This window comes from Sus scrofa, chromosome 4 (assembly GCF_000003025.6).
Source record: "Sus scrofa isolate TJ Tabasco breed Duroc chromosome 4, Sscrofa11.1, whole genome shotgun sequence".
Taxonomy (NCBI): domain Eukaryota; kingdom Metazoa; phylum Chordata; class Mammalia; order Artiodactyla; family Suidae; genus Sus; species Sus scrofa.
The window spans coordinates 11,078,804-11,222,982 of NC_010446.5; the positions used below are offsets into that span (position 1 = coordinate 11,078,804).

At 40.7% G+C, this 144,179-nt stretch overlaps 1 long non-coding RNA gene across 1 annotated transcript; it reads left to right on the plus strand.

Annotated features, from left to right (window-relative positions):
• On the plus strand, positions 18,245-94,980 carry LOC102158034. Its single transcript, XR_298303.3, has 4 exons — positions 18,245-18,761; positions 22,529-22,702; positions 91,355-91,484; positions 93,477-94,980. It is a non-coding gene; the product is annotated as an uncharacterized LOC102158034 (long non-coding RNA).

Below are 144,179 nucleotides of genomic sequence, written 5' to 3' on the forward strand. Positions count from 1 at the left end.
CACGACGGGAACTCCTAAATTATTTTCTTAAATTCTGTGAGCAGTACGAGCTGCAGTTAGGGGGGATTTTTGAGCAATTGCGGAGTCCTATGATCCTCCCCTAAATGATGGTGAAGGGACAGTCAAGGCTGAGGGTGTGGGGTTTCCTTAAATTAGGGAGCAGGAAAGTCCTTAATTTTTTGTTTTAACCACCCATCAAGTTGCTCTGTTCACCTTTAGCTCTCCTCTTTCCTCATTTTTCCCTCTTAGGTTCTTTCTACTTCTCTTCCCTTTGGAAGAAAAAGAACAATCCCCTCATTTTCGCTACAGTGGCTCAGCTTTGGTGTCCTTTTTTCCCAAAGACTTAATCTGTGTTGACATGCTTAAGGTGCTACTAGATAAAAGTTTGTTTTTGTTCATTTGTTTGTTGTTGTTGTTGTTGTTTTTAGCAATGCCTTTATTGAGGCATAATTCACATTCCATACAATTCTCCTATTAACAGTGCACAATCCAATGCTTCTTTTGGTATATTCAAGGGTTGCGCAACTGTCATCTCAGTCTAATTTTAGAACACTTCAAACATGTCGTCTTCCTATTTTCTCTCCAGAGTTGGGAAAAGGAATGCTGAATGTCAGGCATAATTACATATGGTAGCAGTTATTGCACTGCATACACACAGACACACATGCATATGCATGTATTTGTTGTTGTTTTTCTTAGAACATTTAAATTTCTGTTAGCAAATTGGTAATGGAGGAAGGAAGGAAAGACTGAAGAAAAAAGAAAAGTGAGTTGATGGAAATATAATTTCTAAATGTCCTGGAAGATATCTTGCAGTTTCTCATGAAGGTAGCAGTGTGATTTGACCTTGGACAGATTTTGCACAGTGTGTTTTTGTTTGGTGATGATTTAAATCAACTTTACATAAAAATATCGAATGGCTATTGTATTTGTGGTTGGTTTACACAAGTCATAATATTCTCTCCTTTCCTACATGACCCTGGTAAAATATTTTTAAATGGTGACTGGTGCTCATTGTTTAGCTTCCATGAGTACATTTCACAAGGGAAATGAATAGGTTAGTGGGTTATGAATGGTGTCTAGCTATACGAGGCCTGCAGTGCTCCAGTGCAGAAATTACGGCCTAGGTTTGCATGGAGCAGATGTAAAAGACAAGGCTGCTTTTGACTTAATTTTGAGCACATGTACAAGTACTTAGCAGACCATGAAGCTGAATAGGCTTTTGTCAACCTTTCAGAAAAAGGGGAAGATGAAAGAAAAAGAGAACTCATATTGAGTGTCCTGAGGGCAACAATTTCAGAACTATCGCCAAGTCAGATCTTCAAGCTATACAAGCCCTGGGCCGTAGCAACAGTTGCCCAGAGAGCATCCTACCAGAGCTTCTGATCCTGCTTCCTCTCCCCTCTTTCCCTTTCCTCATATTGTGATGCAAAGAACCAATCTTGGTAGCCAGTTTCTGCCTCCATCCCTTACAAGCTTTGCCACCTGGCACAACCTATCTCTATGAACTCGAGCTTGTTTACTCGACAGAAAATAGGAATAATAATGAGAGAGCTAAGAACATGACTGCAAATATTATAGATATTATACCTCGAGTATCTGTATATCACACACAATAAATAGTAGCCTTAGATCTCATGTTGGCAGTATCCCAATAGTTAATAACCAGTTTATTCACTAGCCAAACTGAAATGGGGGTCAGATAAGTTAAATGGTGGCTCTTTCTGCAACAAAAATGCATGTGTTACGTGTTTTTTTTTTTTGTTTTTTTGTCTTTTTTGCCATTTCTTGGGCCGCTCCCGTGGCATATGGAGGTTCCCAGGCTAGGGGTTGAATCGGAGCCTACGCCAGAGCCTACGCCAGAGCCACAGCAATGTGGGATCCGAGCCGCATCTGCAACCTACACCACAGCTCACGGCAACGCTGGATCATTAACCCACTGAGCAAGGGCAGGGACTGAACCCGCAACCTCATGGTTCCCAGTCGGATTCGTTAACCACTGCGCCACGATGGGAACTCCTGTTGCATGTTTTTTAAAGAACTATGTCCATTAAGGGCAAAACAGTTTGAAATTGAATGCTACAGTTATTAAAAGAAATGTAAAACTTGGCTTTCTGGACTGATTTGTTTGCCCAGGGGTCAGAATAACAAGACTATTTTAGTTTGTTTGGGGTGGGGCAGGCAGAAGAATGGGGACCAAAGATTTAAAAAATAAGGAAAAGAAATAGCATGTTTAACAACCAAATTAATGGCCAGTTTCCAGTTCAATGAATTCCATCATTTCAGTAAAGCACTCTAATTAGTTCATGTTGAAAGTCATATTGCCTGACAGGGTTTGAGGTTTTAAATGTGTTTATTTGTAATTTGTCATGTATTTTAATTTTTTCCCATTATTCTAGGCAGCTCTTTAGTGAGCACCTGCCTCTCACCTCTAGGGTTTATGATTCTTTGGGGGGGAAAAAAAGTCTACAAATAAGCGATGTGCCTAAAACAAAGACACCAAAAGACTTGAGTTGATGCTATCTGGTTCCATAACCCTAGCCTCAGTGCACCTTCTGATGGTAACAAGACCGTGTCCTTTGATGGTAACATCCACGAGGTCTCCTGCATGTGTGGGATGAAAACCTCTTGAAACCGAAGAACTGAGCCTGGTGGGTTGGTTTGTCCGCATCATGTAACTTCTCAGGGTATAGTCAAAGCGGATATCTGATCATTAACAGAAATAACAAGAGTCAGGGAACCCAAGCCAGATGGAATATGCAAGAGCTTCTGCAAGTGTGCGTGTGTGTACGTGTGTGATCTTGCACCTGTTAGGTAAGCAACCATCTACCCCAGCCAGATGGAGCCTCTTGTTAACAGACTTCTTTAGCCACAGAGGAGTGCCAGGGTCTCCCTTGCATTTTTTTCTAGTTTTGTGTTGCCATTCTTGCATAGTTTCAAATACTAGCGTACTTTTGGCCTGCGAGACACCTGCTACAATGGCATACCTGAGTAGTTAAGGGACGTTTCATGGAAGGTGAAGGATGAAAGTGAGTGTACTTAATTCTGGAGCACGGCACTCAGTGTTATTTTTTGTTTTCTTTTGTCCTCAGCAAGGCCTGAGGACAAAAGATATAGTCATGGAGACTGAATCAGATCCTCCAGAAATTCCTGATAGAAAGATAAAACCCATCATCCCCAGAATTGTAAAAATATTTACTCACGTGTCAATTGCTTCTCCAACTTTCTGAATCAGGACTCACCGTTTTGTAACTCGGGTCCAGCCTAACTTAAATTTCAATGAATGTCTTCATTTAAGGAGGAGGAAGTGGAGGAGGAGGGGAAGGGAAGGCGGAGGAGGAATAGAGTCTAGTTTCTTATGTGGGGACCCTAGTGATTGTTGCCAGTTGTCATGGTAACTTTCCTCCTGGTGATCAGTCAGCCACTATCGCTTCAATTTTTATTCCAACAAAGACAAGGCTCCTTCAGTCAGACACACACCAGATAAATGCTTTTTTTCTCAGTGTAAACGGATGGCCAATCGTTTCCATCATTCAGAGGCATCCTCTATTTAAACGGCCTTCTCTGAATTTGTTTATTCCTTGGTAAGGACCATGGCAACCGCATCTAGAATTTATTTTTTCAGAGTAATATTGAACTGTTAGAACACCAGGAGTCACTAGAAATAAAGGAGCAATTTAGAACCAAGTCTTAATGCTTTGTCAAGAAGATGAAGTCCAGCTGAGCAGTTGAATAGCAAGTTGCAGAGAACACAGCAGAGCAAATCTTTCCTGCCTTCCTAGCACTGTTCCTGGATGCGTGTAATTGGGGCCAGGCCCTGTCCCCTTCTGGGGCTCACTTTGCTAATTAGTAAAGTAGGAAGGCTGGACTCCAGGGTTTCAAGAGCCTTTTGATGTTTCAGAAGGAGGCTCTTAGGAAGGTGTATGCATAGGCTCTTGAAAGCAGGTGAAAACAAAAAAAGGAATGGGCAGCAGACCTATGACCATCATATTGGGAGGACTCTCCACAAGGCAGTGGGCATGGGTTTTATTTTATGTGTGACCTTGTGACAAAATTGTGGTGTGATAAACACATTGTGGATTTTAACATGTCTCTATGTGGGAGATTTTGTCTCCTACCTCTTCAGTGGAGAGTGAGATAACACTTTGGGCTATTAAGATGTTTAGGAGAGGAGCTCCCACTGTGGTGCTTGGGGATTGGTGGTGTCTCCGCAGCACCAGGACGCAGGTTCAATCCCTGGCCCAGCATGGTGGGTTAAAGGATTCAGTGTTGTTGAAGCTGTGGCCTCGGTCGCAACTTCAGTTCCCTGGCCTGGGAATGCCATGGCCACGGGGTGGCCAAAAAAGAAAAAAGGAAAAGAAAAATAAAGATGTTTAGGAGATACGATAATGCTCCCTCCATGACAACTTTCTCTTTTCTTTTTAACCTCTTCTTCTCAGCACTTTGGGGACACTGGGGGACATAAATAACGCCCCTAGCCTCCCCAACCTGCCAAACAGAAGGCTGCAGGCTGCCCTTGGAGAATTTGGATCGGACCATCTAAATCCCAAATTCTCTCGTGGGGATTTTACTGGAATCAAGGCCGAGTCATTCAAATAGTATTTTATTTCATCCCGGCTTCTGCCTCCTCTTGGTCCTATTCTGTCTTGCTCAGGAGGACTCCTTTCAAAGTGAACTAGGGATGTACAAACTCATTCAGCTTTTTTTTTTTTTTTTTGTGGGTAAAACATTCAGGACACTTTACTATCTCAGTCTTTAGGGAATCTTTGAATGATGTACCTTGCTCTTCTGAAGGTTCACATATTATCCTTATTTCATTCAACCAGCTATCGCGTTTCTGTGAGGCACAACCTGGAGTTTGAAAGAAGTGAATCGTATTCAAACTAGTCTACAGCAAAGCCAGATACCATAGTGATGAAATCAAAGAGACCCAAGAATTGACATGTTAAAACTTGGTGACACTTTTCCAGCCATACCCCACTTGGATCAGTTTCTTCATCTGTAACACAAGCAGGTTGTATTATATGCTCTGTCCCTTCCTACCTAGCCCTAGCCTTCTGGGGATTTTTTTTTTTTTTTTTTTAAGAAAGATACATTAAGAAAAGCAATGTAATTTAAGATATATTTAGTTTTATTGTCTTTTACATGATCAGTCTAATTATCTCTAGATTGTTTTGAATCTCCAAAGACATTGGCTCAAAGTGTTGTCTTTTTTCTAATGCTCTGTACTGGGGGTGTTCTGGACACCGACCGGTTGTAAAATCCCAGAATGACCCATCGGAGGTGTTTGTTGGCTATTGGGGTATCCTTACTTACTGCTGTATCCTGGCTTCTGACTGGTAGAAACACATAGTCCCACAAAAGCAAAGGAGAATGAAACCGTCTGCTTGGTGAAAGTGGCTCCATCACCCCAAATGTTCAAGGCTTTTCAGTAAATCTTGCAGCTGACAACCAAACCCAAAGCTGGTTTCCGTTTCGTTGTCTAAATACAAACTTCAGACTCTGACTTGAGAACGCCTGGATCTGAAAAAATAGAGTCTCTGTGTTACCCAGATGGCCCTCATGGAGGAACTATGGCGTGGCCTACATCGCAGTCTTTGGTAAAATGAAATATACGAGAGCAAGGGCCACTTAACCTTTTCAGTAAAGTGACCCTACCTTAAGTTTAAAAAATGGTTCAGTGGATTCTAGACTTTCCACATGTAATTTACTGCTCCTTTTCCTGTCATGAATAATGAATAAAGAAAAGACTAGAGTAAAGCAGAAAAGATGTACCCTTCTCTATGGCAGTGGGCCAAGGAGAGATGGGAGTCCCCCTCCCCCAAAATCATAGGCTTGGAATTTGACAAACATGGGCTGGAGTCCCTGTCCCATCATTTATTAATGGTACAACGTCGAGTTATATGCTCTTTTTGTATGATCTTAATCATTTTATTTCCCAAGGTCTAATTTTTCCACATCTGAAATGCAAAGAATGTATTTCCTATCTTGGAAGGTTCTTGTGAAAATGAAATAAGGTCACATATATGAACTGCTCAGTTAAGCAACTGGCGTATAGTACTTTCTCAACACATAATAGCTGTTTTTATCATGATTTAGCGAGGCATGCCACTGCTCAGGACCTCAATAATCTCACCTAAAAAAGAGATGATTCATCGTTCACAGAGGTCCTTCCTAAAGCTAAAACAACTATGGTAGAACTTCCCACACTTATTTGGCCACAGAAACTTTAAAAAATGATAAAGTACTAACAGGACCAATTGCCATTCTTGAGGACATAAATATTTGATGAATAACAAACACCGAATCATGTTCAAATGTGTTGAAACCAGCGATCATCACCTACTGGCTACACATTTATGCACTTGGCCTTGCCCTGATGATTTCCAGTGTCCCATAGCCAAGCATCTCAGGCAAATTCTTTTTCTTCCATGAGAGAGCCTGCCACTTCTCATAGTATAATGTCAATTTTAGTTATAGACATGCATCTAGCTGCTTGTGTTCTTTAAAAAAATACAGGTAACTTGTATTTGAGAAGAAAAACTTGCTAGCTTCAATTTGTGTGTGTGTGTGTGTAAAACATCTATTAACAGTGTACCTCAGCACCTAACAGGTCCAGCTTCACATCCTGTTTCACCCAAAGAAGTGTTTTTCAAACTTTTGAGACAGACACTCATAGCAAGAAATGCATTGTGCCTTGCAAATGCGTGCACGCGCACGCGCACACACGCACAATTGGAATAAAGTATTTCATGATATAATGCCCTCTTCTAAAGCTAAGCTCTCTATTTTTCATTCTATTCTATTCTATTCTATTCTATTCTATTCTATTCTATTCTATTCTATTCTATTCTATTCTATTCTATTCTATTCTAATCTTAAAGTACTGCTGATCAAAGCCCACTACTTTGATTTCCAGACTCACTAATGGGTGGTGCCCCCAGTTTGAAAAGGACCTAGGGATTAAGCTAGGAAATGCATGGTGTTTGTGGCTCTCCTTTACCCAGGTGGGGGTACTTCTTAGGTTACACTTCAAGTGTATTTGAAATGGAACCTTCTCTAACCTCCAAAAAGCCTCTGGAGGGGCCATTACCTTGGAAGGGTCATATTGCTCAGCTGATGAGAGGCAGCTGCAGACTCCTAGGCTCAGAGAAGGGAGGAGCCCAAGGGAGCCTACAGTTGTCTTAGGGAAAAGCTCAGGGGCAGTAGGAAGAGGGTTTGGGGGCTACACCTACTCCCTTGGGGCTCAGGAGGACTGCTGCAGGGTGTCCCCTTCCATAAGACTCACAAGACTTCCAGTCAGCCCTCCTAGTACCCAACCTCGTCCCCCACTTCTCTGCTCCTGGCAACCAGCCCACAGCTTTCCTTTGCCCAAACTTTCCACATGCTCATGACTGGGCTTAAAAATAGTGCTCTGTCAGAGTTCCCGTCGTGGTTCAGTGGTAAATGAATCCGACTAGGAACCATGAGGTTGCGGGTTTGATCCCTGGCCTTACTCGGTAGGTTAAGGATCTGGCGTTGCTGTGGCTCTGGTGTAGGCTGGCAGCTACAGCTCCGATTAGACCCCTAGCCTGGGAACCTACTTGTGCCATGGGTGCGGCCCTGGAAAAAGACAAAAAGACCAAAAAAAAAAAAAAAAAAAAAAAAAACCCCAAAAAACCAGTGCTCTGTCTCTCTTTCCCCTTCTAAGGTCAAAAGCCTGCTTCCTATTGATCCGTTATACCTTGCCTTGAAAATTCCTTACCAGCCCCCAATATCAACATCAACCCCCCCCATACCAGGGCTGAAATAGATGTTTCATTTCTGCCTGAGGCATCCTTTTTCTTAACTTGTTGCATTGTATTTAATTATTTTTCTTTTTCATAAACTGTAAACTCCTCCCAGAGGTCAGGGACCTATCTCTTTGTCATTGTTTTATCCCTGCTTCCTAGCACGTGCCTTCACCTATTATCCTGTCCACAATCTGTGTTGAATAAGTGAAGTCATGAATAAAACATACTTATTTTATAAAGTGCTTACTATGGGCCGATGGCGCTTATTAGGAGCCATCTGCCTTCAACCTTATCACCTCATTCAATCATTATAACTAAGCTGTGCGGTGGCGACAGAAGATAAACGGAACGTTGCTTGTAGCTTAAGAAACCGAGGTTCAGGGAGGTGAGGAGGCTTTTCTGAGGTTGCACAGCTGGCTGGTTGTAGAAGGGCGAGCCTCGAGGCTTTGAATTCTATGCACACACAGCACCATTCGCGCACACAGGGCTCTCCCAGTCAGCCCTATTGTCACACATGACCTTCAGAGGTGGCAGCAAAGGTCTCACTGATCTGTCCTCATCAGGAGCCTTAGGGGGACACTGACACACAAGCTTGGGTTCAAGACCGGACCGTTTTCCTGAGAATGGAAATTACATCCCCTGAGAATTCTAGAAGACACTGATTTCAGAGGCATTGCCGAAAAAATGTCTTCTTCCCATCTGGTTCACCCTGACATCTGATTGCATCGAATTTGGAGTAAGAGTTACCTGCAAACATTAAGGAGACGAAGGGCGTCTGTGTTGACACGCATCCTGCATCCGAAAAGTTCAGATACATAAAGAGATGCTTTTGTATAATTCATATTATTTACTAGAACGATTTTACTGGTCCTCTGAACATCGTTGTGCTTTTCTACTATAAATATGCATTCAGACCCTTTCCAAACCACTAGTCATTTGCCCAGCGGGCCATAAAAGCAATGTATCATGTAACCATGCATTGGGATGAAATTTCAAAAGCTCTCCATTTAGGCAGCAGGCCTTAGTGGGTTTGGGGAGCTGTAACATTATCCATTTAATTATACATTTGGACACACTGAAAAAAAAAAACCTGTATTATTTACACAATTGCCTATAATATTCTCTCCAAGCTGTTAGACCTGAGTCAGAAACCATTAGAATGCTAATCAAGAGGAGAATATGAAATATATTTCCTTGGTGCAACTGCAGCACATTTTGTAGACACTTTTATTTCAGCTACAAGTTTTTTTTTTTTTTTTCCCCTTTCCCTAGACCTTCTATCTGAAGAGCCCTCCCATAGCCTTGGGTATAGGGGGTACTACCTAGACTGCTAATTTGGTAACATAACATAATCTGCCTATATTGGCTCTATTTCTCAAAGTCAATGTCTTGCACCAGGCATGGCACCTCATATTTGAGAAGAGCAAAACTGTTGGAATGGGCAAGTTATTATATTTGAGGGGGAAAAGTTGCTCAAGGACATGATCCTGCCGGGGATAAACATCGTGTTAAATAGTCTCATTTAGATGAACGACTTGAGAGATGTCTAGAATGTCTCTCTCTGGATCCCAGGCATTCTAGAACGCAGTACAGCAGAGGCAGGTGTGTGCAAGAAAGCCCAAGGGTCTACAAAGGTCTATATTTCTTTCTCAATATTTTTGGGCAGCTACAGAGTTCCATGTACTCGAGGGTTGCAGGCAACACAGAGGCAACGAGAAATAGTACTTGTTTTATAAAGCTATAACCTTTATTGCTTTAAAATTATTTTTATTCTAGTTGATTTACAATTTCTGTCAATTTCTTCTGTACAGCAAAGTGACACAGGTATACATATATACACATTCTTTTATCTCACATTATCTTCCAGCACGTTCCATCGCAAGTGAGTACATATAGTTCCCTGTGCTATACAGCAGGATTTCATTGCTTATCCCCTCCAAATGCTGTAGTTTGCATCTACTAACCCCAAACTCACAGTCCATCCCCATCCCTCCTCCTCGGCAACCACAAGCCTGTAGAACTACAGTCTTTAGAGTGGAGGCGGATATCGAAGTAGAAAATTATGCACATTGATTAAGACTCTGACAAAAGAACCGAGACACTAGTGGCATTGCCCAAGCCCAGAAGTTTTTGGACGAGGTCTTTCTTTTTCTTTTTTTTCGCCCCAGAATGTCCTCAGGGCCTCTCAGGGAAGCTTCCTGTCTCTCTTGCCTGCATCCTGCCCACCTTGGCCAGTCATTATCTTGCTTGAGTCATGGGTCCCCCCCACCCCTTTGCTCAAGACACGTTATTGTTACATGGCTGTGCATGCGGCTTCAGCTTTCCCCCCACCACCCTGTCTTCTCCACTCTGAATACTCAGCTTTGACTTTTCTGTACTCCTCACTCCCCCTGTAAAGGATTTTTTTTTTTTTTTTTTGCCATACCCATGGCATATGGAAGTTCTCAGACCAGAGATCAAATCTGATCGGCAGCTGCAACCTACGTCATAGCTGTGGCAACGTAGGACCCTTAACCCACTTCACTGGGATCAAACCTGTGCCACAGCAGGGACCCAAGCTGCTGCAGAGACAACTCCAGATCCTTAACCCTCTGTGCCAGTGGGAACTACAAGGATTCTTTTTTTTAAAAAAATTATTTTTTTAAAGATTATTATTTTTTCCATTATAGTTGATTACCAAGGATTCTTAAGTTAAGCTTGTTAAAATATCACATGAGGTCAGAGAACTCAGAAACCTCTGCTTCTAGTGTCTGATTTATCTCCTCTAAGCAGTGGTAACTTAGATAGACTTCCAATGGCCATGCATTTGCGTAATTGATAGAATATCCTTTTTTTTTATTTCACTGATGTTTTCCATATTCTGTTGATACATATCATCTTGATACACTGGCGGATAACATTTAGGAAGCTGCTTTATCAAAGCACAGTGCCCTTCTGTGGAATCCTTGGAATACAGAAGGAGACCTGGGAGTTCCCGTCGGGGCGCAGTGGTTAACGAATCCGACTAGGAACCATGAGGTTGCGGGTTCGGTCCCTGCCCTTGCTCAGTGGGTTAACGATCCGGCGTTGCCGTGAGCTGTGGTGTAGGTTGCAGACGTGGCTCGGATCCCACGTTGCTGTGGCTCTGGCGTAGGCCGGTGGCTACAGCTCCGATTAGACCCCTAGCCTGGGAACCTCCATATGCCGAGGGAGCGGCCCAAGAAATAGCAACAACAACAACAAAAGACAAAAAAAGACAAAAAAAAAAAAAAAGGAGACCTGGACCATGGAAGATAATATCAGAAACCTGTCTTCCCACCTCTACCACAACTGGAATTGTCATGGGGCTGGGAGACCCAGCAATAGTGCTCTCAGCAAAATGTGCTGAACTTGGGAGAATGGCAAGTGTGGACTCACGGTCGGTCACAAAGAGGTCATCGGATTTGGGAGGAATATACTATATATTTTAATCCCTTTAACGTGAATGAAAAGAGATTTGCTGTTTTACATTAACCACGGGGGATCATGGATCTGTCCTTCCTGGAAACGTCTTTGAACTCAAGTGCTTCTTGCCGACATTGACATTTGCTTTTGTGGGTATTTTAGAGCTTTGAAAATCAATGCATAGATGGTTAAATTGATCCTTCCTTTCAACTGCAAAATAGATCCTACCCTTCCATAAGCATATGATATCGTGGAAATCACTCAAGAACTTCTCTAGGATTCAGGCCTTGCTTCTATATCATAGGAATAGTAATAACTGCCTTGCAGAGCAGAATTAAATGCGGTGACTTCAGTAAAATACCAAGTCCAGTTCTTGAATATAGTAGGCCTCATATACAGGGCATTGCTATAAGTAGGCTTTGCTTATCAGGTAGGATCTAGTTCACAAAATTCTATTGCCAACCATAGGAGATAATTTTGCTATCCAGTAGTTTTCTTTTAATTCCGCTCCAAAGGAAAGAAGGAGGGAAGGTAGGAGGCAAGGAAAGAAGGGAGAAAGGGAAACAAAGAAGGTGTTAGATAACAATGAGAACAGGGAAAATATTTCAAAGTGTGTGAAAGGTCACATTTCTTTGCACAGACATCTGTTCTGCCCATCTCTTGGTCTCACAGGCCAGGCTGGCTGTGCTGTAGGGATCAGAGCTTCAGTGTTTATTTGTGCAGTCCTCAACGTTAGCTGGCAGCTGCTCCAGTGCAGGAATTTTATGGCAGGAAATATAAAGTGCTGTTGGATCCGGGTGCTTTACAGTCCCGGGTAGCATTGTTCTTTCTGAAGAAAAAAATATGAAAGAAAGAAAAAAAGGAAGAGGGTGACAATCAGCTAAGGACTATTAAGCTTCATGGCCTTGATCTTATCATATTGCATCTACTCTTACCAGTTCTTAATGACTACAATGTAATAACATCTTTAAAATTTATTGAGACAATTAGAAGCAAATAGTTCTTTTGACCCTCAGCTCTTTCAAAGTCGCATGATGCTACGAGAGAAAGTGGAGCCAGGAGGCAAAAGTCCTTTTCAAGGTGTTTGTAGTTTAATGTGCATTTTAGATTCCTGAGTGCCACGTGGAAAATGGAGTTAGATGGTAGGTCGAAGACACCAGAATTCTGGTCTCAGCTTTTCCTTTAATTTGTGAACGGTCTTGGTTTAAGGCTGTGGATTATCTGCCCTGACCTTAATATGCTTATATGCAAAATGGGAATGCATCCATCTCTAAAATCCTTTTTTTGGACCAAAAATAAAGAACTCTCTTGGGTGATTGAAAACAAATGCTTTGCTTTGGTTTGCTCCCTACACTCTTGACTTCATCCTTTATGGGACACTGCTGAGTCCACAGCACTGGCTAGATTGGTAGTGGACCATGTGACTTTTGCCCATGTCCAAGCCACAGCCTACAGGACAACAAAACTGAGCACCCAACTGAAAGCAGATCAGGAGGCCAGTGTCCTTGAGCCTGCATGAGTCAGTCCGAGCTGGGGAGTCTGTGACTAGGAAAATGACAGGCAGGGCTGACTCACTTGGAAGCTGAAGCCCAAAGCCTCAAGGTCAATTCAGGATCGAGACAGAGAGTGTAGTTCCTAAAACGCTGTTATGGCACAGCTGGCTGTATTGAGTGTCTCAGAGAGCAGGTAGGAAAAAGCCAGGAGAGATGCTATTACTGCAATTTTAGGAAAACCTTGAGACACATTCATGTATGAATGTTTGTGTGCGCGCGCGCACACACACACACACGCATTATTTCAGGGCCACTTAATTTAGGCATGAGGGCTCTGAAGTTATACTGCCTGAATTTAAATTCTAGCTCTGTGACCTTAGGTAAGTCATTTAACCTCTCTGGGCCTCAGTTTTCCCACAAGTGACATGGAATGGGAGCTAATAGTACCACTGATCCTGTGAGATCGTACATAAAGTTCTTAGCATAATTCCTGGACCATACTAATAGCTTGAAAATTCTGTGCCTGTTCTATTCATTATTTATTTTTATTTATTTATTAATTATTTATTTTCATCTATTATTGTTTAATTTATTTACATTTACATTTACCTCTACAATAAACCCCTTGTCCTTGAGGTAACACCAACAGGCCTTTCTTTCTTTGCAATTAATAAGTCTTGTGTTAACTGAGATAAACTCCTATTCTTTCAGTACAAAGAATTTTATGGCAGGGCATGCTGTCTGTCTGTCTCTCTACTCCTCCAGCTTTGAAAAATGTTATTTCCTCTGTCAAAAGAAATGATCCTTATACTTCAAAGCTGATCTTTCCTTCTCCATGAGACTTTCATTGATTACCGTTTTCATTGATTTTCATCTCTGCTGAATTTTGTCTGCATCCACATAAGACTTTCTAGAGTCATATCTGAGAGCTCTTCCAACCACCATAGCACGTAATTGATGCTCTTTGGATTGTGGTGGTCATAATAGTTCATGCTTAAATCCACTCTCCCCCAACAAAGTATAAGCTTTTTGAGGGTCAGGGCTGTGCTTCTTATTTATTTATTTCCCAAAGTGTCTAATATAATCCTGGAATTACCAAAGGAATTTAATAAATTGATATTATTGGAAAAACTTGGGTAAACCATGACAATTTCCTCGATAAAGCGGTTCTTCCATTCCTGACGTCACCTTTGGCGAGCTCATCCAGCAATTTCACAGTAGTTATTTAATAGTGGAAGACTTGAAAGTAAACAAGTTTAAAGAAACCCAAGTGCATCTGGTTCTCCTATTAGATGTGCAGTTAATGACCTGCTCCAGGTTGGGCAAATCATGTCTCCTTTCTGAACCTGTTTGAACAGGGACTAATTGAAGCTGATAAATGTTTTGACCTCTACTTTTTCTGCCATATTGGCCCCACAGTCCGTGAAAGACTATGACTGATTTCCTAGGATTCGTTCTCTTGTAAAACGCTTTCACAGGTTTTCTTTGTGCATAGAACTTTAGAGCAGTCCCAGAGGCAATGTAAATATGATGGTTAAATTGAGGGCTTTTGAGTCTCAGACCTGGGTTTGAAGTCCAGCTCTGCTTACCTACTAGCTGATTTTCAGCAAGTGACTGAACTTCTTTGATTCTCAGGAATAAAACTACCTGTGATCATTGGTATGAGGAACAGAGACAATGATATAATTAAGCACAAGCACTTAGAATATCATGGTAAAAGACAGAGCTTGGACCAAAACCTGAACTTCTCTCTCACACCCACATGGCTGAGCATCAGCCATCCCTCACTGGCCACTGTGTTTTAGGGAAGATTTTGCTTTCTACCTGGTTGTATTGGTGAAGGGTAGACAAAGCTGCTCCTTAAAAACTTTGCTTGTTGAACGTGGGGACTAAGAGATGCTGGGGAGGCAATAGTTGGGGGAGAGGGAAGCTCTGCCTGAGACCAGATATAGACAAATGGTAAAGCATCACTGACAGCCTTGGTCTTTGTAATTAGCCTTTACTGAATGTAATGCCTCTGTTGTACTCACAGTCTACGGCCTTGGAAATGACTCTCACAGGGTCTATTGGAAGTCAGCTTATGCAAATGAACAAGCTATGGACCAACTTTGTAGCCCTGAGTAGATTTTCCCATGTCTATAATTCTCTATTTCCTTACATATGGAATGAGGATGATAATAATTACCCACCTCATAGGAACTTACATAATGTAATGAATACGGCTCCTAGTGAGAGCTCAGAAAATACTATCTTTTATTATTATTATTATATCCATGTAATACAATAGCTTTGAATGAAGAGGGATGACTAACCTCCAGGAGAGGACAGGGAGGAGCTGGAGGCCAGATGCCTGTGAAAAGCCATCCTGGGCTGGGGAAACAGCACGTGTGAAGTTTGGAGAGACGGAAGAGCTGGGGGTTGAGGGATCTCTAAGAGTTTCATACACTGGAGCTTAGGCTGGACACGTGCTGAGGATATGGAAGGAAAGAGACAGAAAAAGTAGGGCAGGAGCACATCAGGCTTTGGTTGACAGGTTTCCTTTTTCTGTCTTTTTTTTTTTTTTTTTTTTTAAGGGCCGCACCTGCAGCATATGGAGGCTCCCAGGCTAGGTAGCAGTTGAATCTGAGCTGTAGCTGCCAGCCTACACCACAGCCACAGCAACGGGGCACCTGAGCCTCATCTGCGACCTACACCACAGCTCACGGCAACGCCGGATCTTTAACCCATTGAGTGAGGTAAAGGATCGAACCTGAGTCCTCATGGATACTAGTTGGGTTCATTAATCACTGAGCCATGAGGGGAACTCTGACAGATTTTTTAAATTACATCTATTCCTTCTGCTTATACCAATACTTATACCAGCCTTCAGTTTCTCAAGCAGCCCCTGACTTGTGGTCCGCTGCTTGATGGGTCACTTAAACTCTCTGAGGCTGAGTCCACCTGGCAATAACATATTCTGCTTCTTTATGGGGTTGTTGCCCCAAAACTGTATGTTAAGAGCACATGTAGGAGTGTCCGTTGTGGCACAGCAGTAACAAACCCTACTAATATCCATGAGGATGTGGGTTCAATCCTTGGCCTCGCTCAGTGGGTTAAAGATCTGGAGTTGTGGTGCAGGTTGTAGATGCAGCTTGGATCCTGTGTAGCTGTGGCTGTGGTATAGGTCGGCAGCTGCAGCTCCGATTTGACCCCTAGCCTGGGAACTGCCATATGTCACAGGTGTGGCCCTAAAAAGACCAAAAAAAAAAAAAAAAAAAAAGCACACGTAGATTGTAGATGCTATGTAAGTACATATATCTAATTAAATGTTGCTTTATGATGCTATGTATTATATTAAAAACAAAATGCATCTTGTCATCTAGATATTTGATGGCTATAATAGACACAGATATTTGAAATGTAATAGTAATAACAAAACCACTACAATAGCAACCATCTTTTGAGCATTTAGCAATGCCCTGGAAATAAGCCCTTTATAAATACGGTCCCATTTAATCCTCACAACAACTCCATTCGATAAATACTTCTGTTACCACTTTATTTATTTATTTTTTGTCTTTGCTATCTCTTTGGGCCGCTCCTGCGGCATATGGAGGTTCCCAGGCTAGGGGTCGAATCGGAGCTGTAGCCCCTGGCCTACGCCAGAGCCAAAGCAATGCGGGATCCGAGCCGCGTCTGCAAACTGCACCACAGCTCACGGCAACGCCGGATCATTAACCCACTGAGCAAGGGCAGGGACTGAACCCGCCACCTCATGGTTCCTAGTCGGATTATTCGCTAACCACTGCACCACGACGGGAACTCCTGTTCCCACTTTATAGATGAGATGACTGAAACTTGGGATGGTGGAGAAAACTGCCTATAGCCACACAATTCTCAAATTCACAAATAATGCAGGATTTGAATCTGGGCCTCACCTGAGTCTTTTGGCTTAGTTATTGTAAAGGAAGCAGAAAGATTGGGAACCTGGATGTTCTGAAAAAAAAAAATGTGGAAAACATCTATGTAAATATAGGGAGAGGTATAATGCCAGAGGGGGCACATTCAGTCTAGCAACTAGATACTTGTAAAAGGAATCATTAGTAACTGGTAGCTTGATTAAATTCTATCTTGTCTATTTTTCTTTTATCCTTCACCCCTTCATAGCCTTCGTTATTGGCTTTAGAATAGAGCATAGAAATAAGAAAAGAGAGAGATCCTATTATATTCACAAGAATATAGATGCATGATTCCTATGTTACCAGGGAGAAAATGGAACTTAGAATAGGAGCCTCTCAAGGTCACGTGGTTTGGCCAGTGACTGAGATCGGATCTGAACCCTGCTTCCAAGCCTCTTTGCAGTACAGTGTGCTCTTTCCTCAAGACATCATCACCAACAGCCCCATTCTTGTGGCTAAGTACCTGTGTTTCTCCAATTCCCCAATTTTCATTCGAAAATAACACTTGGCTCCACTAAACTGAACGCTGAAACCACCATTTCCCAGATGGGAGAGTTAAATTCATTACAAAATGCTTAAAACTCATTTCAGGTATGCTCAGCTACCAACCCAGGTGCTGAAGTGAGATACCTATGATCATCTCTTTATTGTTTGCTCGTCTCTTGGAGCTCTCCCCTTGTTGCCTCCCCTCCCTGCCCCCCACTTCTTCTCCTCCCTCCCCTCCCCCCTCCCGCCTACCATCAGGAATTCACATCATGGAGGCTCCTCTGTGGCAGCGTGGGCGAGCATCTCAATTTCCAAACAGCTGGCGGGTTTCAATCAATGAGCCTCTATACGCATCCCTCCTGGGGCTCAGGGGTGGTGGTGGGGATAGCTGGATTCAGGATGCACAGCCAGCAATAAGCAGCCAAAGGGTCTCCGCATCCTTTATTCATGAAAACCTAGGCTTCCAAGGCTGGGCTGGGCAGAGAGAAACATGAAAGTAAAGCCTTACTCAGCTACCAGGGCTGACAAGCAAGCATGGTATAGGGCAGGAAAGTCTGCTACTTCTGTCACAACCAAAATTCTAGTTAGTGACTGCAAGAGGCCCGAATCCAAACAGATTTGCAGAGCAATCAGGGCAAGAACTGGGTGTCTGAAGCAGGTGAAATATATCTTTTCTAAAAGAGAAGTTAATAAGTTCTTTTCTTTGAAGAGTGTTTTATAATCAACAAAATGCAATCATACGTGGAGAGGTGGTTAAAAATCAAGGACTCTGTAGCCAAACTGCTGTGTTCAAATCTGGCTCTTCCCAAGGATAAGCTCAGTGAACCTGGGCAAGATACTTAAGCTTTTAGTGTGTCAGTTTCCTGGGGATGATAAACCCTACCACCTTCCTCTTAGGACTCTTGCAAAGATTAAATAAGCCTATGCATATGAACTGTTTAGAATGTGTCTGCTACATGGAAATGCCTCCTAAGTGTTTGCTATTATGATTTCATTTGTTCTTTGCAAAGGGCCTGCAAAGAAAGTCCAGTAGACATTACTAAAACTGTGAGTAATTGTTAGCCAAATCCAATTCACCTGCCTTCACTAATCATCGTCGTCTACAAAAGACTTGCATGCTCTCCAAGCAGCGGGCAGCCTAAGCAATGTTTGCCTGAATTTTACAGCAACTTGGCGTCAGCTGGTCTAGTTCAATCTGAGCTGGTTAAGACTGAGCATGCTCAAGTGTCAGCGTGATGCCCTCTTGATGGCAGAGAGCCTCAGATGGTGCTAAGAGCCTCCATTTTTGAAGGTGCAGAGGCCTGTAGCTTAGTTACAGGACATTGGTCACTGCACCTTTTCCCAGTCACCTCTCCCTGAGTTCCCCATGGCTCGGATCACCCATACATATGCTTTATCCCATAAATAACCCAAGGTCCTTGCCTTCAGGGAGGTGGATCTGAGACTAGTCTTTCCGTCTCCTGAACTGGCTGCCTTGTGAATAGACTCTTTTTGCTGCAAATCTCGCCATCTCAGCATTTTGGCTTGCTCTGAATCAGGCACAAGGAACCTGTGCCTGAGGTTCAGCAATATTACCTCCGTCGGAAGGAATGGAAGCTCAAAGTGGTTAAGAAGATTATTTAGGAGTATGCCAGTAGTAAGTTGGAGAGGTAAGGTTAAAACCTGCCTTCAATGCTTTTCTTTAGTAATTCATTAATCCGTGTTTTAAATTCCTTCACTCAGTGCGAATTGAACCCTTGCTATGTGTGAGCCACACACACTGTTAGGGACACAGAGATATATCTTGACCGAGGTATATCCTGAAAGCTATTGGGGGGCCCTGGTTACTGCCTGATAAAAGCACTGGCTTGAGGAAAGCTGAAAGTGGTTTTGGCGGTGGGGATGGGGTTAAGTTTTCAGCTAAGATCAGGCTCACACTACAAAGCTAGGGTTTTGCAAGGTTTCAGTGATGGAACAGCTAGAAGTCATGAAGTTTTGCTCTTCCTTGGAAACACCACGAACTATTGATCTATTCTATTCATGAAGGAGACGTGATCAAATTCCTATTATACTTGGAAAGTCAAGCAGTAACATTTCATGCTCAGGAGCTGAACTCTCCAGATTCAAAACCCATTCCATCTTTTACTGGCCATTGGATTCGGAGTCTATTAATGAATCCCTCTGAGTCTGTTGGCAGCTTTTTGATTTTTTAAAATTTTGGGTTTTTTTTTTTTTTAGTTCTGCACCCCTGGCATATGGAAGTTCCCAGACTAGGGGTCGAGTCAGCTACACTGCCAGCCTACACCACAGCCACAGCAATGCCAGATCTGAGCAGCATCTGCGACCTACACCACAGCTCACGGCAACGCCAGATCCTTAACCCACTGGGTGAGTCCAGGGATCGAACCCACAACCTCATGGATACTAGTCGGTTTCATTACTGCTGAGCCACAACGGGAAGTCCTGTTTACAGCTCTTTTAACAGCGGATATTGGTCAGACCTCCTACTGAGGGAGAACAAGATGATTTAGCGTTTTCCAATAGTATTTGAGCACTGTATCCTTTTTCCTGAGAACACCAATGGACAGCTTGTAGAGAGCCTGCAAGACACCTGCAGAGAAAATGACCCTGCTCTTTTGAGTTTTCAAAAGTTTGTTTTTAATTTTTCCTCGCGGCTGTGCCTGAGAAGGAGTGTGGGCAGGGACGTAGGGCTTTGATGGGGCTGCAACTTGACCCTGCCCAGTCATGGGTTAAACAAGCTGCTGTTTAGAAATCTTTGGGGCCTCTTACTGGGTGTGTATTCTAAAATCAGCTCTCTGATGAAGTTTTAAAAAAGAGTTTATTTAATGCATATGATGTGTTTAATACTGTTCTAGTCATTGAGGAAACATGCGATTAAGCCAGATAAGGCCTACCCTCTCATGGAACTTACACCTTAGTGGAGTGACAGAAAACAAACCCACAGACAATTTAAAGCAGTGATATATACCATGAAGGCTGGGCGATACTACCACATAGTAATAATACTGCATAATAATACTGCTGAAACTGACAGCGCTTAGGACTTGAACCCAGCCTAAACCCAGACTGGGACTTGAACCCAGGTTTTTCAAATTAGAACCACTCACCTGGTGTCTGGACTCCCTGAGGTTCAGGTTCTTTGTGCCTCAGCACAGAAGGAATCCAGTGAGAGACAAAGTGATAAGGGAAAAATAGATGTATTAAGATAAAATGCTTGTGAGAGATGCAAGCTTCGGGCAAGGAGCCTCTGCCCTGAGGCTTAGGTGGGCTACAGTTTTATAAACCAGGGGGAGTGGGGGAGGGAAGAGACCACCTCCTCCTCCTCTTTCTTCCAGTAGTAGCTCCTCCTTGGTATCTGCTAAGAGAGTATTTGGTCCTACAAGGTCAAACTAGGACTGCCCTGGTGCTTATTCAAGTCAGCAGAAGGGTGGTCCTTTACCTCCTGCCCTTGGTCTGAACCTGAATGCAGATGTCACCCCATCTCCCACCCAATGACCTGAGGCAGAGCTCATGCCTCCAGGAGTCAATCAAGCCTGCCTTGTTCTGATGGCCCCGCCAAGTGATCACCAACCTGCCGTGATCTCCCAAAGCTCCCCAGGCCTCCCTCTCCATCCGTGGTCCCCCATGGGGCCCCCACAACCACCCGTGCAACTGTCCTACTCCGTCTCTCTCACTACTACAGCTACTACGACCAAAATGGTATGGATAGTGATAATTAAAGAGAAGAGAGGCTTCAGTTTGTAATAGGCACCCGTGTGAGCTGCATTCATTTACTTGTCACAAGGTTTTTTTTTTTTTGTTTTTTTTTTTAATGGGCACGTTTAACATCTCTTAGGCTAGTGCTATGGGGCCTAGGGTTTGGAAAACAAATGCTCCTCATTTCAGGCCAATAAGCTTCAAGCACACCTTTCAGCCCGCCTGCCCCTACCCTCTGTAGCATCCAGGTCAAGAGTCCAAGTGGAAGCCCACATACCATGTGTCTAAATATTTAAGTGTTACAAATCAAGCTAATAAACTTTTAAATCTATCCTCCTCGCTTGACAAATATATTGTCATAACAATCTGGAAGGCTAGGTTTGGATGTAGAACTCGCAGAGCCTTGGGTTTTTGTGCTACAAGGAGGTGGCCCCGGGAGCGGGGCATGTTGGCTCCTGAGACCCTCCTTCCTTCTCAACCCACAAACAATAAGAGGCTTTGCTCGAAAGATGTGGGCCCCAGTCCACCCCCACGAAGAGTCATCACTTGAAACCTCTTGGCATGGACTTGGGTAGTGTGGATGAGAAATTCCGGGGTTCTGGGTACCCAGCAGACAAAGAAACATCAGGTGCAGATAGGATGACGAATGACGAAGGAACCTTAAAATTACTTCCAACCCTGCCATTTCATGGTTCATTTTTTAGTGCTGGAATGTGGATGACCTGAAACCTGAAAAATATTGATAACATGCTCCACGTGGACAAGGTGTTTGGTCTAGAAAGCGGTGTGCCTTGTGGAAAATTCTAAACAATGGCATAGGAAACCCAGAATTGGGAACAATTGTATAAACATGTCTTGACGATAGTATTATTAATTGATTGCCCTAGAATCCAAACAAATGTCAAATCTCAGCGCAGGTAAGAGGAACCAAGTTCAGAATTATATGGGCAAAACATTTTCCTTCCTTGGACTTCAGTTTCCCAAGTGAAAATATTAAGTTTTGGATTCTGAGTTGCTTTCTAGCACATTCTTTGATGATTTTAAGACATGATGCTCAAGAGCTTTTCCCTTAATAGAAGGCAAAGATATTTAGTAAGGGGAAGGGTCTGAACAATGAGCTGTTTATCAAGAGCAATAATTACATATTATGTTCCAGTCCTTTTACAGCCTACGTAAAAGGTTTTTGAATGCATTATCTCATTGAATTTTCTTCCCTGGCCTGTGATGCTGGTATCTTTTCCTGCATTTGCCGCTGAAAAAAATGAAGCTGAGAGAAGCTAAGTGAATTACCCACAACCTCTCCACTTCGAAGGGTCAGAGCTGGGTCTCAAATCCATACACAGCCTTTAATTTTCATTTTTTAGGGGTTTCAAACCCTTGCATTCAGGAAAGAAGGCCTTGCAGGTGTGAAATCCATTCTATCTGAAGGAAGGGGGATACAAAGTAGCAAGCATAAGCTTAGCTCTTACGACTTGTCAACTTAAGGAGGACCTTTATTTCAGACGGGAAAGCATTACTGCAGCTGCTATCAGGCCGACACACACACACACACACACACACACACGTGCCCTCACTGCAGCATTGTCTCATTTTGCCCGAGACACCCAGGCTCTGGAATAATGCAGCCAGTGGGACACTTGCCTGGCGCGTATGTTGCCGAAGGCATAAAAGCTTGAGAGCGTGTTTCTGAGCACCGCTTCTGTTTCCATCCGTTAAACAGATTGTGTGAGCCGCCAGGCCTGAAGCCCGCAGCATTTTACCTGTGCAACGCGAAAGGCTGAGCCTGGATGGAGAAGAGAAGGAGGCGCCGCTCTGCGGAATGCTCTCCGCGGCGCATGCTCGGCGAGATTTCGTGCCGGAGAACACAAACTACTCCGTTAATTAAATAGCAAAGGTGAGTGGTGAAAGGGAAAGAGGGGAGGTGGTGTATGAAAAACTACACATGCGGAGCCCTACAAAAAAAGCAAACCTCAATGGAGATTCCCTGGAATGAATCAAATGAAAGACAGCAAGTCAAAACAAGGGAACAGTGCTGAATTCATCAAATGGAAACACATTTAGGGATAAGATCTTGCTTGTGTTAACCCCCAAACCGTGGTGGACAGTGATGTATCAGGCCCCCAAAACAGTTTCTGGGTGGCCAAGCCCTGTGGTGCATTTCCATCTCTGTATGATGGTGGGTCAGTTAACTTCTAAGTCTTAGTTTCTTTGTCTGGAATGTGGGCGTGACTATGCCTACCACTCAGGGGTTTTTTGGTGACACGTGTGTTACAGGTTCTATCTGAACTGGCCTACATCAGCATTTGGAAGGTAGATGTTGAACCGGACTCTGGTAGCTGCCATAGGCGGATGGCCACCATCATTAATTTACATGTCCGCCTCCCACGCATACCACAGAATCCTCATTCAATGTTGAGTGCACTTGTTACAACCTTTAAAATCAAACTTAATGGGGCAGAGTTTACATACAATAAACCATTCAGTTCAAATGTAAAGTTCAATGAGTTTCAAGGACTCTAGACTTTCATGTAATTGCCACTACCATCAAGAAAGGGAAGATTTCTCATATCCTAAATTGTCCTCTGCTGTCTCTTTGTGATCCCCAACCCTCAATGTCCAGCCCAAGCAAGTATTGATTTGCTTTCTGTCGCTACGCGTATTTCACATTGTTGATTTCCTTCCTTTTCATGTACTTTGCCTTTAATTGGCTCTTCTACATATACAGCCTTTTAATATGTGAGTTTAGGTAGCGATTTTTGTGCTTTCTTTTCTGCTATAGCTGCATCTCAAAAATTTGTTATGTTTTAATTTTCATCCAGTTTAAACTATTTTATAATTTCCCTTTTTATTTAAAAAATTTCCCTGTATTTATCTTTTTATTACATTTATGAAATTGAGATATCATTGCATATAATAATCTTATTTCATTTTGAATCTACGGTTTATTCAGTAGTGTTTTGGTGACGTGGGAAATTTAGCAGTGTACTATTTATGTGGGAAATTTCAAGTTATCTTTCTGTTAACAATTTCAGTTTTAATTCTGTTATGGTCAGAGCATGCCAGCTTTATTTCAGTTGCTTAAAATTTGAGACTTCTTTTATGGTTAAGGGCATCGTGATAAAAACGTGTGTATTTTTTAAAAAATTGTTAAGAGGGTAGATCTCATGTGAACTTTTCCTATCGCAAGAAACCCCAAAAGACAAATTGGCAAATACCATTTATATTTACCCATATGTTCATCATATTTGGCACTCTTCATTCTTTTGTGTTGATCTAGCTTTCCTTTTGGTATTATTTCCATTCTTCCTTTATTTATTTTTTTATTTCTTTATTTTTTTTTTTTTTTAGTGCTAGGCCTTATCTGTGGGCAGAAAACTCTTACAACCTTTATCTAAAAATGTCTTTATTTTTACCTGAGTTTTAAAAATTATTTTTTCTGGATATAGAATTATTGGTTGCCTGTGTTTTTCTTTCAGCAATTTAAAAGCCATAAGCCATTTTTTCTGGTTTACATAGTGTCAGCCAGTCTCATCTCTTATTATTTCTGTTCCTCTATAAATAACGACTCCTTCGTTTATAGAATATTTTGAGATTCTATTACTCTTTTTTGCAATTTGGTTACGGTTCGTCATGGTGTCATTTAAAAGTTCAGCCGTTACTTCCTCAAATACTTTCTCTGTTCTCTCCCCTCATGAGCTTGTATGTTATTCTACGCTGCTTTATATTCTCCCACAAATCACTAAAGTCATGTTCACTTTTTTCCTCTGTGTATTACATTCTGAATAGTATGTAGCTATATCTTTGAGTTAACTAGCCTTCTGTTCTTCACTGTCTAATCTGCCATCTCATTTAGTGAAATTTGCATTCCAAATGTTATCTTTTTTATTTTCCCAAGTTTCACTTGGATTCTTTTTATATCCTCCATTTCTTTCTTCACTGTGTTTATATTTTTCTTTAAATTGTAGAGCATATTGAATGTGTACTTTATAATGGCTACTTCAAGTCCTTGTCTGTTAATTCTATTACCTCTGTCTTTTCTGGGTATGTCTCTACTGACGGATTTTTTTTTTTTTTTCTCTTCAGATGGGTCCATTGTCTTGCTTCTTGGCCTGTCTGATAGTTTCTTGAGTGGATACTGATATCATATATTTTGTGGTGTTGAGCACTGAATTTTTTTGTTGTTTTATTTTAAAGAGGGCTTTCATTTTGTTCTGCCAGGTGGTTAAGTTATTTGGGGATTAACTTCATCCTTTTATGCCTCATTTTAAGTTTTATTGTAAGATACCTTTTATTCTGGGCTGCTTTCCTTTTATTCCTGGCTGCTAAGTCAGATCCTTCTGTGAATATTTCCAAATGCTCCTGTTTTTTTTCCCCCCCTGGAGAACTCTTCACTGTGACTGGTTAGAACTTGAACATCTCCTATCCCTGTCTAATATGATTCAGCTTACAGTTTCCTAGTCACTCTTTTTTTTTTTTTTTGGAGCACAAAAAAGTTGAATGTTTTAATTCTTACAATTACAAATATCAAGTGTTTACATAATTTAACTGATTCAGTTTGGGTTATTATTACAAAGTGAAATTGTATAAATTCATTAGGTTGACAGAATCCAAAGCCATTTCATTATCTACTTAATTGTTCTTTCTCTAATTTCACACTTGCCAAGTGTCATTCTGATTTTAATTTGCCTTTTTATTCTTTCACAATTTTTTAAATTATTATTTCCCCAATACATTTTTTTTCTACTGTACAGCATGCTGACCCAGCTACACATACGTATTCTATTTTCTCACATTATCATGCTCCATCATAAGTGACTAGACAGTTCTCAGTGCTACACAGCAGGATCTCATTGTTAATCCATTACAAAGGCAATAGTTTGCATCTATTAACCCCAAACTCCCAATCCACCCCACTCCCTGTCCCTAGCTCTTGGCAACCACAAGTCTATTCTCCAAGTCTATGATTTTCTTTTCCCTGCCATATATTAGATTCCAGTGATATCATATGGTGTTTATTTGTCTTTCTTTTTCTGACTTAATTCACTCAGGATGAGAGTCTCTAGTTCCATCCATGCTGCTGCAAATGGCTGATTTTGTTGTTTTTTTTATGGTTGAGTAGTATTATTCTATTGTGTCTATATATCACATCTTCCTAATCCAATCATCTATCGATGGACATTTGGGTTTCCATGTCTCCTAGTCACCCTTTGCTTGGCTTCTCTGAGCCTTGATTTGGTATTTAGTAGTAGATTCCAGAGAGCCTTTATGGACAGGTCTGATGCTTCAAAAAACTCTTCCCCACCTCTCTAGTCGCATCTGCGACCTACACCACAGCCCATGGCAACGCCAGATCCTCAACCCACTGAGCAAGGCCGGGGATCGAACCTGAAACCTCATGGTTCCTAGGCGGAGTCACTTCTGCTGCGCCACGACGGGAACTCCACTCTGATGAATTCTAAATATCCTATAGCCCTAACTTTTCTCTCTTCTCTCGAACTCCAAACTGGGTGTTTCCACTTGAATGTTCTACAGGTATTTCAATCTTAATTATGTCCAAAATGATCTTGTTCTTCTTTTTTTTTTTTTTTGTCTTTTTAGGGCCGCACCTGTGGCATATGGAGGTTCCCAGGCTAGGGGTCAAATCGGAGCTGTTTCTGCCAGCCTAAGCTAGAGCCACAGCAATGCCAGATCCGAGCTGTGTCTGCGACCTACACCACAGCTCACGGCAATGCTGGATCCTCAACCCACTGAGCGAGGCCAGGGATCGAACCTGCAACCTCATGGTTCCTAGTCGGATTCGTTTCTGCTGTGCCACAACAGGAACTCCTGTTTTTTTTAATCATGTATTTGGTAAAGTCCAGAATTCTCAGCATAGCATACAAAATCTTTCCATATCTTGTCTCTGGTTCAACATTATTTCTCATATCTCCTCTGCCCTGGAGTGATGTGCTCTCATACCTCCCAACCCTCCGTAAGATTTTACAACTTCATTTATTCTATTCATTTTTCACATATTAATTCTTTCAACCTCCTGTGATGGAAGTTTTCTGGCTTCTCCAGTTGCATTCTCCAGGCTTTGCACCTGCTCTGTGCCCAGGACACTTTTCTGCAGGGTTTAGTCCAGGAATGTGTCTCTCCTAAATTTGTATGTTGAAGCCTCAGTTCTCAATGTCATTATATTTGAAGATAGGGCTTTTAGAAGGTAATGAGGGCTAAACGATGCCGAAAGGAAGGGATCCCAGCTGGACAGACATCATGGCCATGCAAGAAGAGAGCTTACTCTCTCCATGTACACACACAGAGGAAAGACTGTGCGGGCACATGGTAAGAAGGTGGCCGTGTGCAAGCCAGGGAGAGAGGTCTCACTAGACACTGGCCCCTCTTGACACCTTGATCTCAGACTTCCAGTATCCAGAACTTCAAGAAAATAAATTCCAATTGTTTGTCCCTCCATCTCTGGGATGCTGTTAAGGCAGTTTTTAGCTAAGTAATACAGGAGCAGACTAATACTAATATATATATATATATATATATATATAATATATTCTTCAAAGGAAGCACACATCTGAATCAAGCTCCATAATTGAAAGTATGTGGATGTATGTGTATATACACACATAGTGTATATGCTTGGCACACTAGACATTGCGATAAATAAGACAGGCATGCTTCCTGTCATCATATAGTTCAGGGTATGGTAGATATATAGTCAGATGTTTGTGAATTTTCCTCACTTGCTTCACCCAGTTCTATATTTATGGGGATCAGGAAAGAGAAATCAGAAGGTCGTTAGCAACAGAAATACTGAGTTTCACCAAGAGTACTGCCACTTACTGTATGAGGTCCTCAGCTATAAAACGAATTAAACGAGATTGTGTATATTCACTGAACACATACTTACTGAGTGTTTGCAAATGCTGAACTAAAAGATACAGAACACTGAGCAGAAACTGAAATAGCATTCCTCCTCGTTGAAAATCTAACCAGGTAATTAGCAAAGACTATATTAAGAACTCAATTCATTTTTCCTATTATAATACCTTTATAAATGTTATTTATCTTAAGACTTACATGTGTCTTTCCCTCTGTTCTCATAATTTGGAGCTTCCCCTCCATCCTCAAAGTCATATATCATTTTCATTCATTCTTTCTTTCTTTCTTTCTTTTTTTTTTTGTCTTTTTGCTATTTCTCTGGGCTGCTCCCACGGCATATGGAGGTTCCCAGGTTAGGGGTCGAATTTGGAGCTGTAGCCACCGGCCTACGCCAGAGCCACAGCAACGTGGGATCCGAGCCACGTCTGCAACCTACACCACAGCTCACGGCAATGCCGGATCATTAACCCACTGAGCAAGGGCAGGGATGGAACCCGCAACCTCATGGTTCCTAGTCGGATTCGTTAACCACTGTGCCACGACGGGAACTCCCATTTTCATTATTTCTGTATCTGATAGTCTGTATAGTTCCTGGTGCATTCTCAGTGAATGAATGAGTGAAGGAGTTAAGGTATCTTAATAAACACTGTTACTCTATGGGCTGTTTCTACAGATAGTGCTACAGCTATCCATGCATAAAACTTTTCCCAAGACTCTTGCCAAGTGAACCAGATATGCGTTTATTACCTTTTTTGAGTACGTGGCCTTGTCTTAACCCTTAGTCACTGTTGAGAACTATCCTCTTCAAATGGGGAGAATTGCCTGAGGGGTCAAGGGAGATTAAAAAAACCTTCTGCACCATGTATATGACCCAGTCTAGAACTTGGCACATAGTTCAGACTCCATAAATGGTTGATGAATTGATTCTGCATAAGAGACTATCATTTGGAACCTTTATATAGCTACCCAACTCCCTTAACTTGGAGGTCTAGAAAGGTTAATTGTTCAAGTTCATCAGCTATAGTAGAAGCAGGGCTATAGACCAAGTGTCTTTATCTCTATCCCTTAACAGGCACATTACTGAAGGAAAGCTATTCTCTCTGCAGAATGTCAGCAGGGAGTTAGGCACTCCAGCACCTACTACAGTCATTAAGCCAAAGAAACATGTGCTCTGGGGGTGTCATAGTTATGCAGCTTCTAAAATGAGCAGCCCTTTCTGAACACACGCCAACAGCAATGGAGGAGAAGACCAAGCTGTCCATCCCCAATAGACGCCAGACATTCATTGACTTAGGGTGGTTTGATTCAGGGTTTTTATTTTTTATTTTTTGACTTTGTGTGACATTTAGTAGAAAAGTTAGTAGAAACTGTACTTCAAATTTTGAAACTTGATTTACTCCCCCTACCCACTAGGCTAGGTCGATAATCTAATTGATCCAGCACGCAAGTGATGCTGGGTGGTGACAGTGAGCCGAATTTCCCAGTCAGCCCCGTGATGGTGAAGGTAGACAACTGGTCCACTGACAGCCATCCAGTACGTGGACAGCAAGTCTGCTTGTCACTTTGGTGCCGTGGTGGATCAATTACACAAGACCTTCAGCACTTCTTTGCAAAGTAAGCATCGTATTAGATGGTTTTACCCAATGGTAGGCTAGCATAGGGGCTCGGAGCACATTTAAGGTAGGCTAGGCTAAGCTATGGTGTTTGCTAGGTTAGGTATATTAGATGCACTTTCCGTTTGGGATATTTTCATTTATGATGGGTTTATCAGATTCTAATCCCATTGTGGGCTGAGGGGATCTGTAGTTAGTTTTCCTGGTGAGGCTTTGGCTGGCCCAAATGCTTTAGAAATGGAATATGGATCTTAGAGTAAAGCAGATCGGGGTCCTATACTGTTTAACCAGGACAAGTAGCTTACCTTCTCTAAGCCTGGCTTACCTTCTGCATGATAAGAAACCTCCTCCTCTTTCACAATTTTGTGTAAGTACAGCATTTAGAAAAAATTCTTAGTAAATGCAATGACCCCATGACTGCCCTCCAAACAAAAGATAGGCCCAAATGAACGTATTTGCAGAACAGAAACAGACTCATAGACTCTGAAAAACTCACCATTACCGAAGGGGGAGGGATGGTCTGGGGGGTTGGGATGGGCAAATGCACATTCGGGTATGTGGAATGATTGGCCAGCGGGGACCTGCTGTGTAGCACAGAGAATTCGGCCCAATGTTCTGTGATCATCTATGTAGGAAAAGCACCTGAGGAAGAGTGGATGTATGTAGACACATAACTGAATCACTTTGTGTATAGCAGAACTTATCACAACATTGTAATTCAACTTTATTTCAATAAAATGTTAAAAAATGAAAATAACAAGATAGGCTCAGAATTATGTTGAGGAAGGTAGACAATTCAACACAATAGCTAAGATTTAGGAGTCAGGCAGATCGTGGGTTCGAATCCCTATTTTGCCATTTGCAATTTTGAGGCTTGGGGAAGTTAGCCTCTCCATAGAAGTCAGAACTGACCAAGTTATACTGCTCCAGCCTGCCATGATACATTTCCCAGATCCCTTTTCAGGACTGAAAAAATTTTTCCAACTGCTGGGATGGCTCTCAGCTCAGAGTCTTCTGCAGGAACCCCTTGGCTGAGAGCTGCCTCACCTAATATCCCAACTTCTGCCCAGGGCAGCTTTCATTCAGTGACTAATTGATTTGGGGGCTTAAAGTCCCAGCCCCCCCCCTCCAACTTGGGCCAACGGTAAGAGGCAGGGCAGCTTCCGAGCATCCCATGGAGCCACTTGAGCCCTGTGGGGACCGTACTATAGCTCATCTTCTCTCACTGCCCAATTCTGGTTCTTTCCCACTAAGGGATTTTTAATGCCTCCCCGCTAATTTACCTTCTTTTGTTTACACACACACACACACACACACACACACACGTTTTAGCCCTCAAACCTAAAAGAGCTGTACAAAATCCCACTGGCTTCAAGAAGTTTTTAATGGTAAAATATTTACAGAATAACATTACAAGACATTTTAGATAGTATATGCACTATGACAGTAATTATATAAATGCGAGTTTATATGGATTCTTGTCCCAGTGGGTGTTTATTCTGACAGCTCTTCCCAGTATATGTTCTATATGCCAATCGCAGTCTCAGATCATCTTCCCAGGGGGGAGAATTTGCAACAGATCTGCAGGTAACCAAAACATCCCTGAATCGAGGTGGCTAAATAAAATGAGTATTGACACAATTCAGCAGAAGGCTTTTTTCCACATGGTCACTTGGTAATTTAGGCTGATCAAGTCTGTATCTTTTTTTTTTTCTTTCTCATTTTGAAAAGTTTTATTAAAGTTTAGTTGATTTAGGTGTTCCTGTTGTGCCTCAGTGGAAATGAATCTGACTAGTATCCGTGAGGACTCGGGTTTGATCCCTGGCCTTGCTCGGTGGCTTAAGGATCTGGCGTTGACATGAGTGATCATGTAGGTTGCAGACGTGGCTTGAATCTGGCGATGCTGTGGCTGTGGTGTAGGCCGGCGGCTGTAGCTCCAATTTGACCCCTAGCCTGGGAACCTCCATATGCCGTGGATGTGGCCCTGAAAAAAATAAAAATTGAGCGATGGTAACTTACCCTTTCAGGCATTTAAGGAACTTGTCTTTAGAAAAACAAAAGGCAGTGCTTTTTGGAGATGACTTTAAATACACTTTGCTCTCTGGTTAATGCTGCCCTCTTTTGAAATTTTCTTCTCAAAGTTTGACACCAAGAGGACTCCTCAAGCAAGGGAGGTGCGTGTTGAATCATAAGCCCCTAGCTTGTGATTCCACTGTTCACACCAATGGCTTTTGGGGCCAGGGGCCATGCACCCTATGAGGGAAACAGTTCAAAGGCAAGGATGCTTATGCCCAATACAAAGAAGACGATGAGGAGTTCCCATGGTGGCTTAGGGGGTTAAGAACCTGACTAGTATCCACGAGGATGCGGGTGAAGAATCCAACATTGCTGCAATCTGTGGGGTGGATCACAGATGCGGCTTGAATCTGGGGTGGATGTGGCTGTGGCACAGGGCTGCAGCTGCAGAAGCCTGAGAAATTCCATGTGCTGCAGGTGCTACCCTAAAAAAAAAAAAATAGTGATGATATGATGAAAGGAAAAGAGAAAGGAGAAGGGAGGGGAGAGAAAGGGAGACAGGAGGAGAGGTGAGGAGGAGAAGAAATAGGAGAGGAGGGAGGGAGGAGGGGGAGAAGAGGACCATGGGAATTGAATATGCAAATGCCCTAGTTAGTTAGGTTGTCCCAGGGAATTTCAGTGGAAAAAAATGAAAACATTATAAGCCTGAATGACTTTGTATTATAGGTGTTGTTCCTTTCTTTCCCTAAAAAGAAAGTGGCTTTGCTTTTATTTTGACTATCGAAGTATTCACAAGGAAAGAGAAGTAATTTTTAAAAATTTATAAGTTGGTTTTAAAATTTAAAAAAGAAGAAGAAAAAAATAAGCTCTCCTAGTTCTGTTGCTCTGAGGTGGCCGTTGCTCAGTCCTCTCGTGCCCTGTTTAGCTCTTCAGATTTTGTTTACCAAGCTGTGGGCACCTTGAGGTTAGGGGCTGTGTTTTAGTTCAGTGGTTAGAACAGTGTCTTACACAATGTCGATGATACACTTTTTTTTATTACACACAATAGACGGTATGCTTTTTTTGTTGTTGAGAGAGAGAATGAAAATACATCCTTGTAAGTGTAAATTGTATTTTATAAAAACGAGGCATTCCCGTCATGGCTCAGTGGTAGCGAATCCAACTAGGAACCACGAGGTTGCGGGTTCGAACCCTGGCCTCACGCAGTGGGTTAAGGATCCCACGTTGCTGTTGCCGTGAGCTGTGGTGCAGGTAGCAGAAGTGGCTCTGATCCCGCATTGCTGTGGCTGTGGCGTGGGCTGGCAGCTACAGCTCTGACTGGACCCCTAGCCTGGGAACCTCCACATGCCAAGGGTGTGGCCCTAAAAAGACCAAAAAAAAAAAAAAATGAGATCACATTATAGCTAGAATATTGCAACCTGGCCTTTTTCACTTAATAATATAATGCATATGATTTCGCTATGTCAATCAGTGAACATGTACCTCATTTGTTAGATATTCCAGAATAGTCTACATTTTGCCTCCAAGGACATATAATCCTTTATTAAAACAATCTTTCATTAATGTGTATTAAAAATTCCACTTTTCACTTTTAAAAACAATATTGCAAGAAATATTTTTGAAAATACTTTTGCTGTCATCTGATTTCCTTGGGATAAACTGTTAGAAGTGGAAGTGCAGGATATAAATCCCATAGTCTTAACGGTGTTTAATTCAGATTGTCAATAGCATTTCAAAAAGATTTGACCCGTTTACTTTTCCACCAGCTCTATACGAATGTATATTTCAACACTTTTGATAAAAAAATTTGGCATTGCCAATCTTTTAAAATATGCATTTCTAGAACTGTGACAATAATGAACTCTGTTTTTAATCTGTTGTCCTTTCATCTTTTCTTCCTTCTTGTTATTTGCATTGCCTCCTTTTGTTATTACTTTTGTATCCTTTGACCTTTGAAAATCTACCCCTATGTCTTTCCGTTCTGATTTTAAGAGTTCTCTTTATATTGGGAACATTAATCTTTAAGTTATCTTATATATTGCAAATACTTCTTCTTTCTGCCCTTTGCTTTTGAGTTCTGTTTTTAACAGTGGTAATGGCGATAGGCATGCCGCTGGTGTTAGTTTTTGTGTGGCTGTTGGTGATGTTGCTTGGTGGTGGATGGTGGTGGTTTGGGGTAACGACCATTGGATCATTTTCCCTTAAGTTTAAATTCTACCTGTATTTACTGTTACAGCTTCTGCCTTTGATACCATTCCAACAAACAAAAAACAAACACAAAAACATTGCTATGGCAAAATGATACATTTTTAAAAGAGTATATGTTGTCCTAATGCTCTTATGATTGCATTCATACACCTACACTCATAGGCATTTTCATCTTTATCTGGAATTAATTTGATATAAAGCGCATAATAGCGTTAAATGCTCGGAAGCCTGTCACTTAAATGAAAAGATGAGCCTGACTGTGTTGTTCCCAGCTGGGGAGAGTGGTGTCCCCATTGTGAGATTAGAGAGGCAGTGGCTCCTGCAGGGTGCTATAGGGAAGTGAGTAGTTAGGGCTGGTGGATTTAGGGATAAACAACCCCATCCAAAAATGGGCAGAAGATCTAAACAGACAATTCTCCAAAGAAGACATACAGATGGCTAAAAAAACACATGAAAAGATGTTCAGTATCACTCATTATTAGAGAGATGCAAATCAAAACCACTCTGAGGTACCACCTTACACCAGCCAGAAGGGCCATCATCCAAAAGTCTACAAACAATAAGTGCTGGAAAGGGTGTGGAGAAAAAGGAACCCTAGTACACTGTGGGTGGGATTGTCAATTGGTGCAACCACTGTGGAAAGCAGTATGGAGATTCCTCAGAAAACTAAACATAGAACTACCATTTGATCCAGCAATCCCACTCCTGGGCATCTATCCAGAGAAAACCAAGACTCGCAAAGACACATGTACTCCAATGTTCATTGCAGCACTATTTACAATAGCCAAGACATGGAAACAACCTAAATGTCCATCGACAGAGGAGTGGGTCCAGAAGATGTGGTACATATACACAATGGAATATTACTCAGCCATTAAAAAGAATGAAATACCAGCATTTTTGCAACATGGATGGACCTAGAAACTATCATGCTAAGTGAAGTCAGCCGTACAATGAGACACCAACATCAAATGCTTTCACTAACATGTGGAATCTGAAAAAAGGACAGACAGAACTTCTTTGCAGAACAGATGCTGACTCACAGACACTGAAGAACTTATGGTCTCCAGAGGAGACAGTTTGGGGGGTGGGGGGATGTGCTTGGGCTGTGGGATGGAAATCCTGTGAAATCAGATTGTTATGATCATTATACAACTACAGATGTGATTAAATTCATTTGAGTAATAAAAAAAATGAAAAAAAAGTGCTCTGGCATCTGCATGAGGGAGGTTATTTGCAGAAAATTGCTGTGGACTGACTCTCCAAGTGTGTTTCCTGGAATGAATCAGTTCCTGATACGCTGTCTTTCCAGAGCTGGAAATTTGTCACTGATTGATTGGCTTGAAAAAGGAAGTTCCCTGAGGGGAGTTGTCCTTGATCAATGCAGCAGGTTTAAAAGCAGTCTTGGTGGTTACCTGTTACCATGGCTATGGACAAAATCGGTCTTTTCTTATGATTGCAGGAACTTTGACAATTGTCAGTTGGAATCTATTTTTTCCCTAAGTGATGCGAAGGGAGGGGAGATTTTGATTATGTTTTTCTGCATTTTTAAAAATTGTAGTTGATTTACAGTGTTGTGTTGACTTCTGCTGTATAGGATAGTGACCCAGGCACTCATATTGGTGCATCCTTTTGCTCATACTATCTTCCATCATGTTATATGTGTTTCTTTCTTTCTGCAATGTGATTTCCTCGAGGTTAGGGAGCATGCGTCCTCTTCCTTTTTCTCCTAGCCCCAGACAGAGTGCTAGAACAGGAAATGTTCTGTAAGTATCTTTAACACACAAGTCGCTCATATTCATTGAATGCCAAGATATGTGAGTCATTCTGCTAAGCACCACAGATATTGAAAATTAAAGAGCCATGTCTGATCTCTGCACGTACAAAGATTCCTACAGTCCAGGGCCACAACAAATTAAACAACAAATTAAATACTAGATTCCAGTTGATTGTGGTGTGGCCCATGGTGGAAAAATACAGTAGGCTTTGGAAACACATAGCCTGGAGCCTAAATTTTCGGGAGAAAGGTTAGAAAGCTGAAAAGCTGAGACTCAAGGGATGATTAGGAACCTGCCAAGCAGAAGGGACAGCATAATGTTAGCGAAAATGATCACGAATCTTTGAGAAACTGGACGATCGGCCAACTAGATCTTAACATGTAAAGCAGGGTGTGTGATAGAGCTGAGGAGATGAGATGGTTAGATCATAAAAGGTATTACTGGCTACATACTGAATGATAGTGAACATGCCACAAAGAGCTCTAGATGTCAAGGAGGCTGTTTGAGAGCATTGAGCAGGGAAATGCAAAAAATTGCACCGTCATATTTTAGAGTAGCCGGAAGACTTGTTATCTAGCTCCAAGAACTAAGATGGAAGAGTCACAGGACATATATTCTGGCTTTGGAGCATCAGGAACCCTAGAGTCATTGACCACATTGCAACAGATTTCATCTTGCCTAATGCCATCACGTTTGTGATCTCTTGGGGTTCTATGAGGATGTAAGGGGAGAGTGTTATTGTCCCATTGGGATGACAGAGAGGCTGCATCTCTGGCTGGTTCAGACATATGGCCAAGGTTAATTAAGTGCTGTGTTGCTTTTGTAGCTGAGGCATTCCCAGACATCTGGCTTTCTGTTGTGGTGCATTGCCTTTTCCACAGCGTTTATTGGGTGAACTTTCAAAGGCCCGTGCAAAGCCAGGTCGTTCCATGAAACACTGATTCCTTTTTCTAGTTCAGCCCTCAAAATGACACACTCCCTCCTCCCTGACTGCCCAAGCTGTTCTTAATAATACTTGCACCATGTTACCAATTATGGCAACTTATGGATGAGAAGCAACCCTACATGGTGTGCTGGAAGGGGGCTCTGAAAGGATGCCACTGTCTTAGAAGTCTTCCCAAATTTGCCTCCCATAATTACAAAGCATTTTGCACTTACATTTCTATTTGTTTGGATGAGAAAAAGCAATATCTACAAGAAGAGTCATCTCTCAGATTTTATCACCTCCCAGTCCAAGCTGGGGATGCTTTTTCCACCCACGGTAGAAGCCAGGCAATCCAAGACTTGAAGACACTCATAGTTTGATAAATGAGAAAGCTGGAAAGGACCCTAGGTATCTTATTAGATTTCCACATTCTATAGCTAGAGCAATCGAAAGTCTGAAAGTGAACGTGACAAGTCTAGGGGGGCCAGAGGTTACTGGAGCCTGGGTAATGACTCTACTCTTGGTGTCCTGCCCCCCAGGCCTTATTATCCCTAATGCCAGGCTAGGGTTATAGTAGAGCTAGCACTCAACATGTGTCAGGCACTGTCCTAACTGTTAACAGACAGTAAATACTCATAAGAACACACGGAGGGAGGAAATACAATTATTTCACATGTGAAGCACAAAAATAGAGTTTCTGAAATCTATAAAGCTGGCAAATGTCAGAGGTGGGGTATGATCCTGGGAAGGCCAAGCTCTCAACCATCCTAGTGGACTACCTTCGAGAAGAAGCCTGACAGTTCTGTTCAGGTGGGAGAGATACAGAAAGTTCAAGAACAGCAAGAAAGGAAGGGCGTATCCAAAATACAATCTAGGCTGACTTTTTGATTTTTGTAAAAAGGCTCTAATCTGTCAAAACACTTGAAGGACCATATGATTCTTAATATACCCCTGCTTGTGCCTTGAAGAGAGCGAGCAAAGCCCACAAATTGACCAGAGGACTAAACACAAGCCAAATGAGTGCCATAGCTGCTGAAAAAAATTTAAGCATGCTCTGGCAGAATTAATAGAGATGGAGTGTACAACTCAAGGGAGGTTATGATTCCAATAACACAGCCCACTTTGGAGACATTGTTTCAAGTGTAAGTGGCCTCAAGTGTGTATTGGTCAAGATGGACTGGAGTTCCCATCGTGGCTCAGCGGAAACGAATCCGACTAGGAACCATGAGGTTGTGGGTTTGATCCCTGGCCTCACTGAATGGGTTAAGGATCCAGCGTTGCCGTGAGCTGTGGTGTAGATCGCAGACGTGGCTCAGATCTGATGTTGCTGTGGTGTAGGCCAGCAGCTACAGCTCTGCTTCAACCCCTAGCCTGGGAACTTCCATATGCTGCAGGTGCGGCCTTAAAAAGCAAAAAAAAAAAAGATGGGGACAGGGTCTGGGATTTGCTTCCAATCAGGAATGGTGGAGGAATTTCTATGCTTAACACAGGGAAAAGAGAATGTAGGTGTGTGGGTCCTATAATCCATCCTTGAAGAGCAATTGCACAAAGAATAAATGCTTCCTGCCTTGCTCCAACAGGACTAAGCAGCATATTTCACTTTAATAATTGAAACTGTTATGCAAAATAGAATGGGAGGACTCATAGAACAATCAAATAGTAAAGTTCCATGTCTTTTGGTATATTCAGCAGAAGCTAGAAATCTCCCAGGAATTATTTTAGGGATGGCACATGGTGAGATGGGTGAAAAGAGAAAGTATGTTTGGCTAACATGATCCCTAGTTGTCTTTGAAATTTTACGAATTTGAGAAATCTTTTGCCAATGTGATGTCTTCAAAATTGCTTCCCAGTTACCAAATATATATTACCGTAAACCAAAGATGCCTAATAAAGAGTAGTTTTGCTTTCCAGGATGGAAAGCATGATGCCTACTTTTGATGATTCATTTAATTAACCACCACTAACTCCTAGACCTAAGACAGCTTCTGCAGATGATTGGGTTTCACTTTGTGGGTGGCAAAAAAAAAAAAAAGAAAAACTAGCCTAAAGCAAAATGTGGTGAAAACTAATGGAATGACTTTTTTTTTTTTTTTTTTGCTGCTCTGCTGTCTTGGGAGGAGAATCCTCTCTCGTCTGTTCTGGTGCAATAGACGCAGACGTGAGTTATGATTATGGTCTCTGTGTCATGGTTTCTGTGTCACCAAGACGTGCTCTGTTTATTACTGCACTTAGGAAGCTTTTGAGTATCGGCCACATAAAGTCTCTCTCCCTGGATTCTATTACCACACCCTTCAGTTCTTCCAGGAAGCTGAAACTGTAGAATTGCATCTCTGGGGAGAGCGAGCTCTCAGCCTCTTTCTTTCCTGGTTGGGCAGTCCATGGGGAAAAGTTTGGGATGTATCATGAAAGCAGGAGTGACTCCCAGAGGATCTTCTGATTTCTCCCTGACCTCCTGGCACATTTGAGCAGTTTAGATGCCTGGAGCAGAGGGGACTAGTTCAAAATCATAGAAGACATTCAAGACCTGGACTTCCAATCTCATTCATTCACAGTTCGGTGGATGAGCTCTTCTGGAATCCAGCCAACCTTCTGTAGACGTTCTAAGCATGTATAAGACCAGTGAAGGAAATAGGTGGTGACCAGCTTCCCTGAGGCACCTACCCTGTGAAGGATGGAATGCTCCAGTTTCCATAAGGTACAGGCAGTGAAGGTATCTTTGGGGCGGGGGGTAAAATGGAAGATAGTTGGAATTCCTGTTATTGCTCAGCAGGTTACTAACCCAACTAGTATCTGTGAGGATGCAGGTTCCATCCCTGGCCTCACTCAGGGGGTTAAGGATCCCGGCCTTGCTTCAAGGTGTGGCATAGTTTAGAGATGCGGCTCAGATCCCGCATTGCTGTGGCTGTGGTGTAGGCCTGCAGCTGCAGCTCTGATTCAACGCCTAGCCCAGGAACTTCCATACGCTGTGGGTGTGGCTGTAGAAAGAAAAAAATGAGATGAAAGGCTGAAAGTCATTCTGATTCTGTCAAAGCTCCTGAAAGATGTTCTGGCCTCTACTCTTCTCTCCCTTAGGAAGGAAGACAGACACAAGGGCTTCCCAAAGTAAGTACGTGGAACCTCTGTTTCGTCAGCTATAGAAATGGGGCTGACCTTAGGGACTGTTGTCAGGGTAGAATGGAGCAGCCAGCCCTGCTCCCAGCCCAGGGGGCCCCTCAGTGCCCTCCCTTCTTCCTGTCCACCTTAGAGATGGGGAGCCACATCTCCAAAGGTTGGTTGTGGTTCTCTCTGCCCGGCGGTGGGGTTGGAATTAGGGGCAGGCATTTTGGGAGATGGGGAGCTGACCCAGATTCTGATCTCTTCCTTATGAATTTTAAAAAGCTCCTGATGGACAAGGATCCAGTGAAATCCCTTATTTTCCTTACGGTGGCTCCACATGGCATTGAAAGGAAAGTCAAAATCCTCACCCAGTGCCTGGTTCCCTCTTCCATCTTGCTTCTCTTGCTCTGCTGCTCTGGCTGCGTGGAGCGAGGACCAAAAGTCCTCTCCACACTCCCTCTGTGGGCTTAATTAGCACGAGTGGAGTAGTTCATTAAAGTTAAAATTCTCAAGATTATTTGCCTCCCTGCTAAATTATTCAACAATTAAAGCAATGGTAGCACCCAGTGCTGGTAGGGCTCCGTGAAATTAATGCACTGATGTACTATTGGTTGGTGGGTGTCTGGGAATTGTTTTGTGATTGCAGTTGGCATATGCATCAAAAACCACAGCAAAGATCAGATCCTTTGCTCTCGTAATGTTCCTCATGAGAATTTATCCTAAAGAAAGAAGCGAATTGAAATAAAAAGGCCATATGAATAGAAATTATCTTTGTAAATTTACATATAATGGCAAAAACATTGAAACATTTGAAGGGTCCAACTCAATAAATTGTGGTTTCTCCATTCAGCAAAACATTATGAACACGTAAATACAATAATTATAAACATAATGGTACAATAGTTACAAAATAACATTAAAAGAAATATTAAATAGTATATGCACTATGGCAATAATTATATAAATATGAATTTGTGTGGACAAGAATAGTGGGGACATAGGGAAAATAAAAATTATTGTATTAGGTTATGGCATTTTGCTAGTTTAAAAATCAAACGTATGCTGATTACTTATATCCAAAGCGAACGTGTTTTTTAAAAAGCAGTGAGTGATAAATTAATAAGAAAATGTTATTTATTAGAAACACATTTTAAGTACTACTTAGAGTTTTCAGATTTCTACTTGGGAAAAAAATCTTGTTTCTTATTGAAATAGGAAAATGAGATTTTTTTATTGTTTTTTATATGGGAGATAAAAGTTTCATTTATTTTATTTCTCTCTATGCTTTTCTCTATATTTTCCTTTCAATCAAAAATATCCTGTCCCCAAACTTCACTTCTAATTACTCTTTGTTGTTTTCTACAAATGCCTGTCCTCCAAGAAACATTCTGAAGCCCTTCTCAGTTACTATTCCATTGATTTATTCACAGGAGATAAAATTAAATAAAAAAATCTTGAATACTTATCTATCAGCGGTCATTTGGAATTTAAGATTTTCATTTGAGGAAGTTCTTGTCATGGCACAGCGGAAACGAATCCGACTAGGAACCATGAGGTTGTGGGTTCAATCCCTGTTCTTGCTCATTGGGTTGAGGATTCGGTGTTTCTGTGAGCTGTGGTGTAGGTTGCAGATGTGGCTGGGATCTGAGGTTGCTGTGGCTGTGGTGTGGGCCGGTGGCTACAGATCTAATTAGACCCCTAGCTTGGGGAACCTCCATATGCCGAGGGTGCGGCTGTAAAAAGACAAAAAGGCAAAAAAGATATTCATTGGAGAACAAGTCTGTTTTTGAAAGGCACTGGCAAGAAGGAAAATGATAAAAATCTGGTTTTTCTTTATATTCTTCTCTTTTTTCATGAAATGATGATTTGTTCTGGCCACAGTTCTGGTGGGGCATTTGTCTAATTAAACTATGGTTCTCGTGATATTTAAGCCAGTGGCTGCATGAATTGCCTTTATTGCACTGGAATTGAGCTTTAGCATTTTTCCAATATCTGGTGAAAATATCCATTCACATAAACAGAAACTCCATAATAGCTACATGTGGAAGTTCTGAGGTAATGTCTCCTTTCTCAAAAAAGCTTCAATTTAGAATTTTCCAGAGTGACCCATGAAGCCGTCTGAGATTCTCCATTCCCATTGGGTCAGATGAACTTGTGAGAGCAGACAGGGAAGGTGTTGAATGACTGCCATGTTCCAATCAGTGCAAAGCTTCGAGTCTCTGGTTCACAAAAGGATTCCCAGTCACAGATGGAAAAGAAAATAACAAGGGCCCTAGGAAGAGACAAATGGAATTGCATTTCTTGAGTGTCTACAATGTGCCAAATCTATACATAGGGTTCTTTCTTTTCTTTCTTTTTTTTTTTTTTTTTTGACTTTTTCGGGCCACATCCATGTATAAGGAAGTTTCCAGACTAAGGGTCGAATTGGAGCTTCAGCAATGCCAGATCCTTAACCCACTGAGCAAGGCCAGGGATCAAAGCTGCATCCTCGTGGATACTAGTTGGGTTTGTTACTGCCGAGTCATGACGGTAACTCCCATACACAGGGTTTCTAATATCACCTTTCATTCGTAAAAGAGCTAGATGGTTTCTCAAGGGCTATTAGTCTGTTTTATAGGAGAGCCTGGGACCAGGAAGGGCACTTATCCAGAGTGTGCTAACCTGCAGGATATAAGCAAGCCAAAATGTGCCCAGTCCTGAAAACATGGCCATATTCCATCAGTTGTCCCATGAGTTCCAACCCAAAGATCTTCCTAAAACAGCAAGACCGTCTCCATGGCATGCTATGAATGTCCTAAAGATAGTTGTGTCTTATTCTTTGTTGTAACCCTACAGCTAAATGCTTTTCATTTTTGTCCAATGAAACTTAACAACTTACTAGTTAAATCAATGCATTTGTGTTTTCATCTCATTCTCCAATGAAACATTTGACTGACTTTGCTTGCCATCCAATTCATATATTGTTACATAGTTCTTCATGAGTCTATGCCTCAATTTCACAGTTTTGTTAGAAGATCTAGGAGTTCTTATTGTGGGTGTCCTCGTGGGTTGAAGACCTGATGTAATCACCTTGAGGTGTGGGTTTGAACCTGGCTTCACTCAGTGGGTTAAGGATCCAGCATTGCTGCAAGATGTGGCATAGGTTGCAGATGCTCAGATCCAGTGTTGCTGTGGCTGTAGCATAGCCTGCAGCTGAAGCTCTGATTTGACTCCTAGCCTGAGAACTTCCGTATGCTTCCCGTGTGGCCATAAAAAGAAAAAAAAAAAACCCCAAAACCCCACTAGATGCCAGAAACAGTGATATTAGCATTTTGCCTGCCCTTTTTTCCCCCAAATTCCAATGTATTTATCAAATTCTGAATGAATATTTGCTGACTGACACATCAGTACATCAAAAAATATATTGATTTGCAAGAGGGCCTCTTAACATTTATATTAGAACAGTATCTTCAATATAAGATAAGACCCTTTATCCATCCATATCTGACTCGCTCCCTCCACTGGCTCCTTCCCTGAAGACCTTATCCAGGTACAGTATTTCAAGACTTTGCTCATCCTTTTTCATCTTCCTGGTGAATTATTTTCATCTTTCAAGTTCTGTAAATTGTCTCTGGATACAGTCTTGGGCAGTCACATTCACTTTGATTCTCAGCACTAGTATTACAAAAAGATCTCTAAAAACATGACATCATTCCCTGAAATAGTAGGTCACGTGTTTGTTCTCAAGAATCAATACATACGGCAATGATTTTCCACATCATGGACACTTTTCTTAGTTGCTGTGTACCTTCCGAAAGTGATGTACCTTCGGACCACACCGTTGTCTACTGTTTCAGTATGACGGTCCCACAGAATTCTCGGGGCAACATGATGTGGTAGAAGATTTGCCACATGCTCTCAGATGGCAGAGTCAATCCACAAGAAAACTCACATTTATATTTTTGTGGTACTTTGACCACAATTGGGGGATGTGGGGACGTTTCTGGTAGCCGTCTCTTCTGCAAGTTCCTGCAGAGCTTGGTTTTGCATGTGCCAGGGAATGTCACTGCTCCCTTCTGCGTGATCTCATTGTTTCCAGCTTATATAGTCAGATGGCTCTTGGGTACATCCAGTAAAAATGCCAACCACAAAAAATGAGCAGTTGCTGTTTATAAAGTCCACACATTGTTACATAATCCAGATGACAGCACAAATGCGAGATGCTGTTCATATTCAGCTTTAACTGTAGTTTTAACACTTGCAGTCAGCAAATGTGTTGCTGGGGTGTCCGGTTTTACATTAGGAAAACTCCTAGTAGACGTGGAAACTTTATGAGCTGGGTCTGTTACACTGAAATTTTATTGTGCCTGTTACTGGCTGAGGTACCAAGGGGCAGTGAATTAGAGGCGTATGAAGAACCAGAGTGAGTTCTCCACAAAGCCTTGGCTGGGTTCTGCTGTCGTTCAGTGTGCTGAGGTATTTCGATGTGTGTTTATTATGGCACAGTTTCAGCTTCAAAATATGAAGCCGAATATATCTACTCTTGGGTCATTTATAGAAATAACTTTCATCTCTCAAGGAATACATCACCATATTTAGACAACCATTGAAATATGGTAAGAAAAAAACAAACAAAATGCATTAAACACTAAAATAACCACACATTCTTTGCTTTTTTGAAACTTAGGTTGTCTTATAATACCAATACCTCTGTCTCTGCGTTTATCCATAGCTTATATAGTTTTATCGGAAAGAAATGTCTTTGGATTGAAGTAACAGGAAATTTGACTGCCAGTGGGTTTCTCCTATAACAAGAAACTTGGAGGTCGTGCTGGCTCAATGGCTCAGTTATGTTGAAGTTCAACAGTGATTTCCTTGGCTTCTCTCTAATAGGCTCAGGTGGCTACCGTAACTCCAGACATCATATTTAAGTTAAAATGATGGGAAGGAACAATCACGGCTTTCTTTTTTTTTATCAGGAAAATGATCTTTTTTTGAAAGCCCTAGAAAGCCACCTATCTTTCACAAAAGTTTGAGTCAGAGCTACCCTGGTGGCAAAAACAAACAGCATAAGATATAAAGACCGGCTTTGACCAATAATGGTTAATCATCCAGGAATGAGTACATCATGATTCAGAACAAAATCTAGGTGCTTTTGGCAGAGAAAGAAGGTGTCCTGGGCACAGGGTAGACATGTGACAATGTCTGCCAAAATACCTGGCAGGTCCAGCTCAAGTCTCTTTTCCTCTTGGTTTCCTCCTTATCTTTGTTCCTCCTTCTTGCTTCTGTTCATCAGAACTGGTCAATCAATTTCTCAGTGAATCTGGAAGTAGTGTCCAAGCCATAAAATTAATACTGAATTATTTATAAAAATGATATACATTTAAGGCTGGGAAAAGAAGGCAGTAAAACAAAGTAAATTCTAGAGTAAGGTCTTTGGAGTTAGGTAGAATAATTTTTGAATCCTCGTGTGGTAGATTTAGCTTCCTTAAATGTCAAATTTATGACAGCAATAATAATAATCAATTGAGAAAGTGGTATTAGGAGTAAATGCATGTAAAATGCTTATAAAAGTACCCAGCCCATGGTAAAGCCCTCAAATGTTAGCTATAGTGGAGTAGTTATTGTTCAAGACTTGAAGACTATTTCGATGTCCTAGTTTTAAACAAATTTTAAAAAATATTTAGAGTTATGTATCTTAGTTTAGAGCTATGTTAAATGCCTTGGATTGTTGTGCCTCAAATAAATGTTTTAGTTTATTGAATTAACACCCACGGTAGGCATCATGGGAGCCTAAGATCAGGTGTTGGAGAGTCAATGATGAAATGGTTAAGTTTAACAGTTTAAAAAACATATATAAATAACACATACATAGTAAGGCATCCATACATAAGGTGGTTCATTTGGTTGTTTGTCATGTTAGAGTGGTTTGATATGATATAAGAAAGGTCAGCTGTGTTTCAAACCCAATTTCACACCCAGCATTGTTGCCTAGAAAATTTAAGAGAACCGCTTAGACTATATTGTCTGACCAATTAAAAAGTCTTACCTAATATTTTTTATGCTTTAAAAGAGTTTCTATTTGCATAGACTGCAATGTTGACGCTCCATGTCTGTAGATTTGGTACTACAGAATTATAGAATATCACCTCCAGTAACAGATGCCAGAAAGCCCTTCATATAAGGAATAAATATAATAAAGATGATAAAAATGATAATATGTGACCAATGTTTATCAGGTGAATGAGCCACGTTCAAAAGTTCTTTTATCTGTGCAAAGTTCTTTGCTTGTATTAGTTCATTGAGTGCTGATGTCAACTCTATGAGTTCTGGTATTCTCCCATTTCAGAGGTGAGAAAAACCAATATTCAGAAAGAATAATAACTTGTCCAAGGTTACACATCTAGTAAATGCTGTAATGAAATGCAAACCAGGTTTATGTCACCCTGACCTTAAGGTCTTATCTCCAGTGATATTTGGACTCCTCTTCTTATTGTTTACCAATTACTTCACATATTAGTATTCGTTCAGTAAATAAATACATCAAATAAGTCATGGTAGGAGACGTTCTAATGGAATATGTTCCCTCCTGGTCACTATTTTACTAAAGCCATGGAACTGTGTTTCTTTTATTTTTACAAGACTTAAGAAGGGAGACACAAATTGGTATGTCTCTGATGAGATCATTTATTTTCTAAAGTGGACCTGGTTCCCCACTTTTATCTCTCCATTTAAATTTCGCAGTGTAAGTAACAGGTGCTCTTACTGACTATTTAACAATCAATACTAACCAAAAATTAGGTTTAGTAAAAGAAAACCATGTCCTACACCGTGACCAGCTCTCTCTGGGACTTTATGATTCCTAAATGCTTCTATGGTCACCTCATTTAAAATGTCCAGTGATTGCACTGTCCATTCATCCACCCAAAGGGAAAGGAGAGGACTAATTTTGATGGTAACCCATATGATATTCCAGTTTTCAGCAACTGAGCTTCCCTGGAAGTTGAACCAACTTTAACTAACAGAAGATAGAATTAAGGAAAAAATGTTAAGAAATTTGTGATGCTGCTAAGGAACCCATGCTTTTGGTGTTTACAATCCGTAGAAATGAGAGGTTATGGGAGTTCCTGCTGTGGCACAGCAGGTTAAGAATCTGGTGTTGTCTCTGCAGTGGAGTGGACTTGATCCCCCCCAGCTCCCATGTTGCTGCAACTGTGGTGTAGGTTGCAGCTGCAGCTTGGATTCAGTCCCTGGCCTGGGAACCTGCCTATGCCAAGGGAGCAACCAAAAGGAAAAAAAAAAAAAAAAAAAAAAAAGAGAGAGAGAGTGAGAGAGGTTATAGGGTTATAGAGTCACACCTGGTTCTACCAAGTTCCCCAAGTAAACAGCTCTTTATTCTGTATATCCATTTCATTTTTCCATGAGTACCTAAAATCCAGCGTGTTCCCAAACCGAGCCAATCACTTTCGACCTCCTTCCCAACTCTCCCTGTAAACAAATGCTCCTTTTTGCCATCGTACTCTTCGCACTGATGAGCATTTCTATCCAACCCATTTCCCAAGCCAGATATCTGAAAGTTACCCTTGACTCTATTCCCTCCCTTCCTACAATCTAACCAAATCTTGAAAAATCTAGAAGTAATAATTTGCACATCTCTATTCTTGCCACCCACCCGGCACTGCCTTGGTTCCGACCACCATCCTTTGTCAACTTCACTTGAATTATTGCAATGGCTTATTGTCTCCAGTGTCGAGTGTCCTCTTTCAAGCTGTTCTGTAAACTCTAGCAAGTGATCTTTGGTTTAACGAGGCTGATAGTGTTGCTTGCCTGCTTATCAGTCTTCAGGGATTTCCCTTGACTTCAGCAAGAGTTCTAATTCCTTGGCAGGAGCTGACTACCAGTGGTCTCTACGCACCACCTCCTCCCCATGCCAGGCAGGCTTCGGTCGGGAAGGCTGCGTGGTTCTTCCAGCCGGTCCTGGTCTCCATCACTCAGTGACCTGCACGTGGTATTCTTACTTCCTGGAAACACTTGCTTCCCTTCACAGCCTCCTGAGTGAGTAACTTTTCAGGATTCAGCTGAAAAACGACTTGCTCTTGGAAGCCTTTCCTGATTTCTAGCCTTCCCGCTATCTCACTGCTCACCCTCTTCGAAGAACTCTGTATTTATTACTCACATTACATCCTGCGGTCTGCCCTAGAGCCCAGCATACAGTAATTGTTCAATAAATCCTTATTGAAGACATGGCATGCTGATTGGAAAAAGGAAATTGGGAGCATTTGCTGAATTACTTCAGCAAATTACTTTGCTTCAATTATTCTGCTATTTTGGGGGGAAGCCTGTGTGTGTGTGTATGTGCGTGTGTGTGTTTAACTTGCGTGATTAGAGTTATTACTGTCAATCTTTGCTTATCTAGGCTTGGATGAATAAACGAAGCTCTCGCAGATGCCAGAAGACTCAGAGCAACTTTCAGCTTTTGAGGCATTCAGACCACTTGTATTCGTTTTCTGCTGTGTGACCAATTACCACAAAATCAGTGGCTTGACACAATACCCATTAATTAGCTTACAGTTCTCTAGGTCAGAAGTCCAGCATGACATGGCTGGGTTCTCTGCCCAGGGTATTGGAAGGTTGAAATTAAGATGTCAGTTAGATTGAATTTTCATCTTTAAGCTCTAGGGGAAAAAAAAAATCCTCTTCCAATTTCATTCTTGTTGTTGGCAGAATTCAATTCTTTATGATTGTAGAACTCAAGTTCCTGTTTCCTTGATGGCTGTCAGCTCTCAGCTTGTAGAAGCCTTTAGCATTTTTTTTTTTTTTTGCCATGTAGCCCCTTCCATCTTCAAGCCAGTAATGGTATGTCAAATTATCCACATGCTTTGAATCCCTGACTTTCTTTCCTACTGCCTGCTGGAGAAAACTCCCTGCTTTAAAGGGCTCATGTGCTGAGGTCAGGCCCACCCTCCAACTCTCTCTGTCCTAATAAGGTCAATTGATATGGTTCCTGAATTACCTCTGCAAAGCAACCTTCACAGCAATACCTATATTAGCATTTGGTTGAATAAATGAGAGGTGTGAGTACATCAGGGCCCCGGAGGCTTGGGGCCACTTTAGAATTCTGCCTGCTGCACTCACAGATTGTACAAAAAAATGAAAATAAGTGAAAACCAAATAGAATATCTACAGCACAGTTTAGTGCTGAGAACTGGGTTTGGGTGGAGGGAGACAGGCTGTAATTTTGAAGGGAAACTTGGCTTCCTGATACCAAATTTGATGTTATACCTTGCGAAACTTGTCCAGTGCAAACATCAGTCAATGTAAATTGGAGGCTGGGTTTTAGCTTCAGCTCCCCATTCTGTGGCTTCCTCATTCTCTCTGATTGGCCCTGGACATGTGTTTTACCAAATTCCTCTCTTTCTATTTTCATCATTACTGTCATTGTTATCATTTTTATTGCTACCATTCATGGAACCCATTTTCCGTACCAATGTGTTGTGTGTCTTTTGCTATGTAATTCCTTCTACAAGTCTTATGGTGCCCATTTTATTAATTCACTTAAGACCATTCAGCATATAGTTGCTGAGGCTTCAGTTGTTTGACTTTAAAGTCCATTATTTCATTTCAACATTGTGCCTGTGTCTTTTGAGACTGTGATAAACCAAATTCATTCAGGAGCAAGGATTGGAACTCAGCTTCTTAGAACTTCAAAGCTCATCCTCCAGACCCTTCATAGGCAGAGTCAGTACTTGAAATTTGAGACGTCCCACCTGCCTTCTGAGAGAGTGGCCCGTGTGGGCAAATGACACATCCCACATCTATTTCCTCTGTCGTGATGAGTTGATTGTGAACTAAGTGACCAAATCATCTTAATAAAATTGGCCTTTAAATGCTGAATCGTCAACTTGAGTGAATCAGGATCATGTGCCCTGTAAGACTGTCTTCTTTCTTTTTTAAATCGAGTTTCACTTGAACGTTCTCAGTGCAGTGTAACAATAGGATGCTCTGTTTCAAGAGTTAGTCAGACCCAGCTGCTATGAAAATAATATGTTTGAGAAAATTGACTTGACATTTGATGGCCTTACAATGCTTCTGACAGGATATAATCAACTCATTAGGGAGCAACAGAAGCCTTCCTTGTATAGCTGCGTATTTCTGGGCATGACCACATAGTCCCTCCAAGTTGGGTGGGTGAGCTCTTGGGGCAAACTGGGGCTCTGTTGCCTTCGGGCCAGCCGTCAAAGTGACCGAATTTACTCTCTCTTCCTCTGTCCTCTGCCCTTGATCTGATGAATGGGAAACATTACTTTCTTAAAGCCAATATTTTTTTTCTTTTCCTTTTCCTCCCCTTACATCTAAATTTATAACAAAGGCTTGGATTTGAAAAAGATTCTCTCAGCCTTCCTTCTCAGGAACAGCTGGGACGGCTCTCTTGGGAAAGTGATTAGAAGCAGGAAGTGGCAATCGGGATGCTGGATTTCAGTTCCCAGGCCTCTCCTGAGTGCTCTGTGGGACGCTGAAGGACGCATCGTAACCTCTTTGCTTAGTTCCGGGCTTCCAACTTCCTGCTGCTTTTGCCAGTGTTATTCCCCAAACAGGCAGAATGGAGGGACAGGAAGACCTCCGACTTCAGAGTCGAAATCTCAGCTGCCCAGGACTGAGGAAGAGATCAAATTTCTTTTGGCCACAGTTTTACATCTGTAAAATGGGACCAGTGATAACCACCTTGACAAGCCCTTGTGAGTGTCAGATGAGGTCACACATAGAACAGGGTTCTTGGCACATATCCCAAATTCTACACTGGATTTGTTTTCCTGGCACTTTTGGCAATGTCTTTAAGTCTCTATTGGATCAGTCAGTAAATATGTGCTTGACATTACGTTTTTAAAAAATGCCTTATAATAAATTAACCATATTAAATATTAAATTGAATCATCACAATGATGGTGATTTTTGTCCATTTCATGACTTTTAGCGTACAAAGCTTGTTCTTAAGGCGCTTCTCAATTTCACACTGGTTTGATTCACTGATTTATAAATGTCCAGCAGAAGAAGAATGATGTCTTGTCATCACTGTGTCCTGAGTATCTAGAATTCCAAGGACATAGAAGACATTCCTTAGGGAATGGGCTAAATTCGTTGTGCATCAACAAATAACTCCTTTTCACTTCCTTGGCTTTTACCTTCTTTGTGCAAACAGAAGCTGCTGGAACATAGCTATCCCGCCCAGAGAGCTGCCTCAGGTTCCAGACTGATTCATCTTTCAATTATCTACTCAGTCTACATATGCGGGTTCCATGCATCTTTGTAAAACTGATGAATTTTGAAGAGCGAACTCATCATCTCTTCCCTAGAATCTTTTCGTGTTCCTGAATTTCCTCAGCAATTTCCAAAGTAGAAACATGGAAGGCATCCTTGATTCATCCTTTTTCCTCACCCAACTTCCCACAGTGTCCAATGAATTCAGTTACCTAAATATTCATTGAATATGGACATTTATTCATTCCACAATTATTCATTGAACACCTGGTATGTATTAGGTACTGTGGCACTTTGCTACTTCCAACACTGTCTTCATTTATGCTTTCATTACATTTCACCTGGATTAATATTTTTTGAGTGACTGTGGCTATTTAAAGGGCTCAGACTAGATAAGCACGGATTAGTTGGATTAGTTGACGAGAAAAACAGTCAGACTAGATCAAACTGTTCATTCTTTTATCATAAGTTGACATCTTTGATTTATAATTAGAACCACATTTGATTCTAATCTATTTATATGGAATCAGTGGTGGGGAAAAAATACACACGGACAGTGAGTGAGAGAGAAAGTTAAAATACACCCGGTTGCCTTACAGTGATTAGAATGGGACAGTTACTCAAAGTATTTTCTACTCATTACAGGCACCAAAACAACCAGATGAATTGGTATAGATTTCCATCTATTCAGTCTGGAAACTTCCATTCTGTTTATTGCAGCAGATAATGTTAGGGTCATTCTTTCCTTTAAACTGTGGTGGAAACATTCATATCTACTCTCTCCAGGTTTATGTTTCTTTCTAAAAATGAGGTAGGTGCTCAAGGACCTTATGTTGAAAGTAATAACAGTGCCTAGAAATAGCCCATTCCTGTGAATTAGGAGTGTGATATAGTAATAAATTGCCCCTATGAGTAACAAGAGACATTACTGTCTTTTGGTGGTGGGTGTATGACAAGGAACAAGTCACTTAAGCCCTCTGAGCCTCAGTTCTGCCTTCTGTAAACTGGGGCTAACTGCCTGTCTTCTTTACAATATGATTCCTAGGATTATGTATTATCAGTGAAAACATTTGAAGGTTATAAGCACTTTACATGAAAAGTCGATATGTCTTTTCTGAGTGCTCTAGTTAGGTCTGTAAATTCAGGCCTCTAGTTAATTTCTCAAATGATGTTTCCTTCCTTTGTTTAATGGAATAATAATTCCTTGAAAATTTGTGATAAAAATTAAGTGAGAAGCTCAATAATTGTTAGTCTGTCAATATTCTCTACTTATAAGATTTGTCATTATGAATGTGACTGGTCAAAATATCAATTGCAAATTTTAGTACTGTTTCTCTTCTTTTAGCCTATGTAGTCTAAATTTAAACAAAGCTAGCATTATTAGAAATAATTGTAGTTCTGTTCGCTTTGTTGGCTCTGCAGAATGTGTTTATTGAACAGATCATTAATTAGTGACAATTTTCCATTTGATTTTGGAGTCAGTTGAAAAGTAGACCTAATAGTTAAGATATATAAAGTGAACTGTCAGCTTTATTATTGATAGATCTATTGGCTTAGGTGCATGAGCAAGTAACTTTGATAGTTCACTCTTGAAATGGAATTACTCAATCACAGACATAAGCAGACAATCTAAAGACTGTCTTTAGTCATCTGTGGGAAATCCCCAAGTAAACTTGGGCACAAAGGGTAGTGCAAAACATGTTTTTCCTTGTGGGCAGATGGCTTTCAATAAAAGAGAGATGAGGTCAAGGGTCTGAAACATATATATCCAACCATTTATCTCAAGTTGATCTACATTCAGTACCTTACAGTAGAAATTCTATCACATGTTTTTGTAGAAATTGACAAGATGATTCTAAAATGTACAGAAAACTCTCAAGGACTTAAAATTGCCAACAAAACTTTGGAGAAGGATAAAGAGGATTTATACCACCTAATTTCAAGATTCACTATAAAGCTACAATAATTCTGAGACTGCAGTGCTGGTGACATAAGGATAGACTTTTACATGAATGGTCAATAAACTTATGACAAAGTTGTGAATCCAATTCAGTTGGGAAAGGAAGGCCATGTGGAACCACAAAAGACCTTGAATTTCCAAAACAGTCTTTTTTTTTTTGTCTTTTTGCTATTTCTTGGGCTGCTCCCACGGCATATGGAGGTTCCCAGGCTAGGGGTCGAATTGGAGCTGTAGCCGCCGGCCTACGCCAGAGCCACAGCAACGCGGCATCCGAGCCGCATCTGCAACCTACACCACAGCTCATGGAAACGCGGGATCGTTAACCCACTGAGCAAGGGCAAGGACTGAACCCGCAACCTCCTGGTTCCTAGTCGGATTCGTTAACCACTGCGCCACGATGGGAACTCCTCCAAAACAGTCTTGAGAAAAAAGGACAAGTCTGGAAGTATCACCCTCTCAATCTTAAGACTGTACTACAAAGCTACGATAGTCAAAACAGCATGCTACTGGCACAAAATAGACATGTAGATCAAGGGAACAGAATAGAGACCCAGAATAATGAACTGATGTTCAATTAACCTATGACATAGGAGGCAAGAGTATATAATGGAGAAAAGACAGTCTCTTCAATAAGTGCTGCTGGAAAAACTGGACAAGTATATGTGAAACAATGAAATTAGAATCTTTTCTTACACCATGTACAAAAATAAACTCAAAGAATTGAAGACCTTAAAGTAAGACCTGAAACCATAAAGCTGCTAAAAGAGAACATAGGAGGAGCATTCTTTGACATAAATTGTAGTAATCTATGTATATTTTTGGATCTGTCTCCTAAAGAAAAGGAAATAAAAAAAATATAGACAAATGGGACCTAATTAAACTTAAAAGCTTTTGCGTAGCAAAGGAAACCATAGACAATATGAAAAGATAACCTACTGAATGGGAGAAAATATTTGCAAATGATAGGAGCAAGAGGGGTTAATATCCAGAATATGTAACAGCTCATAAAACTCAATAACAAAATAAACAAACAACCCAACCAAAAAATGGGCAGAAGACGTGAATAGACAATTTTCCAAAGAAGAAAACACAGATGGATGACAGGCATTTGAAAAAAAGTACAACATCACTAATCATCAGAGAAAGGTAAATCAAAGCCACAATGAAATAATGCCTCAAACCTGTCAGAATGGCTATCGTCAAAAAGTCTACAAATAGCAAATGTTGGTGAGGATATGGAGAAAAGGGTAGCCTCGTATAATGTTTAAAGGAATGTAAATTGGTGCAGCCACTATGGAAAGCAATATGGAGGTTCCTCTCAAAACTAAAAATAGAATAAAAATCTAGCAATTCCCCTCCAGGTTATGTATCTGAAAAAAAATGAGCACACTAATTTGAAAAGATATACACAGCCCAATGTTGATAGCAGCACTGTTTACAATAGAGAAGCTTTAGACACAACCCGAGAGTCAAATGGATAAAGAAGATGTAGTATATAAATACAATGGACTATTACTCAGTTATAATAAAGGATGAAATTCTGCCACTTGTAGCAGTGTGGAGTATCTAATGATACTTCCAGATCTTCTAGAGAAGATTATACTGAGTGATATAAGTCATAGAAAGACAAATACTGTATGATATAACTTATATGAAGAATCTGAAAATATCTTGTTTATTTTTATGTATTTATGTATTTGTTTATTTGGCTGCACCCATGGCATATGTAAATTCCCTAGCCAGGAATCAAACCTGTGCCACAGAAGTGACCTGAGCTGCTGCAGTGACAATGCCAATGCCAGATCCTTAACCTGCTGTGTCACAAGAAAACTCTTTGTTTACTTTTTAAGGTGTGAAATATTTCAAATGGCACCATGGATTCATTACTTGATTTTTGTCAAGTTTAGAATTACGCCGAATTTGTTCCTCACATATTAAAATAAATTTAAATTTTAGCTGTATCTTTCTATAACTTGTTTCACTCAGTATTATATTTCTGTTACTTATCTATGGTGACAGATATACCTCTTCATTTAACTTCTGCATAGGGATCCATTTGTGTCACAATTTACGTGTTCAGTCTTCCATTGATGAACTCTGGGTTTTTTCTTTTTCTTTATCTCATTTCTGTTCCTTTTGCAAATAGATAAGGTTTTCCCTTGCGTATATATCTAGAATGGAATTGTTGGATTATGAAGTATACATGCCCTCAATTTACGTGATGGTACATTTTTCTCCTGTCTGTATTAGTGAGAAAATACAAGCTGCAGTAATGAATAACCTTAGATTGCAGTGGTTTAGCACCTAGCATGCTTCTCCTCTTCTGATCGTCTTTGCATCTCTATTCTCAAAGAAGGTAATTGTCCCTTCGCACTTTATGTGGGGTGAAAGAAGCCACTCACAAAAAACCACATAATGTATGTTTCCCTTTACACGAAATAGCAAGAATAAACAAGTCTGTAAAGACAGAAAGTAGATTAGTTGTTTCCTAGAGCTGACAGAAGGGATAATTGAGAATGATGACTGATGGTCATAGTGTTTCTTATTGGGGTGACAAAATGTTTTAAAATTAGTTTGTGGTGATGCTGTACAACTTTGTGAATATACTAAAAGTCGCTTAATTTTACACTTTAAATGAACTTAATGTGTGGTATATAAATTGTAGCTGAACAAAACTGTTAATAATCAACCCTGAGGAAAAGATAATTCAGGAGTTCTTGCTGTGGCGCAACCAAATCGATGACGTCTCTGAAGCACCAGGACGCAGGTTTGATTCCCAGCCCAGGACAGTGGGTCAAAGGGTCCTGTGTTGCTGCACTGTGGTGTAGGTCATAACGGTGGCTCAGATCTGATCCCTGGCTTGGGAACTCCATATACTGTGGGGCAGCCAAAGAGAAAAATAAAAGATATTCATATTAGTTTACTCACAAGGAAAGTAAGGCCATATAAAGCCCAGTGTGTTGAGCCAGAATTCCAGTGAGACCCTAGCGGATTTCAAAACCCATGCTTTGTGACCATATATCTCATTTGAAGAAATGGATCTTACGCAAATCCCATTGCTTAATGGTAACAAATGGCAGGATCCAGAATGGCAAGTGATGCCCAGGAAGGCAACCACAGGGCATGTCCGTGGCACACTGAATCTCGAGTCCTTAATGAGAAGCCACGGGATGGAGGAGGGAGTTCAGGAAGCGCTTAATAATCCTTCAACTTAATTTGAATGTTTGTCGTCGTCTTAAGGAGGCTGTGAAGGTGATGACCCTGCATTTTATCCCCAGCCGAGAAATAAGGAACTAGATCCTCAGATTTTCTTTCCTCTTTCAAAAAAATTGAAGTACAGTTGATTTAAAATGCTGTGTTAGTTTTAGGTGTACTGCAAAGTGATTCAGTTATACATACCTATATATCTGTTTGGTTTTTTTTTTCAGATTCTTTTCCCTTATAGGTTATTACAAAATATTGAGTACGCTTCCCTGTGCTCTACAGTAGGTCCTTGTTGGTTATCTGTTTGATATTTGGCAGCATGTATCTGCTAATCCTAAACTCCTAATTTACCCCTCCCTCCTTCCCCCTGGGTGATGATAAATTTATTTTCTATGCTTGTGGGTCTGCTTCCGTTTTGTATATAAGTTCATTTGTATCACTTTTTTAGATTCCACAAATAAGCAATATCATATAATATTTGTCTTTCTCTATCTGGCCTCACTTAGTGTGATACTCTCCAGGTTTGTCCATGTTGCTGCCAATGGGATTATTTCATTCTGTTTTATGGCTGAGTAATATTTCATTGCATAAATATACCACATCTTCTTTATTGATTCATCTGTTGATGACTTTTAGGAAGCTTCCATGTCTTAGCTATTGTAAATAGTACTGCAGTGAACATTGGGGTACACATATCTTTTCAAAGTATAGTTTTCTCTGGATGTACACCCAGAGTGGGGTTGCTGGATCATATGGTAATTCTGTTTTTAGTTTTTAAAGGAATCTCCATACTGGTCTCCATAGTGGCTCTACCAATTTACGTTCCCACCAACAGTGTAGGAAGATTCCTTTTTCTCCATACATCAGAGAGTTTTTCTCTTTTTTTTTTTTAATTTAATTTTAATTTTTTTGGCTGTGCCCCGCTGTGGCAATGCTGGATCTTTTTTTTTTTGTTTTGTTTTGTTTTTTTTAGGGCAGCACCCATGGCATATGGAAGTTCCCAGGCTAGGAGTTGAATTGGAGCTGTAGCTTCAGGTCTACACCACAGCCATAGCAATGCAGGATCCAAACCATGTCTTGGACCTACACCACAGCTCACAGCAGTGCCGGATCCTTAACCCACTGAGTGAGGCCTGGGATCGAACCCAAATCCTCATGGATCCTAGTCAGGTTTGTTAACTGCTGAGCTACAAAGGGAACTCTCAATGCTGGATCTTTAATCCAGGAACTTTAATCCAGAAAACCTAACTCTGGTTTTCTCAAAGTCACATCATTAGCAAGTGTTTGGACATTATACATTAAATACTATAGTTTTAGGGTTTTCCCATTTTCTCTCTGCAACACATGGTATGGAGACTGTACCTCTTTATCATAGCAGAGTTTACTCATATTTATTACAATTAACTACCTAAATGAAAAATAACTCTAATCGAGTTGTTTCTCATAACAAGCCACAATATATCATGTTTTATTTCCTTATAGAAGGGTGACCTTCAAATGGTGCAAGTGACTAAATAGGTAAACAGATTTAAGCTATTATAAGGACAGTAAAGATAGCCGGAATGTTCCATGACACAGACCCTGTAACAACTCTCTTCATCAAGAATGTTCTGCATTCACAAGCTTATTGTCCTCTATTTCTGAGCATGAGTGTTTAAAAATAGATCCTCATTAAGTCTGTAAAGACTCGCCCTTCAAGTATTAAGGTCTCAGATGTTCTTGGCACATACTGTTCTCGTGACGTAGACAAGAGTTGGGTGTGCCAGGCAGGTCAGCCAGTGGACCGTTCTGGCAGGCTGGTTGCCCTTGTTGGGTGAAATGAGAGAAGAAGATTGGTGTCAGAAGCCTGCAGATAGGATTTATAATCTCAGGGAAATTGCTGTGCCTGCTGAAGCCCTCAGAAGAGGAGCCCGTGCTGAGAGAGGTCACTTTCACTTCTCGTGTCTCATTTGCCCTGGGTAATTTTGGAGACGCATATTGCTATCTTGATTTTAAAGACAAGGAAACCGAAAGCCAATGACGTTACAGAGCTTGGTCAATCTTGCAGAGATATCAGTGGCAGCCTTAGCTATTGAACCCAAGTCTGTCGAAAACTGCAGACGGTGTTCTGAATGGCTCCATGGCCTCCCCCACTGCCTCCTGAATGCTATGACCTCAGCAGTGTCCTGGGTCCCAACACTCTGAGCAACAACTGGATCACTATCCAGATAAGAGTACATCTTTTTTTTTTTTTTTTTTTTTTCTCCCATTTTTGGCTGCCCCACAGCATACGGAGTTCCCAGGCCAGGGACTGGATCAGAGCTGCAGTTGCAGTTGTGACCTAAAGTTGCAGCAACGCTGGAGGATCTTTTTCTTTTTCTTTCTTTCTTTCTTTCTTTCTTTCTTTTTTTTTTTTTTTTTTTAGGGCCGCACCCGTGGCATATGGAGGTTCCCAGGCTAGGGGTTGAATCGGAGCTGCAGCTGCCCGCATACACCACAGCCACAGCAATGCTGGATCCAAGCCGTGTCTGTCACCTACACCACAGCTCACAACAATGCTGGAGCCTTAACCCACTGAGCGAGGCGAGGGATCAAACTAGCATCCTGGTGCCCAATCCCATTGCAACACAGTAGAACCTCCCAGAAGCACATCATTTATCTTGCTATCTCAAGCTATCTTGTCTTCAAAGGAAATAGCCTTGAAAAAGCGGGAAACAGACAAAGTTCCGTCTCTGCCTCTAACCACATGTAGCCTTGGGAGAGAAAGTCAGTCCCTCTCTCGGAACTTTGATCCTTTCATCTTCTGACGTGGATCTGCTAGTCTTTCCCTGCTAATGTCACGAGGTTATTGTGAGGACTAAAGAGAGTCTCAGATGCGGAGGGAAGGTCAAAACAGGGGCTGTCCTTGATTCATTCAGATCCATGACTCGACACTGACTCAGACACATCTGGGGGTTGGCGGTGATGACCACTTCTCCAATCCCCGCTCGGTGCTTTGTTTCCTCCTGTGATCCCATTTCCTGCCCCGTGGCCACCACATGGCAAGTGCTTCAGCTCTACTCCCTGTTGCAGTGTGAGAGGGCAGACAGCCAACTAGCAGTGTTGGACGCTGACAGACTAATTCTAGGTCATTAACAATCGACAATCCAAACGTCACAAGTGCTTTTGCCTTGAAATTCTTCTTATAAAACGGGGGCTCGTGATCTGGAGTCCCATTCATGTATGGGCTCAGAGAGCTTGTGAAGCACCTGAAATTGCATGAAAAATTGTCTATGTCCCTATGTGACTTTTTCTGGGTAGGGGCGTGAGTTTCTGTCAGAGTCTTAAAAGATCCACTATAAACCTTTGTTCTCGGAGATGCAGTTTCACCACCATGTGACAGCCACCTAAATGGACCCTCCATCTCCTCCAGCGGTTGCTACTGTCTCCAGACCAATATCCAGCGTATCACTGAGTCCTGATGTCTGATGTCACCTAAAGCCGAATTTCCTCCAGGTCCCCTTTTGTGGTTGAGACTTTCATCATCCATTCTCAGGAGTACTGGAATCTTTGAAAGGGTCTTCCTGACTCTCCTTTGTTCCCTCTGAACCATCTTCTTCAGTTGCGTCACAGAGACCTTTCCAAAACACATGTGTAACCTGGTGCTTCCTGGATTCAATTGTCTTTCTAGTATCTCAGTGCCAAGCCTGACCTCCTTACACTTCATCATGGCCTTCAAGGCCCCCAACTTCCCGGCTTCATTCAGCTTTTTAGCCATATCTCTCCCCACCTCTCGTCTGCGGGCCGTAGGAACTCTGTGCCAGGTAATTTCATACAGTTCTATGCTGATTTTGCTGTTTCCTCTGTCTAGGATGCCCTCTACCTTATGCAGCTAACAAACTCCTTCTCAGTCTTCAGGACCCAGCATCACAATGTCGTCTCCATCATGAAGCCTTCTCTTTATCCCCACAACTTCCCTGCCCTAGAATAGTGGGTCACTCCTTCCTCCATGTCCCAAATCTCATCTCTCTCTCTTTTTTTTTTTTTTTTGGCTGCCCCACTGTATATGGAATTTCTAGGCCAGGGATCAGACCTGAACTGCGGCTGCAGTCTATGCTGCAGAGGAAGCAATGCTGAATCCTTTTATCCCACTGTGCAGAGCCAGGGATCGAACCTGTGTCCTGGGGCTACAGAGACGCCTGCAGGTCCTGTTGTGCCACAGTAGGGACTCCCCAGATCTCATCTCTTATATGAGTGTTTCTACCAGGTTGTGTTTCCTTAATTCCGTGGAAACTTCTTCTGCTGTTGTGCTCAGTCTTTCACATTGTCAGAGGTCAGGATGAGCAAGACCAGTCTTCGGCAATAAAAAACTCACAGTGCTATATAGTTTGTAAATAAACATTTGTTGAATAAAAAAAACCAATAGTTTCATAATTAGTGTTGAAATAGGCAACACTGTAGACAACAGGGAGTGGGACCTGGGGTCAGTGTGAAGATTTCACCATGCTTGACAAGTCACATCTCCCATTGGTTACTGCTTTGATCTGTAAAATGGGAGTAGAAGGTCAATAATCATGTATTGCAAATAATTGGATCATTGGATATGGGCTAGTGTATTGGAAAGAGCGTCAAGTTAGGAGTTAGGAACCCTAGGTCTTAATATCAGCCCTGCTATCGACACCTTTTGCGTTGGCCAAATTGGCTCTTGTCTACGGGTCTCCGTGTTCTTAGCAAGATAATATTGAATCAGAGTATCTTTGAGATCACTTCCAGCACTAACATTTTATGAGTCTAAGGAAACAAACTGTCACTCTACATTCTGGGCTGGTTTCCTGACCCTGCTTGTCAAAGAGAAATGGAGCTATGAAAACGACCACACCTCAATAAAAATACATATCTTTTTATTCCAGGGCCCTTAGTCAGGAGGCAGTGGGGAAATAACATTTGGTGGTATTGATTGGGGATTCTATAAGGTTTCACAATTGCGTGAAACTCTGGAATTTGTGTCTCACTTCCCAGAAGAGCTTTTATGAGACTCTCCTGAGTCAAAGATCCCCTGTATAGACCATCCAGGATTATGACTCAAGCTTGGTAAGTTAATAGGAGGGTCAAGAAGCCCAAAGGCCATGGCAGGAATCAAGATCTTTAATCTGGCTGAGGTCCTTAGAGAATATAAGCATGAATCAAGTGTCCTCTTAAAGAGGATGGGCAGAGGGTAATATTTATCTTTCATGATGATAAAGCAGCTTAGTATTCATGGTTTAGCAAGAGGATACTAGACCTGTTTCAACTACCTCTGTCAGTTCTCTTTGGGCAGTCATATGATCTCCCTGGGCCTTAGTTTCCCCATCTGCATAATGGGAACAGCCTTCCTTTAACATCTTTCTGTTGTTGATAGAAACAGATGCATCTTTGCATGTGAAGGTGCTTTGTAGATTGTGAGATGAAAGTGACTCTGGAAGGGTTGGTGATAATAGGAAAACGTAAAAGAAAATTATATCCTTAACTCTTGACTCATTATATTCCTCAATTTGATTGGCTTTTCTGCTGAAAGTGACCAATTTGGAACTTATACTCAAGTTGCTTGGTCTCTGAAGGAGGCACAGAATGCTAGAATCCGGACTATTTAGACCTGAAGTTATAGTGACTACTAAGCCTCAGCATGTAATAGTGGAAGTGTGATAGTGGAAGGGAGAAATGGTCAAGTCAGTTAACAAATACAGTTTACATTTCATCAGACACTGATTCCAGACGAATGTCAAAACAAATTTTTTTTTTCTTTTTAGGGGTGCAGCTGCGGCATATGGAAATTTGGGGGCTGGGGGTCAAATCAGAGCTGCAGCTGCTGGTCTACATCACAACCACAGCAACACTGGCTCCAAGCTGCATCTGCGACCTACACCGTAGCTTGCAGCAATGCCAGATCCTTAACCAATTGAGTGAGGCCAGGGATTGAACACCCACATTGTGATGGATGCTATGTCTGCTTTTTAACCCACCAAGCCACAATGGGAGGTCCAAAAACAATTTTTTTTTAAGATTTTATTTTTATTTTATTTACTTATTTTTTTATTTTTATTTTTTTTTGTCTTTTTAGGGCTGCATCTGTAGCATATGGAGGTTCCCAGGCTAGGGGTCGAATCGGAGCTGTAGCCACTGGCCTACACCACAGCCACAGCAACGCCAAGTCTCATCTGTAACCTACACCTCAGCTCATGGCAACGCTGGATCCTTAGCCCACTGAGCGAGGCTGGGGATCAAACCTGTGTCCTCATGGATGGCAGTCAGATTCATTTCTGCTGAGCCGCCACGGGAACCCCCCAAACAAATATTTATTCACCTGTGGTTCGAGTGATATATTTCAAACTCATATGAAATTACAGGTAGTAGGAACTAGTCCATTCAGCTTCCCACCCCCACCCTCACCTGACCTAACTCCTATGCTTCTAGTCGTGCACCTGTATGAGTTTCCTAGAGCTACAATGACACATTATACACACAGAGCGGCTTAAACAGTAGAACCTTATTATCTCACAATTCCGGAGGCCAGAGTCCAAGATGAGGTGTTACCAGGGCCGTACTCCCCCTGGGGGTTCCAGGGAAGGATCTGCACAGACCTCTGTGCTAGCTTTTGGTAGCTCTTAGGTTTGTGGTGGTATAACCCTAACGCCTGGCCTGGCGCTCTCTTCCCAATGTGTGTGTCTACAATTTCCCTTTTTGTAAGGCCACTAGTCTTTTTGGGTCGGAGACCTACCCAACTTCAGGATGACCTCACCTTAACTAACTACGTCTGTAACAACCCTATTACCAAATGAGGTCACAGGCTGAGGGTCTGGGCATTGGGACTTTCACATACGAAATGTATTTGGGAGGGGGAGGCGGCACAGTTCCACCTGTAAAATGAGAAACAGTTTTTTTTCTGTCAAAGGAGAAAACACTTTTTCCTTGGATTTTCTCTCATCTCCACCTCCCAATCGACTTAGGTGCCTGGTCTCTTTCACCCCTTCAAACTCTCTCCTGGTTTCCCTCCTCCTCTCTGGCCTTGAACTTAGAGAATAAGTTCATTGGAATTTCTGTGAAATAGGATGAGCAATGTGCCATGAATCCTATCAATAGAGAGATGGAGAGAATGAAGAGTTATTTGAGGTGGACGGGTGTCAGGATGGAGGACATATAGTTGGCAGCGTTGGCTTTCTATCAGGACATTTCCAGTGATTTAATATGATAAAAATGTCTTCGTTCTTCCTCCATATGGATTTACGTGGCTCCCTTCTATAAATCTCCTTAGGCAGGGGGAGAAGGGTAGACACCATATCCTACAACATTTTCACCACTTTCGTCTATCTTCCCATGCTGGAGAATTGAGGAAGAGACTCACCCGTATTTATTTCAGCATAGGTCAGTGGTTTTCAAGTAGGGTTGATTTTGTCTCCTAGAAGACATCTGGTTATATGTGGAGCAATCTTGACTGTCTTAACTGAGGAGGAGTTGCATTTAGTGTGTATAGGCTGGTGATGCTTTTAAACATTCTACAATGCACAGGCACGTCCCATCTCTATCTCCTAAAGCCAGCAGGTGCAAGATTGGGAAACTTTGGCCTTGGTGCATGATTTTGTCTTTTAGAATGACTCTGAGCAAGAGTTCCAAATGTCTCTCTGCTTAGCTGGGGTCTTCTGGCTATCGATCCTCTTAGTATTTGATCTTTCAATCCCTTGTAGGGACCACTAAGAACCTTCAGGACTCAGACCCACTTGGTATCTACCATTGTGCACATTTTTCTATTGTCTTCATGTATAAGAGGTGAGACTAGAACTTGTCACTCTCTAGGTCCTTGTTGGTTCTGAAGCCAGTGAGTTTCTAGCTTCAGAAAGAAGGCTACGTTCTACCATTGTATTTTGGAATCCAATAATCACACCATCATCTTTCTACAGATAGGTCTGTAATATTTTGAAAGGTCGATCATCTTTAAGGGGGTGATACCATCAAGTCTGTAAGTGTAACACTTTGTGAGTTACCTATTACTTATTGACATGAAGATTACTCAGATTCAGTTTAAAGAAGCTGAGTAGTAGTTAAGTCAAATCTTCTGGCAACCCCTCAGAAATCAGACTGGCCTGGAGGAAGAATGGTTTCTTCTTGTCATACAGAAACTCACTATTTTGGATGATGGTGACGGTAAGAGCGGTAACTATTGAGGTCTTTTTATGTGCCAGACATAGTTACATATACTCCCTCCTTTAATCACCACCACAAATCCATGTGGAAAGTACTGTTCTCATGCCCAGGACACGGAGGTCAGTAACGGTCATGACATATTTGTGGTTACATGGCTAGTAAGTGACAAAGCATAATTTTAGCTCAGGTTTATGTGACTTTAGAATCTCAAACTATAGGTGAGAATTCAGTTAATGAATTTAGTGTATATCAAAGAATGGTTTAAAATAGAAAAAAATTAGAAAGTGATGAAAAAGTATAATAATAAAGAAATGCATAAAGAAATTATGAAATATATCCCTACTATATACTACAGTGCAGCTGTTGAACCTTATGTTTTGAATAACAATAAAAATAAGAATATAGACCGAGGACTTACATTCCAGGCATGTGAAAATTACCATGATATATTGATAAATGAAACAAGCAGGATGGAGGCAAAAATGTACGGTGTGATTTCAGTTTTTAAGAAATGATTACCTGCTTATGACACATATCCTACATACTAAGACTGTATGTGGAAAGTACTTGCACAGTATATGCGCCAAAGGAGTTAATAGTTATGTCCGAATGATAGGAGGCTAGGTCATTTTTATTGATGTTTTTCCTGTAGTTACCAAACTTAACCTTGGGTACCTTTTTGTAATTAGACGAAATGTTTCATGTACATGAGTGTCTACCTGGATACCTATCTCCAAGTCTGTATGGATATTTCTACTCGGGGAACTTTGTGCATGACTACTGAAGTGAAATATTTTTGTTTTCTATTTGGCAGTCATTTCCCTTTTCCCTCTTCTTAGTGATTACTCAGATCTATGCACCTTTCAATTAGCCCATTTACCTTTGGGGAAGTTACCCCCCCCCAGTTCCATGGGGGGATTTCTCATTGATCTTAACAAGTTAGAGTAATTTCTCCTCTTTGCAGAGTGATTGGTGTAGGTAATATAGACCAATGCCAATCTGCTCTGGGGATTACCAGATAGGATTTGGGTCCAAGTTGAGCATATGTGACCCAATTAAAGCCAATTAGATGAAAGAAGAGGATTCGAATGGGAATCTGGGAAGGAATGTTGCTTATCATTCTAGACAGCTGCTGAAAGAGAAGTTTCTTCTTCTGGAAGGCATGGTGTTTGAGTATGAACCATAGTACTTCTCCAGGCACTTCATTAAGGGGTTGACCTACCTTTGGATGAAAGTAGACCCACAGAGGCGGGAGAATCATGCATGTACACACACACACATAGGTAAACATACAATACACACAAGTCCTTGATGATATTGTTAAAGCTCTCAATCATACCAACCCTGAATTGATCTTATTTTTGGGCTTTTAACTATGCAAATAAAATTTGATTTCCTATATCTTTTAAGTCAGTTTGAGTTGGGTTTTCTCTCATTGGAAACAAAATGAGTCCAATGCAATAGTTAGAAAGTTGGAAACTCAAAACACAAGCCAAGAAACAAGCCTCAGTTGAGGTGTTTTATAAAATGAACGGCCTCTATGCTATTGTTAATGCTATCATTTCCAGAATACCACATTGGGGCAACATCTAAATTGGTAACTTGGATATTCAGTACAGTGACATAACAGTCATGACTTTGACACAAAGTCAGTTTTCAATATCTTGTTTCCATTTTTATGCCTTTTCTAATTGAGAGACGGGCCTAGTTGAATAAAGGCAGGGGAGGTACATTTTTAGGCATCTTCCCCCCCCCCATAAAAGGTACTTTAACCCAATCTTATTTTATTTTATAACAATACACTATGGTGGTGATTAAAACCTTTTTTTTTATAGATATGAAAACCATGGTGCAAATAAATTATATAATTTTTTCAGTATCCAAGACTGGACTTGCATTCCTCCTTGCACCGTAATCAACATGTCCTAGTTTTACCACATTGTTTCAATCGAGGGGGAAAGTATCCACTGCTTCCAAGAAAGTAATTATAGTCCTTTTATGTTTGTCTAATATCCAAACATAAAAGGAAGGATACTAGGAATATTAAGTGCATCTACCTTAATATTCCTGAATTAATTTTTAATCCCTGTAGAATTTGCTCCTCTTTAAATTGCTGCTTTTGATATTTTAAAAAGTTTGGTCTTTTAAATAGAATATAAACACTTAAAATCAACTCATTACAGACCTATATTGAAATTCCGGCTCTGACACTTAATAGTTGTGTATCTTTGCCAAGTCATCTGCCCTCATTGGGTTTCTCATTTCCCTACAATGGAAAAGTCAAAATAATAATACTGTCAATATTGTGAAAGGTAAAAAAAAAAATAGTTTGGAAATACCCAGCCCAGGGCTTGACATAGGAAAAGTTGTCAATGAGTGTGTAAAGGAACTATAAAAATAACAGTGGAGATAAAAAAAATATAGAGTTTTGATTGTTCAAAAGAGGTAAGCCTCAGTCTCCTCAATGTGTATATTAATCTTAACTACTTTAGGTGGTTATGGTCATTTTTGCCTGAAGTAATTTGAGATTCTGTAGGATACAAGGTTCCATGGAAAATTCCAGTGTCCTAATACTAATTTCATAATATTGCAACATAAAATATGAAACCAGTTGGAATGGATGGAAAGTTCCTAGGAAATCTAGTGTCTTTTTTTTTTTTTTTTTCCACTTTTGAATTCATTTGCTTTAAACAAAGCACTAACCATATGCCTGGAATACTATTTCTGTCTCCCTCTCTATATTTGAAGCATGATAGTCTTTGGAAACTTTTTGGATTTTTGAATGTATAATTTCTTTGATCTATTGTTTATAGTGTCAAAAATGCTCATGCCTGCTGTATATTATTATTTAAATGTTTCATGCTTTTATCCAACGGCTTTGTTATCTAAGAGATATTAATCGAATACTCAATTGCTCAGAGTATTCTGAAAGGAAAAAAAAGGTGAACTGTGAATGATACCCATTTGTGTGGATGTTATTTTTGCTTCCTCTGTTTGGAACATCTGCAGCCACTCTGCAACTATAACAGATGTCAGCCCGAAGAAGAAGCCAGCACACTTGGGAGGCTAAACCGAGAGAATGGTGGAGAAATGCAACCAAACCCGTTGTATTACACCAACTCTGAAACCGACTTTATCTCTGGATTCCTATTCCCATGAGCTTCATGAACTGTTTCTGTATTATGCCGACTAAGCTCAGTTTGATTTTCTCTTATTTGTAGCCTGAGATGTTTTAATTGGTATACCTCCTCTTATCTCTTGTGCAAGACACTAAGTTCCTGAAGAAGGGGGAATGCTTTATGAGTCCCTTCACTGATGGACACAGTTTTGAATCTGGGCACCACGAATTTGAATCAAGATATTTCAGATTCCGGGGTTCCCGTTGTGGTTCAGCAGTTACGAAGCCGACTAATATCCATGAGGGTGTGGGTTGGCTCCGTGGCCCTGCTCAGTGGGTTAAGGACCTGGTGTTGTTGTGAGCTGTGGTGTAGGTTGCAGATGTGGCTTGGATTCTGTGTTGTTGTGGCTGTGGTGTAGGCTGGCAGCTGGAGCTCTGATTAGACTCCTAGCCTGGGAACTTCCATATGCCACGGGTGTCGCCCTAAATATATGTATTTATATTTTTTCTGATTTCATAGACCATGACAACATATATCATCATTAACACAATAAACCATCATTAACAAAATGATTCTTAGTGTTTTTAGGGTCATGTACCTTTCAACTTCTGATAAAAACTATGGGCTATATCCCCAAGAAAGATAAATACGCAAACACACACAGGCTTCTGTGTGTAACAAACAAAATATTCACGTGGAATTTCAGGGTTTCATAAACCTCTGAAGCTATGCATGCGGTCAAGGACCACTGCTGAGAATTCCACTCTGGGTGAAAACTTTGGTCTAGAAATGTACATTTCCTCACTCTCCACTTCTTTGAAACCCACCTAAAATGAAACCCTCCAAACCGATGTAAAAAGGGCACTGCTTTTGCTTACCAGTTAGTGGCAACAGTATTTACACACATCCCCTGGTGTTCATTTGAGAGACATTCGATTAATTTAGTGCCCAATTCTAATGAAATAAGTTCTTTAGAAAAGGAAGGCAATCTTCAAAATTCGAAATGACAAGGGTTGTAGGGATACTTAGTTTTCTCATAAGTTCTGAAAATAATAATAATCATATAACAATGAATATTTGTATAGTGGGCTTCAGTTTTCAGAGCCTTTGTCTCTGATTTATTCCACTCACAACAACCTTGCGAGTAAGAGTGGACGTTTGTTGATTTATGACTGTCCAGCATCCATTAATTTGAGGGACCTAAGCAGCCCCCACTTGGTACAATCTCAGTGGGACTATAAATCACTGTCCACTGCCCTCCTAATAGAGGACTAGAGGCTCTGGGAGGCAGTGCAGTCTCCTCCCTCTGGACTTTCTCTTACTGCTTCAGAGAAGCCAAAGGGTTTGTAATCTGCGCTTCGTTGCTTAGCTTCTTTCTCCTACAATTTTGCCTGTTGTGTCGGGTGACTCACAGCAGGAAAAAAGGGCCTGACTCCTTCCTTCCAGGTGAGGCCCCCTGCTAAGGTGGTAGGATGCTCTTGTTACCTTGATCCTCTTCTGATGTTTCATCCTGGTTTTTGCCTTGTTTCTAAGCCTGCTGGTCTATCAGTTTACTTTGTGACATCTTTGACAACACTCCCATAAATTCCCTTTTTAAGCTAACTAGATTTAGACTGAGCTGCTGCCAGGAAAGAACGTCAACAATGGAGATAACATAGCACTGCTTAAATCTCCATATTGCATATGAGAATGTAGAGCTGCAATTAAACAGTAAGAAGTGAAGCCAGACCTTTAAGTCTTAGAGTGTTTTGCTATTTCTATTGCTCTTTTAGGTAGCTCTTTTTTAAAAAAATAAATACATGCATATATATATATATATATATGTGTGTGTGTGTGTGTGTGTGTGTGTGCATGTGTATGTATATATATACACATATATAAGTGTGTGTGTGTGTATCTGTATCATTTGGGTGTTCCTGGTGTCCAAGTAAGGATGGAACAGAATTCCACCTTGAACTCTAAGTTAAAATTAAGTTCAGCTGAACGAACCTAAAAATCCAAAACAAGAGTGTTTTAAACAAGACCCCACGTTTCCCCCTCTTTCTCATGTAAACTAAATCTAGAAGTAAGGACTGGTTTAGCTTTGGGAAAAGTTGTCAGGCAGAGCCAAACTTCTTCTAGTCAACCTTCCAATATCCCTAAGATAAGGCTTTTGTCCTTATAACCCAAGGTAGCCTGACATTATATGTGTCCCCTGGTCTAGGGGAGAGGAGAGAACTGGGAAGGAACCTGTGCATATCCCTTTAAAAGACTTACTGGCAATACCTATCAGCCTCTGAGTTTATACTTCCTTGCTGAAACCTCAGTCATGTCACATCCCTGGCTGCAAAGGAGTCCTAGAATGTAATTTTTAACTGGGCAAAAAGAGTCCCAGACAAAATCGAAGATTAAAAAAATTTAATTTCCACTGATGATTTTACATATAAAATCATAATGTGCACCATGATTAAGTTTCTCAAACTAAATACATGTCTATAAGCAACATCCAAATCATTGAACAGAACATTATCAGCATTAAAATGACAAGAATTCTTTTCATTAAAAAAAGAAGGAAATTGAGAGTTCCTGTAATGGGTTAAGAATTCGACTGTAGTGACTCTGGTTGCTGTGGAAGGCATGGGTTTGATCCTCTCCTGGTGCAGGGGCTAAAGAGTCAGTGTAGGTTGCAGCTGTGGCTCAGATTCAGTCCCTGGCCTGGGAACTTCCAGATGCTGTGGGTGTGGCGAAAGATCGTGAGAAAGAAAAAGAGAGAGAGGAAGGAAGGAAGAAGAAAAAGAAAGAAAAGAAAGAAAGAAAAAGAAAGAAAAAGAGAAAAGAAGGGAATAATACTTGGTAGCAACTAGTAGTCTCTGTCATAAAACCCAAACCACACTGAATCACAGTAATGTGCTGAATATTTGACTTAAGCAAATATTTCTCCCTCTAACTGAGTCACTATCCAATCAGTGTTTTCATCATAGCCTCCCTGGTGGCAGCTTGGTGACCGGCACAGGAAGAGATGCTCAGTAAATTAAATGTATTTTGAATAATTGATTGAACAAATGAACTTCTCAAACTCCCTCAAAGCTGAAATATTGAATTAACCAATTTATACCTGAATTTACAGGAAACATTCCATAAAATGTTTGATCTTGTACAGGAAGGGAAGGTCAAAAGTTACATCAAATTTGAACTAATGGATATTTCCTTGTGGTTCCTGCTGAGTAATTAGTTACTAAGTTTTAGGCACTAAGCATTTTATATACATTGTCTTATTTATTTGCACAGCAAGTTAGGGAGTATTATCTATGTTAAAAACTGAGGCTCAAGGAGTTCCCATTGTGGCTCAGTGGGTTAAGGACCCTTTTAGTATCCATGAGGATATGGGTTCAATCCTTGGGGTTGCCACGTAGGCATGCTATCGCCACAGCAACGCCAGATCTGAGCCACATCTGTGACCTACACCACACCTTGTAGCAAGGCCAGATCCTTAACTCACTGAGCCTAAGTGAGGCCAAGGATTGAACCCATAGCCACATGGGTACTAGTTGGAATCTTAACCTGCTGAGATGTCACATCCTCTAGGAATTCTGGCCTGTCCCTCTATTAATTTCTTACCTTTGTGTCGTTCCATCTTTTGTTGACTCTCATCAGGGCACCTCTCAGCTTTTTTTTGTGATGCTAGTCCCTTAGAAATAACTGTTGGATGGTTGAATGAAGGGAGTTGTGGAGCTATTCAAGGCAATCCCAAATCTTGTGTGTCTATCTAACTCTATCATACGCAGCATCACTTTAGAGCCCTTTGTCAGTAAGCGGAAGCCCTGTCATAGCATATAGAATCCAGGGTGGGCTTTATTGCCTCCAGAGTAGTATTCACCCATCTGGCTTTGCCATAGAACGTGGCTCTCCTCTATGCCATGAAACATTTTCTTTTGCCGTGCACCTCTTCATCTTGACATGAAGGCCACAGAACACTTCTTTGTGTCTTTTGTCATGATGCTTGGTTGTCATTGCATTCCATTTACAAGTCTTCCTTCTCGAGGCACTGGACCTCTACTTGGTGGGACCCATCAGAACTAGTGGGGTGTGTCACCGTAGGGCACCAGTTGTTTGGTCACTTCAGGTGTTGGAGATCTGGACACGGAAGAAGTGTGTCCTGTGGGGGAAAGTCCAGGGCAAGGTGCCGGGAGAGGATCCCTGGTCCCCTGAAGTATTTCCATCTTTAGTTCTTTGGATTCTCTGAGCTGCATAGGCTAGGATTTGATTTGATGTTAAGGGTAGGTGAACTCAATAAATAAAGGTGATTTTCTACTCTTATTGTTTCATTTCCAGCACGGCCCCAATCCAGACGTGGCAGAGGCCATTTATTGTGGATGCAAAGCTGTGACTAGGGCAGCCTGAACAGCCTGATATACGTGCTTTGTCTCAGCTTTTATAGGGCAGCTGTTTCTCTGAGGATCAAGCTCAGGTATCAGGAGTGTGAATTATGAGTCCTAATCAACTTGGTCATGCTTTGTGGCCTGGGAAAAGCCAGAGTGTTTCCCTTTTATGATTGGAGAGTGCACTTTTTGCAGCCTGTGGAGCAATTAGCCAATCTTTGAAATGGATACCCTGTAAACGCAGCGGGTCCTTGGAGAGCCCCTGCGACAGGTTATTGTGGGAGGAGAGGCCATAAGGTGGTCCCACAACTGCTTTAGCACTCACGAAATGGCCTGCAAGTCAGGGGAAAAACTGACTGTAAGAGAAAGAAGATAAAACTTCCAGACAGAAACCTCAGCACATCCATGGCTGTTCTTTCCTCCATGAAATCATCAAAGTGTCAAAGAGATTCTAGTCATGGTTCAAAAGAACCATTTTTTTTTCTTTATTCTGAAAGTTCATCTATTTCTCTGGTTATAACATTGATTTTGTCAGGGCCCAGCATTACATCTGTGTAAAACAAGAGGGTCTCCTGAAAGAGTTGAGGAAGACCAGGAATCAAATATCCCTCATGTCTAAATAAGATACTGAGCCAAGGTGAAGTAGGACCGCCAACCTTGGTGTAATTATTTCTCCCCTGTGTATTTTTAAAAAAATTATTGAGATGAAATTTAACATAAAATTAACCATTTTAAGCCATTGTAACATAAAATTAATCATGTAAAGATTTTTTTTTTTGTTGGAGTGCAGTTGACATACAATGTTGTGTTAATTTCAGGTGTCTAGCAAGATGACTCCGTTCTACATATACATAGAGCTATTCCTTTTAAAATTCTTTTCCCATGTAGGTTACTACGCAGTGTTGAGTAGAGTTCCCTGTGCTGTGTAGTAGATCCTTGTTGGTTATCTATTTTATATATAGTAGTGTGTATCTGTTAATCCCAGTCTCCTAATTCCCCCTCCCCTGCCACGTTTCCCCTTCAGAAACCATAAGTTTGATTTTGAAATAACTCGAATAAATTTTTTTGTATAATTTTTGTTAGAGTCTACATATTAGTGATCTTATATGATATTTGTCTTTCTCTGTCTGACTTATTTCACTTAGTATGATAATCTCTAGGTCCATCCACATTGCTACAGATGGCATTATTTTGTTCTTTTTCATGGCTTAGTAATATTCACATTACTCCCTTTTCTCCATATCCTCTCCAGTATTTATTGTTTGTTGACATTTTGATGATGGCCATTCTGTCTGGTGTGAGGTGATACCTCATTGCAGTTTTTATTTATATTTCTCTAATAGTTAGTGATGTTGAGCATCTTTTCATGTGCTTTTTGGCCATCTGTGTCTTCTTTGGAGAAATGTCTATTTAGATATTCTGACCATTTTTGAAATAGACTGTTGGTTTTTTGATATAAAGCTGTATGAGACGTTTTTATATTTTGGAGATTAATCCTTTCCCTTGTTGGTCACTTCATTTGCAAAGATTTTCTCCCAATCTGTGGGTTGTCTTTTCATTTTTTAAATGGTTTCCTTTGCAAAAGCTTTTAATTGAGTCACATTTGTCTATTTTTGTTTTTATTTTTATTGCTGTAGTAGGTTGATCCATAAAAATATTGCTGTGATTTATGTCAAAGAGTGTTCTATGTTTTCCTCTAAGAGTTTTATAGTATCCAGCCTTCTCTTTAGGTCTTTAATCCATTTTGAATTTATTTTTGTTAATAGTGTAAGAGAATGTTCTAAAATTCATTCTTTTATGTGTAGCTGTGCAGTTTTCCTAACACCACTTATTGAAGATACTGTCTTTTGTCCACTTTTCTTGCCTCCTTTGCCGTAGATTAATTTGGCCATGTGTGCATGGATTTATTTCTGGGCTTTCTATACTGTTTCATAGATTTATATGTCTGTTTTTGTGCCTGTACTATACTGTTTTGGTGACTATATCTTTGTAGTATAGTCTGAAGTCAGGGAGCCTGATTCCTCCAGTTCTTGTTTTTCTTTCTCAAGATTGCTTTGGCTCTTTGGGGTCTTTTGTGTTTCCATTCAAATTTAAAACTTTTTTCTAGTTCTCTGAACAGTGCCATGGGTAATTTGATAGGGATTGCATTGAATGTGTAGATTGCTTTGGGTATCAAAAATTAACCATTTTAAAGTGAGCAATTCAGTGGTGCTTAGTATATTCATATTGCTGTGAAACCGTCATGTCTATCAAGTTGAAAAATATGTTCTTTCAAGCTCTTGGCAACCACCAACCTGGATTCTGTTTCTATGGACTTACCTATTCTGGATATTTCATATATAAATTGAATCACAATGTGACCTTTTGTGTCTGACATCCTCCCTTGTATATATTTAAGGAATCAGTATTAAATTAGATGACTTCATGTCAGGTGAAAAGATAACTTAGTTTCAGGGCTCTGGTTCCCGAAGGCTGCAAATTATCACTTATTTGTTATGGGTACTAAAAATATAAAAAAAAAATCCATTAAAAACCAAGTTTTACCGTCTTTAATAAATAGGACTGTTACCTGCCCAATTTCCAAGCTTAAATATTCGCCTTGATTCCTCCCTCTCCTTCAGCTCCAACATTCAATTAACTATCAATTCTTCTCTCCAAATCCTTAGAGATTCTTTATTGTACTAATGTTTTTTAATACACTGCCATTTAAAAAAATTTCAAGACTCTGTCATTTCCTTTCTGGGCCACCAAAACAACCTTCTAATTGGTTTCTAACTTCAATCTTCACTTCCTCTAACCCACTTTCCAACAGGAGCTTATGGGTACTCTTTAACAGCAACAAAAATAGCAACACCAACACCCACACACCCCCACACACACACTCTCTCTCTCTCATCACCCTATTAAAAACCTTCAAAGTTTTTTCTGCCTTCAAAATAAATCTGACCTGTATGACCTGGCCAGCACATAACTCTGTAATTATCTCTCTCCATTCTCAATCTCTCTCTCTCTCTTTTTTTTACTGTGTTAAAATATAATTATTCCTCTATTCAATATTTTATATTGGCTACACATTTTCCCCTGATTTTTTACAATATTGTTTTTAAGAATCCAAATAATAATGTCCCTCTCCTACCCTGTCTCTTTTTTCTCTCTCATTGGAGAGAGAAGCAATTGACAATGAGTTACGGACTGGATAAAAGCTAATAGTTTTGAAGGTTTCATTTTATTTTTTTATTTTTTATTTTTAAATTAGTGAATTTTATTACATTTATAGTTGTGCAGTGATTGAAGGTTTCATTTTATAATTTGACTCAATATTTTGTCTTCCCTATGTTACATCTATTTTGAATTTCTTTAAGGTCTTGTTTTTTGGAGCTTAGAGCCTTAGTTTTTACTACTTCCTTTCCTGAAATGCCCCTTTCCTTAACCCTTCTTTACCTACATATCCCTTGCATTTAATTTCAGGGCTTAGCTTAGATGCTACTTTTTCTAGGAAGTCTTTCCTACCCTTTCCTCCAGTCCAGCACCTAGAATTTGGCAGCCTCCTCGGCTCACATTAGCACTCTGGAATCAGACCTAGTTTGGTACTTGTCTCTTCCATGTTTTAGACAAGATTTGAAGATAAGAATCATTGTTTCTTTATTATTGATCCCCCAGTGCCTAATGTTAAGACCTGGTATTGTTTATTGATGGATCACGTAAAGCTTAATTGACTCATCCTGAGAGGCCAGAGACCAAAGATTCACTATATAAGGCCATGTAATATTATATTATTCTTGATCAGTTGGAGGAAATAATGCTCATCCAGCATTAAATGTCAGAAATCTCTTGCTCAGCTGGTCTGGAAGAAGCAAAGTCTGAGTAGTAAAGCTTTTGTCACTGTTTCCATTGAGACTATTATCCTTGAACCCAGAAATCTTTCCCTGCACATGCAATTATCTTTCCTCCTTGTGAGAAATTTGTGAGACTCAAGAGTTGACTTAATCACATCCTGGACCAGTTTCCTGACCTCAGTTTGTGAAATGGAAGAAGAGAACTAAATGCAAAAGGAAATTCATCACATGAAGCTAGCTTGAGCCAGAACAGGCTGGCAGTTAAGTAAGTCTGTGTGTCTGTGTGGTCACTGAATCAGCCACTGGTCATTGAGTTGGGGTTTGGAAGACCATCTAACAGGACCGAGGCTGATTGATTTTACTGGCCATCCCCACAGCCTCAAACATTTGTTGGATTTCTCTTCACAGATTTGCCCCCCATGCAGAACTGGTCACTCTCACATTTGTTCTAAAATAGCACACAGTGCCAACAACTGCTATGGCATCGCCCCATGGTCTGTACGTAGGGATATATCAGTCTCTCTTTGAGGATGGGCATTGCTTCTCAAACTCTTTATCTCTTGTATGTAGCACAGAACACTGTACTGATTAGGTACTTAAATCAGTAACTTTAATAGCACTGAATAGTTACTTCTTTTTTTTTTTTTTTTTGGTCTTTTTGCCATTTCTAGGGCCACTCCCGTGGCATATGGAGGTTCTCAGGCTAGGAGTCGAATCGGAGCTGCAGCCGCCAGCCTACGCCAGGGCCACAGCAACGTGGGATCCGAGCCGCATCTGCAACCTACACCACAGCTCACGGCAACACCAGATCATTAACCCACTGAGCAAGGGCAGGAACCGAACCCACAACCTCATGGTTTCTAGTTGGATTTGCCTACCACTGAGCCACGACGGGAACTCCTAAATAGTTATTTCTTAAGAATAAAATTGTGTCTGATTCTTTTCTCTGGCGCTATTATAGTTTTTTGAAACTCAGTTGTTGGTATTATTATATAAACTAATAAATTCACCCTTATTCAGAAGCATAATAGTATTACTGATAACACGCTCTCTTCCAAACTCTTGAGTGTTGAATTGTGCTCCTGTATCAGAGATGGTCTTAGGACCCGTGGGCATGGTTTTACTTGCCCATTGGTATTCTATATTCTGTGTTCTCAAAACTCCACTAGGGAATATATGTTATTATGAACAACTCAACACAAAACATACATTTATTGTGAAATCATATGTGCCTCATCTATCAAATTCTAGTTGTCTGATAAAAATGTTTTGAAGTGAAATTAAAGACTGGCTACCCTAACAATGACTGGAATGCAGTGTGTCTATTCTACTTGACCACAGCCAGACCTGGCATCTGGGGGCCTTCTTTGCAGGGGACCTTGTATGGACTCAGTTGTGCCTTGCAGCAAAGACCACTTCTTTGTGGCAGTGATTCCATTTTCTTGGAAAAGTTAAAGATGCCTCTCAGCTCAGGGTTCCATCGTTGAGAGGCAAGGAGCTTTATTCTCCTTGTGGGAATCTGAGAATGTCAATCAGAGAATGTCCTATCCAGTCAGTTCAGAGGAAGACTAAGATCTTCCCACATTATTTACTCTGACTCGCTTTCCCAGAGGATCTGTCCAGTTATTTTAGTGAGTCATGAAAAATCCCTAGAGGTATCATACTTCTTTGAGTTTTGTGCTTTTTCCCCCTCCTCTGGAGAAAATTAAGGTGGAGGGTGGAGGAAAAGTGATGATGATTTTAAAAGAGCAGAATGTTCTAGGACAAAAGTGGCAAAAGATCTAGTCATACAATCATCAAACTATGTCACTTAGTGGACTCAGGCAAATCATTTAACCTCTAAGAGCCTTAGTTTCTTCAGCAAACTCAGGGAAATTGTGCCTGACTTTTTCTTTCTCTTAAAGGCTCAGAATGAAAACCAGGGATGCTATTTGCTAAACTATGTATAGGCCATGATGAAAGATAATATAAGAAAGGGAGTGTATATATATATATATATATATATATGCATGACTGGGTCACTTTGATGTACAGCAGAAATTGGCACAACATTAAAAATCAACTATAATAAAAAACATTTTTAAAAATTAAAAAATATTTTAATATATTTTTGTGTATATTTTATTTTTTTATTTTTTATTTTTTTTGAATTTCAATGTTTAATTTATTTCAAGAGGCAAGATGCACTTAAAGATAGAGCATTTAGGTTGATCTTAGATTTCATTCTACATCAGTTAATTCAAATTTTCTCTAGATGATGCCATTCAAGTTCTTGCCAGATGATAGGTTTTCATATTTTATTTTTTTAATTTTTTTTGTGTATATTTTAAATGATGAAATGTTGTGAAATAACTCACAAAGAATGGAGTTCATCTTCTTTGCGGTGCACTTAGCTTAGTGAGACCACTGAATCTGCCCAGATGGGGAAAACCTTTTAGGGCTCTTCTTGGTCCTAATTATGAACGGTGGTCCTGCCTAGAAGGGCTTAGGAAGAGCGTGTCTTCCTCACACCCTCTTGTGTGTGAATGCTTGTGTCTCTCCCAAATCCATATACTGAAATCCTAACCCCCAACGGGATGGTGTCAGGAGGCGGGTTAGGACGTGAGGATGAACCCTCTGTTAGTGGATTCGTATCCTTATAAAAGACCTCAGAGAGCTCCCGCCTCACTTCTGCCACATGGGGACATAGCAAAAAGAAGCCTGTCTAGGAACAAGGAAGCAGGGGCCCTCACCCGACACCATACCTGCCAGAATCTGTCAGCACCTTGATCTTGGACTTCCTAGTCTCCAGAACTATGAGAAAATTCTGTTGTGTATAAGCTGCTCGGTCTATGGTCTTTTGTTGTGGCAGCCTGAATAGGCTAACGAGCTAATCCAGCCTTCTACCTCCTTCTTGGTTCCAGATAGGCAACTATAAAACATATCTATGCCATTTAATGGGTTTCACCCTAATTCTTATTTTCAGTTTTACACAAGCCATGGCTTCGCTTGTGTATTAGGGAGAGAACTCTTTAATTTTAGAAGATACTCTGTGTTATCTCTGTGTCTTAGTTTCTTTACCTGTTGGATTGGGTCACCAATTATCAAACTCCTTACCTTAAAGGGAAGTTGTGAGGTCACATGGTAAGATGCTTTGAGAAATGGGAAGCATCCATTCAAGGTGAATCATTTCTCTCTTTTACCTTCTCTTTTGGCACAGCACTGTGCCGGGCAACGATGAGACATACGGTAAAGTGGTTGTTGGATGACCTGAATGGTTCAAATTTCAAATGTTAGATTCAAATGACCATTGTGACTTTCTACAGATGAACAAGGCAGGTTTATTTCTCTGCAAAGATTAAAGAAGGAAAGCTCTATTATATGTATCTATTGTATATGTAATATATAAGTGTATATTTCTTGTCCTTGGATGAGACCAGTACTCTCTCTCTTTTTTTTTATTTTTTTAAAATATTTTAGTGGACTATAGTTGACTTACAATGTGGTATTCATTCCAGGTGTACAGCAACGTGAATCAGTTATACATACACATATATCCATTCCTTTTTCCCACATAGGTTATTACAAACTACTGAGTAGATTTCCCTGTGCTATACAGTAGGTCCTTGTTAATTGTCTATTTTATATACAGTAGTCTGTATATATGTTTTCTTTTAAATCAGTGACAGTCTTCTTCTGGATACACAGGGCAATGGACAGTATTTGAGTTACAGTAGATATATAGCAGATTTCTTGACCTGGCACTACTGGCATTTGGGGTTGCATGTGTCTTTGAAGGGGGCTAGTCGTGTGCCCTCCCAATGTGTAGCCACATCACTGGCTTTCATCCACTATTCCAGTAGCAACTTGGAGAACTAAGTTATGAAAACCAAAAATATCTCCAGACATTGGCACATGTCCCCCTGGGGACAAAACAATTCTCACCAGCTGATCTTTTCTCAAGAGTAATTCTTTAATTGAAAAAATATGTAAATGAATGGATGAATCAATGAATGTAAAGAAAGGAAAAAGAAAACAGACTTGGCAGAGTTGCTGTACTTCATCAAAATAACAAAGTTTCTTATAATCTTTGTTTTTTTCATATTCGAAGTTAACAAGAGAAACAGAAAAAAATACATGCACGTATATGTGTATGCATCCTGCCCCCAGAGACAACATACTTACTGAGCCACAATTTCAGGGGTCTTTTTGTTGTTATTATTTTCTTTTTTGGCTGCACCTGCAGCATATGGAAGTTCGGGCGGACCAGGGATTGAATCTGAGCCTCATCGGTGACCTATGCCACAGCTGTGGCAATGCTGGATCCTTAACCTGCTGCACCACAGCAGGAATTCCAATTTCAGGGATCTTAATATCCCTAATTACAGTCCTGGGAATATAGGTTGAGATGCTAAAATAACAGAGAAATCCACTGTTCACTATTAGTTGGTTGATTGAGTCATTTGTGTAACAACTATTTATGATCACCCACTAGGTCTGGACTAGGCACAGTTTAGTGGATTGAAACACACGAATAGCTATCTATAATATGAGATGATACAACACACACAGCTATAATAGAATTAAGAACAATATTGCTATGTGTACACTGTCTCAGGGTGTGGGTGGTTTTGGAAGGATTCTCTGAGGAACATGAGACGTATCCCATAGTTAATCATTTGTACACGTTCTCCTAGCTGTGTGTATGCCCAAACAATTGCTTGTTTATGTAATTCTATAAACTTTTTAAAGTGCCAAGCCTTTTCCATTTATTGGTTCTCTTTTCCGATACGAATGAGCTTGGTTGTTTGAGACATGACAGGAAGGCTGTTTAAAAGGCATTGTGCTTGGTGTGCCATGTGCTGTGACAATGAACAACACAGACACAGTCCTCCAGAGAACATAGCCTGTAAGGCAAAGTTGTAGGTTTTTGTCCTTCACTCACTTCATGTACATCCTTAGGTGAGTAACTTGATCTCTCTAAGTCTCTGTTTCCTCAGCTGTAAAATTAGGAGATAGGATGAGATGATTTCAGTGTGTTAGCATCTGACCTTCTACTATTCCCTACAATTATATATCCCCCACAGCTCTTATATCACTAAATTCTCAACAAAAGTCAATTGCTCTTTGGTTTAAGGAAAGAAGATGGATGGGAAACACATCTTGTCATGGGCTCAGGTTCTTGAGAACTGGTACCACCTTGGTGAAGACATCCTTGCCTGTTGGATGTATTATTGGAAAGAAAGGGAACTGAGAGGAAATGAGAAATAAGGAATGGCATTGTCCACTTCTGGAAACACTTGTGTGAGTGCTGAGGCTCACATCTGGGAGCGTTATTTCGGCCTTACAAGATTCCTTTTCGGCGTGGGATGTGTAACTAAACGTTCTTTCTCCAAGGGATGTGAACTAAAGAGATCATCCTCATAGGATGATTTATTCCTAAATCCTTTTTCTACCCATCATAGAATGTGATTGTTTTCTCCTCTGATGACAATTTACTTACCACTAATAGTAATAGAAGGTATCTACAATAGTCGCAAACCACAGTTATAGTTCTTTTCCTGGATACTTATGAATTCTTCAAGCTGCTGTGTATGTAGTGTCTCATTTTCCTCCCAGTGACAAGATGATGTAGGTTGGGTGAAGGTTATCCTTTCCACTTTTTATAGAGAAAACTGAGGTTCAGAGAGGCTTGTTAACTCACCTAAATTTGCACAGATAAAAGAAGTTTCAGAGGCATGATCCCACCACATTTGTTTCTATAGAACTATATAAAAGTGAGTAAGAAGATATTTGCTCCACATATGCTAACCAAAGGACTCTACAAAATGCATAAAGAATACTCCATAAGTAAAAGGCCATTCAGTAGTAAATCATGGGCAAACAGCTTGAACGAGAATTTCACTAAAAGTGTATAATATCCAAATGACCAGTAAACTCATGAAAGGCTGCTCAGCTTCATCAGTCATTGGAAAATGAAAATTTTGATTACAATGCAATATCACAGTGTCACTGTACCTTTATCAGAAGGGTTCAAATGTAAAAGATGGAACTCTTCAGAACATGTTGAACAATAGGTATGCTAGCTAGTAGGAACTAACCAATAAAAACAATGATACTAATTAATAGCAAGAATAGCGAGTAAACTTATTGAGCAACAGGAACTCTGTACACTATTTGTGGGAGTATATATTGTCACAACCACTTTGGAAAAGTGACGATATTGACTAAAGTTGGATATTTTCGTTCCCTATGACTCAGTAATTCTAGTCCTAGGTATCCAAAAGAGAAGTGTACACATGTTGACAGAAAATCATATGCAAGAATGTTTTCATTAGTACTATTTATCATAATCCAGAACTGAAGTAATCTAAACATTAATCCGCAGAGGGATAAATAAACCAATTGTGATCTAGTCACATAATGGAATATTATACAGCAATGACAATGAAGGGTAGCACTGCAGCTTACAACAGTAATTTATCTTATAAACATGGAGCTTAGTGAAAGAAGCCCTAAGCAAAAGAGTACTTGTAGTACCCTTATTGGTATTAGAAATAAGGATAGGGAGTTCCTGCTGTGGCGTTGCGGAAACAAATCCAACTAGTATCCATGAAGACATGGGTTCAATCCCCGGCCTTGCTCAGTGGGTCGGGGATCTGGCATTGCCATAAGCTGTGGTGTAGGTGGCAGAATGGCTCAGATCCCATGTTGCTGTGGCCATGCTGTCAGCAGGCAGCTGTAGCTCTAATTCATCCCCTAGCCTGGGAACTTCCACATACTGTGAGTGAGGGCCCAAAAAGCAAAAAAAAAAAAAAAAAAGAAAAAGAAAATGTTCAATTTCATGATATGAATTCTGGTTCCACAGTTGTGTCAGTTTGTGAAAATCCACTGGGCTGTACATTTATGATGTGCACACTGTTCTCTACATATGCTATTGTCCAATGACATTTTACTAAGCTGAATAAATGGAGCTCTGGAGTCATTAGGACTGAAGAACTATCTCTGTATGCCAGGAAGAGAGAGAACTCCATGGAAAAGCTCAAACAAATTTGAGAGTAGCTGGTGTAAGACCATCTAAGAGAGGAAATGAAGAAGAATGGAAATGAGAATATTGGTGTGTGAACGCACAACTGGCCACCTGCTCAGACGAAGGAAAAAAGCTCTATGTGTTCTAAGGAAATGGCCGAAGTTCCAACAACAGTTCATACTCAGCTGTTGAGCTGGAATTCTAATCAGTCTTTTTATTCCACAGCTCATGCCCCTTCAACTATAGCATCTCAGCAGGCAGTATTTTACTTCAGCCCTGGAACAGTAAAGAAGAGGAAAAACAGAAGGAGCTAGAAGGGTAGACGTCATCAAGAAACAATCTAAAATATTGGCTAAAGGTCTGCCTTTCGCCATAAACTCCATGAGGAGGTGATCCTTATCGATCCTGTTAGCGATTCTTTACCCAAGAAAAGTTCTTTCATGGAAAGAGTGAGTGAATGAATGAATGGAGAGGAAAAAGAAAACAGCCTTGGGAGAGATGTCAGACCGTCAAACTAACACAGTCTCTTATGGTCTTTGGTTTTCATATTCTAAGTGAAGAAACAGAAAAAAAATATACGCTATGTATAAAATATACAGTAAATATACAACGTGTGTGTGTGTGTGTGTGTGTAAACCTCTCCAGCGCATCCACACATAGACTTACTTGGCTTGCAACGTTAGGGATCTCAGTATCCCTAATTACAGCTTATATTGCAGGCTACACAGAAGCACTGCTGATTCCAGCCCTGGCATGACTCCTGTTCAAACTTACTTCCCAGAAATCTTAGGCAGCTTGCCATGGTAAGGAAACAATTTACGTCAGATTTTGAGCAGGGGACTCCGTCGAGGGTGGGGAGGAAGGCGGGGGCGAATAAAGGTGGTAAGAGTGAGGCTTTTCATGGAGAGGCTACAGCTGATCACTCTTTCCCTGGTCCAGGAGAAGGACAAAGCAGTCATTATTCCTCTCTGGCTCACGAGGGCCTCCACAGCTCCGCTCTGAACGCCAAGGACCGCTTGAAGATTCCCTTGGGGATAGGGAATGAGTCTGGCTCTGATGCTAAAGAATTTTCCTCTCCTTTGCTGGCTCTCTTGATGGTTTGCCACAGTTGAAAAGGTTTCTTTTTTTAATTCATTATGGATGGTCTCTAATGTTCTCGTTAGTTCATGCACTGGTATTGAAATGACCTCAGAAATTATATTGAGGCTAATTCATTTGTATTTTTTCATTGTGGCATATGTTGTTGGCTCTACCTCGTGTTCAACTACTCTTCCTTTCTCCTTGCTAACTGCACTCACGTGATTTTTTTTTCTTGTTTTGGACTGGGAGCATTATGTCCACACCCAAGCTAATAAATTTTATTGGTGTAAGCCAATCATGATAATCTCATTTTCACTCTTCACACATTCTTGGAAGCCCTGAGATACCTTAGCTTTGACCAAAGAGGCCTAAGAAAATGAATTTTTTTTCTGCAGAATTCTTCAAGAGGTTTTGATTTTCTCATAAGGAGGGACGGATACACTGCAATGTCCTTTCTCATCTAGCCTTGACTTTGTGACATTTGCCACCTTGTGACCATGAGGATAATGGCAAAAAGCTGTAGACTTTATTGGCTAATTGACCTGCCCCCCCTTGACTCTTGTTTAACTATTGGTCGGAATGGAAATTGGTACAGTCGCTCTGGAAAACAGCATGGAGTTTCCTCAAGAAATTAAAAATAGAACTAAAATATGATCCAGCAGTTCCACATTCCACACCTGGATGTTTATCCAAAGAAAATGAAAACATTAATCTGAAAAGATATATTCCCTTCGGTGTTCATAGCAGCATTATTTATTGTAGCTTCCAAGATACGGAAGCCACCTAAGTGTCCAGGGACAGATGAATGGATGAAGAAGATCTGTATCTCTATCTCTCCCAAGCACTGTATGTTTTCACTTGCAGTAGCATCTTAAAAAGAGAAAAGCAAACAAAACAGATACAGGCTCACAGACACCGAGAGCAAACTAGTGGTTGCCAGAAAGAAGGTAGGGTACGGGATGGATGGAATAGGTGGAGGGGATTAAGAGTTACAAATTACCAGTTATAAAGTAGGTACATCACAGGGTTGTAGTGTACAGCACGGGCAATATAGTCAATAACTTTGTATGGTGCACAATCTATAAAAATAGTTGCACTATTGTACACCTAAAACAAATATACTGTAAGTGAACTATACAAGTTTAAAAATACAAATTCAACTGTACAAACTTAAAACATATAATAAGTCACTGTCCTTGTGCACTTGGGATGAATCCCACTTTGTCGTGGTGTAGGATCTTTTTGTTTAAGTGTTGTTGGATTTGGTTGGCTAAAACTTTGTTGAGAATTTTTGCATCTATATTTGTCAGAGATACTGGCCTATGATTGTCCTTTTTGGTAGTACCTTCACTTTTGGTATTAGGGTGACGGTGGCTTCATAGAATGTCTTTGGGAGGATTCCTTCTTCTTCAAACTTTTGGAAAATTTTAAGAAGGATGGGCATAAGTTCTTCTTTGTATGTTTGGTAGAATTCACCTGTGAAACTATCTGGTCCTGGACTTTTGTTTGTGGGTAGTGTTTCTATTACATATTCAATTTCATTTCTAGTGATCAGTCTGTTCAAATGATATATTTCTTCTTAATTCAGTTCTGGCAGGCTGTATGTCTCTAGAAAGATGTCCATTTTGTCCAGATGGTCAAATTTTTTGGCACATAATTGTTCATAGAATTCTCTTATGGTTTTTTATCTTTCTGCAGTATCACTTGAGATTTCTCCTTTTGTCTTTTCTTATTTTGTTTTTTTTTTTTGTGTTCTCTCTCTTCTTTTTGGTGAGTCTAGCCAGAGGTTTGTCAATTTTGTTTACCCTTTCAAAGAACCAGCTCTTAGTTTTATTGATTTTTTTTCCACTGTTTTTTGAATCTCTATTTTATTGATTACCTCTCTGATCTTTTGATTTCCTTCCTTCTGCTGACTTTAGGTTTTGTTTGTTCTTCATTTTCTAATTCTTTTATGTGGTAGGTTAAGCTGTTGATTTGAGATTTTTCTTCTTTTTTTGGGAATACCTGTATCGCTATGAACTTCCCTCTAAGAGGCAGTTACTCCTTCGTCAGTGCTCTGGCCCTGCCAAAGGATGATTCTATAGTCTTCTGTGCAATAATGCCTATGAAATTCGCATTAGCTTAGGAATAATGATCATCATTCTTATCACCATCACCAACTTCTAGGAAACATTTTTGGGACCTAAGATTAGGACTTAGAAAATTTATTAGATTTGATGCACATACATGAATTGTTATGTTTTTTTTTTCCATCAATGTACTTGCAATAATGAATGATAATGAAAATATAAGGATTTTAAGACATGACTTAAAATCACATGCCATGACTTTGACTTTAACATTTCTTCACACCTCATGTTTTGTTTTAGAAATTTATGCAAAATTTGCCTTCTATTTTACAAAATATCTATTTATGTCTTATTAGAAAACAATCAATTTGTCTCCAGGTCTTAAAAAAATATTAATGTTCTAGAAAGATGAGTCATACTCGCCTTTTGTCTTCACTTTTACTTTTCACATTGAGTGAATTCACTCCTTGGTGAATCCTTGGATTCATAGATATTATTCTGAAGTGGAACAAAGATGAAAGTAAGAAGAATGCAGTGTACTGATTCCTGTAGAACACTTGTTCAAAGAGAGGATAAAGGGAGAGAAGCCAAGAGGGAGGATGAGACCACTCAGAGGTTATAGAAACTGAGGGAGGGCACCATCAGTTCAGAACTCAGACCTCTTGTGAACTTTGAAAGAACAGTTTCTACAATGCTATGGAAATAAACGATCCTGTGGGTTAAAGAGTGAGTGGAAAGATTTTTAGATTTGACTAAAATTAAAAATTTCTCCATGATACTGTCCTCCAAGTCCATCCATGTTGCTGCAAATGGAAACATTTCATTCTTTTTTATGGCTGAGTAGTATTCCACTGTGTTTATGTATGTATGTATGTATGTATGTATGTATATATATGTTCAGTTCTTCATCCATTCATCTACTGATGGGCACTTAAGTTGCTTCCTTGGAAACTGTAAATAATGCTGCTGTGAACATTGGGGTACATGTATTATGCGAAGTGAAATTAGAGAAACATGAATACTGTATGATAACACACACGTGGACTGTAAAAAAATGAAACAAACTAGTGAATATAGCAAAAACAAAACAGATTCACATATCTAGAAAACAAACTAGGGGTTACCAGTGGGGAGAGGAGCAAGATAAGGATAGAGCACTAAGAGGTACAGACTGTTGTGTATAAAATTAACTACAAGGATGTATTGTGCAACATGGGGAATATAGCCAATATTTTATAATAACCATATATGGGATATAACCTTTAAAAATGGGGAATCACTGGATTGTACCCCCGTAACTTATGTTGTACGTCAACTGTAATAATAAGAAAGACTTTCTCCACGATGAAAAGATAAGGGTCAATAAGGGAGGGACAATAATGAGATGAGTGCAAGAAAGAATGAAGCAGAAGAAGGTGGGAGCAAGACAGAGAATGGAGGCGAGAGACAGAGACAGGATTAAAAGCAAAAACACTTCTCTATGGCAAAAAAATATCACACACTTTAAGGAGCAAATGAAAGATGAAGAAAAACATTGGCAGCACCTATTAAACGGTTTCAAAATCCATTAACATTGAGAGATCTAACACCTAAATAAAGGAAATCCATTGGGTTGTCCTTTTAATATTTTATGAAAGTAGTAGGCAAATCATTTAATTAATGCTTTAAAGGAAGATATATAGGAGGCAGAGGCATTCTGGATGTGCCGCTCCTGCTGGCGGAATTGAACGTACATGGGGTTGCCCTGGGCCTGGTCTGGACCTCTGGATGCTCTGTCTTTCCAGTCAATCAAGAAGCAGTTTGAATCATGGCGAGTCAGCAATATTATCAGATACTGACTTTAGGCAACACTTCATCTGGGAAGTTCCCAAAGAGAGTCAAATCAATAAATAGTTTATTGCACAAAAGCCTCACAACATCTTTTAAAAGCTGTTTTTGGTACCTGTAGAGAAAAGTTGAGCCCAGGTTTCAGGGGATAGAAAGATAAGGATTTGATTCTCAGTTATAGCAATAATTAGAACAATTTTCTCATTTTCTCTGGACCTCAGTGTTTTATTTCGTTGCAAAGCGGTAATGATTTTAAAGATTGCTGTGGGGGATTAAGTGGGAATTCCTGGCACTCCAAATATGGGAGTCCCCATCACTAGGTCATCAAAAGCCTGGGATTGCTGCTTCTTCCTTATCCTGCGCTACTGACCTTGGCCGGATTTCCACCTCCATGCAAACCACATGGATCTATCAATATATCTTCCCTCTGAATGTCCAGTTTTAATCCAATAGATGAACTAACAACTGTTCTTTTGAGATCCGAGGATGTACACTGTTATTTGGTTGCGTGTGGGTGATTTCCAAGTTTCCTGAGGACCTTATCTCTAATGTCATGTCTTAGGAAGGGCTACTCTGGAAAATACTGTTTATCACTCAGAGACTGTTTTTCATTTCTGTCAGGTGCCTTTCCTTCCCTTGTTTCATATTTTATTTATTCAGCACATTCTTGTGGGATACCTATGATGTGCCAAGCACTATATAAAGGGTTGGGATTCACATGTTAATAAGACCTGGTTCAGAAGATGAGGGGTGAGGAAGACTGACATTTCATTCAAAAATGTGGTCAGGGGAGTTCCCATGGTGGTGCAGTGGAAGCAAATCCGACTAGGAACCATGAGGATGCAGGTTCGATTCCTGGCCTCGCTCAGGGTTAAGGATCCGGTGTTGCTGTGAACTGTGGTATAGCTCCCAGATGCGGCTCGGATCCCCCGTTGCTGTGGCTGTGTTGTAGACTGGCAGCTATAGCTCTGATTGGTTCTCCTAGCCTGGGAACCTCCATATGCTGTGGGTACAGCCCTAAAAAAAAAAAAAATGTGATCAGTGTTACAATTATATCGGACATTTTTTATGTCCTTCTCTGCATCACAGTATCTCCTTGAGAAATAGTTAGGGGAAAGTCCACTTTCCTATTAGCATGTTTCCAGAAAGAAACTCCCACTTCCAGGAGAGAAATGAGTTAGGACAGGAACATTTTTGCCTTTTTGGAGCCACTGTCCTCACAAAACAAGGGCCTGATCTGAGTGTGAGATTTGGACACAGCCCTGGCTTGCTTTTCTTTCTCCTTTTTGGAGGAGGCCTACCCTTGTCCAGATTCTACAGGGAGAAAGGTTTACTGTGATGGAGACAGTGGTGCTAAGAGTAGTTGGCAAACTTATTCTGACCCAAGATTAAAGCACTTCCTCGAATTCAGCTTCAGAGTCATGAAACTTTGTTTCGTGTTCATTATTGCCCATCTCCCTGCTGCTTATTCTTTTCTTCAGGTACTGCCTGTGCTGTTCTCTCTGTGTCAAGCCATTCATGTTTGCTTTTTATGTTATTTAAATATCCTACATCCTTGCTGATTTTCTGTCTGCTTATTTATTGTATCAGAACTTGAGTGAGAAATGTGCTAATTTCTGCCAAACGACTGTGACTTTGTCTATTTTTCTTTTTCGTTCTGTTAATATTCACTGTATGTACTTTAAAGCTGTTTTAGATGGACATAAATTTAGAACTGGCACATTTTCTAATAGGTTGATCCTTTTATTATCAAAAACTGTACTTTATCTGTAGTAGTGTTTCTTGCTTTGAAATAACTATGTCAAATATTAGTATGTAGCAAACTTCTTTTATTAATTTTTACATTGTATAAATATTTCCCACCTTTTACTTTCAAACAGTCTATGTCCTTGTATTTAAGGTATTTGTTTCTTAATAAAAATATAGTCAATTTATTTTTAAGTTATACTATTAGTCTTTTTTTTTTTTTTTTCTTTTTGGTGGTCTTTTTGTCTTTTTAGAGCCGCGCCCGTGGCATATGGAGGTTTCCAGGCTAGGGCTCTAATCAGAGCTACAGCTGCTGGCCTACACCACAGCCACAGCCACAGCCATGTGGGATCTGAGCTGCATCTGTGACCTATACCACCGCTCATGGCAATGCCGGATCTTTAACCCACTGAGCGAGGCCAGGGATTGAACCTGCAACCTTGCGGTTACTGGTAGGTTTCTTTAACCACTGAGCCATGACGGGAACTCTAGTCTTTGTTCTTTTAATTGAAATATTTAGCCAACTTACATTTAAAGTAACTACTAATATATTTCTATTTATATGTACCATTTATCTATTTCTATCTACTTAGCTTACTTTTTCAATTTTTGGCCTTTACTCAGAAATAATTTTTTATTATTTAATTTTTCCTTTTATTGTTTTACTATCTCTATGTTCTGTCATTGTCCTAGAGAATTCGACTCCATTGACCCTGTCCCACCTTATTGCGCTATTATTGTCGTGTATTTTAATTCTACGTGTATTCTCTCTATATTTCATAGTTCTTGAAACATTATTTATAAACTCAACATTCATTTAGACTTACCTACTTGTTTACCATTTCAGCTGTTTTTCATTCCTTACAGTTTCCCTAAGCTCCTATCACTTTTCTTCTGCCCTAAACTCTCCCTTTATTAATCCCTTTAGTGTAGGACTGAACATGGTAAATTCTTTTATATTTTGCCTTTTAAAATATCTTTACATTTCACTTTTATTTCTGAGGAATATTTTCACCAAATGTAGAATTCTAGGGTAGTAGTTATTTTATTCTACACTTTGAATATGTCATTTCAATTTTTTTCTGTCTCCCATCTTTTGTCTTATGCAGTCATCTATCACTATGGCTAGTGTTGATGCCTATTTGAAATATCTATCAATTTATCTGTCCATCCATCCTTTTCGTACCTAGGGTGAGGAACTAACACACCCTAGACTCCCCATCCCAGGCTGGAGGTGAGGGTGATGGTGCAACACCCTATGGCTCTGTGCAGTTAAGCTCTTATTCTGTCCTTTTTCTTTTTTCTTTTTTTTGTCTTTTTGCCATTTCTTGGGCTGCTCCTATGGCTTATGGAAGTTCCCAGGCAAGGGGTCAAATTGGAGCTGTAGCCACAGCCTACGCCAGAGCCACAGCAACGCAGGATCTGAGCCGCATCTGCAACCAACACCACAGCTCACAGCAACGCCGGATCCTTAACCCACTGAGCATAGGCTGGGGATTGAACCCTCAACCTCATGGTTCCTAGTCAGATTCGTTAACCACTGAGCCATGACAGGAACTCCATATTCTGTCATTTTCACTTCAACCCTTTTACATCCTCAAGTGAAACCTCCCATGCTCCTCATTTGGTCTCCCATGACTTTATCTAGATTTACAATCTGCCCACAGTTTAGTTCCCATTGTGGCTCAGTGGTAAAGAATCCAGTTAGTATCCATGAGGATGCGGGTTTGATCCCTGGCCTCTATCAGGGGTGAAGGATCTGGTGTTGCCATGAGCTGTGGTATAAGTCGCAGATGTGGCTTGGACCTGGCATTGCTGTGGCTGTGGTGTAGGCCAGCAGCTGCAGCTCTGATCTGACCCCTAGCCTGGGAACTTCCATATGCCACAAGTGCACCTCTAGATAAACAAACCAAAATCCAAAACCAACCAAACAAAAAGAACCCAAACCCCATAATATGCCAACAAAAGTTTTGAAGAAACTACATAATTAACATTAAAATACAACTGATGGCTTTAGACTTACTGAGTAATTTTTAAAATTTTTCTTTAGTTTTCTCTTTTTTCCCAAATATTGTATATTGAACATTTGTTACATTTACAACCAATTTTGTTTTGTTTTTAAAGTGTAGTGAAAATTATTACCTTGAAACATACCCTGAAAGTCTGTTTAGTGATAAAGTACCTGAGTTGGAATTAAGTACCAAAAGTATTTTGTCTTAAAAAAATAAGTAATCAGTCCTTTCTTACCACTTCGTAGTTTTCCTATGTGTCTCAGAATTAATATGTTGTGCTTTTTATTTCAATGTTGTATTTAAATCAGGTCTGAAGTCTTTCAAGCATCTGCTAAATTAATCACACGATGTATCACTTTAGGCATCCTTAGGATAGACACAGCTTGTTTATTTCAAGTGAGGTCATCAAATAACATACATTTGTTTTTGCCTTTCTCCTCCTCCTTCAGGTCGATGGAGCACCATGGACATTCTCTGAAGGCTGCTAGCCAGGAGACTCAAGAAGAAATTGTTAAAAAGGAGAACTATCCAAACATTGTCCTCTCCCTTTGCAGCCTCAACAGGAAAGAAAACTCATAGGTAAGTAATAATAGGTACTCTGTGTGTTGGAACACTCTTAAGAAGGGTATTGTCTGGACTGAGGAGTTGCGGCTTTGGCTACACACTTAGTGAACCGAGGTCTGCGAGGTTCAAGTTCAGAGAAATGGATTTCTGCCACTGCAGACTCATTAGAGCTGATGCTATCACAGTGCTAAAAGGAAAACCTTATGTTCACCTCCGGGCTGCCAAGTGTCCAGCTGCCATCCGCATCAGCACTAGCAAAGAATGCTCTGAATTTGGGCTAGCGCAAACATAGCCAGAGCCAGGTTAGTCAATGAGCCTAATCATGATAATGCTAATAATAGCAAACCTTTATTGAGCCCTAACTGTGAGCCAGGACTGCTGAGAGCAGTCTGTGTGCATCACCCCGTGTAATCCTCACTGCTCTAGTCATGAAGCTGTTAGGAGGACTGTTTTGCATGTAAGAAATGAGGCTCAGACAGGTGAAGTCATTTGTCTGTGATCACTGAGCTGGAGAGCAGTGGACCTGGATTTTGCACTCAGATCTGCTGAATGCTGTTTCCCAGAACCCTACTGTGTGACTTTTCTGCCTCTGAAGTCCAGTCTCTCTGCAGGGTGCTTGGGATGTGACTCAGAGCCTATCATCCCACGTACTTTTGCTCTGGCCCTACCAGTTCAGACTCCACTCTCTGCACATTCTAAGATTCTTTCATTTTGCTCATTTCTTGTGCCTTTAAGGTACTTTTCCTTTCTCCTGGTAGACCGAGTCTATCATCCACATCATCCATTCATTCTCCGTGTAGATGTCACATCCTTTGTGAATCCTTCCTCAGCTATCTCCTCCCAACTCTTGACCTCCCAAAGTGCTCCCTCAACCCCCAAGTTCATATTTTAGCCTAGAGGTCAGCAAACCATGGCCAAATCTGGCCCGCTGACTGGTTTTGCCTTGCCCTGAGCTAAAAATAGTCTTTGTATTTAAAATAAATTTTTAAGAAATCTTTTCAGGGTCACACCCACGCATATGGAAGTTCCCAGGCCAGGGGTTGAATCCGAGCTGTAGCCACTGGCCTACGCCACAGCCAGAGCAATGCCAGATCTGAGCCATGTCTGCAGCCTACACCACAGCTCTCGGCACTACTGGATCCTTTACCCACTGAGCGAGGCCAGGGATCGAACCTGTGTCCTCATGGATACTCGTTGCCACTGAGCCACAATGGGAACTCCTAGTCTTTGTATTTTCAAATATTTGGAGGAAAAAAATCACAAGAAGGAGAATATATTGTGGCTCATGAAATGTAGATGGAGTACAAACTTCAGTGGACATAAAGTTTTATGGGTCTGTCGTCATGCTCACTTTTGGACATTTTTTTTGATGGCTGCCTTCATCATACAATGGAAGAGTTGAGTTGTTGCCACAAGGACAGGGCCCGATGTCTACAATATTTGCTGTCTGGCTCTCTCCATAGAAACAGTTTGCGGACTCCTGCACTGGAGTCCTATCAAGTTGTGTGTCAAAACAGTGAGCACCCGTGTGTTACTGATTATTCTATGGCTTGTGCCCAGCACAGGGCCTTTCTCTTAGTAGACAATCATTTAACAAGCATATGAATAAAAGTTAAATGAACATGAAGGACAGATTCCACACCAAGAATCAGGATGCTTGGACTCCACTGTCATTTCTATCTCTGTTACCTGGCAGAACACTCAAAGTAGGGTAATTTGATAAACTTTTTTTTTTTTTCCCAAAAGAGGACAGTAATTCAGAGCTGGAAGCAGCAAACAGATTGCCATGTATTAACTGGAAGGGCCCAGAGCTGGGCGCAGTTTCAGGATTCCAGAAAGATAAAGTCACGTAGAGTTAGCCTCTTTGGAGGACCTGTAGCATCTGTAGAGAATCACTGCACCTGACAGCATCTTCTCAGGGAAGAAGCCAAGAAAAAGTGCCCTGATCTCATTCTCTTCCCTCTTCCTACCTTCTGCTCGCTCTCCCTGCGGGTGGAAACTATCCAGTCACTGGAGCCTTGTCAATGCCATGCATGGAGATTGACCCCTGGAAAAGCAGAGGATGGAGAAGATAGAAATCTGGAGGGACAAAGGGAAGAAGACATCCGACACAGGAGGTCTTTGGGACAAATCCCATCTGTTCCTCAGTCTTTAATTTCTTCATCTATGAAACGGACAAGTTGGATTATACTTATGATAATAACAACTAAAACCGCAGCAACACTGATAGAAGTTATTTGTTGAGCCCTTATCATGAGCCATATCTTCATTTGTCAAATAGCCTTCAGAATCAATATTATCCCCATTGGACAAATGAGAAAACTGAGGCCCAGCGAAGTGTGGGATGTTCCTTCACAGACTTGATAAATTGCCCTCTTTGAAAAATATACTTTCCTGAGGTCCCTCCATCATTTTTATTTACCATATCTCTAGTCCAGTTGCACTGTTTGGGGCAATAGCTGTTTGGGATTTCTGCTGTCTTTAAAATTAAGCTTGGTACTAACTCGTCAGCCTTGGGTTCCTTGATCAGCTCTTCTGGATTCACTTAGTTTACATAGCCGTCCTTGATCTCACATCATTTCCTGTGGACACCAATTCCAGCCAGGATCTCCCCTGAAAGAGCAGAAGTTCCAAGAAAACATGCCCCCCCACCCCCCACCTCTGCCCCACTCCTATCCCCTAGGCCCTTTCTTGTTCTATCCTAGTAAGACTCAGATTCATTCCCTGGCCTGGGAAATCTATATGCCATGGGTGCAGCTACTAAGAAAACAAAAAATTGGCTCTGAAACTCTTGACAGGTTCAAGGGGCTTGTCTTAGGCCAGCACATCAACGGGAGATGGAGGGAGACAGGAATGACTCCTTTGGTCAGTTTTAGGAAGAGGGATCCTAGAGGAGAGAATGGGAAGCCAAAGCTTTAATTAGGGAAGGGGAGCAGTCACAGGCCTTGAGGTCTATGGCAGAAAGGGGTTGAGCCCTGGACCTGGCACGGGGGGTGGGTGGGGTGGGCAGGGCTGATACCAGGACTGGAGCCCCTGGGCAGCTTTCTCCCCCTTTCATTAGGCCCCGATGTATAAGCCAGCAGGGAGATGTGTTAACTCTGTGCAGGGATTCCCAAGAAGCTTTCCCCCTTTCCTAGAAGGAGAAAGGACAAAGGGGACCCTGTTGGTGGCAAGGAAAGGAGGTGGTTGAAGTGCATTCCACGATCCTTTGGCCTTTTAAACCTGAAGATGACGAGTTAAATAATTTTGATGCAGAGACCTTGCCCACCATTCTAACGAGCCCTAGGAGCTGGCACAGAAAGTGAATAATAATAAATTAATTCCTGAGAATTCCATTTTTTGTGCTCAATTATTAATGGTATTACAGTGTTATTAATGGTGTCAATTATTAACGGCATGAATAATTAAGAAATCACATCCATGCGATGATGTACAAGGGTTCCAGTGTTGAACAAATTGCCCAGGATAAATAAACAAACATACCAGGGCTCAGACCTACAACATTCATGTTTCTTGGAAAAACTTGGTACATCTGGCATCAGACTAATTATATTAATGAGATCTCTGTTTCCAGGGTTCCTGCTGCCTCAGTCCTGTACTAGGCTATAACAAGAAAGGGCCTAGGAGATGGGGGTGGGGGGCAGGTGCTCATTCTAGGGAGGAGCAGATACCCAGGTGAAGGGGAAGGTGAGCAGCCATCCTCCGTCGGTCAGTGCCCTCGGGGTCTGCTCAGGTGTGCCGAGCACTGCCTCAGTCTGGTATCACAGCCTGCTCTGTTAGGATGACCAAGTCTTTCGTTTCCTTTTTTTTTTTTTTTTTTTTTGGTCTTTTTAGGTCTGCATCCACAGCACATGGAAGTTTCCAGGCTAGGGGTCGAATCAGGGCTGCAGCTGCTGGCCTGCGCCACAGCCACAATAACTTGGGATCGGAGCCTTGTCTGCGTCCTACACCACAGCTCACGGCAACCCTGGATCATTAAGCCACTGAGCGAGGCCACGGGATCCTCAAGGATCCTAGCTGGGTTCCTTAACTGCTGAGCCACGAAGGGAACTCTCTCACTTGGTTTCTTGATATTGAAAGTCTGGCATCACAGGATAGGTCTCTGGGCTGGAGTCTGAGTGAGCCCATGGGCACATCCTTACAAGAAGAGACGTTTGCCTCAGTGTCCCAGAAGGCTGACCCTTTGTCATGTTTTGGGGGCATTGTCTGGAACAATGGAGCACAAGGAGTCCACTCTTCTTCCCCTCCCCCACACCAGCTGAGCTGCCTGTAGCTGCCCACTAAGCCCACTGGGATCTTCTGATAAGAAAATTAAGGTGATGTATTTTTCCAATGAACTTTCATCACACTCCATACCTTTCTAATGGTGCTCTCCACATCCCAGTATGTGTTATAGCTGCTGTGGGAATTTGTCTTTCTCTCTCTCCTGGACATGTGAGCCTCAAGCCCCATGCAGTGACTGGCACATTTGTGTGTGAAGAAATGAGCAAATGAATGGTACACTGCTACCTATGCTACCCTCTCTGTATGCCTATTAAATTTAAGAGGGGTTAAACATACCTGAAAACCTGTAACATCAAAAATCTAGGTTCTTTTCCCCCTCCCCCTGAAATCCAAAGATGCCTTTTGCTTAACTTTTAGGTTTGTTTGTGCATTCATAGATATGTTAAATCATAGATGCAAAGTCATTTTAGGAATGATTCCTATGAGGGGTGAAACCTAGAAATACTGTGCCTCTGTCCAAACATAGTCTAATCCAGTTTTTGCTATAAGCGGAATGCGTCAAAATGGCTATTCTAAATGGTATTGAGGTTTTTCTGACAAAGAGACATAACCAAATATTATCTCCAGCAGATGCTTTTGACTAACCTTCTCTTGGTGGATTGAATGGTTAGTTTTTTAGGATCTCTGAAAATCTTCCCTGTGCACCAGAGTCTTTTTCTCTTGTGTCCTTGGAGGTATGTATAAATAGATTCCATCATGTGCTGAGAATGCAAACTGTGGCTGTTTTTCCATCTCTCTGACCTTGTTTAACCCTCCTTCTGGATTTAGTCTTCCTGATTAACCAGAGGGGAAAATTCAGAGTCTCACCTGGCTGCTTTGATGCAGGGTACTGAACCCCTGTGATGGAACGCATCTCTTCCCTGATGAAACGTATCAACTATCAATTAGTTCATTCAGCTGACCAGAGATCCATCTGCATCAGATGATATTAAATGTTACAGGAAAAGGAAACACCTGGGACTCAGAGGCCCATGCATTTGAAACTCTTTGCCTTCCTGCCACTGAGGTTTGAAATTGAGGACTGCTCTAAATTAAGTTTAAAACTCAGCTCCAGCTAAAAGTGTTAGGTCTTCGATTAGCAGGTATCATCATCTGACGTATTAAATGTTGATTCATTTCTGTGTTTATTGTCTGTCTCCCTCCAATATAAGTTCTACATGGTTAGGGATTTTTGTGACGAGTACCTAGGACAGCAGTTTTTCGTTGTTGTTGAGGGAATGATGGATTTCTGAATGTTCAGACTCATAAAATCTCAGGTGGAAGGGATTCTCAAAGTCATCTGGTCTAACTTGCATTCTGTACCCTTTTAAACAGTCATCACCTTAAACGTATACCATTCCAAGCAAAGGGGCTCATTACCTCCCAGGATGGCAACCCAATTATTTGGGTTTGTGGTATAGAATTAATTTACTTACAGGGAACTTTTTCCAAAAAGTCACAACTGTTTTGTACTTGTTACAACGGAAGGAGACTTACAACTATACCCCGTAGAGTTAGTACTTTTCGTAAAGTCAAATGCCACTCTTCACAAACATTTATTAAATCTCTTCTATACTCTAGGCTCTTTGCTTACAGTAATTCATGTACTAGGGCAATGAGGTAATCTCCAGTTTATCCACTTTCCAGATGAGCTAACTGAGCTTCAGGGAGGGTCTTAGAAAGCACTGGGCTGGGAGTTCCCGTCGTGGCGCAGAGGTTAATGAATCTGACTAGGAACCATGAGGTTGTGGGTTCGGTCCCTGCCCTTGCTCAGTGGGTTGAGGATCCGGCGTTGCCGTGAGCTGTGGTGTAGGTTGCAGACGTGGCTTGGATCCTGCGTTGCTGTGGCTCTGGTGTAGGCCGGTGGCTACAGCTCCGATTGGACCCCTAGCTGGGAACCTCCATATGCCGTGGGAGCAGCCCAAGAAATAGCAAAAAGACAAAAAAAAAAAAAAAAAAAAAAGCGGTGGGCTAAAAAGTGTCAGAGAATTCGGTTCTGAAAGCAGGTCTTCTTAGTATTATTATGCCCATCGCTCAAATAATGCATCATACTGCAGAACACTTACATAGCTCACCAAATGCTGTAACAGGCTCATCTTTTTTTTTTTCTTAATTTAGAAAAAGCATATAGAAACTCCAGGGCCAGGGACTGAATCCAAGCCACAGCTGCGACCTGAGCCACAGTTGTGGCAATGCTGGATCCTTTAACCCACTGTATCAGGCTGGGGATTGAACCCACGCCTCCGTCTGCAGCAACTCAAGCCACAGCTGTCAGACTTCTACCCCATTGTGTCATGGTGGGAATTCCATCTATCTTAGTCAAGATTTATGGGCATCCCATAAGTAGGGGAGGCATTATTCACTCTGAAACTAGAGCTCGAGAGGCAATAAATAGCTTCAAACAAGTCTGCTGGAAACAGAGCTCATCATTTTTACACTAACACCATACCACTACACACACAAAAAAATTGATCCTCCTACTCCATCAAAAATATTGATATTTAGGAGGTCCTGTTGTGGTCAGCGGAAATGAATCTGACTAGTATCCATAAGGATGCGGGTTCGATCCCTGGCCTCGCTCGGTGGGTTATTAAGTGCATTGCTGTGGCTGTGGTGTAGGCTGGCGGCTACAGCTCCAATTCGACCCCTAGCCTGGGAACCTCTATATGCTGTGGGGACTGCCCTAAAAAGACCAAAACCAAAAAAAATTATATTTATTCCAATCATTTAATAAACACATTCTTATTGTATTCTCATCATAAGCCATGGCTGGAACTGAAGGAGAAAATGTGAACAAAGCATAGACCCTGTGTGCTATGGGTTCATGGTCTTGGTGGAGAGAAAGGGGCATTCATGGAAAGGTTAGGAACAGCATGGAAGGAGGAGTTAGGTGTCAAGCTTGCTTTGGGAAACCAGGGTGGGTGTTTGATCCTGCTAGTTTTTGCATTTAGTTGTGAACACATCTTTCCTCCCTTGGAGATTGTTTATATTAGCAGGCAAGAATGGTGCCTGGGACATTTTGACATCCTTTTAGCAGATGGCAGAGAACACACACACACACACACACACACACACACACACACTTCAGATGACCTGGAAAAGTTAAAGGCTGTCTCTAGAAGTCCATTGTGCAGATTTAAAGGGACAGCTGGAATAAAAAAGAAAGCTGCTTTCCATTCGTACCCTTTGGCATCCATTGTGATCAACCAAATTTGCTTGTATTGATGGATATAGTGCTTAGGGTGCCTACTGCCTCTATAAAAGCTCGCTGGACAAATGCTGAACGTTATTTTTGCCTTTTTTCCTAAAAGGGAAAATCCTCTTGGAATTTCCTTGGGTCAATGGAAATAGGTAGTGACGTGGTCTTTGGTAAAAGTGAAGCAGTGTAAAGTGAACTTTCAAAAGGGTGGGGTACTTCTAATCCAGGATACACAATTTTGAATCTTGCTTTGTTATTTAGGGTTATAACATGAACACTTCCTCATAGTCAAAAAAAAAGTGTAACTATTTCATGGCTGTATAATGATCCATTCAATGAAGGTGCTTCCCCAGTGATTTTGGGGGTGTTTTGCGTTGCTTCGGGTAATTTACATCTCACACTCGAGAATGATTGCATATGCAACCGTATAAGGCAGCTGGAGCAAGTGAAAGTTGAGTTCTAATTCTTTTTTTCATAAAGCATTGAATTAAGTGACTATCACTGTTCACCCAGGGGAATGGACCTGAAAATTAGATTTCCAAGAAACCTGGGCTTCTTTCAAACAATAGGCTGATTGTCCCACTGGAATTAACTTCTTCAGAATGATGTTCGGAAATAGGAGGAGGCTGTGTCTTGCTCAGAGCAGGGCTCTCAGCTTTCCAGTCAGCTCTGCTACAGCTCCCGTGAAGATATCAGAGATGCTGTGGGTTTCACAGCGAATAAATCCTTTGAATTATTTTGATCCAGGATAGATCGTGCATGTGACCTAAGAAAATACTTCCCCCAGGAGTCATCGGATATATCCTGCATCATTGAGCCCCAGGACCTGCATTGTTTCATTAGGGCTGTAGAGCAACCTGGACTAGTGAGTAAGAAAAACCTCATTGACTCATTAACCCATTTAGCAGATGAGGAAACTGAAGCCCAGACCTTTTCCAAACTCAATCTACTGTTATATAGTGGTGCCTGCGGCCCAGAACCGAGGCTTTCTTTATCCTAATCTCTCCATTCATATATGTATATACACATATATATTATGTATTATTCATATGTAATATAAAATATTGACGCTATTTGCAGTCATCTGCTATTTATGTATACAGATATAAAATCTTGACACTGTTTGTGGTCATCTGGGGTTGGAATGGTTTGCTTGGGTAATGAAGGCCCTGGAATATGATGTGGTCTGATTTCACTAGTATTGCATGTTCTACAATTCTTCAAATTCTTGAATTTCAAGCCAGAGCTGTGCATTTAGCAATTAGGGAAACTCAGTGAAGTAGAGGCTCCCTGAGGGAGAGAGCTTTATTCAAAGTGCTTTTCAGAATATACAGCCTTCCCTTCCCTTGATGAATAAATGCTGTGCTCCAAGCATTCCATCATTCAAACATGGAGCAAATGATCCTAAGGCACCAGCTGAAACTAGTAAGGAGGGGAAAACACTTGGAGGGATTTATAAGTCTTTGTATTTAAACTTCTTCGACCTCTTGTCTCAGAGAAAACATTCCCAAGACTCGATTTGACTCCTTTGCTGCCTGCTGTTTTATTTTCTGTTCGGGTTAGAGTTGCTAAGACATCCCGGCTGCCTCCGCTGGGAGAGGTAGCGGGTTATGGAATCATCAGAAGCCGAGTTAGTTGGGGAATAGCTGCGGAGCTATTGCCTTCGTCCTGTGGGCACGAGCGCTGGATTCCGCCCTGTAATCCATTCCTTGTGTTGCGAGGCTGAGTCTGATTTGAGCGGTGGGTGTAACCAGAGACCTTTGCCCCCAGCTTCATTGCAAGCGGCTGTGGACAACGAGGTCCACTGGAGGGCTGACGAGGGGTCCTCTTGGAATGAACGTAATCCAAAACCCATCACAGAGTTTTATTAGAACCAGGGACGGTGACACCACTCTTGGTCATGACTCCAAAGAAGCTAAAGAAAACCCACAGGCTTCGGGTAGTAATGCAAAGCTATTGCCAGAGCCAAAGGCTCATATCAAATTTTTTTTTTTCCTCTCTGACTGAGGGCAGAAGAAAAATACTGGTATTGTTGAATTGGGGACACTTATTTTGGCTTTTTTTTTTCCTTTTTCAACTCCTCTGGAAAATGTGATCATAAACTTCTCTAAAGTAGAGCATCTTCTGCTGGTTTAAATCTGACACACATCACCCAGTATAACTCAAGATGCTTATGAGCACACAGTAGAACTTGGTCTTAGCTTAACTTGCTTCATTTTTGGCAGTACCCACTTATTTTTTTGTAAGGAAGAAGACATTCCCTTAAGAATTAATGGAAAGAGCTGTAGCCTGAGAGTCGAGAGACATCGGTACAAACCTCGCTTTTCTCAGTTATCAGGATGCCACTCCAGGAAAAATTCTTAACTTCTCCGAGCCTTAGAGTTAGTGAATGTTGTCACAAAAAATCTTGTGGGTGGGGGACCATCATTTCCATTTTACAGATGAGAAAACAATGTTGCTGAGAGAAATTCCATACGAACACCAAAAATGGAGCTCATAGGGTACGGAGCTAGACTCTGAAACCTCATCACTAAACCTCAGTGGCAACGCTGAGTCCACTTGGCAGCGTTTTCCTCCCTAAACGCGGATGCGTTTCGTCTAGGTGGCACCATTCACAGGTCATCCTTCCGTCGGTTCCTCTCCAACCATGTGCCTTGTCAGAATTTGAACAGAATCAACACGAGCCTTTTGTTTTTTGAGTTTTACTGAAGTACAGTCGACTTACAAAGTTGTGATCATTTCTGCCGTACAACACGGTGGTTCAGCTACGCATGCACACACATGCATTCTCTTTCAGACTCCTTTCCTGTCTGGATCCTCATAGAACACTGGTAGAGTTCCCTGTGCCATGCAGCAGATTCCCATTGGCCAGTCATTCCATCTTCCTCAGTGTGCAGAGGCCAGTCCCAACCCCCCAGTCCATCCCTCCCTACCCCCACCTGTCCCCTTTGGTAACCATAAGTTTGTCAAAGTCAGTGGTTCTGCTTCTGTTCTGCAAATAAATTCATTTGTATCCTTTTTTTTTTTAAGATTCCACATACAAGTGATGCATATGATGCTTGTGGTTCACTGTCTGACCACCTTCACTCAGTATGATAATCTCGAGGTCCATCCATGATGCTGCAAATGGCATTATTTCGTTGTTTTTTGTGGCCGAATAATTCTCCATATATGTACCACATCTTTATCCATTCCTCAGTTGATGGACATATAGGTTGCTTCCTTATCTTGGCTATTGTAAATAGTGTTGCAGTGAACACTGGGGTACATGTATCTTTTCAAATTGTGGTTTTCTCCGGAGAGATGCCAGGAAAGGGATGGCTGGATCACATGGTGGTTCTATTTTTACTTTTTTTTTTTTGTGGAAACGTGGAACCTCCATACTTTCTTCCATAATAGTTATACCAATTTACCTTCCCACCAACAACATGAACCTTTTCTTGACAGAAAGACAACCTGATCTGATTCTGAACCCCAGTTCGCTTTGACTTATGTTCTTGTAGTTTTTGACCTAATCTGGCATCACATGCTCTCTGTGAACCATGGATGGAGGAATTATTTGCTGTTCAGCATATGAGAGCGCTCATAATCCTTTCTCCAGAAATGTGTGACTTTTTGGCCCATCCCAAATAACCTGCCAGAATCATCCTATGTATGATACTGTATACAGTTTTTCTTTATCAAAAACATTTTCACTTTTATGTTCAAGTCAACTAGATTTCGAACTCAAAGAGGTCAGATGCTTGGTTTTCTTAAGTGTGTTGGTTGAGTTTAATCAGGAACGTGAATTGATTCTACGGCTTTTTTTTTTTTCTCCCAAATCCGAGCAAATAAATATTCACATGGGATACCTACAGACAAAGCCACTTAAATAGATTCATATTCACACTTAAAAATGTTTAATGAGCTCCTCCCCCATACAAGCCGCTCTACTAGACAGGGAACCATCCATATTCGGTCTCTGCCCTCATGAAGCTTTCTGGCCAGCTGGGAAGATGTGTTTGTGCAAATAAGGACAAGGGCACTGGGGGTAATGAAGTGTGGTGTGTGCTCTGTGGGCATGTCTTTAATCAGTGTGGCAGAGATTGCTGCAAAGACCTTCTGAGGAGTGTAGCATTTAAGCCGAAATGTAAAGGATGGTCAGAAATTAATTAGGTAAACTGGGGGTGGGGAGAAAGATCATTCGAAGCAGAAGTAGCCAGTGTGATGGGATAATCCATGGCAGCTTTATGAAGACAAAAGATAAAAGTTATATCATGGATTGTGATATGAGGCTGAAGGGATGGTTCAAGAATTTGGACCTACCGAAGGTTAATGAAAGTCACTTGAAAGTTTGGAGTGACTGTATCAGATCTGAGCTTAAAAGAACATCAGCAATTCCATGAGAAGAATGCATTTGAAGGGGAGAAGAATGGATTTGAAAAGACTAGTAAGGATGCAGCTATAACAGAGCCACGTATGCTGGTGGCCTTGACAAGATGCGAAGGGAACAGCAAAAGAGGGTAGAAAGAAGTGGATGGATTTGAGAAATATTTAGGGAGTAGAATTTATCAGTTGTTGATAATTTATTCTGTGTGAGATGATAGAAAAAAAAAAAGATTCAGGATTCAGTTGCAGGTTTCTGATTTTAACAGCTGTTGGCTAATGGGGAAACACATATTATCCGTATGGACAACTAGGGTGGGATGGTCATAAGAAGTATACTATTTATGGAGCATTTACTACGAACCAGAGACTTTTCTGAGTGTTTTATATATGTCTACTCGTGTAATTTTTTTCATGGCTCTAAAGTATATGCATTTATGAATAATTCATATATTTAACTCATGGTCCTATAGCTGGTACATGGTAGGACTGGTACTTTAACACAAATGGTCTGATCCCAGAAGCCTTGATGTCACTCATTACCCTATTGAGGGTCCACGTGGGAAGGTTGAATAGACAGTGCAATGTACCGTTCTGAAGCTCAGAAGCCAAGGCGGAGCAAGAGATAAATTAGGGAGCCTTTGCAGTAGTCATGATAGGATCTAATATCTCAAAGGTTTTCACACAATACATGTTTATTTTTGCTCACGCAGAACCCAGTATGCATGTTCCAGTCTGAAAGTTCTCATAGGCTGTTCCCCTCTAAGTGTTGACTCCAAGATCTAGGCTTCTTCCAACCCATGGCGTCACCACTCCACAGGGGTCCTTAACCACTTCTTGGAGTCCTTGGCTGGTTTCTGTGTGTTCAACTAGCTGATGAATTAAGAGAGAGAGAGGAGGATTTCTCAGGATGTGTTGAGGGGCCAGGTCCAGAAGTTGTGTGCACGATTTCTATCAAAACGATCGTGGCCAAAGCATTCATGGGGCCACAACTAGCCACGTATGTTTAGCTGTGTGCTCAGAGGAGAATGAAGAGATTTTTCACAAATACATAGATGGTGATTGAACCAAAAGGGGTGAATAGACTCACCTAGTGAATGACTGTAGAATTAGAGAGATGGCCTGTGTCAGGTATCTGACAAGTGATAATGATGATGATTAATAATAACTAAAACTTTCAGAGCACTTTACTGTGTTCCAAGCACATTTACATATGTTAATTCATGCACTCCTTGCAAAAGCCCTTTTATGTAATTCCATTATATATATGTGTGTATATATATGTACATACCTATATATAACACATATACACATACACACAAAGCTGCAAAGATAGTAAATAACTCTCTCAAGGTCACAGAGCTTATAAGTGACAGAACAAGCATTTGAATGCAGGCAATCTGCCTCCAGAGTCTGTGAGTTTAACCTATGTCATATGCTACATAATTACTCTCTTCAAATACTTGAAAAATGTCACATTAATATGTAAGTATCTTTGCTATGGATTCCCAAGGGATAGGACTTGAACTAACAAATGGAATTTAAATGATGATAGATTTCAGGCACAAAGCAGCTAGCTCTTTCTAACAGGGCTGTCTGAAGGAAAGAAGCTGCGCCCTGAGATAGTGAGCTCAGTGGAGGTACCCAAGCATGAGAGGAACAAACCCTTGGCGAGGAAATTGCAGAGAGGTCTCAAGCATCCACTGAGTGCTTGGGAGAGATAACATTTATGTTATATTCTTCTCCCACCGACGAAAGCTATGAACATTTATAAGTGTGGATTGGCCAGTTTTCTCCCTGTGCGTATATAACCCTGGAACCCATCTAAGTTCTGCATTAACCACGTACAATAAATGTAATGCCTGGATCTTCCAAGTATTGGATGGATCTCTGAAAGTAGGAGGAGAAAGGAAAGAACCCATAAAAGAAGGATCAGCCCCTGCCTTTAAAGTTCTTACAATTTACTTAGACAAAGCACACATAGATGTATCAGCCTTGGGAACCACCGGAGAGCAATTGATTTAGACCCTAGACTGGAAGGGACTGAGGAGGGACCGAGAAGTTTGGCTCAGGTGTATTATGTCTCTGCTCCAAAGGCCTTTGCACTTGTCACTGTCAAGTTAGTTCTACAACTTTACCGTGTATCAGCACCCCTTGAAGAGCTTGCAAAACCAGCCTCAGGCTGCCTGATTCAGTACGTTTGGGTTGGGGCCCGAGGATTTGCATTTCTCGCAAGTTCTAAGGTGATGCTGATGCTGGTCAAAGTCTCACACGCTGGGACTCACGGCTCTAATGCAAGCCTTCCTGCTCCAAACCATAATCCTCTATTTCTGTGTCTCACTCGCCTTCGCAGTGTGCCCTCCTGAAACGGGACCATCTTGTTTGTATTTCCAGGGTCTGACCCACTGTTTGTCTCTCAATAAACTTGTGTTGAGTAAATAATTGGCAAGAAATATGTGGCTTCCTAGACATACAAAGAAGGAAAGAAACCCTAAGAGTCAGCTGGGTGGGGATTGAATCCTATGGCCTCTCCTACAGATTTGGAACCGTGACTCATGCAGCGAGGTGTCTGAACTGAGCAGCAGCGCTCTCCACACACAAACAGCTCCATTTCCTAATTGCACAGGGCAGTCCTCAAGAGAGCCTCAGAATCGTTTCTTCCCACCTCTTTCTGGTCATGTATCTTCCGTTGCCCTCAAGCTACTTCATGGAAGCAAAACAGTCTTTCTTATACACAGAGAGCCGTGTTCCCCCTCCTGAAGCCCATTCCCTTTGGACCGGCTTTGGCTGAACTTTGCAGTCTTCACGGAAGAGGGAACCCTTTCCCACTGTTCTCCAAGAGAGCAGCCCCTTTGAAGTCACAGCTGGCTTGACTAAACTCATTTCCTCTACCCACAATGTGCTTCTGATGCAATGTTGGCTGACGCGGCCTCTTGCCGGCTCCCGCTATTGAACCAGACCCAAGTGCAATGTTGAATGTGAGTGTTTGGCTTGGCTTAAATTTGGCCAAATCATCTGTACTTTGTTTCGTTTGAAAGCCCTGCTTCTCTATCTCTCTCTCTCCCTCTCTCGCGACTAGTTCATTCCAGATGTTTTTGATTTGTTCTTTTGTGGTCGGCTCCACCCAGTTCCTAAAGCAGTAAATCATTTTCATGCTCCTTCCAAAATCTAAGGAACGAAAGTGCTCAATTAGAGAGAGAACCTGATTATAGGTTTCCTAGAGCTTACCCTTGGGGACGGCTGCTCTCCTCAGGAAATACCTTTCAAAGGTAGGAGCAAACGTCGTGTGATTGAGAACATTTGAAGGCGGCTTTTGACTTTTTAGCCTTTGGAATAAGAGTAGACATAACGTTGATGTGCTAATAGTATGAATACCCAAAGTCATCCCTTGTTTCAAGGCCTGATATAATTGCTGTTCTTGTTTGCAGTCCTTCTGTTACTCAAGTGAAGAAGTTCCCATTGTGAGAACCTATATGTGATTGATAAAATAGAGGAAATATAACATTCATGGCCTCTCCTCTCTCCTGTCATCTTTTACGCTTCCCAGCATGCTGATTGTGGTGATGAAGGTCGGGGTAGACAGGCCGCAAGACGGGAGAAATGTTTGCTTTGTCATTATGACCAAGAGCAAAGAACTTCTCCTTGGAGGAAACCATGGATCTGCTAGGCTAGCAAGGGAATTTAGAGAGAAAAGTGAGGGAAGTCCTTCAGTTTCGAAAGAGAGTTTTGGACACTTTTGAGAGTAGAGATGAAAGATAGAGGGCAGCTGACTATATGCAAGATGAGAAAAAAAGTGGACGATTTTAAGAAATTTTGTGTTATGAATATATGCTTTGGTGACTTTTTAAGTGACGTTAGCACTTCTAGTTCTTTTTTTTCTTTCTTTTTTTTTTTTTTTTGAGGGGATGTGGGTTTTCTTTTGGATTTGACACTATCATGAGACCTACTTTTCAGATTACACCTATTAAAACAGTGCTACTTATTTTGTTATTTCATCCTGCCATTCATCTACATTATTGTCTGACACCAATAGACCTTTAGAGCCACACAAATGCTTTTTTTTTTTTTTTGAGGCAGGGGGAAAGAGGGTCTTTCTAGTTACTCACAGCACAATGCATATAGTTAGGTTAGTGACTTAACCTCTCTGAACCATTTCTGAGAAGTGCGTGTATTAATATCCAACTTGTGGGAACACGATAAAGATTAAATGAGATCATTTAAACTGCCTTCATTTAGTTAAATTTGTAACTGGTGTGTTGAGCCACCAGGCCTCATGGGAAGTAACCAAAACACAGCTTCAATTTTGTCTTCAGCTTTAACTGTGTTTTTTAATGAGGGGCAGCTACATAGGCCAGTGGTTGAGAGTTTTGGCGATTGCATCCTTTTGGGAATATTCTTGGATAATAGAAACTAAGTCACTTGTATATCCAAAACAGATGAGTCAGAAATGCTCAGTGGATAATGGACCTCTTCCCTCACTCCACGTGCTCGGGTTGCGGCAACTTCAGGGGGCCGGCCTATGTGTGGGCGAATGAGGAGGAGGTATGTTGAACCCTTTCTTTGCCCCTCCCTTCCTCCCCTCCTCCCTCTCATCTAACGTGTGCTTTCCTCGTCTCTTAAGCTGAAGTTGATGTCCTCTTCTGGGTTAAATACAAGGGGAGAATGGGACGAGATGGGAGAAAATTCTGAGTGGGTCAGTTGCACGTTTGCTTGTTCTCTGAACCTGGCGGATGGGTTCAGCTCTTTCTCTGATGGGCACCTCCGTGGATTCCTTGGAGGCGCTCATGCTGGACTTTATGTGGGACTCCATGGGTCTGGGCCGTGCCAGGATGTTTGGCCAGGGTGCTCCCGATCCCCACTTAACTCTACTCCACATATACTCTACGGAGCACCCTGCCTTCTGGCCATATCCCCCTTTGGTAAGATAGCTCTTGAAATGGCTGATCTTTCCAATGAGATTCCACATCAGGAGACTGCAAGAAAATGGTTTTAATTAAATTGAGTTCCTCAGGTTTGTCCTAATTAACATATAGATAGAGATGTGGTATGATTGAATGTTCTATAAATATTTGCTGAATTAAAGAAAATGAGTACCCACGAGCTCTGACTTCGCACGAATTGGCTGTGTTATCTCCGGTGAAGGAAGCCTCACCTCAAAAGACAATTTCTTTTTTATCAAGGGAGATTTTGCTGATATCGCCTCTAAACCCTTTTAGCTTTCAAAGCCCCACAATTTTGTAATTCTACACAAGGATTTTTCTCCTGATAATAGGTTCACATGTGTACCTTCTCTGATCAAGCAGATGGCAAGGCGAATGTGGATCTGGACTGTGTTATCTGGGTGTTTATAGGTGTTAGTTAATAAAATTGGTTTCACATTGCAACCCAAGTGTTCTGGATCAGAGCGGGAATGATGGATCAAGGGCGATGCCAAGAATGCTACTATTGGGTAACCTTTCTGATGGTTGGTGTTTTGGGTGATTAGGAATCTGTTAAAGGGCCTATTATCCCTACAGCGTGGTGTTTGGAGTCTGCTCTTTGATTTCTCTTCTAGAGACTATAGTCTGTGAAATTTGTGCGGCTCTGCAAATAGGGTTTGGCAATTGACAAGTCTCATATAGAAGGGTCATCCATGAAAGCTCAAATGAGGGAGTGGTCCTTTCCCTGTGGGGTTCAGGAGAGCTTTCACAGAGGAGAGGAACTGAGCTGAGTCTTAGAAAATGGTTAAGTATTTATGAGGCAGAAAGAGGAGAAAGAAAGATTACCTTAGGTAGGAGGAGGAGGAATCATTAATCATCTACCCTCTCCTATGGGATCTGCAATAACTGAGAATCAGAGATTCAAATATCAGCTTCAGCAATATATAGTAACAGTAAAAATGCACTTACCTTAGGATGCAGTAATTCTCCTCTAAGATATGTACCCTAGAGAAACTTTCCCACATGTTCATAAGGAAACATATCACAAAATATTCATAGCAGCCTGTCTATAATAATGAAATATGGGAACAACCTAAATATCCATCACTGTATATATCACAGTATATTAATTCTTGGAAATACAATAATCAGTTAGGATGAATGTGCTAGCAGCACATCTATCAACATCAGTAAACCCTGACAACATAATATGGAGTAAAATATTTTATTCAGGTTAAAAAAAGGAACTTTTAATGTGAATACGTTAAGATGACACTATTCAGAGATAAAGTATGCAGATAAGCAAAACAAATTAAATGTATATATATATATATATATATATATATATATATATATATTTTTTTTTTTTTTTTGGTCTGCCTGCAGCAGATGGAGTTCCTGGGCCAGGGATCAGAGCCAAGCCTATGCCACAGCTGTGGCAACATCTGATCCTTTAATCCACTGTGCTGGACCAGGGATCCCACCTGTGTCCTGGCGCCAAAGAGATGCTGCGATCCCATTGTGCCACAGTGGGAATTCCAAGCAAAATAAAATTTGATGTTTAAGGAATACATAAGTAGGATAAATATACAAAGATTCAGGGAATGATAAACACAAAGTTCATTGGTCATTCTCTCTGCAATAGGGCCTGTATGGGAGAAAAATGGGAATAAGAAAGAGTATCCAGAGAATTGCAATTGTATGGAGAGTATTTTAGCTCTTAAGCCAAGTGGTAGGAGTATTTTCTCTTTGTTCTTGAGCATTGTCTGAATTTGTTGACTATCTGGAATATACATCCCATAGCCACATGCATACACCCATATAATCCTTTTTTTTAAGTAAACTTTATGACTGGCAAATGTACATTGGGCTATGTGGTTTGGGCTCAAACCAAAATGGGCTCCCAGTGTTTCCTCCTAAATTGACTTGGTCCACTGGGTGCAGAACAGAGAATCCCTGCTGCAGTGACCTTATCATAGGACAGCGGCCACAGAGATGAGAGGCTGCACTACTTGTTCCTCTGGCCATTAATCTTCCTTGGACAGAGGCATGAGTGAGAGGGGAAGAAAAGGTAACAACTTTTCCTCAATATTTCCATGTGTGCAGGAGTTCCTGTTTTAGGGACTCCTAAATAGGGAGGGTTAGGGTTAGGGTTAAGGCCTCGCCCTTCCTATTTTATTTTTTATCTTTATTTTTAACACTTTTGCGGAGTACAGTTGGCTTACAATGTTGTGTTAGTTTCAGGTGTACAACCAAGTGAATCAGTTACGCCTATCTCCATTCTTTTTCAGAGTCTGTATCCACGCAGGTTACTACAGAGCACTGGGTAGATCTCCCTATGCTATACCGCAGGTCTTTGCTACTCCTCTATTCCGTATATGGTGGTATGTGTATGTTAATTCCAGTCTCCTAATTTATCCCTCCTCCCAGTGTTTCCCCTTTGGTAACTGTAAGTTTGGTTTCAACATCTTTGAGTCTGTTTCCATTTTGTGAATAAGTTCTTTTATGTCATTTTTATTGGATTCTGCATATGAACAATCTCATGTGATATTTGTCTTTTCTCTGTCTGACTTCACTTCGTATGATAATTCCTAGGTCCATCCATGTTGCTGCAAATGGCATGTTTTCGTTCTTTTATTACGGCTGACTAATATTCCATTGTATATATGTACACATCTTCTTTATCCATTCCTCTGTTGATGCACATTTAGGTTGTCCATTTAGGTTCCATGTCTTGGCTGTTGTAAATAGTGCTGCAGTGAGCATTGGAGTGCATGAATCTTTCCAAATTATGGTTTTTCTCTGGATATATACTCAGGAGTGCGGTTGCTAGATCATATGGTAGTTCTATATTTAGTTTTTTTAAGGAACCTCCATACTGTTCTCCACAGTGGCCCACAACTTTACATTCCCACCATAGTATAGGAGGGTTCCCTTTTCTCCCCATCCTCTCCAGCATTTATTGTTTGTAGACTTTTCGATGGCAGTCATTCTGACTGGTGTAAGGCGATACCTCATTGTAGATTTGATTTGCATTTCTCTAATTATTAGTGATGTTGAACAACATGTGGTTTTTGGCTTTCTGTCTGTCTTCTTTGAAGAAATGTCTATTTAGATCTTCTGACCATTTTCTGATAGGGTTTTCTTTTTTAATGTATATAAAGCTGTACGAGATGTTTGTATATTTTAGCAATTAATCCCTTGTTGGTACATTCATTTGCAAAGATTTTCTCCCATTCTGCGGCTTGTCTTTTCATTTTTAAAATGGTTTTCTTTGCTGTGTAAAAAGCTTTTAAGTTTAATTAGGTCCAACTTGTTTGTTTTTGTTTTTGTCATTACTCTTGGAGGTGTATCAAAAAAGATATAGCTGTGATTTATGTCAAAGAGTATTTTGTGTTTTCCTATAAGCGTTTTATAGTATCTGGTCTTATACTTTGGCCTTTAATTCATGTTTTAATTTATACTTGTGCATATTTTAATGCCTGGAACCTTTAATTTCTACCTATGCTATTTAATGTATAAAAAGGTTTTGTTAATATCAAAATGCATCCAAATTATCCATAGCTGCCTTACTTCTATAACCTATGGCTTTGGTTAACATAGGACTTACAAAGAGTTGCAGAATTCTTTTTGGACGGGTAAGGGCAGCAAATACCCTTTGAGTGACCATCATGAGCAATCCTTGTAGCCTCAGGAACTTATGATGCTCTGCTTTGCTTTTCTGAAGAAGCATCTCCAGTTGCCCACAGACTGTGAAACAGGAGAACCTGCTTAGACCACCCAGGTCTGTCTGGGTAGCCAGTGCACCACAGCTTTCTTGAGAAAGATTAATGGAGAATTAAGAAAAACCTGGCAATTTTCTAATTCTTTTAGGCACTGTTTCCATATAAGGCTTTCAAGACACAACATCTTTCCCCTAAATTCTGACCCCTGTAGAGCGCGTTGGGATTCTATAACTGAAAAAATGGCCAGGATGCCTGGAGAGTAGAGTCTGAAGGGGAGTGAGTGTTGGGAGCTGGAAGCTCTTTCCCATTATGTGGTTCTATTAGGTCCCAATGTCAAGAGCACAGAGCCAGTTAATAGTCAGGGATGAGCTATTGGTTGAAATCATCAGGGAACTGCCCAGTTACCACGATGTACCCTGAACAGGTTCCTGAAAACAGTAAGTAGGGTGGAAGTCAGGGATCATAACCATTAACCCACCTCCCAAGATTCTCAGAAGGAGGGACAAATTAGGGCAGCAAGATAAATAAAACAGTTGTGTGGATTACAAAGGATCACTTTAGTACCATTTGATTTGTGACAGGATAAATTCACAAATTTTTCATCAAGCTAGACCAAAAAAAAAAAAAAAAAAAGAAAGAAAGAAAGAAAAAAGGAGATTCCACACACTTTATTTGGGAAAAGCCTGCCATGACTCATTAATTTATAAGCCTATTCACATATTTCAGTCTAGAAGCAACTCTAAGAAAGCCAACCAGTCATAGGCGAAGAGGCAGGTCATAGAAGCTTGGAGTTAGACATGGAGGACTCCACATGGGGTTCCCAACCAAGATAGTTCTTTGCCTTTGGGAAGAAAGTTTCTTAATGTCTATAAGTCATACTTATAATCATAAGACCACTGATGGTAAAGGCATTAAATGAGATGACATATATCTCATATATATATATATATATGGATAAGATATACATATGAAAGGCTAGAATGGGTCATCCCCAATCATCTTTTCCCCATAAATGGTACTCCTAGACAAGACTTCAAAGCTGAGTCAAATTTCTCCAGTCACCCAGCTCTGTCTGAGAATTCTAGTCATGTGTACCTGGAGAGGACTTTCTCATGGCATTTTTGTATTTCTGCTGCTAGTCTTAACCAGAAGCCAAGGAGGAAAATCATTACACTATTTCAGAAATTCTTACTCGGTTTTACTTTCCTTCTCGTGGTAGGCGGACTTGGGTTACTCTTCTGAACACATCTGCCCTGAATTTGCATGTATAATGAAAATGATTCTCTGTTAAAATGTTTTTGTTTTGTTTAAATTTCTATTTCAAAATATTTTGTTGTGGTTAGGATACATGCTTTCCTAAGAGGAACTCCCCTATGAAAAAAACATGGATCACTCAAAGTGGGTGGCTGCTAAAGAACAGCAGACTGGAGACCCCACTGTATTTATAATTCCAGAAATTCCCTGCTGTTGGGAGGAAATGGCCCATTATCATTTAAACAAAATGTTTACTGAAGTGTCGACACACACACACACACACACACACACACACACACGAATCTTAAATGTACAAATTAATGGATTTTTTTTACATTTGTTAAAAAAATATTTTCAACAAAATATTTTTTACATTTGTAAAAAAATATTTTCAACAAAATATATTTTACATTTGTAAAAAAAAATATTTTCAACAAAATATAAAATATTTTCAACACCCCCAAGAGATCCCTCATGCTGCTTCCTAGGTTGATATCCACACTGTTCCTCTCCCGTCCCAAATTAGCTAAAGGATATTCCAACTTCTGTTAGCAAACTTTAGTTTCTCCTATTCTTGATTTATATAATTATGCAGTGTGTACCTTTTCATTTGCTTATTTTATGTTTTAGGGCCACACCCACAGCATATGGAAGTTCTCAGGATAGACGTTGAATCACAGCTGCAGCTGCCAGCTGTCACAGCCACAGCCACATAGTATTCGAGCCATGTCTGTGACCTACACCACAGCTCATGGCATTGCCGAATCCTTAACCCACTGAGGGAGGTCAGGGATTGAACTGGCGTCCTCATGGATACTAGTTGGGTTTGTAACTCGCTGAGCCACAGTGGGAACTCCCAGTAGTGTACCTTTTTGTGCCTAGCTTCTTTCACTCATGCATTGCTGTGTGTGTGTGAGATTCAATTGTGATATTTCTGGCAGTAGATTTTTCTTTTATTGTTGTATAATATTCCACTTTATTAATACTCTGCCATTTATGTATCCACTCTAGATACACATCTGAGTTGTGCTAGGTTTTATTATGAAGAATAAAACTGCCATGGGATTCTTATCCTTCTCATTTGGTAGACAAATATATTCATATCTCTCTCCCAAGGAAGGGGGTTGCAGAGTCATAGAGTAGAAGTATATTTAGCTTTAAAAGTTGGTGGCTTATCAGACACAACCTAGAATAGATTTATAAGGAGATCCTGCTGAATAGCATTGAGAACTATGTCTAGATACTCATGTCGCAACAGAAGAAAGGGTGGGGGAAAAAACTGTAACTGCAATGTATACATCTAAGGATGACCTGACCCCCTTGCTGTACAGTGGGAAAAAAAAAAAAAAAAAAAAAAAAAAAGTTGGTGGTTTCAAAAGGCTTTCTGTAGTCATGATTCTCTTGCAAGAGTAAAAAGTAGACTTTTTCTGAGAAAGGAAGTGGGAGAGAGATTGGACCAGACCTTTATGGGATGCATATGACGCCATTTCTCGGATTTTCTTCTGTGTAAGGTGAGGGAATTTTTGTTCTTAAGGAAAAGTAGCCAAGGGAGGAAGACTGGTCTTTCTCTCTTCCCATTGCTGCTTCTCCTTGCTTGCTGCCTCTCCATAAAGATAAAGGTCACAGCCTGTAGATGGGGATGAAGATATCAGGTGAAATCACAGCGGTAAACTGAAACTAATCCTGATGTCTTCATACTGAATCAAACGGCAAAAAGAGTCAGTGTTATTTTTTTTCTTCGGTGTACTGAGGGAAAGAAGGAAAACGACAAGATTAGTAACAGAAATTAGTGATTAAACTGCCTAATTACACCACTGTGTCACTTTATCTAAAAGCACAGAATGTATGATATTAAAGACAGTTCTAGCAATAATGAGTAACTATTTTTTTTAAACTCTTGGATTTTAAAAAAATTATTCAATGAATTTTATTGCAGTTATAGGTGTACAACAATCGTCACAACCAAATTTTATGAGAGTACCTTCTTTAGAAGAAAAACTATTTCTTGAGGATTCAACTTCCAAAGCTGTATCACAAAAAGTCATAACAAACACTACAATTTACTCTCTGGAATTTCTCGTTGCCTTGTAAAAGGAAAAACAGCTTCAGTTAGCCTCTTCTTAGGAGCCAGGTTGTCTCTTACCATGACACTACAAATCACTACCTTGTTAATTATTCACATATGTTCTTATTCAAGGCTTGATGAGTTTGAGCCATGAATATTTACACATGACAGTCCATCCCAGTCATTCCAAATTTCTCTTAGGATCAGCAATATGAGCACATTGTCAGCTGCAAGCTTTAGAAGGCATTTAAAATGAAGGCTTGGGGGTATTTTTAAATTATTTGACTCTATGCCCCAGTTAAGTGGGGATCTGTCAACAACCTGGCTTGTGATCCGTGCAAGCGTATCAGACAGATAATTCAGGTCCCTTCAGGAAAAGCTCCATAAAACGTCTTGTGATGTGAAGTCAGGCATGTCACTCTTCCTCGCTGATGCTCAGCCTCTTCGTCTGCCAGAAGTGGAGGTTAGAGGAGATCATCTCTAAAGGCACCTGCCAGCCTAATATTCGATGACTTTATAACTTTCATTTAGCAGCGTGATTATTTTATGAGTGGATCTCGGGGACCCAAATCATCAATATCGATCAAAGGAGGCTAATTGGTTCACTTAAACAAATATTGAATGATCACTCTTGGGCTGACACTGTCGAAAGAAGTCAATGAAAAGATGTTGGATAAATAAATGAATGCACAGATGACGACGACACTACAAAACCAAACAGATGGCTTTGAAACAGTTACCATTAATATATGGGGCTGAGTGAAACAGTTGTAAGAGAACTATAAGTCTCAGCCAGTGTCTGAGTGGCTGCTAAAAGGTCAGATGCCATCTGATTACAGTCATCGGGTAGGATGGCAGGAAAGTACATCAGACCAGAAGATCTCAGGACACACCCTGACCCTGTCACCAACCAGCTTTGGGACACGGGAAAAATCACCCACTCCCTTTGACTCTGACTCTTTAACTATCAAGGTGTTAGCAAAATTTCATAGTTTAGCTACCCAGAACACTCTTTCTTAGTGTCAGTTGAAGAGTTAATAAACTGTGAAGATAAAGTTACTTTACTACGTGAAAAGAGCTCTTCAAGTGTTCGTTGCTATTACTGTTAATAAGCAACATAATGTAAAGACGGGGAAGTCGGTACTTCATTAGGGTGGGAAAACGTCAGGGAAGGCTCGACGTGTGTGACATTTGACACAACAGACGCCTTTTCAGCTCATCCCATTTTTTTAGTATAAGTGGGCACATATTCAAGAGCGCGACACAAATGGAGCGTGTATTACATGCCAGCAGCTTGCTAGATTTTAATGATGCCCTAATACTCATATGTGGTTCTTGACCTTGAGACGTTCACAATCCGTGGCGTTTGTAAATGTTTACTGGAAACTTTCTGTGCCAGGCATTGCTAGGGGCCAACAATCATAGTGGTGAATGTGGAAGGCACTGATTTTTGTCTTGAAGAGCTTATATCCAGGCATGAAAGGGAGGCCTTGAAGCAAACTGTTTCAACACAGTGCCACACGTATGTGACAAGGGCCTTGTGAGTTGCTGTGGGAACACCCAGAAGGTCTGCTTACTTCAGACCAACAGGGCGAGATAGGGGAGGTGTGGTATAGTGTGGACCTGTGCTTCTTGAAAGCTGACATGCATAAGCAGCACCTGTGGATCTGGTTCAACGACAAGATCTGAACCAATGGGGATGGATTTGGGTCTGAGAGTCCGCATTTCTTACAAGCCCCAGCGGGGGCTCCTCAATGGCCTTCACTTTGGGTAGCATGGGGTGCCTTAGTGTTGGGTCTAGTACTGGGTAGAGTTCTGTGAGTAGCACAGGTTTAAAAGTAGATCACTCAGGGAGTTCCCATTGTGGCGCAGTGGTTAACGAATCCGACTAAGAACCATGAGGTTGCGGTGTTCGATCCCTGGCCTTGCTCAGTAGGTTAAGGATCCGGCGTTGCTGTGAGCTGTGGGGTAGGCCGGTGGCTACAGCTCCGATTCCACCCCTAGCCTGGGAACCTCCATATACCTCGGGAGCAGCCAAGAAATAGCAAAAAGATAAAAATAAAAAGTAGATCACTCATTAAATTTCTGTGATATGACCTAACTCAGCTGATCTTTCTCCTCGGAGAAACACCCACAAAACAAAATAATAAAACAACCTTCTTAGTTCCCTTTGATCGGTTCTCAAGTGCTACCAAGAAGCAGCCTCATTAGGGAGGTCTAACCTCTGGCCAGACTAAGTGGGTCAGTGGGGAGGCCAGAGCTGGACACTACAGTTTGCATGTGTCTGTAATAAAAATGCAGGAGAGACAGAGGCTGGTGAGGTCTGTTTTCTGTTTCTACTCAGGTCTGTCATCCCCTTCATAGGTGATGGGGCCAGTTCCCCTTTTGCTTGTTACATAAGATTTGGATGAACAAATATAATCCATATTTCTGATTTGCTCCAGCTTTGTTTTAAAATTCCTTCTATGGGGTTCCTGTCGTGGCTCAGCGGTTAACAAATCCGACTAGCATTCATGAGGACGCAGGTTCCGTCCCTGGCCTTGCTTAGTGGGTTAAGGATCCGGTGTTGCCCTGAGCCATGGTGTAGGTCACAGATGCGGCTCGCATCTGGCATTGCTGTGACTGTGCTGTAGGCCGGAGGCTACAACTCCAATTCGACCCCTAGCCTGGGAACCTCCATATGCTTCAGGTGCGGCCCTAAAAAGACAAAAAAAAAAAAAATTCCTTATATATTACAGATCCCAAGTAGCCCCCTGGCTGGCCCGCCCATTAATCCAATGGCCTGGTGCAGATAGATGGGTTAGGATCCAGTGTTCGCCACAGCTGTGGCGCAGGTCACAGCTGAGACCTGGATTCTGACCTTGGCCCAGGACCTTCCATATGTTGCAGGTGTGCCCAAAAAAAAAAAAAAAAAAAAGTCGTGAAGACAAATAATTACAATCTGTTGTGACAAATATTGTGTGAATGATTTCTGGTTGTCACCTAGCAGTGGTCAAAGAGAAACAAGGTGAAGCCAAGGGGGAGGTCACGCAGGCCACCAGGGTGCTATGGGGGCTGGGTTAGATTTAAAGGGACGTCTAACAGCAAATGGCACATGTCTCGACCACATCAAGTATGAGCAAAGCTGTAGTGCAATATTATTGTTGATGTTTCCTTTCAGCCGTATCATCTTGGGCTGTGATTTTATAGACTGTGCCTGTGAAATAGGAAAGCTACTGATGAAATTCTAAAAAGGAAGTCACTTACTGCTTTCCTCCAGAGAATCTATTGATTTCTTTTTTTTTTTTTTAAAAAGGGAGGCCATATTCTGCTGCTTGAAATGTAATAGCTAGTTCCTCCAGGGTGTCGTTCAAGTTCAGAATGAGACTCACTTGGAATCCTTTGTCTAGTGTATCTGTATTAGACTATGTGAGAATACGTCCCCTATTTTTATTTACCTAGTTGACTTGGCCTGTTGATGCGTTCATAGAACTAATATACCCCAGATACCTAGAAAGAAGTAGGATGTGGTCTTTGAAATAGGTTTTTGTGCCACCTTCCCAAGTAGTGCCTTTTAAATCGGTCAAGAGAACATGAACGTGTGTGTTCATAAGGTACCTCACATTTTGATCAGAACAATAGAAGATGGTCATCCAGTCCTCTCTCAGTGAATGGTGCCTCCTCTCAGGTGCTCACCTGAACGGGAAAGCCAGGACATACCCTCTCCCTGCTCTCTCTCTCTCTCTCTCTCACTTTCTGGGTTAAGGCCAGTATTAGCTGATTGGCTGGCCATTCCTGTGCACTTGTCTTGATGACCTACCCTCATGCCACCTTCGTCTCTCATTGGATTACTAAAATTATTCTTTTTTTAATTATAAAAATTTTGAATAGTCAAAAATTAGAGTGTAATAAACATCCATATACTTCCCATCCTGTTACTAACAAACGTTAACCTTTTTATATATGCTTCAGTCTTTGACAAAACCGAATATAAATTTAGTTAGAATTCCTTTCCGTCTATTCCTTTCCTCTCTTCCCTCCTTCATCAGAGACAAGCCACTACCAATTTATGTTTTTAAAAATATTTATTATACAAGCATGTATTATAAATAGGCTTTGATAGTTGATATGTTAAACTCGTTGTGATATCAAGCTGTAGACACCATCTTACAATATACCACTCTATTTTTCTTTTATCTTTTATTGCTTCTGCTGATACATATAGATTTATGATCCCTTTTGTAATAGCTATTGTATTCTTTTTAAAAAGCCACAATGCACTTTTAGGTTCTTTTAGGTTGTTTTTCTTTCTCTCTCTCTTTTTTCTTTTTCTTTTTGCTGGTATAAATGATGCTACAGTAGACAATTTTCTAGGGATCTCCTTTGGTTGATGTATGAGAATTTCTCTAGATTATATCCCTAAATATGGGATGTCTGAACTCTCAACAAGTGCATTTCCAAGCTGAAAAAAAATGTTGTTTATCTTTGTAGGACTATATACATATAATACATAGATTCATTATATATATCTTATATGTATATCATAATATATTATATATATATAATGTAGGAATATATATATTCCATCCCTTTCCTTCCTTCCTTCTTTCTTTCTTCTATCTAATCTAAAAATCTATCTAGAGAGATAGAAATTTTAAGGAATTGGCTCTCGTTATCGAGGGGATTGACAAATCTGAAATCTATACAGCAAGGTGGCAGGCTGGAGATTCAGGTAAGAAATTACATTGCAGCCTTAAATTCAAGGCTAGAAACTCAAGTAGAATTTTTATTTTGCAGTCTGGAGACAGAATTCCTTCCCTGATAAAACTGAGTCTTCACTCTTAAACCTTCACCCACTGGGGAGGTCCACCCACAGGATGGAAGATAATCTGCTAATTAATCTACTGATTTAAATGTGACACATCTAAAAAATATCTTCACCACACAATTACATTGGTATTTAACCAAACAAATGGGAACTAAATCTAGCCAATTTAAGACATAAAGTTAAAACCATTACAACATTCTTTGCTATTTTTTGTTGATTTTTTTTGTTTGCTGTTTTCTTTTTCAAAAATTTTATAATTTTACTTGAAAGAAAAAAAGAATTGTGGAATATATTGTAGAATAAAGTTTGTAAGAGAATTATTTTTCTTAAAACTAAGAATTGAATTTGAATATGACTTCCCTAAAGATAACAATGCTAGTGACTTTAAGATCTCTTATTTATTAAACAAACACTTTATTCAAATTTATTGAAAAATCAAACATTTTTGGGTTTTTTGTAGTGGGTTTAAGAGTATTCTTTGAATACTCATCTTTTATTTGTTTTTCAGATTTCAGATGTTATCACTCAGTGTTTGGCTTGTGTTAAACATTTGTTTACGGTTTTAATTCAAAATTTAAAAATTTTGATGTAATAATTTTATCAGTGTTTTCTTTTATGACTTGTATTTTTAATGTCTTGTTCAGGAAATCCTTTCCCCTCCCAACTTCATATAGGAATTATCCTGTGTTTTTTGACAAAAATTATATGAAAAGTATATAAAATATACTTTTCAAAAATTATATGAAAAGTATATAAAATATACTTTTTCACATTTGGGTCTTTAATTACATCTTGCAGCAGTATGGTACATTTGTTACAATTAATGAGCAAATATTAACACATTTTTTCACTCAAGTCAAGTCCGTACTTTATTCACTTTTCCTTAGTTTTTACCTAGTGTCCTTTGCTTACTAGTCATTTATAAAGTTGATGTTGCGCAAATGTTTTTCTTACTCTGTGGCTTGTTTTGTTCACATATCCCCTGTCTTTGTATCTTTACACCTGCCTGTACCTCTGTCTGGAATGGTATCTCACTTCCAGCTGCTGTAATATAATACCATAAATTGAGTGGCTTTATTAACAAATGTTTATTTCCCATAGGCTGGAGGCTGGAAAACTCACGATCAGGTGACCCCACAATTGGATACTTGGTGGGGGCATCTTCTTGGTTTACAGAAGGCAACTCGCTTGCTGTGTCCTCCCATAATAGACAGACAGACAGACAGACAGACAGAGGGAGAGAGTACGCCGTGATGCAAGCTTTCATATCTTCTCTTATAAAGAGAAGAGTTCCCATCATGGCTCAGGGGTAACCAGACTGACAAGTATCCATGAAGATACAGGTTCGATCCCTGAATGCACTCAGTGGGTTAAGGATCCGGCATTGCTGTGGCTGTGGTGTATTCTGGCAGCTGTAGCTCTGATTCGACCCCTAACCTGGGAACTTCCATATGCCGTGGGTGCGGCCCTAAAAAAATCAAAAAAGGCACTAGTCCTCTTCATAAGGGTTCCTGCCTCACCACCTAATCACTTCTCAAAGGCCCTGCCTCCTAATTCTATCACACTGAGGGCTAAGATTTCAACATTAGAGTCAGCGGTGGGGAGCACAGGTATGTGGTCCTTAACAAATGGCTTTGCTTCCCTAAATTCTTACCTTGAAACCATAGGATCTGTGCCTAGACGTTGCCTTCTCCATAAAGCCTTTCTGGACCTCCCTTCATGGTAATAGTTTCCCCTCCTTTCTACCATTGCGATTATTCCTCCCAAAGCAAGTATCTGTCTGTGTTGTTATTGTCTATTTACTTACTCTTCTTCTTTTCCACTTGGTCTTCAGATGTTTGGAGGCAGGGACTGTGCCTCTTCTCCTTGTAGCTCTGGTGTTTAGCATGGGGTCTGGCACATAATAGATGCTCATCAGATGTTGCCTGAAACAGTCATTATATGAGTCATTATATGAATGGGTCTTGCCTTGAAAAACAAATGTAATTCATTTGGATCAATCAAAGAACAATTGAGCTCAAGCGATATTGACTCCTTAGGTAAAGGGACGTAGAATAGGTGGACATCATGTCTGAAGGTATGGGAATGAGGGGGCCAAACTGGAGGGAGAGATTTTGGTTCACTAACGTGTATAAGATAACTGAAAATCTTGGTTTAGAAAGGCAACTTGAAAATGTAAAGCAAGGGGAGAAATGTAGCAGCATTTTACAACGAGAAACAGCTGGACCTAATGGCAGACTTGTTTCGGTGGAAAAGAGAAGATCATTTAATAATAATGCTGGTATTACCATTATTTTAGCGCTTGCAAAGATGCCATCAAACATCAACCTCTCACATTGCTGGTGGGAGCATAAATTGCCACCAACTTTCCACAAAATACTTGGGCGCTGTTTCTCAAAAGCCTTCACATTCTAACACCATTTGACCCACTATTTCTATGTCTAGGAATGCATCCCAAGGAAATAATCAGAAATGGTAATAAATATTTATGAACAAATATGTGCATTATTTATGAGAGCAAGAAACTGGAAACCACCTAAAAATCTAGTCCTAGGAAAATGATTATGGAAATCATGATATACACGTGAAGGAAGAGAATGCATTCATTAGCAATTATATTTATAATGCCTGTTAATGATAATGAAAATACTCATGATATAGCATTAAGTAAGGAAGGTAGATTATAAAATTATATTATCTCAATTATAGAGAGAAAAATGCTTAGGACAAGGCTAAAAGAAAACATGTCTAAAATATTAATGATGGTTGCTTCTGGGTAGAGAGGTGATTTTCTTCCCCGCTTCACTGAATATGTCTGTAATTTCTGAATTTTTTTAACCTTAAGTATTAGTTTGATGACCCGGAGGGGATTTTAAATTCATTGTTAATGGCGTATTTTGGAAGTAGAGACAGTTTTACACTCAAATCCGAATGCTGCCTCCTCCGTAAAATCGCATGTCTTCTAAATCAAAAAATAATAACCCCCTCTTCTTATCCTTTCCCTCATTTATTAATTTACCCATCAGCAGTCTGTATATTCTACTCAGTGCTTCAAAGAGGATGCATGACACATATTCTCTGCCTTAAAAGAGCCATCTTTATGGGACAGGTAAGCATGTACTAAACAGAGTGATTTAAAAAATGCGCAACTCCCAGCAGATGTGTTTATATGGTCACTTGGGAGCACAGAGGAGGGAGCGACTGACTTCACTTGCCTGAGGAGATCGCATTGGAAGTGGCTTGCACAAGTTTCAGTGGTGCTCATTTGTTAAAGAATAAGCCATGGAAATATAGGGATTGGTGATTGTCAGTAGCAGGAGGTACAAAGACTACGGCTGGGGAGAAATTAGTCTAATTGGATTGGGGTAGGTGATGTATAGACCTGTGCTGGGGCTTTATGGTTTAGGAGCCATTGAAGGCTTGATGTAGCAGGAATTGGCATGACCTCTTTCTTATTGTTTAATGTTAGTTTTCCTTTCAGCACAGTCCAGGGGCTGACACGTCATTGTTGATGTACTTGGTGTTCAATAAATGTTGGAGGAGGATTCCGACTTTGGTCAGGGCCAAGCGTCTGAGGTGGGCGGAGGTCTCTTGTATTTTGGAATTAGAAACTGGAACATGGCAGATAGCGTAGCTCAGTGTTTCTCAATACTTTGTCATTGTGGGCCCCCTAAGAATCCTTGTTGGACTCCTCTCGTCTTCTCCATGGAATTTTAAAACCACAGATGTGCTGTATATTTGTCTATGAATATATGATTTTTTTTCCTTATGGAGATTCCCAGGCTAGGGGTTGAATTGGAGTTGCAGCTGCCTGCCTACGCCACAGCTGCAGTAAAGCCAGATCTGAGCCACATCTGTGACCTACACCACTGCTTTGGCAGTGCAGGATCCTTAACCCCACTGAGCGAGGCCAGGGATCAGATCTGTTGGGTTCTTAACCCAATGAGCCACCCTGTTTTTTTGTTTTGTTTTTTTTTTTAATGTATGCTTATCTGTGCTTTATACATAAAAAGATGAGGGTTTTTTTTTTTTTTTTTTTTTTCCCCCACTTCCCTTTCTCTAACACAGTTTTTGTCCCCTTGGTAGTGGTATCCCCTTTGGAGAGGACATGAGTTAGAACCTTCCTAAAAATTGTTTAACTGTGGTAAAACATACATAACAAATGGTACCATCTTAATCATTTTCGTGTGCAGTTCAGTCCTGTTCAGTTCATTTACATTGTTGGTCATCCAATCTCTTTTCACGTTGCAAAACTGAAATTCTCTATCTATTAATCAATATCCCATCCCCCGCTCACCTTGGGACCACCCTTCTACTTTCTGTCTCTGTGAACCTGAGCCCTGTGGGCACCTCATCCAAGTGGAATAAATAGTATTTGTCTTTTTTGTGACTGGCTTATTTTGCTTGGTATAATGTCCTTACGTTTCATTAATGTTATAGCATATATCAGGATTTCCTTTCTTTTTAAGGCTAAATCATATTCAGTTGTACGTCTCTACAACATTTTATGGATCTATTCACCTGTCAATGGATACTTAACATTGCTTTTGCCTTTTGGCAATTGTGAATTATGCTGCCATGAACACGAGGGTGCAACTATCTCTTTGAGACCCTGCTTTAAATTCCTTTGCAATATACCCAGAATGGAGTTGCTAGATCCTATGATAATTCAATGTTTAATTTTTTGAGGAACTCCACAGCTGTTTCAAATAATGGTTTTATTATTTGACATTCCCACCAAGAATGCCCAAGAGTTCCAATTTCTCCACATTCTCTCCCACATTTGTTATTTTCTGTTTTTTTGGATAGTAGCCATCTTATTGAGTGTGAAATGATATCTCATTGTGGCTTTGATTTACATTTCTGTGATAATTAGTGATTATTGTTGTCTGTTTGTGTATCTCCTTTGGAAAAATTTCTGGTGAAGCCCTTTGCCCATTTTTAATCGAGTTATTTATTTTTGTTGTTAAATTGTAGGAGTTCTTAATATAGTCTGGGTAATAACTGCTTATCAAATACATGATTTGCAAGTATTTTCTTCCGTTCCAGAAAATTGATGTTATGTGTATTTTACCACTCTGTTGATTGCACGCTTTGATAGGATTAGAGCTTGATTGTTGATTGGCTTGATGTTTAGGTTTTTTCCATGGCCTTTTACATTCTTTTCCTGCTTCTTCTTCCTGTGGTACCTAGGAGATTGGCATCTGGATGGTGTTATCCTAGGCCTGGGCAGACTTTGAGGCCCAACCATATATTTGGGATTTTGGCAGTGATGTCTTAGGAACATCTTCAGTAGAGGATCCTATGGCTTTATGCATCGTTCAGGGAAAGGTGGACCCTATTGGCTCATTCAACCCAAGCAGAGCATGATGGGAAGGGCAACTCACACCACTAGACAGAGGAGTTTAAAACAACAAGAAATGAAAATAAGCATGAGAAGATTAGAAGCAGAAGGACGTAGACTGTGAGCAGACATTCTAAATATTCCTGTTTTCATCCCACTTGTTAATGCCTGGGCCGATTAGCTGTCTCATGAGGCGCTTTCTGCCTTGTCTGTATAATTTTGTCAACCTGTCTGTCACATTGGTGTTTTTAGCTGGATATCCAGGCAACTTCTCTGAGGTTTCCTTTTCACCTAGAGATGTGGTCAGGATCAACCTTTGGGGTGGTCTCCGGGAGGCGCAGCTCTAGTCGAAGTCCAGCCTGAAATGCAATACCTCTCAAGAAGTGAAAAAGCCTTGACTTTCAGTCTCAATTTACGTATCAACCCATCACCTCGTATAAGGATTAAACTTCTTGTAAGAGGAGGGTACTTCTCTGCTATTCCCTTGAGAGGGTAATGCATTTAAAAATCTTTCTGATGCCATGATCATAAGATTAATGCTGTAATCCAGTTTGTTATCTGTCTGCTGTGTCTCCTTGTGTGAGCACAAGTCAATAGAGCTTCACTTCTCTAATTGAAATCAGGATGATGATGGAGTCTGTGCACGGACCTGAAAGGTGGCTGCCATATCCGTTGGGAATTAATCCTCTGGAAGTGAGGCCAACCTAATTACTCTGCTCAGAAATACTGGGCTTGCATCAGCTTCTTCAGTATACAGCCATGGAAAAGAGGCCATGTCCCATTTGGCAAATCTTTTCTTGAATTTCTTTAAACTCACCTAACATGTCATTGTGAAACCTTTTCATTGGAAAGTGCTGTTTCTTAGGTTTTCCACATTTTTATGGGAAGGTATTCTTAATTTAAATGAAAAGGCCAATTTTTCAGTCACATAGTTAACTTTTTATGTCCTCAATGTGTCACACTCAGGTGTTATTTATAGATGTTATGCCTTTGACACTCAAACATAATGTTTCTTAGAAATGCTATTGGGAGAAATGCTATTAGGAGAAATCTTCTGAGAGGGTGTAGGTCCTCTCAAAAGAAATCCTGTAGTTTCACCCAATTATTGCAACAACAACAAAAACAATATGCTGAGTGTATATCGTGACTCAGGCACTGCCCTAAGCATGTCTCAAATATTTTCTCAGTTTATATTTGCAATAATCATTTGAAGTCGATGCCATTAGTATTTCCTCTACGTATTTTTTTAAAAGAAGCATTGAATTTTTTTTCCTTTTTATGGTTGCTCCTGCAGCATATGGATTTCTAAGGCCAGGGGTTGAATCAGAGCTTCAGCTGAGGCCTATGCCACAGCCACAGCAACACCAGATCCAAGCTGCATCTGCAACCTTTGCCACAGCTTGCAGCAACACCAGATCCTTAACCCACTTGGTAAGGCTAGGGATCAACCTACATCCTCATGGATAGTATCTTGGGTCCTTCACCTGCTGAGCCACACATGATTGAAACTCCCAAGATTTTAAGTTGCTGTCTGATGTCATACAACCAGTAAGTCTTGGAACTGTATTTGAAGCAGGCAGTCCAGCTACAGAATTGGGTTGTCATTATAGGATACAGGATACTCATCAGCTTTGAATTTTAGATAAGCAATACATTTTTTTTTGGTAAAAATACAGCTCAAATATTGCAGGAGACATTCAGATACTAAAAACAATTACTTGTTTATTTGAAACTCAAATTTCACTGAGTATATCACGTGGGGTGTTAGATTTGTTTCATTTTTGTTAAAGCTGGCAGTCCTATTTCGAACCCATGCTCTTTTTTGGGGGGATATATTTGATGTAATATTACATAAGTCTCAGGTGTACAGCATGGTGATTTGAAGTTTTTAAAAGTTATACTCCGTTTATGGTCGTTATAAACTATTGACTAGATTCCCAGGGTTGTAAAATATATCTTGTAGCTTATTTATTTATTTTATACATAATAGTTGGTGCCTTTTAATCCCCTACCCCTTTGTTGCCTCTCCCACCCACTTCCCTCTCCCCACTGGGAACCACTGCTTTGTTCCCTATATCCATGAGTCTGTTTTTTCCTTTTGGTTATATTTACTACTTTGTTGTGTTTCTTAGGTTCCATGTTTAAGTGATATCACAGTATGTGTCCTTCTCTGTCTGCCTTATTTCATTTAGCATCATAACCACCAAGTCCATTCATGTTGCTGCACATGGCAAATTTTCATTCTTTTTTATAGCCCATGTTCTTCAGCGATGCTGCTATAGAGCTACTATGTCTGAGCAGTGAGGGGAAAATGTATTACGTAGAGTCCTACGGCTGGTTAATGATGGAGATAAGCTCCTCCTCTCCCTCTCCCATCCTAGAGAGAGTGAGTCCCTTCGCTGTCTCGTCATTTCCCATCCCAGGTTATGATGCTGGTGGAATGCTCGTTTTGGTATAGCATAAAACGTGCTGCAAAGACCGTAGGGTCTTTGCCCAGGCAGAGATATCCATGTGCACTATTCATGCAAAATGTCAGTGGTTATTATGGGCACACATTTGGAACACAGAGGGCCTAACATTTAGGGGAGGGGTACAAATTTATCATTCAACAATTATAATATTTCCACATTCATATATAGGTATATTTATTATTTCTGTGGTCCTTTGAAGTGTTCAATGTGTTGCTGAAGTCATTAAGTAAATGATGATGAAATCACAACTAGCATAGAGGTTCCAACACAGAATGTTGCTTAGTAAAGACTTCAGCTTCATTTAATTCTTTTCTCTGTGCATAAACTATAGTGCCTGAGACATCTGCATTCCTATCCCGGCTGGGCCATGGAGAAGCCTTGGGTGAGCTTCTCTGCATTTTCATTCTGTCCTCTGTAAAGTGAAAAAATGGTCTTGGGTGTTTCCCTCCTAATGGTCCTTTTGTCCTTGATATTGTACGGTCCTGGACCTGAGAAAGATGGGTTCAGGTGTTTCATTACTGATTTTTGTCACTCGTATTGTGATGACGATCTAGGATTTATCTTGTGTGAGTCATTCTTGAATTAAACACTCATTCCTATATTGGCTGCTTACACTGACAGTTAGGCCAATTTGTCCTCTCTTTGGACCTGAATGGTACCTCATAATTCTAGCATCTTTCCTCCAGAATTCAGCACAATTCTGGTCAACTGAAGGTAAATGCAATCTCTTTATGGCATGATTGATTATGTAATCACGTGTAGGTACCAACCAGCTGAAGGATCTATGCAGTCTGGCTCAAATCCACTTTTCTTTTCGTGCTCTCTTATCACCACTCAACATAGTGATTCAGTCACATCAAATGACTTCTCACCTAAATCTGTTGTGCAGCTCCTTGCCTTTGTAGGAGGGCTTCGTCTTCCTTAGTTAGCAGTGGGAGCTACCATGTTGAAGGTTCTCACTACATGCCAGGCATTCTTGTACATCAACTCATCCAGTTATCTCAACAGCCCATTGAGACAGGTGATGTTCTTGTTCCCATTTTGCCGAAGTGGACACTGAGGTATGGAGAGATTAAACCACTCCTCTGAAGTTGTACAGTTGGTAAATGGCAGCACCAGTATTCCAACCCAGGCAACCTAGTTCTGAATTTCATGCTTTTAGCTACTGCCACAGACTGCCTCAGTTACATATATTTCTACCCATCTGTGAGGCCGAATAAAGGCTTCCCAAGATGTCTTCATCATAATCCCCCAAACCTGTGAGTAGGTCACCTTCCATGGCAAAAGGGACCTTTCCACTGTCATCAAGTTAAGGATCGTGAGATGGGAAGAGTGCCCGAATGATTCAGTGGGTCCAGTGTCAGTCATCACAAATATGGCAGGAGGGTGAGATCTAAAGAGATGTGTCCTTGGAATCAGGGGCATCGTCACAGAGGGATTTGTAGATGCTATGCTGTTGAATCTCAAAGTGGAGAAAGGGGTCACAAGCCAAAGAATGCGGCCTCTAGAAGCTGAAAAGGGCAAGGAGAAAGACTCTCCCTAGGAGGCTCCAGAGAGATTACAGCTCTGCTGACACCCTGACTTGAGACTTCCGACACTCAGAGCTATGCAGGCGTACATTTGTGTTGTTTTTAAGGTGCAGAGTTTGTGGCAATTTGTTAATAGCAGCCATAGGAATTGAAGAGACGGTGCTCTATGACCCAACTGAAATGATTCTTCTCCTGAATTCCTGAATCAGGTAGAGTTGACTGCTCCTCCTCTGGCTCTGCCATGCATTGTTCTTCATCATCTTATTTATTATACTTCATCACCTTTATTTATTATATTTATTGGCTTATGTATCAATGTCTTATGCACGTTGATGAATTATTCATTTTTGATTCCTCATCCTGTCCTGCTGCCTGGTATATAAACATAATCTATGAGGTGTTTGTGGACTGGCTGGCTATTTAAATAGCCCAGAGAATGAACAGGGTCCAAGGGTCATAATGAGAGCAGCTTGGAAACAGTAGCACAGAGAGTAACAGCTTTGATGCAGACAGACCTGTGTTGCTGACTAGCTGTGTGACACAGCAACAATGTCCTGATTCCCCTGAGCATCAGATATGGGACTGCAGTGTCTACTTTATATGGTAGTTGTTATAAAATATTAGATAAGAAAATATAGAGTCACCTGTTAAGCTCATCACTTAATAATTACCTTATCTGGAGTTCCCATTGTGGCTCAGCAGGTTAAGAACTTGATGTAGTGTCCATGAGGATGCAGGTTCAATCCCTGGCCTTGCTCAGGGGTTAAGGATCTGTCATTGCTGCAAGCTGTGGTGTAGCTCACAGATGTGGCTTGGATTCTGCGTTGCTGGGGCTGTGGCTCGGATTCTGCATTGCTAGAGCTCTGATTTGAACCCTAGCCCAGGCACCTCCATATGCCATGGATGGGGCCGTAAGAAGAAAAACATTGCCTTATCTTCCTCTGTGTGAAGGGAAACTTGGTTTGGCGCCCCGGTGTGTTGTAACACTGGGCAGTTTCCCTCATTACCATGTCAGCTCATATAGCATCAGTATAGCATCAGCCACTTAAGAGGTTCTCTTTGAAAGCTGAATGCATGTTACAGAGAGTAGCAGTCACTACTCTTAGAAAACACATACCGTGAGTGGCTAGTGCATGGCTTGACTTTTTCTTCTTTGGCAAGCAAGGATGAGAGTCATAATTTAAAGCCTGAGGGTAATATTGCATTTGGAAAAGTAGACACATCACATTTGTTCCAAGACTGTGTAAGCAGCAGGATTTGTTTCAGTTTGAGGGACAAGCTAGAAAAATCCAATGGCATTTCCGTGCCCATGGTTCTGGCAGCCCTGACAGTCTTCAGGAATGTCTGTGGTTCAAAGGCATGGCAGATCTGTGGTTCTGGACCCTCCCCACTGACTTCCCTAATCTCAGCTCCACGTCTTACTTGTCTCTTTAGAAATGTGGGAACATGAACTCGGTGTGTGGACCAGGGTGGCCTGTCATTGCTCTGTGCCCTTTCCCAGGCTACCTGGGGAGAATAGACATATCAAAAAAACAATAAGGACAAAAGAAAAAAATCAATGAGGACAAGAGGAAGCAGTGACTTTTTCAGAACAAAAAAGAGAAGGCACAATTGGCCAGAAAGGAGAAACAGCAAAGGGGAAGAGGAGGTAAGAGGCGAGAGTTTCCTTTTGAATGGACCCATGGAGCTGCCGTTGCTACTTCTCTGTTCCTCTTTGGTGTCTGCACTTTCACCTCTGCCTGCCTGGTACAACCACCCAGTCACCTCAACAGCTTAACTCCAGCCCATTCCTCAGCAATAAGCTCAGGACTGGGGTCTTCTCTGACCACAATGCTGGGTTTAGGACTTCCTCCATAGTGTCCCCTTTGCCCCTGTGCTACCTCAGCTCATTGCTTCACAGTTGAGTACACTTTGTAGATATGCCTGTCTTCTCCAAGGAACCATGGACAACTTGGGGAGAAGGGTGCATTATCACCTTCAATGTCGAATGACTAAATGCTCTAATTCTAACACACCTGCTGGAATGAATCACTCGGGGATTTTACCAACACCACCAATGCATGTTCTCCTATCTTGGAATTACTATTTAGCATAGCCTAGGGGGTTAACTGCTGGAGAGCTAGTGTACCAGACCCTGAAGAGAATGAAATATCAACACCAGTCTGTCAACATGTATTTCTTGGAGTAGGTCATTCATTTATTCATAAACCAACTCATTCTTTCAATAAAACTTTATTAAGAACCCATGGTTTGTAACTCATTCTGTCTATTCATTTTTTCACTCAACATTTTTTTTTTATTGTCTGTTCCATGTTCAAACTGTGGATATGTTGGTGAAAATAACAGGAGTGCTTCCCCAGTGGGAATCAGATAGCATATTGGAGAAGATGGACAATGCAAATGTAAAGGCACAAATGTAAAATTATGCCTTGTGATAAGTGCTTTGGAGGAAATGAAAAAGGTGCAGTTACAGGAAATAAAAACGGAAGGCTGGTCAGAGAAGATGTCTCAGAGGAGGTGGCAATTAAACCAGGCATTCTCCCAGAAACTGAACTCGGGAGGAACTGAGAGGCTGGCAGGCAATATGCCTGGAACCCTACAGTGGAATACTTCTTGCTGAGGAAGTTGCAGAAAATAGCAGTGGATGGAGAACCAGGAATGGATTACCAGGAAAGCTTTCCCTGAGGAAGTAGTGTTTCAACTGACTCCTGGAGAATGAGAAGGCATTTTTGAAACCTTCCAGGCGAGGAGATCAACATTGGGTCTTAACTTCTCTCAATTCTGGCACTTCCACCCTCCAGTTCATGCTGAAAGAAAGATCATTCTAAACCTAATTAATCCCCTAATTAATAGCTTAGGTAGTTCCCCATCCTCTCTCCAGGAAATACCCGGTGAACAATGGAACATGGCATATTTCCCAACCTGGTCCCCACATCAACAGTGGCCCCCTCCTTGTCTGCAAACTTTAGCAGTGAATTCTCAGATGGACTCCTTCACACACTGATTGTTATCCCGAGTTATTCCATCTGTTTTGTCCAGCTCCAACTTCCAGGCTTCTGCTCTAAGGTCCAGATCAGCTGACCTGAGTGACACCTGCCCCCATCATTCCCCTTGCCCTACCTCACACCTGGAGAGAGCAAATCCTTTCTTTTTGTCCTTCAGCAGCTTCTTGAACTTCACCGTATTTTGGAAGTTGTCTCACTGGACTATAATTATCTTGTGGTCTATCTTCTTTCTTAGAGCGTGTGCTTCACGAAGACGAGAATATTGTCTTTGTGATCTTTGTACTCCCAGGCCTAGAAAGCCCAGTGATTATATTGCAATTAATGGTCTCTTACTAAGTGGATGAGTGGAGAGAAGGGAAATGACTTATTGGTGAATTTGCATAGTAACTGTTTAGCTTAAAGGATGTAGGCTGGCACAAAGAAGAAATGGACATTAAGAAAGACAAAAGAGACTATACTTAATCCTGTGAGGAATGTACCAGAACGTAGGAAGCATGGGTTCCAAATTTCCGATTTTCTGAATTCATGAGAGTCATCAAGGAGAAACAGAATTAACTATTAGCCATGTATGTCCATGGATAAATCCAGGAATTAGCTACAGTGGCCCTCTCTAATTGTTATATAGAGAAAGCCAGTTGTATAATTTTGAATTTTCTAAAAGCCACATTAAAAAGGTAAAAACAAACAGGTTGATTTAATTTTAATTATATATTTAACATCCCATATTCAAAATATTATAATTTCCACATGTAAAATATCAAGATATTTTAATTTTAAGATTCTTGCTGTGAGTCCTCAAAATCTGGTGTGTATTTTGTACTTAAGAAAAGTCTCACTTTGGACCAGCTATATTTCCAGTGATCGATAGTCACATGGGGCTTGTGGCTTCCACATAAGAAAGCTCAGAGCTAGAGCTCATTTGGGTATTTCCAAAAAGGAAAATTTTTTTTCTTTTAAATTATTATTTGCCTTTTTATTTTCATGGCATAGACAAGAAAATGAATATTTGCTCAAGTAGAGGATTTACTGATCATTTTACACAATTTCATCAAGTTGGTTTATATATGCAATTCAGTGTCTTTGGAACTTGTTTTGCCCAGCAGGTGGGGTTGGGAAAAGTAGGGAGAAAATGGAGAGAAGGAATTAAAATTCCTTTTCACAGACACTTATGAGAAAAGTATAAATTTGTAAGGCTTTCTTAAACAAAAGTCACCAAGAGCCTTAAGAATGTTCATACCTATTGTTTGACATAAGAATCTTACTTTGAGGCATCAACCATCAGGAAACTTTTGGAAACGCAGATGGAGGTTGAGGCATCAAGATTTTCATTACCATTTCTTTACACAGATTCATAACTGGAAATGACTTAAAGTCCAGCATTATTGGGTAGGACAACTATGGTATATATGAATAATGAAGTATTGTGTTGCTGCTAAAATTTATGTGTGGGAATGTTTTTGATGGGATGGGAAACTGATAGAATGGTAATCAAAAGCATAGGAAAAACATGGTATATTAAACATTAAACTCTATGAAAGGTGCATGGAAAGACTGGAAGGAAACATCCAGTGTAATGATATCTCCATAGTGGAATTTTGAGTGACTCATCTTTTCCTTCTGTTTTGATGAGTTTTACAATTTTTATCCCAAGGACTGTACACTAGGTCCACAAGCAAGCAAAGAGAAACATGGAGACTATGGAACCTTGTTCGCTTTCTCTCAACCATTATCACTTTAGCAAGGAACACTTCCCCATACCTTCTTTCCCCTCCACACACGTATGTTCTCCCTCTCTGGCTTTGGGCAAGAAGGGAGAGAGAGGAGCTTAAGGGAGGGGCAGCTGAAAGCAGCTAAGTGATGGGGCATTTTCCTGGAAAAGAGGATGGAAGACCAGCCTTCTTGTCTTGTATTTCTGATGCTGACTGGGAAACCTCATCATCCCCCTGGGTTCCAGTTCCTCATCTCTCATTGGCATGAGTCCTTAGCCCCTTCTAACTCTCCACGATGAGTCCTTGACCAAAACCTTTACACCTAACATGTTTTCTCTCTTCCCCACATCTTTTCAGTTCTGGCTTTTCAGATTTTACATGTTAATTCTACAAATGGTAACTAGCTATATGATGGACTCCCCCCTCCCCCCATCTCTAAAGTCTTTCTAATACCAAATCCCGAAATTGCCCCAGATGTCACACCTTCAGTTCAGGAAGCTTCTCTGGTTTAACGTATTTTTAGAATACCGCCTATCTCTTAGGTCAGTAGCAGGAAAGAGGACCTTGGATCCGTTTTAGAAACTGTGATACGGAAGAACATTGCATTGAGAGATGAACAGCCCTGTTTTGGAGATATGGAGTTCAAAGCTAGAAAACCTCTCCCCATATCTCCTCTGCAGGAGTCACTTTTTGGTGGCGGTGAGGAAGGTAACAGTGTTGATGAGCAGTGGTCTGTAGATCCCTAGTGATCTCAGGCTCCTTCTCTGAAGGATTATGCAAAAGCAGTATCTGCAAACGTAGCTCCAGAATGGGGCCTCGTCTGGTTCCTACTGGGCATCATTTTATGATGCCTGTTTTAGGAGATGGGTTTTGCCTTTACATTATAGACTTCATGTCTACATTTCCGCTCTGCAGGTTAAGTTCAAGCACACAATTTGACAAACTAGTCTCTGAAATGCTCAGAGCCTTATGATAGCTCCGTTACTTCACCTGGTACCTAGTATGCGGTAGATTCTTCATATGTATTATTGACCAGTACTGTTCTTAGATGGATAAATACCTACAAATGATTGAAATTCTGGTCTCTCAAAAAATTATGGGGTATAAGATGATTAAATCTCGATGTCACTATCGGTTTCCTGAGCTTTTGCTCCGTGAACTTCTTTTATTAAATTATTTACTCACTTATGAATATTCATTCACCAAATGTTTTGGAGGTATTGTACTAGTTACTACTTTTTAAAAAATTATTTATTTATTTACTTATTTTAATTGTTATTTTCCCAATACCATTTTTTTCTACTGTACAGCATGGTGACCCAGTTACACATACATGTACATGTTCTATATTTTAACTCATATCAATTAGCAGCAGAAACTTTCGGGCTTAGAACATTTGAGATTCAAAGTCAAGTTCTGCCTCTTACCACTTGCCTGAACTTGTGCATGTTAATCTCTCTCAGACTAAGTTCTCTTTTCTGTAAAATGGGGATAACACACACGTCACAAGCTCATTATGAGTATCCCATGAAATCATCTCTTCAAATCACTGTTTCTGCAATGAACATTATTTTTTTAAAATCTATATTTAAAGCATGTAGGGATTGTAAAACAATTTTCACAGATGTGACCTCTTGTCATGCTTGCATCTCCCTGGTGAGAAGATGCATTATTTTCTTTTTTCCTCCTTTTTCTTTTTATGGCTGCACCTGTGGCATGTGGAAGTTCCCAGGCTAGGGGTCAACTCGAAGCTGCAGCTGCCAGCCTACGCCACAGCCACAGCCACGGCAGATCCTCAACTCACTGACCAAGACCAGGGATTGAAGCCACATCCTCATGGACACTATGTTGAGTTCTTAAACCACCGAGCCACAACGGGAACTCCAGATGCGTTATTTTCAGGTTTTGCATCTGGGGAATTGCATGAATGGTCTAGGGGAAATAAATTTGGGGACATGGGGGCCAAGAAAACATTGGTCTCTTGAAATACCCTCTTGATGCTGTGATGATGTGTATGGTTCTTAGTGAGGTGTGTGTGGGGTAACAGGTGCAGAGGTCTTTTGCAGAGTGATATTTCAGAAGTAGCAACACTCTAGATACGGCTTGATGAAGGAGGGAGCTGACATTTGAACATTTACTTTGTACCATAGCCTTCATTATCATCACCACAATCCTCCACCACTAGACACATTAATGAATGCGGAAATATAGGCTCATAGGTGTTTATTTGTACAAGATTTTCCCAGCTCCCAAGTGGCAAAGCTGTGCTTTAGATTCAGGTGTGTATGGTTGAGAAACTCAGCTCGAGCAGAAAATCTGAAATTGCTAGTCAGAGATGTTATAACAAATGCAGATAACATCTACTGAACACTTACTATCGTCCAGGAAATTTCTAAGACTTTTATACATGTTAGCTCATTTAATTCTCATCAAACTCTGATATATAATGTTATATTTTTCATGCTATAGGTGAGGCAACAAAGGTGAAAGTTCCTAACGTACTTTCTCAACATCACATGAATAAGAAATAATGGTGATGAGATTCAACCCAGGCAATCTGATTCTGGGATCCTCTAACTTCACTCTCATAGAATATTTTTAGAAGCCACACCTCAAATAGGGGGGAAGATTTATGACCTTCAAAAAGTATAAGTAAATACTGGCTTAAAGACTCTATTATTTGAAACACAATGGCTCACTGCAATTTTTCATATTTGATTAGAAGTGAGAATAGGAAAATTTGCATTTGGGGGCAACTATGAAACTATGGCTTGATTTGAGTACCCGTATTCTGATCAGCCTTTGCCTTCATCTAATTTTTATGGTTATTATTGGAGGGAAATATGCTCATAGTTGCTGGCTGCAGCCGTTTGGCTGTGCATTTGGAAGGTTTAAAATATGTTCATTTATCTCCATCTGATGATGGTCAGCAAAGCTGTGGGCAATTCATCTTGTTGATCTTCTTCTCTGATTTCACTTGTCTCGTCCACTATCCTACTTCTTAAAATCCTCCTTGCTTTTTATTTTTCTTTCCATTTTGATTTATTATGCTTGCTGAAAGGCAGCTTTAAAGAGGAAAAAGAACCATAGATTTGTGAATGTTTGAATGGGTGAGTGGGCAAGATTGCTATGTTCGGTTGTATAGGTGGAGGACTGCACAACTCTAGGAGACATCATTTGCATGGTCTACGATGTGAATAATACTCCCTAGAGTTGTGCAGTGGGTGTTCATGTAACTGAAGGAATATTGATGCGTATGTGGTTAAGATGGCATTCATGTATGAACATGTCTGTGTATGAATATGTGACTAATGTATCTAAGAATTCCTATTGTGTATGTGTGAATTTGTATGTGTGTTTGCATCTGTGTCTAAGTATGGGTTTTGATGCTGGAGTGGAAGAAATGGGTCAGGGGAGATTGAATACTTTGGTTTCCATAAGATATGTGAGTTTCCAGAAAGAAGTTTCTTTTTGAAGTGTCACTGAAGTATGATATACAGTAGGCTGCATTGACAAAGTGCCAAATAAAAGCTGTGGGTGATTATTCAAAATTCCTCCATTTTTTTCTCCCAATTAATGCGCCTCTCTTTAGCCTGAATAGCATGATTTAATTTTCTCCAGTACAACAGAATATTTGACAGGAATTGCAGTTCTGACCTTTACTTTAGCTTTATAAACTTGTTTCTTTGACATAGCTGCTCTTCCTCACCTGTAAAAATAAATAACCCAAACATATATGTGTATGTATGTGTGTGCAGGTGTATGTGTGTATACATAATTTTCTTGTAACTCAGAGAATTCTGTAAAATTGAATCTGAAGATTTGATAAAAGTATTCTTTTAAAAAAATTATTATGATAATCATTGATTTAAAATGTTGTAGTAACTTCATGTTTATAACAAAGTGAATTAGTTATACCTAGATCCATTCTTTCTTTTTTTTTTAAAGATAACTAACAAGGACCTACTCTATAGCACAGGGAGGTCTACGCAATGTTCTATAATAACTTCTATGGGAAAAAAGATATTTTTAATTTCAACAATTCATACAGCCATATATGAATGAAGTGTATATGAATGAAGTGTATATGAATGAAGTGTAATATATATATACACTTCTCTTCCATATTAATATGTTATTAATTCTGTTCATGCATTCTTCAGTAAACATTTATTGAGCACGTACATACTTCCAGGCATTATGGTAGCTGTTTGGAATGCTTGTATTCTCAGAGTGTTTACTGACTATCAGAGGAGACATGTACGTTAACAAACAAAACAAAACCTATGGGAAGACAAATTTGTGACTTTAACACACTCACATTCTAACTGGGAGAAGAGGCTATAAAGAAAGCACAGGAATCCTGATGGGATAACTACTGCTTTTGACATATTTTGGGGGAACAACTCATTTTACCTGGGAGTGCGGGTACCAAAGTTTTTAAGGAAAAGACAACTTTTTGTTGTATTGTGTTTTGTTTCACTGAGGTATATTTTACAACTAAGGGAATTTACCCATTGTGTCTATTCCATGTTGTTTTGTAAATTTATTGAGTAGTGTAACCATGACTACAATCTAGTTCTAGAGTATTTCCATTTCTCCAGAAAGTTCCCTGATGCTTTGGTGGTGGTAGGCAGTCTCCACTCCAAACCCATTACACACTCATCTGCTTCCTATCTTGACAGACTTGCATTTTATGGGCACCTTGGATAAATGGAATCATACAATACCTAGGTTTTTTGTGCAAGTCTAACTTCTTTCATTTAGCATAATGTTTGGACGTCCATCCTTCTTGTGGAATACAGCGGTGGTTTGTTGCTTTTATTGTGGACTAACATTCCATTGCATGATTATACCACATTTCACTTATTCACTCCCCAGTTGATGGACATTTGGATTGCTTTCAGTTTGGGGGGATCATGGATAATACTGCTATGAGCATTTGTGTACAAGTCTTTGGCAGGACATAAGCTTTTACTAATATTGGGTCGTTATCTAAGAGTAGAAAGAGTAGAATTACTGGATCATTTGGTAATTTTTTAACAGCTCTAATGGAGCTCTGATTCGTATATAAAGTTCACCCTTTTCAAGCACACAATTAAACACATTTTAAATTTAGCTTTTTAAGAAACTGTCAAATTATTTTCCAAAGAGGCTGTCCCATTTTACATTCCCACTAGTAATTTATGAGATTTTCAATTTCTCCACTTCCTTGTCAATACATGGTATTGTCAGCCTTTTTTTCCTTGGAACATATAATTTTTTATTTGTTTTATTTTGCTTATTTTTAAAATTAAAAAATAAACTACAGTTGATTTTCAATGTTGCGTCAATTTCTACTGTACAGCAAAGTGACAGTTATGCATATACATACTTTCTTTTTTACGTTCTTTTCCATCATGGTCTATCTCAGGAGATTGGATAAGTTCCCTGTGTTGTACAGTAGGACCTTATTGTTTATCCATTTTAAATGTAATAGATTGCATCCACTAACCCCAAACTCCCAGCCCATTCCTCTCTCTGTCCCTTCCCCTCCCCCCTGGCAATCACAAGTCTGTTCTCTATGCCTGTGAGTCTGTTTCTGTTTTGTAGGTAGGTTCATTTGTGCTATGTTTTAGATTCTACATATAAGTGATAGTATATGGTATTTGTCTTTCTCTTTCTGACTTACTTCACTTAGTATGAAAATCTCTAGTTGCATCCAGGTTGTTGTGAATGGTATTATTTTGTTCTTTTTTATGGTGAATAGTATTCCATTGTATATACATACCACATCTTCTTAATCCATTTATCTGTCAGTGGACATTTAGGTTGTTTCCATGTCATGGGCATTACAAATAGTGCTGCTAGGAACATAGGGATGTATGTGGTTTTTGTTGTTTTTTTTTGAATTATAGTGTTGCCCAAATTATTCCCAGAGTGGGATTGCTAGATCATATGATAATTCTATTTTTAGTTTTCTGAGGAACCCCCACACTCTTTTCCATAGTGGTTGCATCTCTTTACATTCCCATCAACAGTGTAGAAAGATTCCCTTTTCTCCATACCCTCTCCATAATTTGCTATTTGTAGATTTTTTTAGTGATGGCCATTCTGTATTGTCAGCCTTTTGATGACAGGCATTCTAGGGGATATATAGGAATATTTTTACTGTGGTTTTAATTTTCATTTCTTATTTACCAATGATCTCTATTATATTTCTATGTGCTCACTGTCCATTTGTATAACATCTTTAGTAAAGCATCTCTTCATATATTTTACGCTTTAAAAATTTGCAGTGTTAGTCTAATTTTTGAGTTGAAAAAGTTCTCTCTTTGTTATGAATATACATGACTTCTCAGAGATATTATTTGCAAATATATCTGTCTAACTTAGTTACATTAAAAAAAAAACCTGTTTGGCATTATTGATAAATTTGAATCTATTCATACATCTCATATCATTTAGCAATTCTACCCATAGTTATATATGCAACAGAAATGTGTGCACATATGGACCAAAAGATAGAGAAATGTGTTTTTGTGGCTGAACTATTTGTGTTAGCTCCAAAATGGGAAGAGTGCAAATGTCCATCCTCAGTAGGGTAGATGAATGCATTTTGCTTTGTTCATAAAATTTAACTGCACAGCCGTGGGATGCAGGCATCATGAGTGGATAAAGCAAGTAAGTGGATAAATCCCACAAAAGGGTGCTGAATACAAAGGGCTAGGTATAGAAGATTTAACTATAAAATTCAATTTACAAAAATTTCAAAGGCTGTCCAGACAGATAGATGGTGTTAGAAGTCATGTAACTGTTACACTGGGGAGAGGAATGAGTAATGATCTGAAATGGGTGAGAAAGGGGCTTTGGATGGCTGGCAGTAAACTATTTTCTTTTTTATCAAATGATGGTTACATAAATGTGTCCATTTGTGAAAATGTATTATATTTGGTGCTCACAGTTTGTGAACTCTTCCCCTGTAGGTTATGCTTTGATAAAAAGATTTTAGAAAAGAGAAAGGGACATGCACTCTGGTTCCAGATTGGGTACAAATTCTGGCTCTATTACTCCCTAATTGTAGGACCTTGGCTAAGTTACATAATGATGTTCCAGTCTCCTCATTCGTAAAAGGATAATGATAATAGGATCTACTTCCTAGGTTGTTGTGAGAACTACATCACTCAGTCGAAGCATTAAGAGTACTTCTATCTCAGTCAAAGCATTAAGAGTACTTCTATCTAATGTGTGCTTGGTAAACATGGGCTACTGCAGTTATTATGCCCTGAATGTTTCCTTCTTTTTTGTTTTTTGTTTTTTTGCTTTTTAGGGCTGCACTTGCAGCACATGGAGGTTCCCAGGCTAGGGGTTGAATCATAGCTGTAGCTGCCAGCCTATGCCACAGCCACAGCAACGCCAGAGCCGAGCCATGTCTGTAACCTACACCAAAGCTCACGGCAACGCCGGATCCTTAACCCACTGAGGGAGGCCAGGGATTGAACCTGCATCCTCATGGATGCTAGTCAGATTCGTTCCTGCTGAGCCACAGTGGGATCTAGGATTCACCCCAATGCTCCACTCATCTCACTCTGCATACCCTCTTGGATCATGTCATTCTTTCTCATGTTTCCCCTCCACCATTTACTGCTGGTTTCTCAATCCTTCTGAGACATCTCCAAATACTCAGTGGCGTCTTTGACAACCCCAGATCAATCACCTGAATTCCATGCTTCACTTTGAAACCAGCCTTTTCCTTTTTGTCTTCCATTCTTCTCACCATCCTTTGCCAGTGCTGTACAATTGCAATGGTACTAAAATCGAATCGTTCTGGGGTCAAATCCTGGTTTTATTTATCGTAGCTGTGAGACTGTAGGGAACTCAGTTCATCCTTACACACTTGCATTTCTTCTTATTTAATATAAGGAAGATAATATAACCTACCTAAGTCTGGTTGAAAGCACAGAATTTTATCAAGCTTGATGTTAGGGTCAATTTTATTAAGCTTGAGTTAGGGTCTGGAACATGGTAGGCCTTCAGTTGACATTCACTCGTTTTTGTTATCATGCTATTATATTTATTCATCTCTATTCCCATAATTGAACCACATGTATTTCTTGGACAGTGTTCCTCTCCCGAAGAGGAGGTACTTTATTGCCTTAATGCAGAGGTTTGGACTGTACGACTTCATTAGCTCCTTTTTAGACTTGGGAGTCTTGGTGCGGAGAAACACTTCCTTCTTTGTAAGGGAGGTCAGGGAAAGGGCCATACAGTGTTTTCCCCAATGAAATAACAGTTACAGTGGGAGATCCAGTCCCTCAAGGAGGTTGACTCTTATTTTTAGCTCAGCTCAAAGAACTGTAGCTTATTTTAGGCAGTCCTGGAACTTCCTACAGCAATCTGAGAGATGGATGTCCTGGCTGCAGATATGCACAGATATTCCAAGTGAAAGAAAGCCATGTGTTCTAGAGGAGAGAGATGATACTCATCACCAAGCAATGAGAAGTGTTTTTTGTTTTTTTTTTAAGGGCTGCACCTGCAGCATATGGAAGGTCCCAGGCCAGGGGTCACATCGGAGCTGCAGCTGCCAGCCTATGCCACAGCCACAGCAACATGGGATCCAAGCCATGCCTGCCACCTATAGTACAGCTCATGGCAATGCCAGATCCTTAACCCACTTAGTGAGGCCAGGGATTGAATCCACATCCGCATGGACACTAGATGGGTTCTTTCCACTGAGCCACAATGGGAACGCCAAGAGATATGTTTTAATTCAAAATAATTTGGCTTTTGGGGGGGAGCATTTGGCCACTAAAAGTTCTATGATTCATTAAATAAAATATATGTATGTGTGTGTATATGTGTGTGCATGTGTGTGTGTATAAATAAATAAATAAATATATATATATTTGATAGAGGCCTGGGTTCCAACTTCCCCCCACCAGTTATTAGCTGTTTAACATTAAGTACCACAGCTAATCTTTCCAAGCCTCAATTTCCTAATTGGTGCAATGCGAATAATGAGTCCCATTACAAAGTGTTAGTGTGAAAATTAAGAGAGATAAGAAAGACAAGATGCCTGTCACATAACAGGTGCTCAGTGCATGTGGGATCCTTTCCTCCCAGGGGTTAGTGGCCTCTGGTGTGGCCCCATGGAATTTCACTGGCTGCACGGCTGCAACATGACCTTGGACACAGTACTGAACAGGGAGGGACATGGAATTCAAAGCGAGTCCATTCTCTAGACGCGACAATTAAGTGTCCTAGGCTGGCAGCTCAGAGCTGTGAATCGATTTCTTTTGCCATCTATTCCTGCTCTGATTAGGCCTTCACAGGTTGTTCCAGTCCTTGTAAAAGGGTCCCTGCCTCTTTCTACATCTGGATCCTGTTCATGTGAAAGACCACGGGCAGCATATTGGAAAGAGCAGAGTGTTCAATGGCCTCAGATTCAGAATTTTAGATACTGAGTCCTGTTCACCATAAAGTCTAAATTTATATTTTAGGACAGATTCTCTGGTTCTGCAGGTCATTTTGTGTTGAATTTTGCTCATTAACCCAAATCTGTTTACTTGCATTTCATTCAATAAATTCTTGGAGTTCCCATCGTGGCACAGTGGAAATGAGTCCGACTGGGAACCATGAGGTTTCGGGTTTGATCCCTGGCCTAGCTCAGTGGGTTAAAGATCTGGTTTTTCCGTGCGCTGTGGTGTAGGTTGCAGATGCGGCTCGGATCTGGCATTGCTGTGGCTGTGGTGTAGGCTGGCAGCAACAGCTCCCATTAGACCCCTAGCCTGGGAGCCTTCCTATGCCATGGGTGTGGCCCTAAAAGGACAAAAGACAAAAAAAAAAATAAATATAAATAAATAAATTCTTTTGCCCTAAGCTACCTTATAGTACCCTGTGCTAGTTGTTTAACTGTAACATTTCTTTAAAGATGAATAGAAAGTAAAAAACAAAATCTGAAACCAGATATCTGGTTTTGAATATCTAAAGTTTTAAACCCTACGTTAGTAAAAAGGAACATAAATGAATCAAACAATTACCTGGGAACACCATTTGCAACATACTTGGCAGACAAA